The 130,929-nt window shown below is 39.3% G+C and overlaps 9 protein-coding genes, 1 long non-coding RNA gene and 4 pseudogenes across 13 annotated transcripts in view; 4 read left to right on the top strand and 10 right to left on the bottom strand.

The window, feature by feature from the left end:
• LOC146487339 (26S proteasome regulatory subunit 4) overlaps positions 1-2,211 on the bottom strand; it is a 26,408-nt gene extending 24,197 nt beyond the window's left edge. The window contains exons 1-3 of the mRNA XM_085087199.1: positions 2,126-2,211; positions 1,362-1,415; positions 504-600 (exon numbers count right to left, since the gene is read on the bottom strand). Of these exons, the coding sequence (XP_084943325.1) occupies positions 504-600; positions 1,362-1,415; positions 2,126-2,128 (154 nt within the window). The 5' untranslated portion in view covers positions 2,129-2,211. The remainder of the gene's footprint in view (positions 1-503; positions 601-1,361; positions 1,416-2,125) is intronic.
• Positions 2,212-4,463: 2,252 nt separating this feature from the next.
• LOC146487338 (uncharacterized) lies at positions 4,464-22,959 on the bottom strand. The gene is made up of 13 exons (XM_085087214.1): positions 22,604-22,959; positions 17,903-18,068; positions 17,111-17,288; positions 16,058-16,257; positions 15,050-15,101; positions 14,208-14,428; positions 13,491-13,609; positions 13,119-13,149; positions 11,592-11,628; positions 10,895-11,003; positions 10,458-10,515; positions 10,109-10,166; positions 4,464-8,558 (listed from the first exon to the last, which is right to left on the bottom strand). Exons 1-13 carry the CDS (start codon positions 22,606-22,608, stop codon positions 8,527-8,529), a joined length of 1,266 nt encoding a protein of 421 aa, XP_084943340.1. The 5' UTR covers positions 22,609-22,959; the 3' UTR covers positions 4,464-8,526.
• Positions 22,960-26,458: 3,499 nt separating this feature from the next.
• On the bottom strand, positions 26,459-36,926 carry LOC146487336 (cyclic GMP-AMP synthase-like receptor; annotated as a pseudogene).
• Positions 31,534-34,769, top strand: LOC146487337 (uncharacterized). The gene is made up of 2 exons (XR_014857148.1): positions 31,534-31,642; positions 32,562-34,769. It is a non-coding gene; the product is annotated as an uncharacterized LOC146487337 (long non-coding RNA).
• Position 36,927: 1 nt separating the features above from the next.
• On the top strand, positions 36,928-44,752 carry LOC146487335 (RNA-binding protein lark-like). Of its 2 annotated transcripts, XR_014857475.1 has the most exons (8): positions 36,928-37,286; positions 39,181-39,264; positions 39,730-39,794; positions 39,908-39,934; positions 40,554-40,736; positions 41,447-41,509; positions 43,609-43,684; positions 44,101-44,752. XR_014857475.1 is itself a non-coding variant. In XM_085087157.1 (7 exons), the coding sequence occupies exons 1-7, from the start codon at positions 37,014-37,016 to the stop codon at positions 42,600-42,602; spliced, it is 702 nt and encodes a 233-aa protein (XP_084943283.1). In that variant the 5' UTR covers positions 36,929-37,013; the 3' UTR covers positions 42,603-43,059. The 2 variants fall into 2 exon arrangements, 1 of the variants encoding a protein (XP_084943283.1); XM_085087157.1 differs by lacking the exons at positions 43,609-43,684; positions 44,101-44,752 and adding an exon at positions 42,596-43,059 and having other exon boundaries at positions 36,929-37,286.
• A 2,589-nt stretch (positions 44,753-47,341) lies between these two features.
• On the bottom strand, positions 47,342-84,931 carry LOC146487334 (uncharacterized). Of its 3 annotated transcripts, none has more exons than XM_085087090.1 (26): positions 84,799-84,931; positions 81,321-81,400; positions 81,050-81,225; positions 76,666-76,729; positions 75,338-75,934; positions 74,584-74,684; positions 73,386-73,450; positions 72,471-72,619; positions 70,989-71,294; positions 70,081-70,404; positions 68,818-69,047; positions 68,120-68,189; positions 66,147-66,464; positions 64,576-64,878; positions 63,349-63,639; positions 62,811-63,107; positions 61,091-61,390; positions 58,856-59,206; positions 57,653-57,955; positions 54,349-54,815; positions 53,189-53,283; positions 52,286-52,445; positions 51,527-51,593; positions 50,374-50,645; positions 49,048-49,204; positions 47,342-48,075 (listed from the first exon to the last, which is right to left on the bottom strand). In XM_085087090.1, the coding sequence occupies exons 3-26, from the start codon at positions 81,098-81,100 to the stop codon at positions 47,342-47,344; spliced, it is 6,072 nt and encodes a 2,023-aa protein (XP_084943216.1). In that variant the 5' UTR covers positions 81,101-81,225; positions 81,321-81,400; positions 84,799-84,931. The 3 variants fall into 3 exon arrangements, with proteins under 3 accessions (XP_084943216.1, XP_084943222.1, XP_084943228.1); XM_085087096.1 differs by lacking the exon at positions 84,799-84,931 and adding an exon at positions 81,504-81,740; XM_085087102.1 differs by lacking the exons at positions 81,321-81,400; positions 84,799-84,931 and having other exon boundaries at positions 81,050-81,305.
• LOC146487333 (delta(14)-sterol reductase TM7SF2-like) lies at positions 84,075-94,050 on the top strand. The gene is made up of 10 exons (XM_085087142.1): positions 84,075-84,349; positions 84,827-85,456; positions 86,710-86,764; positions 86,989-87,180; positions 88,611-88,714; positions 89,759-89,878; positions 90,566-90,734; positions 91,183-91,263; positions 91,630-91,752; positions 92,575-94,050. The coding sequence occupies exons 1-10, from the start codon at positions 84,188-84,190 to the stop codon at positions 92,733-92,735; spliced, it is 1,797 nt and encodes a 598-aa protein (XP_084943268.1). The 5' UTR covers positions 84,075-84,187; the 3' UTR covers positions 92,736-94,050.
• Positions 94,051-97,584: 3,534 nt separating this feature from the next.
• LOC146487332 (adenosine receptor A1-like) lies at positions 97,585-100,553 on the bottom strand (annotated as a pseudogene).
• A 5,335-nt stretch (positions 100,554-105,888) lies between these two features.
• LOC146487331 (histamine H2 receptor-like) lies at positions 105,889-107,060 on the bottom strand. Its single transcript, XM_085085664.1, has one exon. It carries the CDS (start codon positions 106,997-106,999, stop codon positions 106,052-106,054), a length of 948 nt encoding a protein of 315 aa, XP_084941790.1. The 5' UTR covers positions 107,000-107,060; the 3' UTR covers positions 105,889-106,051.
• Positions 107,061-108,399: 1,339 nt separating this feature from the next.
• LOC146487330 (melanocortin receptor 4-like) lies at positions 108,400-109,611 on the bottom strand (annotated as a pseudogene).
• A 2,879-nt stretch (positions 109,612-112,490) lies between these two features.
• On the bottom strand, positions 112,491-113,510 carry LOC146487329 (histamine H2 receptor-like; annotated as a pseudogene).
• Positions 113,511-114,912: 1,402 nt separating this feature from the next.
• Positions 114,913-117,706, bottom strand: LOC146487328 (uncharacterized). Its single transcript, XM_085085128.1, has 2 exons — positions 116,346-117,706; positions 114,913-115,321 (listed from the first exon to the last, which is right to left on the bottom strand). Exons 1-2 carry the CDS (start codon positions 116,869-116,871, stop codon positions 114,930-114,932), a joined length of 918 nt encoding a protein of 305 aa, XP_084941254.1. The 5' UTR covers positions 116,872-117,706; the 3' UTR covers positions 114,913-114,929.
• A 5,321-nt stretch (positions 117,707-123,027) lies between these two features.
• Positions 123,028-124,372, bottom strand: LOC146487327 (putative G-protein coupled receptor 45). Its single transcript, XM_085085640.1, has one exon. The coding sequence runs from the start codon at positions 124,136-124,138 to the stop codon at positions 123,191-123,193; it is 948 nt and encodes a 315-aa protein (XP_084941766.1). The 5' UTR covers positions 124,139-124,372; the 3' UTR covers positions 123,028-123,190.
• A 3,824-nt stretch (positions 124,373-128,196) lies between these two features.
• LOC146487326 (histamine H2 receptor-like) lies at positions 128,197-129,285 on the top strand. Its single transcript, XM_085085628.1, has one exon. The coding sequence runs from the start codon at positions 128,197-128,199 to the stop codon at positions 129,127-129,129; it is 933 nt and encodes a 310-aa protein (XP_084941754.1). The 3' UTR covers positions 129,130-129,285.
• The last annotated feature ends 1,644 nt before the right edge of the window (positions 129,286-130,929 follow it).

The raw sequence follows: 130,929 nt of genomic DNA, 5'->3' as shown, positions 1-130,929 counted from the left end.
GAAGCATACAAAAGGGTTGTTAATAAGTTTTCATTCTGATGACAGAAAAACACTTTCTCATGTTTGATATTTACTTCTCAAACTCATTAATAATTCATCAAGAGAAAACAAAGAAAATCACTATGGTAACCGTAACCGTGGTTTGGATATGTGATCCTAATTACCATAAAATTTTGCCAACTTTAGCCTTGAATCTCTCCAAGAATTATCGATCATTTGAGAAGCCATATCAAATACTCGAAAGTGTGTTTCATGAGATATCCAAACACCTCGAAGTCGTTTAAAAAAACTCGGCTGCGCCTCGTTTTTTCAACCTACTTCTCAGTGTTTGGATATCTGATGAAACACTCTCCCTCGTGTTTGATATATCACATGAAGAATGAAAAATTCAAAATGTAACTGGATCCAATACAAGGAATTAATGCCCAACAGCTTTCAGGTGAGTCTATAGTCATTCTTTACAATCAACTCTTTCCTCCATTTATATAATACTCATCCCTTACCTTGAGGTAACTTATTGGCAGCATCAGGACCTTTGGATTTTTTCTGTTTCTTTCCTACTCTGGTAGGGATTGGTGGCTCATACTTCTTTTTCTTATCCTAACAATTTGACAAATAAAAACGACAAAAATATTTGAATACTATTACCAAACGTATGATAACGTAGAAAACAGTGGCTTTGCATCTTCACGACATAACCATGTTGCCCTGTAGCTGTATAGCAGTTCACATGTAGTCATATAGCCATGTAGCCACACAGCCTGGAAAGCATACTGGTGCATGCCTAACTGTATTGTTCTTAAAACATGAAAAAAGGAACAAGCATACGTGTAAAGAAGAATGCCGAGGTAGCTGTGTATCAAGCTGTTTGATGGGTACACCTTTGGGTATTCTGCAGTTATTCCTAATTTAGGCAACCTTTGCTCATTATCCATCCAAATTGTTCATACAATGAGTTGCTTTTAATTCGACTGGTCTAGTACCCTTACATGAGCGCCACAAGTTCTTATGTGATAAGCTCTTAATTCCATCCTGTCTAATCCTTCGCACAAGCTGTAGAGCTTACTGCCTCCCAAGAAAGAGCGCGGAGTTAATTTAAGGAATAGGCACTCTCTTACTACACAGCGCCTCCACACCATCCGTACTCGCAACAGTTTTATCTATCACTATGTCCATAAAGCAATGATGTAATATTGTTCTCTTAATTATATATTTTGGTTTTTTTATATTTTTAAATTCTTGATTTATAGTTTTTTAGCTTAGTATTGTGATTCATTCTTATAACTTTTATTGTAAATCAGATGTAATTCAGCCTGTGGCTGCAAGGTTTTTGAATAATAAACTATCTATCTATCCATTACCTTGTCCCCCTTCTTGTCACCTCCAGGGCCCCCACTGCCAGACTGATTCTGACCCTGTGTGAAAAAATATTGCACATTTAGCTCAACAGCACACCAGAAAAATCAGACCTAATCTACTCTGCATCTGGAGAAATTAAGCCTGTTAATGTTCTCTCGCCCAGTAAAGATGTCACAAACTAAGGTAACCAAGCCCTGGCTCTGATCGTGCATATGTTACTTTTCTCTACTCTGTCCTTGTTTTCTTTGTCTTACGAAGTTGACTAAAAACCAACAACAGCTTTCAGACAAAATATACAAGCCAAAAGTACCTCAAGATTTTGTCACTTCACATGGCACTTAGTCATGCAAAATCGATTTTAGCTTACATGTAAACTTAACCTTCAAAAAAGCTTCCGTCTTTAGCTTTCAATGATGTTACGTTTATCTGTGTTATATATCGTCATATATCTTATTGAAGTTAACAAAGTTAAGACTGGTACACGTTAAATTTAAAATGCGCAAAATTGAGTAACAGATGGTACATAACGGCAAAATAAGTTTTGTCTCACACGACAAAGGAATATAAAAGTTTTTGATCATGACAGACAATTCAACACGATGGCAGCTTCATACATGCGTACATCACGATCACGTCGAAGCCCTAGCCAGTTTTGGAGAAAAGACTGTAAAACTCCGACTCAGTTAGGTAACATAGATCCTTTAAAGCATCCTAAGATGAACAAATACCGAGAATAACAACGAATAAGACAGAAAAATTCACTCACCATTCTTCAATTTTTTCAAATTCTTCAATGTTGCTCGCCAGATCGACCGCAGGCTCGTTTAACGCATTGAGTCATGCGCATTGTGGTGCTGACTCACACTTTTCGTACCCAGTTTTCCTCCTTTTAAAAAACGGCGGGCAACCTCATCCCAGCTGAACCGCGGGTCTCACATTCTCTTCTTTTCTTTTTTTTTTTTAAACTGAGCAGCGCTTTGTCCAAATTAATTAAATTTAGCCATAAGCTTTGTCGTTTCGTCCCAGTTTTGTGGTCAACTAAGTTAGTCACAAACCAGTGGCTCAAATCCCCTCCAGTCAAGAAAAAAGAAAGAAAGAAAAAAAAAAAATCCCAGTTTCCATTATTCCCCTCAGGGTCCTCAGGCCGGACCTATGATTTGCACGAGGCAAAATAAAAAAAAAAACACTCTTTGAGCTGGACGAGAATCGAACCCCCGACCTCCGGATTTGATCGCTCTTCCGACTGAGTTACGACGCCAGACGGAGGTAAGCCGTGGGGCAATAATGGTGTCTCTGTCTGATCCATCATTTGTGTCCTTATTAAATGCCAGCGGCACAACATTCACTTGTACCATTCACATTCACATTGCCGCAATTACCACCATTCAATGGTGGTACCGTAGTTATTCGGTCATAAGGCGCACGGTTTTTTCAAAAAAAAATCTGTCTTTGGGTGGCAAGTTAGTGCTAAAATTGGGGTGCGTCATATAGCCAAGTATTTTCACGTAACAAAATCTTAAGATCACAATTTGAGAAGAACTTACAGTTTAAAAAACACAAGAAAAAGACACTTGTTGTTGGTTATTGACTTTTATAGATTTGGTGGTTCTGAAAAGAGCCGTTGTGGTGGTTGTTGTTCTTCTTCTAGTCTCGGCTAGTCTTCCTGCTCGCTGTCCGTGTCGAACTCGTTCTCTAAGTGGTCGTCTGCTTCATCAATTGCGGCAATGGCATTGTCACCCACGACTTGCTCTAGCTTAGTCGGTAGGGCAATGGAAGATCAAATGCTGAGGTCGTGGGTTCGATTACGTATTTGTAATATTTGTTTCAATGCATGACCCCACCAACTCTGCTGATTGATTTCATCGTGCTAAAATAAAGGTGTTCAGTTCATTCCGGTCCAGATCAAAGATTTTTTTCATTGTCTCATGCGATCTCCTATTTCCTTACTAGGGCTCAGTGGGAAATTCATGGGTTAATACACTGCAGAGATAATAAGGTGGGGGTACACCTGAATTTGGATGGAATTTTCAGAGGTTGAAGGAAGGGATTGAAGAAAGAAAATGATTTTTGAAACACTAACAGACAGTTGATACCCACGCAGGAGCACCCCTGGGCTGAGTTGCTCGAAGCATGGTTAGCGCTAACCATTGGTTAAGAGGTATTAAAACCTATAGGTTGTTAAGGTATTTAATCCGGGTTAGCGCCAACCATGCTTTGAGCAACTGGGCCCACGTTGCTAGTGGACTAACTTGGTATCCGTCTATTAATTATTAACTACAAATTCTAATTTTAAAACTTCACTAAATCTTCAATATTTCTTTTTTCTCTTAATTTTACTACTCTTTTGAGAAAAACTATCTCCTCCCAAATATACCTAAAAATCACCCAAAAATTTACAGAACACCCCAAAACATTGATTTGTGTAATGAGCATAGGGTTTTTGTATTGCTTGAAACGCGAACGAGAGCCGAACCGATTTTAAGCAGCGTGAAAATGGCTACCATGTAGACCCCCGCCTTAATTCTCTGATCCATCATTTGTGTCCTTAGTGCTAGCGGCATAACATTCACTAAATTTAGTGAGCCTACTTCCTCTTCCTGTATGTATACTATGAAAATTGCTTTTTGTTTGGGTCGGAAACTGCCAAGATCTGGATGGTTGGATGTCAGTACCCTTAACTTCTACGGTTTATCCTATAGTTCTAGGAAGCCTATAGTTAATAAGCCCCCGGCTTCTATATAGGCTTCCTAGCCTTTAACACATTTAATATTGTAAATAGTTAAGTATGAACACTGTAATAGTGAGAATATTGTGTGTCGTCTATAATGTATTTATGTTGTATTTTTTGGTTAATGGCAAAATAAACGAATTGAATTGAATTGTATTGAATTGAATGTCGGACATCATCGGAGACCCAGGGACTGTCAGTCGGGGGCGGGGGAAATGGCGCGACGAAAGTTTTCAAGAACCGAAAACTTTCGTCGCGCCACTTCATGCGCCCCCGACTGACAGTCCCTGGGTCTCCGATGATGGATGTGGGAAAAAACGGAGAAAAGAGGGGGATGGCCTTATACCGCACCAAAACACTCCAAACTCCAAGAAAACAAATTTAAACACGTTTTATTTTACAATTTTGCTATCAATTGTTTTGTCCCTATGTAACGATGAAATAGCTGAATTATGATTACATGCTCGATATCAGTATGTTGAACAAACTTCAACCATGATGCTTTACCCTAATTAAAAACTTGTAAGAGGAAGAATAAGAAAACAACTAGAATTGCTAACTACACAAGCGTGATTACTTACTGGGAGTATATTCCCATTTAATCGTCCAAAAGAGAAAAATAATTCCGTAATAATCAAGATTGTGTTGAACACAAAAATAATGCAAAGGGATATCACAAAACTAGCAAGTATTTCTTTAATTTTCCCGTTTTGGTAAAGGCGTGTCTCATTTTGCAAGACGAGATGTCAGGTACTCCGATTACGGAATGGAGTAGGGCGCTGTTACACTAGCCAATTTTTCTTGCAATTTGTCTCGCAATCTTGTTGCGACACAAGTTGCGCTAATCGTTGCCTAGTGTAACACAGCCCTGAAATGAACTTGTTGCCGCAATCGTTGCAAAAAGTAGAAGTCTGTTCTACTTCGTGCAACGGTGACTGTAACAAAAACGTTGCGAGGCATGTTCATTTCAGCGGAGGGCATGTTACACCAGGCAACGATCCGTGCAACTTAAGGCGCAACGAAATTGCAAGACAAGCTGCAAGAGAAATTACCCAGCGAGGACTTATTTTTCCATCCAGTAGCCCATTTTGAAAACGCGAGAGAACGTATGCCCACCAAATTCCTTGTGTCTTCTTGAGTAACAAAACATTTCTAACCTGAAAGTAGCCGTATTACCTTTCTTTAATTTGTTTTCTCTACCCACAAAAACAGCACCTCAGTAAATAAGCATTGCGTGTGAGTGCATGATTATGACAATAATTATTAATGCCTGGTTAACACCAGAAACAACGACGTAATAACATGCCAATATGTTGCCTGTACATTATATAAAGTAATGTATAACAGTGACATGAAATGATTTTTTGTCTGTATGACCGAGTGAACCAGGTATAATTCTGCATGTTATTAAATATGCGCATGGCACGAGGTTAGGGACACCTGGAATAGCAATTATCATGCATTATTATTCAACACACTGAAACACTGCCCTAATATGGTCATGGTGCACCAAATATTGGTCGACTGTAGTCGACAGATATCCTGCGATATATGTCATCCCGTGTGTCAAGGAGAAAAATGGCAAATAAAGATCATCTCCAGCTTTTCTGTAATAAAACTGTGCTTTGTTATCATTTTGTTGAATAATAAAACAATTATCCTGCTCAGTCTTGCAAAATATCCAAACATTTCAGCCAGCTCGGCCTATGGCCTCGTCGGCTAAGTATCAGGTGACATTCTGCGCGATTTCGCAGGATGGTCTATTGTTAATTATCAGTAATCATTCATTATCATCTAAAATTGATTCCTATTTCATAGCAAAACAACAGCAACCAATAGTTCATTACACGTTCCCCAGAGCACACTTCATGCAAGTTGGCCAAAGTTTAGTTTTGGTAAGTCATAATCTATGAAGACAAATTTTCCAACTTGAATGAAGTGATTAAGGACGTGTATCATCGGTGACTGCTGAGACAAAAAAAACATAAGATTCCTGGACAACTGTTGATAGGATAAAATATAAAGCATTTGGGGACCCCCATGACAAAATTGAACTCAATAACGAATTGTACATAATTCAGGGATGTTCAATAAAGGTTAGGGATGGGGATTTTCTATGGCTAATACGGATCTGAACTAAGGGTACATGTCATGCAAAAAAAAAACAAAAACAAACAAACAAACAATAAAAGGCAACATCACAAACCAATCATTTTCCCCAGTTAATTGGAATAAAATGGTGATAACCCTTATACTGACATTATTACTCTAAAAATGTTCACAGTTATTAAAACAGAAATCAGGACAAATTGCTGGTTGAGCCAGGTTTACACATACAACACAAGCGTAAGTACAAGCACGAACATAAAATATTATTATTGCATTCCGAAGTAGAAAGAACGCACTTCTAATACAAATTGGAATCGAGATAGATGGAACAACGTTGATTGCCATGAGTGAATGGATCTGGTATCCCCCCAGATTTTGCAGGGGCAGATGACATCATCACCATCTTGGCAAAGAAGAGAAAGCCTGGAATCGAGATCTGAACGAATGCACTCCCTAATCTTTTATCAATACTAGTTGTAAGCACAAGAAAAGAGGACCTTCCTTTCTTTTTTTATACTAGTACTTAAGGTGTGGACACTAGCTGCAGCATTCTGCTCAGTACATATTGAACCCCAAAACTTGATGATGAAGTTAACAAGATATGTACCACTGATCCTTTGTTAAGTGCAATGTTTCACCATATCTGAGTCAAGGCCTTTCAGCTAAAGCAGAAGCAAAAGGCCAAGCATGGGTACAAGAAAACAGCACCTAGCAACACACTGAACTGGGCAAACGTATAAGGCAAAGCATGGGAACAAGCAAAGAGAAGTGCATCTAGCACTGCACTGAACTCATCAGGGATGAGAAAACAAAATTTTAAAGGCACCGAACCTTGTAACGTTAGATAGACCTGAGCTTGTCATCGTCATGATCATGATCATCATCATGATCATGATCATCATCATCATCATCATCATCACCATCATCATCATCATCATCATCATCATCATCATCATCATCATCATCGTCATCACCCTCATTGTCATCGTCAAATCATAATCGTTTTCAATCCTTATTGCTTTCAGTGTTCAAAGGGCATACATTGTGGCCTGAGCTTGTTTACAGCTTAATAGCATGCACTTAATCTCGTTAGCCTTATGCTTGCATCATATGTATAAACCTTAAGATCAGTGCAAGTCTAACTAGCAAGGTTTGCTTGTAGCATTTCATAGATAACACTGAAGATTAAAAGTTGTAACAATTTAAATAGTAACTAGTAGTATTAACAATAATCTGTTCATTTATACACACCAGAGATGAACTAACTTGTGGTTTTTCTGCTAGAATGTACTAATAAGGCACAAACTAAACTATAATAACATGTCTATTAGAGATTTTTGATCAATTGAAAACAAAGTTTCTTGACTGAGATTGAGTAAAAAGAACATGCTCAAGTTCCTAGACTTGCCAAAAGTTCATCGCTTTTGTTATTAATTAACAAGCATGAAGTGAGGTGGAGATTGAAGTAGAAGCCCGCTCACTCAAACTCCCAAAGGAAACAAAAAATAGTTTGAGTTAGCGGGATTCTACTGTACAACAGTTTCACATCCAAAATTTCTCTCACTTCAAATGTATTTAAATCTGAAATGGCAGTTTTCAATCGAGTGTTGAAAGTTCTTTGTATTTGTTTGGTTTTGTTTAACTGCACTCTATGATTGGTTTGCAAAAATTCACGCCAGCTTTTCAACCAATGAGATGCCAAACCAACAGTCACTTGCTTACATGCACTTTCCCATGCTTGGCCCAGGTTATAATTACGTATTAGCTTTGAATTCTGAATGGCTCATTGCCCTGTTTGCATGTGTTCTGATTGGCCAGAGTACATGTAATATCTTTGGTTAATTTGGTTTTATAACACTCACTTGAAAACCACTCTAAATGAAAAGAGCTTGGAACAAGTATAAAGATCTGCAAATTGGCTTCAAATTTGCACACTGCAGAAGTAGGCCATATCTAAGAGTATCGATGTCATTCCCAAATCACCATAGACACTAGAACTGGTTCTAGATTGTTTATTTGACACAGCCACGCAATTAAACCAAGACATTGGCTATGCATTATTTTAATTAGATTTATACTATCTTTAATCATCATTTACAGTGTAATAAATCTGTTTTCACACACCTGCGAAAAAATGTCAGTCAAGAATATTTTGGTACGAGAGGGAAAAATATTTCACCTTTGGCCAACTGTGCACCAGCGTGTGGTTCTGATATTTTTATCCTTGATACATTTTTGATGTCCACATGATCAATTAACATCTTACTTCATGCCATTTATCAGAGGAATTCCCCTTATTTAATTGCGTCCGGTCATGGTTGGACAATGATTCACCGAAGTCGTGAGATTTCCTGTTTCACAGCTGCAACATAAAGAAAGGTGTTATTTTATCTCCACCACACAAAAAATAACACAGTAGTGTACACCAAATAAGTTTATTTTCGAGAGCCTGCCGAGAACCCGAGGCATACATACCATATACAATCCTGATATACAATCAATACCTTTCACATTAAATAAAAGGTATACAACACTGACAAGTCGGGATTAACAGAGCTGGGCAACCGCTCACAAAGACACAACTATGGTAGATGGAGTCCAAAAAATCTGGGTAGGAACCATGGCCCAATCTCTAAGCAGTTAGCAGCCCATTCTTTAAGGCTTTGCAGTTCAAACAAAATAAATATTCAAATTAAAATAAATTTGGCATCAGCCGAAGGTAAACGGTTGGTTCTGAGGCCTTGATGGATATCACGTGCTATACTCCTTCCTATATACCAGTGCATCATTACCCATAATGCTCGGGCTTAAGGCCCAGGCATTGTTGTATCTTGTGCCGACAAAATATTTATTTCTGCCTTATTTGTAAACTCAACTGCCAGAAATACATGTACCATTTTCCCCTAAGAAATAGTAATTTATTAAAACATTAGTAAGAGCAGTTTTCATTTGAGTATTGAAAGTAAAAAAAAAATTGCATTTTTGCTTTGAACTGCATTACTACGCTCTGTGATTGGTTGATAAAACTCGCACCACTTTCTCAACCAATAAGATGTAAAACCAAAACCATTATTGTGCCTTGCTTGCACATGTTTTCCCGCACTTGGCGCCAGTTACATGTATTTGCTTTGATTTCTGATTGGCTCATTGTGTTGTTTACGTCTGTTGTGAATGACCAGAACAATTACTTTGGTTTTGGTTTTACGACACTCAATTGAAAACCGCTCTAAACAATAATATTTAATTTTTAAAACAATACTTGACATATAACTGTATCATAATCATTGCACAATCGCCATCACCATCATCATAGTCATTAACGTTCTAGTTTATTGTTAAGTCAGCAAGAATACTTAGAACTTCATTACCAACAGCATAACAGTCCAGTTTTACTATTTTTTTTATCATCAAAACCGCTCTTAACAATAATATTTAATTTTTAAAACAATACTTGACATATAACTGTATGATAATCATTACACAATCGTCATCACCATCATCATAGTCATTAAAATTCTAGTTTATTGTAAATTCAGCAAGAATAGTTAGAACATCATTAACAACAGCTTAACAGTCCAGTTTTACTATTATCTTATCAACACTGTTAAGTCTGACTTAAAAAAAATATTAATTGCATGTTTGGTTTTTTTTATACATATTTGCATCTTAACTGTCACATTTTATTACCAGGGCCCCTCTGGATAACAGACATGAATCTGAATGGGCCACCCTGGTTAAAAAAAGCTTATTTGTAACTTACTTACTTACGGGTACTTACTAACTTGTTAAAGTTGGTCATTAAACCGTTTATTCCTTCACTAAGTTCACTCTAAATACTAAAATTATGGCAAATGTTAAAGATAAGGAATGGGAAAATAATTCTGATTTTTTTTACGGTTTTTCTAGACATACCTTCAATTATTTCTTTTTTTACCACATCCAATTCTTGTCTAAATTCAGCAAGTAACTCCTGTAAAAGAAAACAGTTTGTAAAGAAGAGAGCTTGAAACTAAAACAATCCACAAGATTGTTAGCCAGTCAAAAGGTTGTCAGTTTTATACACATGCAGTGATACCTCCCCTTAAGTAAAATAAAATTTTGACATTAAGACGAAAGCCATAAGTAATGGTCAAGTGGTTTTCATGCACATCTTCTATACTGAAATCAAACCGAAATTTGGAAATTCTCTTTGTTCAAACCCACTGTATTAATAAAGCAGCTTTCAACAAAAGAAACATTCTAACAAAATAACATTCTTTACCGATTTTAATTCTTCCAACTGATCATTGCTTAATGGTGATTCACTCTTGCTGCTTTTCCTGCAAAAAAGTTAATATGATATTTTATATACACAATTAAACTGACAAAAAGACTGCTATGTTGACCTGTGTCGTAAGTCAATACAGTGATGATATGGTACTGCAAGATGAAGGTTTCCTTGAAGCATGCAATGGTCTCAAAGGTTCCAAACATCTTTCCATGTACATGACAGTTATGTACTACTTATTCTCTGAGTCTAATCATCATAGCTTTTATTGCTTGTGAAGTTATGAAAGGGGGAATGGGCCAGGCTGAACTTCTGGACTTCTGACTAAAAGTTTCACATAACTACTAGCTAGGGCAATGAGTCTACACTCAAACAAACATTTCTTTATTTAAGCAGTGAAACTCTTTCTTTGTACACTATTGTGTTCGTACCTGACCGCTCCATTACTTGCTGGTTTGGGCGACGACAAGAAGTTAGTTTTAACATTGTTGCTTCCAAATGGAGGAGCTGCTGGTGCAGCGCTGACACTGGTGCGACCAGCTGAAAAAAAGAGAGGTAACTGAACGTCCATATTTAACTGTATAGGCACATCTGAAGGAACACTTAGCACTGCCCTCCCCCCCCCCCACCAAATAATGTTGACAACAATGACTGGCAAAACTAAAACAAGTTAATAGGAACTGATTGTTTGGACTGATTTACATAAAAAAAATTGTTTGGTGCAACATGGAGCTGAGGGGAAAGCCATCAACATTAGATGTTGAGCCAAGTTTTTCAACTGCCGGGGTCATTCTTTCATGTAATAAAACATCACATTGTTTTCAACTAAGTAGTACCCTTGCTTTTCTAAGACCACCCCCCCCCCCCCCACCTCCACCACAAACCCCTCTGTAAAAATTCCAAAATTCACTTTTTCTCTCAATTTTTTGGCTCTTGAGACCCCCCCCCCCCCCCCCCCGAATTTTTAATTTCTTCTGTGGGGGTGAGAGGATATGGATATTTTCTGGAAAGTACAATTTACAATTTACAACTTCTTAACCTCTGGAATGATTTCCATGAGGCTAAGTGTGGGAATTTTAGTCTTCTAACCAAAGCTTTATTAAATGGGCTGGGATTAGGGAAACTTACCAGAGACTGGTTTTGTTTCAGCTTCTTCCTTCACAGGCTGAAGTGAAAAAACACAATTTTAATTTATTAAAAACAAAAACAAACAATTAAATGAAAAATCAGGCTTTGCTCTAGAAATTGGTTGCGAGGAACCTGAACGTCCCAAAAAGGGACTTTTAGGGGGGCTGTTTTCAAGGAATGAGTCCCAGGATACATGAATTTTTTTTCATAATAGTTATAAAGTTAACATTTTAAGTCATCAATTTTTTTTCAAAAGTGTTCCAGTGGTAGATTAAAATGTTTGCAGTGAAACTACTTTAAAAAGTTTGTAGTAAAATAACTAAGTGATTGCAATAATCATAATTAGCCAAGAAAGCTACTCAAATGTTTACTTTCCTTGTAATGGTCCAAACACAGGATGCTAAATTCTATACCCAGTACATTTTCAATAACGTGACTTGTATTAGTTGCATCGCTGAGTAAAATTAACTAAAAATAAAATCTTCTTACAACATTCCAAAAGAATGATAATGCTTGAGGCAATAAATTATGCAAAGAGAAAAAAAAAAGATTTTTTCAGTCTAGTAAATCAAAAAGACACATAATCATCAGATCTATGCAGAATAATTTAAAGTCTGGTAAGACATCTGCTCGACCATCACACATTCACCATAATAATGAGGGAAATTATTTTCAGGAAGGGCTTGTTGTTATTTTTGTGGTTGTCTTTATTGTTATTTGTATTATTATTTTTTGCGAGGTGGGGGAAGGGGGGGGGGGGGGGAGGGTGGGCTTAATCTTGGCGAGAATTTTTATTCCAAAATTGGTTGGGATTGAAAATAAACCCAGCTTACAACAACCAGGCCCAAGTTGTTCAAAAAGCGGATAACTTTATCCACTCGATAAGTCACTATCGAACAGAGCAAATGTACTCCAACTAACACTTTTGGCAAGCTTGCACATAATCGTATACTTAGATTTGACATAGGCTTCTACTCTATCCACAAATTATACTGCTGTTGGGAAAATCTTGCACACATTTTAATCTGCCGGATAGCGAATTATCCAGTGGATAAAATTATCCCCTCTTTGAACAACTGGGGGCTGAAGGACTGAAGGGTGCTTTTGTCTCCATTTGTTGTCATTGGTTGTTTTTTTCTTTTGCGAGGGGGTGGGGGGTGGGGCTCATCATCATCATCATCATCAGCAGCAGGAGCAGCAACAACTTTATTTAAATGCCTTTTGGATTAAGCTAAAGGAAGCTAATTAGGACCACTAAAAACTGATAAATATTGACAAAAATATAAGAAGACGAAAAAGGTTTTGCATTTAAAACAAGTAAAACATGCTCTGCGGTAAGAGTACCGACAAAAATAAATATAAATTTCAAAAAGTCATGAGAATTTAACCATTAAGATGAGCACACTAGGGTTTATTTTTTTTTTTTGGGGGGGGGGGGGGGGGGTGAGGAGCTTTTATTTCCAAGGGGACTAACTTCACTTTGTAAGTACCCATGTGGGAAAAAAAGAGAGAGACGACAAATCTTACCTCAACTTCTCTTCCCTCTTCTTTTGCTTTTCTATCAGGAAAGAAATGGTTAAAAAAAATATATTAATTTTCAGTCGTGGGCCCAGTTGCTCGAAGCATGGTTAGCGCTAACCCGGGTTAAATACCATGACAACCTATAGGTTTTAATACCTCTTAACCAATGGTTAGCGCTAACCATGCTTCCAGCAACTCAGCCCTGGACTTTAACAGATGAATATAGTTTAAGAGGGGCCTGGAGTAGAGGGGGGGGGGGGGGAAATGTGGGATACTCCCTAGAATGGACTATATTTATTGGGGAGGCTCCGCCCAAAAGGGGTATAAGGATTTCTTGAGCTAAAGTATACAAAGGGGTAAGGGTAACATGAAACACACCTAGCCGCAAGCTTCCTGGCCATCTCTTCCATCATGCCCATTCCTCCTCCAATAGCCTTGCCACCACGACTAGCTGAATTAGCTCTGTCAGTTCTTGGACCAGGATTATCATTATCGGCCTGCAAAATGATCAGTGTCAGACCAAACAAGGTTATAGCTCTAGCAACTGTTCATGGCTCCAAGCTCAATTTTATTTTAAAGTCACCTTTTCCCAACCTTTTTGAGAAAACCCTTTCCAGAAAAAAAAAATAGGTTGCCGTCTTTCTATTTTCTCTGTGACAAATTGTAAATTATAAAGTAAATTTACGAAAAACTGATAACAATCTTGAGCCAAAGGAAAAACAAAGATGACTGTTCTGCCACATACAACTGGCAAAAGGACTGAATACTGAAAATGGTTGAACTTTATCACTTCATTTGAGTTTAAAATTTAATGTCCTGTACTAGAACCAGCCATCTACTGGCTAAAACAGTGACATACTGACAGCTTTGTGAAAGGACATCCATGTTGTGGTTTAAAATGTTTTAAACCAGAGTTTAATTTTGATTTTCCTTTGTGCAGCATAACTATAATCCAAGACAAAGGGAAATAAAAATCAAACTAATTCAAAAATGTTTAAACCAAAAACATTTTGAATCACAACATCTGTACCATGAACATCAAATTAGAAAAAAATGACTTTCAACAATTTTTTTGCAGACATATGGTTACCTCACCTTGGATTGCTTCTTAAGCTTTGCTGCGGCAATCTGTTCAGCCAATGAACCACCTCCCCCACTTACTGCTGGAGGTGGAGGGGGTGCTGGGGGTGCAGGAGGTCCTCCTCCTCCCCCTCCTGGAAGAGGTGGTGCTGCAGGTGGAGCAGGAGGAGCTGGAGGAGCTGGTGGAGCAGGTGGTGGTGCTGGAGCTGCTGGAACAGGAGGAGCGGCTGGTACACCTTTAAAATTAATCATCAAGGAAGGTCATTTGTAAGAACTTGTTGAGTGACAAATCAGATGTTGACACATCTTTACTATGGACATTTCACCTCGTCCCAGAGACAAAAACTACAACAATTAATATTATTATAATAAGTATTATAAATTTATAATTATTATTATCATTATCATCACCATCATCATCATCATTATTATTTATCACAATTAACTGTTAGAACCATGGGTTACTTTAAATTATAGATATAAAAATACTGTGCTGTATAGAAAGGAAAAACACCTATTAAGGTGAACTCCCCTTCGAGATACAGATAAAAACCTCTTATGAAATAAGGAACATTGCCAGACAATTATAATTTGCAATGGAGTTTCTAGTTATGAGAGCATTCATGGAAAACAGTACAGAGAGTTGGGTCCTCTGGGTTAGACAATTTTAAAGAAAAACAACAGGCTGTACCAGTTTACACCAAGGGTGCTTCATGAAAGGGGGGGGGGGAGGGGGGTGAGTGCAGGGAAACATACTATTGTTTGCTGGCAAGCTAATTTAGTACCTGCTCAAAAGAGCATGATTGATTCTATTGATTCTGCAAGCTTGTAATGATTACAAAACAAAATTTACTCACTTGGTATGATTGGTTGTGGTCCAGGTGAGGTTGACAAGGAAACCGTACTCGACTATAAAAAGAGCAATTCAGATTTCAGACAATTTAAAGCTAAATATACATGTACAAATATGAAATGTCCTTACAAAAGAAGCATCTTTAGAAACATTCTTTAATACATGTTCTCACTTTGTGCCTCCAGGACTGCTTTGGGCATCCCGCTCTTTCTCCTGGAACCCCTCAGGGTTCCATCTAAGGGCAATTGAAGGGATGCATGGAGAAAAGCCCTAAGTGACTTGTGATAAATTGATAGATTCTCCTTTCAAATTCCCTTGTATTTACTTGGTAAATGAAAGAATAATTTGACATTACATCAAAAGTCACTTAGGGCCTTGTTCCATGCATCCCTTCAATAATTATTAATAATTAGATTATTACTTTTCCTCAAAATGCAAGCAATCTACATGAAAGAGGAACCAATGTTTCACAGACTTCGTTTGTTTAAAGAACTGAAACAACTCAAGCTTAAGTATCTGTGGTCGTAAATAAATGAAAGAAATCAGGTAAGTGTTGCTACCTTGTTTGTGTTAGCCTAAAGGTCGCTTGCAATTTAAACAAAACTAATAGGTTAATTTCTTGTTCACCTAGCGCTTTGTTCAAAACCTACAGTAAACACAGTATACATCCAAGTTTCTCATGTGAAAACCAGTCTCTGTGACAAATTTGAGCTTACCTGGGGCAATTTCAATCGAAGGGGTGCCTGGAAAAAAGCCCTCAGTGACTTCTGATAAATTGCTAGATTCTCCTTCCAAATTCCCTTGTATTCGCTTGTGAAACAAAGGAGAATTTGTCCTAACATTAAAAGTCACTTAGGGCCTTATTCCACACACCCCTTCAATTGCAAGGCAAAAAAGTTGCATAAGATACTTTCACATAAAACCCTTCAATTATATGTAGGAGTTACTGTTAGTAGTAATAATTATTATTACATGTACACTTTCGCATGCACCGCTACAAACTGTAACTTACACTAGGGCTTTCTCTCTCTCTTGGATCATACTGATTGTGGTGGGATCTGTCTGGACCAGCGGAGGGCACCCTTCCTCGAGAATGATGGTCATAACCGTCATGATGTGCCGGCATCTCCTCAGGCTCGTTACCTCTGCCATTGCTCATGTGGGATGATGGCACAAACTGCTGCGGCTGCTGCTGTTGTTGTGGGATTGAGGCTGAGAATTATAACAAAGAAAATAGCTTACAAGGACTACTAACATGAACCTGATAGGGTTTGTGCAAGAAGGGCATAATTATTTAAAATAATGCAAGATTTGTCCTTGAAATATTCAAATTCCTTCAAGTCAACATCTTGCTGTTGTTTTAGCTCAGATTTCCTTGCTTTTCGCATGGGGCCTTCAACTCCTTCAGGAAACATTGCCCCAATGTTTTATCAATTTCTTTACTCTCCATTTGAAATTATAACAGACAATTATGGGCAAGACTTCCATTATTATCGCAAAACAAAGCACAAAGCATCGGATAAAAAAACATTGGAGCAACATTTCCTGGCGGAATTAAAGCCCACATGCAAGAAAGCCAGTGAATCTGAGCTAAAACAACTAAAAGCGATATAACATGCACTAAAAGGGGAAGTATCATGGGGTTTTTTACCTTTGTTAAAAATGGTGAAATAAGATCTTCACTTTGCTACAAAATAATTCTACAACAATGAGAGGAGAGAAATCAACTCAATTCTTGACAGGAACAACTCGTACTCTGTTCTAGCCCATTTTGGAAACAAAAATACGAAAACTTGAAAAACATTAGCCTAACATTTCAAGTTTCAATCCATTCCAACCTACTCTGTCTCTGGCCAGAGGCACTAATCGACAGGTTTATTGCACTGGAGTGATAATAATATTTATGACTAAACTAGACATTATTTTTTGGTTCCTGTTGTCAGACAAACATTTTGGGGTTTTGAAATGACATCAAATTTTCCTGATACTTCCCCTTTAAGGTCGGTTATATACCAAGCTCTTCAATATTATTGGAGTCAATTTTACCAGCTTGCTAATCACCCACCCGACATCCCACTTCTGAGGTTATCCAAAGCAGTATGAACTGCCTGTCCGAAGATTTGGGCATCGTCTTTGCTTGGAAAATTCAAACCATAAACCTGTCTATTGTCTCTCCATTGGTGAAATGTTGGTGTGGCTTCATTGTACTTTAATCCTTTTGCCAATGCGCAGTTTATAACCACCTGTCAATAAATAAATATTAAATAAAACCTTGGCTCATTTGTCAACTCAGAATTAAAGATTTTCTTTCTAGACAAAATAATATTTAATAAATATCTTTATATTTTCCTGACTGGCTGTCTCTGTGTCTAAGTAAGGTATCCAAAGTTATTTGTAAGTCTGACTCAGTATTAGTTCAGGAATAATTAAAAGCAAATTTTTGATACAATTTTAATTTTGCAATTTTAGGAGAGTGATATTCACCATATTTAATTTTATCCATTTGAACTATAATTTGCTGAAAGTTTGTGCTGATAAATTACTGACTTGTTCCTTTTGCAATGTCAAATTTTCAAGACATTTTTGAGACAAGCATACAATACAATACTTGATCAATATATGTTCTACTAGGGGTTTTTCAATACTAATTTACAAAACTTAAAAATTGATATAACGATTTACGTAATTTAAATTAGTAGTAATGACAAACAACATGAATAACGCTAATGCTAGTAAAATGCAAGAAGTTTATTCACGCAATTCATATTCCCTCCGCAGAACTTGTCTTACGTTTCTTAAAAACTGTTACAAACATATCATGAGCAAGGAAGCATATTTACAACACTTGCTCACATACCGTGTGATCTTGAACTTTTCTTCCAACTATTCTGTATGTGTTATTGACAGGATGATGATACACATGGACTCTGGAGATTCCAGAAGAGCCACCAGAGTGTTCCCATTCTTTCCTTTCATTGTTGTAGAGCATTACAGATGCCCGTGACTGGGCGATAGATTGTTCACTGCAGAGATGAAGAACAAGATTGGTAATCATCACATAACTTATTATTCCACCGACCGGTTAGCTCAGTTGATTGAGCATCGGACCACCGTGCGGGAGGTCCTGGGTTCAAACCCCGGCCGGACCACCACTCAGGGTCTTTGAATAACTGAGGAGAAAGTGCTGCCTTTGTAATGACATCTGCAAATGGTTAGACTTTCTAGTCTTCTCGGATAAGGAGGATAAACCGTAGGCCCCATCTCACAACACTTCAATGTTCATAACCCTGTGGGATGTTAAAGAACCCAGACACTAATCGCAAAGAGTAGGGCATGGAGTTCCCGGTGTGCTGGTCTGGTCTTTGTGCTGTTTCATGATTTCAAGGGTTGGGTGGGTAGGATGAGGTCGCTAATGGACATATGCTGATGTAAACCGCATTTGAATATATATATGAATAGAAAATGCGGTATATAAATGCATTACCATTACCATTATTCAACACATTGTAACACTGCCCAAATATGGTCACGGTGCACTGAATATTTGTCATCAGTAGTCAACAGATATCCTGCGATATACGTAATTTTGTGTCAGGGAGAAAAATGGCAAAATAAAGATTGTCTCCTGCTTTTCTGCAATAAAATTGCTTTGTTATCAATGTGTTGAATTTAACAAAACAATTATCCTGCTTAATCTTGTGGAATATCCCTTGATTTTAGCCAGCTCAGCTGACAGCCTCGTCAGCTAAGTATCAAGAGATATTCTGTGCAATTTCCCAGGATAATTGTTAAATACATGCTATGATGCACATTAATTTGAAGTCTCACAAGCAGGTAAAGCGGGGTGGGGGGCTTAATATAGGGAGCAGGCCGATTGAAAATTTCAACACACTTTCACCACACGTTTGACATTTAAATCCTAGCAGTATGCAGGATATTTGTCCCATGAACCTAGTTTAATGGCCTTAGCTCCCAGAGTCTCCTGTAGCTCAGTGGCTGAGCATCCAAACTAGTAATCGGAAGGTCTTAGGTTCAACTCCTGATAGGAGCACTCTGATTTTTTTTTCCGAGTATGCCTGTGTCACTTTCTAGAATAATACATCATTGACATGCATGTATAATTTGTACAAATAAAAGTGTTCAAATTTTTTTTTATGAATGCCACCTTGTGTTTAACATACTCAACCTATTTGTTAGTCATTCAGCCTTAGCTTGTGAGATAAAGATCATAGCTCCAATGGCAGACACCACATGTAGTGCAAATTGGAACTGGGGTGGCATTGCAACTAAATCTGTAATATTGGGAGGGGAACGGTGGGGCTAAGAGATCTTAGGTTTAGAATCGGGGAGGGGAGCTGCATAAAAATGTTCTACCACAAATCTCCACACTCTCCAAAAGATAAATCATAAATATTCTCTTAAAGTTAGCAATCAAATGCAGTTACTAACATGTAAGTTTTGTTTAAGCTGTGGCCTGGCCAGGCCTGGCCAAATATCAAAAAGTATATTCTCCTCACTGTTTCTTAAGGTACTAGTAGGAGCTGCATTTGTTTAAAAATCAATAGAATTAGTCTTAAGTGATCATTTCCTTCATCTCATGACTTGAATGTTTGATAATCACTGATATTGTGAGGAGAAATTGGATGATCACTGTTAGGACTTACAAGGTTAAAGTGTATGACTATTGTATGACAGAATGTTTTATTTGCTTGTATAAATCTTCATGTTGTTCTCATATGAAAATAAAAAAAAAAATTATCAATTTTTCTTCTTTGTGTTTGAGGCATATAAAAGTGTCAAATTTTACTTCCAGTTGGGTACAAAACCATGAAAGACGGGAGACTGGAGATAGTAGAGTTGTGACCTCAAATATGCACTGTACAGGAATGCTAGTCTCATGATTTCTCTATTCCTAACTTGCTTTTTGTGTGCAGATGAAGAAAACTGTGTGGATGAAAATACGAATGAGATTGTGGAATACTAAGGATCAAACAGCTGAGGAATTGAGAAACTGCAAGTCTAAAAAAAATTCTGTCATATACATGTTAACCATTTTCACAATAATTATTTCACTTTCAATTTTAACAAGGTTAACAATTTCAGATTTTCAAACTGAAAATCTTCCTGAATTATTAACAGAAGACACATTTTGTACATTACTTTCATTGTGAAAAGAAAGCCTGAAAAAATTCAGGCATTAACAGAATTCAAACCTGTGACCTCTGCAATACTGGGGCGATGCTGGTCGATGCTCTACAAGTACCAAATGAGCATTTTGATTTTGACAACAGATTTCTTCGGTGTTGTGGAAAATATTACTATTAATACATTTTGCACTGCACGTCTGAATCTTTATGGAGGCACTAAAAAGAGTTTGCTAAATAGTACTGTTAGTTAAACATTATATTTTACAAGTCACTATGCTAATAGAACCATTTGCTTTGGTATCAAATGAGCTATCACACCAACTGGGGTGGAGTGTAGAAGATGAAAAGATAAATGCTTACAACTACTTCCATGTACGTAACTGCTACATTATCAAATTTGTTAGCTCGAATATATGGCATTTAACATATTTTTTCACCTCTGTTTACAGATGCAATTGTTTCACAACCAATCTGGGTCATGTTGGTATTATAAGAGGCTCATGATAATTTGCCTGAATTATATGCATCTCAAAATGCTCAGTTACTTAATATTATAATCATGTTAGTTGGGTTGCAGAATTGCTATTCTCCCTATTAACACCTTTGAACAATAGATTTCCTCTGTGTAGTGGAAAATATCACTAAATATTTCACGCTACACCGCTGAATCTTTTTGGTGGTGCAATAAAGAATTTGCTAAATACAGTGTAGTTCTAAAGTTATACATTATATTTTGCAAGTCACTTTGCCAATAGAAATATTTGCTTTGGCATCAACTCAGTTCTCTGTTTTCAAATCAGACAACAATATTGTCAAAGAATGGATTCCTTTGTTAAGAACTGCTTATTTACATAGCAATACAGGGCTTTTCATATCCAATGTATGGAATGAAAAGAAAACAATTCCGTTCGACCTGTCTCGACATAATCAAATTCCTTGAGATCCTTATGCAAAGAATTCAAAATGAGAATGAGGAAAAACAAGAACAAAACCTACAGAACAGTACAGATCGAGCTTACTTGCCGTGACAACACACAATTTTAATAATAATTTTGTCAAATGTATCTGAAAAAGCCGATTGTCTCAAATGTATTCTACACGTAACTAGATTCGCTCAAAACGTTGACCGCTATTGCAGACTGTTAGATTCAGTGCAACTTGACAAATAATTATTATATGCTTCGATTCATAATAGTCACGAATTCATTTGCCCTGGATAAAACTGCTAATGTATAATCTGATTGACTAACTGGCCTAAAAAGATATTCTCTTTCATATAGCTTTGATTCTGTTGTGTTTGAAGCACAAGGTTAAAGGTTACATGAGTTGTGGAAAGGAAAATCAAGCTTATACGCTGCAGTGTCACAGTATAATTAAAGCTTATAAAAAAGTGAAAGAAATTCGTAAGATTCTAGGCATCCCCAGAAAAGAGCAAATTATCTTTTCGCTATGTTGTAATTGAAGTAAAGAAAAATCGATGCAGGTTATTTTATAACATTTTTGCGACGATTACATTCGAGAGGACAAATTAAGCTGCAAGGTATGAAATTGTTAATGTTTACAAAGTCCTTCTTCCTCAACCGATAACACCAAAAGACTCCCTCAAAACAAACTGACAAGTTTATAAAATATAGATTACAAGATCTCGGCGAAATGAAACCCAACAACTGAAATAACTCCCTTCATATTTATAGACGAAAACAGGAAAACAACCATGTCCTTTTCTGTACAAATGAAAAATATTCAGTGCAATTTCAGTGTAGTCCCACGCCAAGAACTGGGAGACGCTCGAAAAATAAATTACATCAACTTCTATTGAATGATTAACAGTTACACAATTCATCAGCTGCATGCTTCAAAGTTATGTTTTCATTCTGCCAATTGAATGGACGTCTGAAAGTGCAAAGGATCGACTAAGTTGATCTCATAAGAAAACTGTAATCCTGTCACTTAATCCTGGCAAAATAAACAGACATCGGGTGAAAACATTTCAAAATTACTTCCTCGAAACTCCCTATCAAATCAATCCTTTTACCGTTTATACAGGTTTATAGAAATATTGCCCAAGGCAATGCAATCTTCCACTTCAAATTTAAGATTATATGTGTTTTCTTACATTAGTTTGAGGTACCGCATTACCAGCATACCGATGCCGAAATACACTAAAAAAGATCCATCAATTTCCAAAAGAATGTCGCAATATTTTATGTTTTGAATTCAAAATAACAACGATCGATTTAACAAATAACAAAGCAATGGGAATCGCAAATCAGACGTATACAAGTTACGAGAAGTAGAATTGTGAGTGGTTCGAAGAAAATGCCGTCTACTTTCATTCGGAATGTTCGGCCTCGTATTGTCTGTCATGTCAAGTGAAAGCAGATCACAGGCAATAAAATATGCAATCTTACTTCATATTGGAAAATGACAATCAGCAGTAATTGTTGCAAGGCAATTCGGCGGTCCACTGTTCAAGCAAACGACTCCAATGCCAAAAACCCTTCAATGAGTAGAAACTCGCGAAGTTGAAACTCAATTCACCGCACCCACAGTCTTCTTTGAACAAAATAAACTGTATCTCGATTACAATGGACAGAGATTCCTTCCACGTTCCCTGATTAACAACAACGATGAATAAACATTCAACAGAGGACCAGTTCGCTGATTAATTCCTAAAGTTGGGCATCAAGGAAGCTAAAATTGTGTTTCGCCTGCCTGTTGTGTTCAACCGGATATGCCCACCTCACGCCGCCGCCATTGCCGCCATATGACGTCATCCAAGACTCACCCCAGTCTTCCACTCGGCCGATATGAGGAAGCCGTTAGCCTCCCACGCAGACGTTCTTAGGGGTTCGTCAAGCAGGAACGTCTGCGTGGGAGGCTAATATACCGTAAGCTGCCGCTAACCTCCCTCCCTCCCCGGTTTTAGGCCTACCTACCTGTAAGCCAACAAATGCATCCGATTATAAGCCCGCCTGGAATAAAAGCCCCCCTCTAGATTTCCTTGTTTTGATTTTAAAAACACTTTCACAGAAACTCCAGAAAATTGGTGAATTGTTGTTGAACAATAAGTTTATTCCTCCATTTTTATATCTTTATATCTCCGGGTTCTCCGGTTTTCCTCCCTCCACAAAAACCAACATTCACTCTGTGGATGTGCCGCTGAAATTCCCATTTATAACTACCGTACGATAACTTTATTGTAAAATACCATTAAAATAACTTTTCAATGCTTTACTGTAGTATTACTGTACAACACCGAAACACTGAGTTAATAGGCTTCAACTTAAAACACAAATTAAAGCTTAATTAAAAACCAGTAAATTAAAAAACGTTTTTTGATCAACACTGTTATAGCTCGTTTCGAAACGGTTCACGTGACATGTGACCTGACCAGCCTTGTCCAGATCGCTGGAAGGTTGTATCTCCCCCCCCCCCCCCCACCCATCTCTATTTAGGGTCGGCTTGTGGGCTCTGATGTAGATTGCAGAGTCGAAAGCTTAGAATTTTACTTTCATACAGTGTAGAGTCAAGAACGTATAAATTCAACCGAAATATAAATAAGTTGTTTGATATGACACCCACCTAGTCTTCTATGCAACCCGGTTTGTTGCAAATCATGTAACAACTCTAAGTCTTTGACTGGAAAAACTGGAGAGACTGGAGCGAGGGAGGAAATGTAAAGTAACGTTACGACCATGGAATAGGCTCGCGTGTGGTAATCCAATATCCAGAAGTGATTAGCTCCTTGAATTTTGAGAGAAAGAAACTGTTTACAGTGACCCCCTCTAATGGTAATCTCCTTCGCAGCCGTCGTTTGGGTTCGTCACGCAAGACACGAGGGGAGGTGGGGGGGGGGGGGAGTGCGTTGCGTGACGAGCTTAAACGACGACTGAGAAGGAGACTACTCTAATGTGAATGGTAGCCGGGTAAGAAGCGCTGCATGACGGCCCCAACCTCGTTCCCAGAGCAATATTAAAGGGGAAAAGCCCTGGGAACGAGGTTGGTGACGACCCATGTAATTTAGCATGGGAGACTATGTGTATGTTCACACGGGGCCGGTCCCAAATGGATCCGTTCCGGGCCGGCCGGATCTGTTTACGCTTTCATGCGCATCTATTCACACGGGGCCGTTCTGGTGATGGGCGGATTAACATGAACAAGTTAGCTTTCAAAAAGTCAGGCGCAGAAAGCAAGAAGCGTGTTTCAACTGACAGCAGTTTTTTATGTATTTGTCCTTTTAATTTCACTTTTCCTCCATTTAAGGACTGGTTAGTCTTCTCAAGGCGTTAAGCCAAGATAATGCTAAACCAAGTAAATGCGCTCATACAGCCATTTAGCTGGCGAAGCAAGCGTTTCAGTGGAGTTTTCTGCACTAAAATACGATTTCCGTATTTTAGATGCGCGCGAAATTTCCGCGCGGTCAAACAGCCAAACACGCACAAACGGATACACTTGCCGCGTAGGCTAATGGCCATTTGCCTTCTTTAATATGTCACTGCTATACAGAGTTCGACGTTTTGTTAACTGTCGCAGCTTAATTACTTGGCTAAACTACGATCAAAACGTAATACAGTGGCCAGGAAATAGCCGTTAACTAGTATTCAAGTATACATGCGCTGGTTCCAGTTTAGGACTGAAACGGTTCGAGATGAGACCTGCTCGGGAGTTTCAGCAGCTGGATCCAAAATTCGGCAGGATTGGGCCGGAAAGGATAGCTGGTACTAACAGATAGCAAATCCCGTGTGAACAAAAGGTCTACCAGGGCCGATTATTTTGCGCGGAATCCATTTGGAACTTTCCTGGTGGGACTGATAACCGCCATACTGGGGTGTTTGGTGGAGAGGTTGGCCACTTTCAACGGCGAAGGCTTTTCGTGCTGCTCGCTGGCTGTTGAAAACCATTGTGGGTTAGAATGATAACGATGGACTTCTTACACTGTAATCCACAGAATGACCAAGATCGGCTTCTTACGGCATTGCAAGCAGAGGTTATGACAAAGGGGCGGGGTGTTAAAGATGGGGTTGGGTGCTAGCAAAAGCAATTAAGAGCTGTCGCTACTGGGACGTAGAACAGCTGTAGATTCGAATAAGCATCGTTGACTTCTTACATTGTAATTCAAGTTGCTGAACATATTAAGCGACGAAAGCGTAAAAAAAAGTCGACGAAGTCACGCGAAGGCCTGACTGGAGGAGACCAAAATTTACCTTAATTCGACTCTTAGTCGATCCTAGTCAGGTTGGGTGTATGGGATCTTCGCTGGACATGAGTGAGATACTATGCAAAAGCAATCATATTTTAGTGGACTTTAGCTCATGCTCTGAATGTTAACTGTAAGTACGTGCCGGTAGTGCTGCCTCTCTTAAGAAAAGGGTTTGGGATGCCCAGCAAAAGCATGGTGACTGGAGGGTAATTCGGCAGCAGTGTGGGAATGGACTATCACTCATACTGCTCTCACCTGGGTACCAGAAGGAAAAGGGAAACGAGGTAACCTACTCGAAATATGGATAACTGGAGACTATGGAAGGACAGAGGACTAAGAACGTGATTCTGCAGCATCAGAAGCAGACGATAAATAGAATACAATCTTTATTTGCCGTTACAAGTAAATATAAGTTACAATAATTAATTATATAATAATTACAAGATAAACAAATGGCGAGGAAACCGAAGAACAAACGGTAGAAGAGAAGAGAAGGTGAAAGCACGTATCCCAACTCTCCCAAGGAGAACATGGAGATGACGACGTATTACTAATTTTGGTGTTGGTGAAATTAGAACTGACTGGTTTACCTTGTGAAATAAGTCGGATCCAATAAACACCGGAAAAAGCGTCTGCTCTCGCAGGCTACCGTGATTAGAACTATCAGCGATAACGCCATTTCTGGCTTAAACGGGGCACGGTTTTAGTCGACCACGAGACTAAGGTATGTATCTTTTTCGTCTTCAAACGCAAATGAAACAAAAAGAAGGAATCAAAAAGTACCGTTCATGAACAAAGTAAATCAGTTGCAATTTTTACGTATCAAATAAGCAAATATCAGATCTAAAAACGAAATAGAATTTAAAAACCAGCCCGGGGCTTCATTTCTCGAAAGTCCGGGTAACTTTCTGGATAGGCCGATAGACATTTTTGAAATCCAGTTTGATTAATTAGTACTGTTAATTTTCAGTTCAAACTTAAAATTGTAAAGATTTTAAAATCAATAAATAGTGGATCTCTGATGAGGTACATTTTGCACGTTAAATAAATTTTCGGTACAGGTCAGCTAGTGCATGAGGCTTTCGAGAAAAGGACCCTGGTCCAAAAACGGGTGTACAAAATGCCTTATTTCAAGAGAAAATGAGCCTTATGCCCCATTCACACCAAGGCTTAAACACGTTTAAAAGCTGTTTAGTTAAACACAGTTTAACATTGTTTCCTTCCTAAAAGCTGCTTTCGGATTTATTTTTGTCGACTACAGATTTAGCACAAATGAAAGCATAAGTAAAAGTTTACTTGAATTCTATGTCAAAGCTAATGGTTCAGCTTTCTGTTACCAATTTTCTTTTTATTAAACGTGGTTTAATTAAACATGCTTTGTTCAGGTGTGAATGGTGCTTAAGATAGCATCAGGATTTGGGATAACAAGGCCGCACAGTTCTCTGATATTCGGTTTCAATTGTGATTAAAACTATAGAATCTGACCTCGATCGACTTGCGTAATGTCGAGAAACATTTTAATTAAAGGTCTTTCGTTTACAAGGAACAAAATGTCGTTTTCCGAATGAACAAAGATCGGCTAGGATTTTCCGAAAAGTAACAGAAGCTCATATTTTTTTTGCCATTGTAATTTTAGAAACTGAACACAAGCCATTATTGACCCGGCATTATTCTAGCTGACTTTTACTCAACATTTTATAAAATTTCACTTTTGAATTTCGTTTTCTATGTTTTCTTGATTCATCAATTATATTAAAGGCACTAAACGAGTACATTACAGCAAAATAATTAGAATGTTGTTTTCTGTATTCAAGCACCATTTTATGGCCTTTTAAGCAGTAAATTTGTGTAAGCTAACACAGTTTGATAGTTTTGGATTCTTTAGCTGAAAATTTAAATTGCCAAGACTTTTAAAAGAGTCTTAAGGATCCTATTCCCAGAGGTTTCGTATAGCAAGGCCCTGGAAGAGGCGGGTTTAAAAACACTCTTCCATAGACGTGAGGAATTTTGTAGCAGTCTGTTTAAACAAATAGTAGAGAGTGACCAGCCGGTAAACTTATAGCTAGCCTGCTGCCTGCGCACAATGACAGTGGGAGATGTAATTTCAGGACTAGGCGGCGGTATGTTTTCAATCCCGAATGTGAAAACAAAGAGGTTTGGAGACACTTTTATGATGCACTTTGCAAGTAAACAGCAATTGTAGTTAGTGTAGTTAGGATTTTTATATTTTGAAATTTTAAACATGATGTATGTAACGCAAGTAATTCAGCTTATAGCTGCAAGTTGTAGTTTTTTTTAATAAACGATTTATCTTATCTTATCTTATCTTATCTTAAAGAGTAGAATCATATTCCTCGATTTACGAGCTACTGTTGGCTTTCTGAAAATGCTATCTGGCCCTTTTATCACCCTTTTAAAAACGTATTTGCCTGCCCGAAAACAAAAGGGATTGGTTACTGAGCGATGTGAGAGTTTGAAGTGACCTTTTTTTCTAAAGATAACGCTAAGTTTTTCTTTAAAATTTAATCTGAATTTCTGATGTGGCTAATGTCTCTCCAAGCAGATATTTCAACGAAACGAACAAGTACGTGCCCCTGTATATTTTCTAATCCTTAAAAAAAAATGGGGCACTGATATATAATAAAAAAAACTTTTGAACACTGATGGTTGCAAACTCTGGAATGCACACACGACATAAAACTCTTTTATGAAGAATTTACGTTTAATTGAATCAATTTGCACTGAACAAATGCAAAAAAATTAATGTATGCTGTGAGAAGCACAGATTTCCGGCCGACAGATTTACAGGGAAGCTGTTCTTCAGTTTAAGCACTGAGATTGTACAGAAACATTAGGAGTTTGCTTCTACACATGAAGTGGAAGTTAAGTCCTAGGTAGGGTAGTAGAAGAGCTGGGAGAGGTATACAACTATGTCCATCACAGGTACAACTTAGTTATCTTGTAACTGCTGAGCTTCCTTGGCGGACTTGGCAACACAACTGGTATTTTCTCTCTAAAGAAATCTTCACATGTCTTTGGGACTTGAGAAATCTCTACAGCTTGCATGGCATGCAGGTTTCCAATACATTTTTCCAATGCTAAAGCGAGGTATTGCAGTAGCGGTCCGCTTTTCATGGTACTCAAATCGGCAAAGACATGTGGACAGTAACCAGCCTTTAGACCATCTGACAGCTGTTTCAGGAGATCCATGAGAATTTCACCACAGCTCTTTGCAGTAAAGTCTGCTGTTGACACCCAGAGAACAAAAAGCAAATGTTTTAACGAAGAGCTCTCACAAATGCTACGTGGAGAAGAAGAATTGAATCTTTCCATGACTTCAACAAAGTGAGTCTCTTTGATGAGTTTAGCGACTCGATAGCTCACAGCGGCTTCGCTGTTTTGGCAGAAAATGTGTTTTAATAACACAGTCTCAGCTCTAGCCCATGAAATTCTCCAGATAGGGCCGAGCTTCGGCTCAACGTGAAAACCGGACCTTTTCGTTTCGTTTTTTATAACGAGGGCCGGATGATCTTTCGCTATCGAACTTTCAAACATTCCTGTCAATAAAGGCCAGCATTAGCATTCTATAGCCAGAGCTAAATCAACTGACACCTTCAGAGTATCTTTCCAACGAAAAGCTAATTTCTCCGATGCAGCAGCTTGAGTTGCTCCCGGCAAACCCATCGCATCAAAAGCAAAACCAGTTGAAGACAAGAATTTTAAGTGAGGAGGCCATGTTACCGATTTAAATGCCTCTCTTAGCAAAGAATAAAACCTCTGCTTCAGCTTGCTACCATTTAACAGGGGCGTAGCCAGGGGAGGGTTCCAGGGGTTCCGGAACCCCCCTCTCGCGTCAAGGAACCCCCCTCTCCTATTTTTAACAATGATTTTATCCCAGCAAGAGTGTAATGGACTCTCGATTCCTGAAATTCTTCGTTTTGTTCTATGCTTACAATGAGTACAGTGAACGTCATTGTGGTATCTATTTGTAATTCACTTGCATTTTCGGAGACATGAGCAGAGCTGAGATTCCTGTGTAACAAGATGCACGTGTGTGCACAGCAGAAATGCCCGCGAAATTAGTACTAGACGATCCATTGGTGTTGTTCGAGCTGGTGGTTTTCGTAACAATGTCCCGATTGCAAAAGATCGATGCATTCTTTTCACCAAAAAGGTAGACACTAAGCGAAACATTTAGTGATAATGTGTAAGGAGTTCGAATCAAGACATACCTAAAATCGATTATATTGATGAAATTCCAATCCCAGAACCGAAGAGACAGAACGACGACAAAGCAGCGAAAGAGGAAGCGTCGAACAAGCAGAGGAAACAGGACCTCTATCCAAGAAGTCAAAGGAGCAAAAGTAAAATAGCATTCTCAATTGTAAAGGAAAAACAGTTTAGGGTTAAGATCTGGCCCTGGCTTCTCGTTCGGCGTTGGCATTTGCTTGGTAACCGAGTACGACTGTTCGACTCTTTGGTTGTCCCCTTCTCGTGTATCATGCGAGCGCTTGAGGTAATGGCAAATGAACGTCTATTTGCTGGCCAATATGGCGACGCAGTATGGAGCTGGGACACAGACACCAAGAATAAAGCGAGTTGACTTGCGATCGCCATTTCAAGTTTTCTTTTATAATCACCTTGTTGACGGCAATGAAATGCCTTTCCGTCCTGAAACCTCTGAGTGTAAAACTTCAGAAGAGAGATCTAGATGTCTACGAGGCGTACAGTAACAATAATAATGTCACAGACGATCTCCAGGACATCCGAGACAACATCGAAGACATCTTGACTGAGTGGTTCGATCTGGCGGTCACTACCGCGGCAACTGTGTAGGTGTTGTGCCTTCCATCCCGCGCCGGACCAATCATCAGCAGCATCGCGACAATGTACCAGCCCAGACACCATCTGATTACAGTAAGAGGGCAGTTGCTATTCCCCTTCTAGACCATCTACAATCAGAGATGATGCTGTCTTGTCCAGCCTCTTTAATCTTCTTTCTGAGCTGATAGCCGTCGGAGACAGAAATCCTGACATTGAAGCATCGCTGGAGTTTTATGAGAACGACCTTCCTTCTCCTCATGTGGTTGATGTTGAGCTCCTGCGATGGAAGAGAAAGTGGTGCAGCACTGAGGATGCCGACCTTCCCACCAGTGCAGTTCAGACACTCGCAGCATGCGATCGAGAGTTCTTTCCTAACATCCACACCTTGATCTTCATTTTGTGCACGTTGCCGATAACGTCAGCTGAATGTGAACGCTCATTCAGTACACTAAGAAGGTTAAAAACATACCTGAGGTCGACCATGTCAAGCGAGCGAGAGTCTGGGCTGGCGTTGATGAACATCAATTACCACCGAGACATAAATATCGAGGAAGTGATAAACACGTTCGCTCAACGGCAACCAGGGCGTCTTCTGTCTGTGTAGCGTAAACGCCAAAGTCTTGTACGTACGTAATGTAAGGATTTTAGACCAACCGTTTTGGTTGGAACCAATTTGGAACCCCCCCCCCCCCTCCTAGAAATCCTGGCTACGCCCCTGTTTAAGCAGAGAATAGGTCCATTATTTGTGGATGTTCCAATGATGGGATCTGCGACATAGGACATTTCTTCGCAAAATTCTGACCAGGAGTGTAAAGGATTACCTCCATCGCTGGAAGAGATACGGACCAAAACGTGCCGAGTTCTTTTTCCCCTGTGGACCAAATCACAAAATCCCGCCAGTCTTGTAAGATTTACCATAAAATCGAACTCATCAGCTTGAATGATCTTGGTCCCTTCGCCAAAGCTGCCCGAGGGTTCGAGTTGGCACTCGAATCTTGCATCGTTAGCGGCGACACTGCCAAGCAATGCTGAAACTAATCTCGTACCCCGATCTCAGTCGTCGGTTCGGGAATGTCGAAATGTGAGATCTGGTAAAGTTCGATACAACGCCATTTCTGGTTGGTTACCAGGATAAGGAATGCCTCATTCTAATCTGCTCTGTGATTGGCTCTTTCCTTCTGTGTTTGGTTTTCGCTCAGTTCGGGGAAGAAACAAAAATTTTCGCTCCGATTAAGATTGTCATGCGACGTTTTTACATACATGCCCTTTGTGTGGGGAGAGAACAGTGAGAAATTGTTTTTTCGGAAGACAACAGCGACTTTAGCCGAAAAGAGTTTGCAGTAACGTTCAAAAGGCCTTGATATTATTATATCCATCCAACACGATGGATATAAGCTTGCTTACTTTTGGGGATAAAATGGAGGTAGGTCATATATTTTTTTTTTTGGTATTTCTTGACAAAAAATGATTTTTTTTAAAATGATTATTTATTTAGTAAACGCAAATTAATCTCCCCAAAATACTTTACCTTGAGTTCCTGAACACGCGCGCCGCATTTGCTAGCATATTTTCAGTTTTTGTCTTCTGCTAAAAGACTATTTTCCTTCTATAAATTGAACTGGACTTTGAGTAAGAGACTTCATAATATAATATTAGTCCTTTCAGACCAGTGTGCTTATTCCTTCAAGATCCATACAACATCTCTCATAGGACTTTGGAGAAATTGATAGAGTGTCCACACAATATTATTATTCATCTGCTGGTGAGGTCAATATCCCTCCCACCCCTCAGCTAAGAGAAATGAAAAATGTCCGACTTATGACCGCCAAAATAATAGTAATGAAACCCGTACTACAACAGAGAACACCTTGTCTGAACCGATTAGGGCTCTTTATGTAAGTGTAGTTAGTTTAATTTTATCCCCTCTCTCCCACCTACTGAGTTAAAAAAAATTTGGATCCAAAATATAAAACTAGCCTTCCTCTAAAATAAAAATGGGGACATTGGTTTAATTACATGTCTGCACCACCTAATGTTTTGCAGGTATATGCTTGTGATAGGCTTTAGGAAAGAAGTAGTTTTAAAAGGAGGACATGCTTCTTTGGATTTGACATCACTTATAGTTTTTAGAATCTTTTTGCCATTGTTCTTTTCTTCAAGATAGGGGAATTTCTCCATTATTTTATCATTATTATGGAGTCCTTGAAGTACTAAACACACGTCATTTACTACTTCCATTGTTAATCCTTAGCACATTCTCTTATACAAATAGTTATCACTGGCCTCAGTTTCTCATTTATTTCTTGTTAACTCTGCCTTAATTTCTTCCACCTGATTTCTAGGGAGAAGCAAGTTCCTAAAGTTCCTATCAGTGATGTGAATATCTTCAAGGGCTAAAACAGCTGGACACAGCTCAACACATAATTAAGAGCAATGACAGTCATTTCGGACAACAGATATCACAACAGCTGCATTTCTCACACAAAAGCCAAAACCAAAGTGGTTATAAGCAAAAATTTTCCCCTGCACAGATTTCTGGGGTATTTACACTAATCTGTCATGATGGGTTGCATTTCTTCAATATTTGCACCAATATGATTGTTGTTAAAGTAAAGTTTTGATGTAGCAGGCTTCCCATCTCTTCCACTTTCTTGGAAAAAACTTTCCATGGTTTGCGGAAGACCAAAATGAATAAATTATTATCCTTCCAACACAATGAGAATCACACCCCATTCCCAAAGATTGTGGCAAATAATATTCATTGTCAGTCTGTAGAGAATGAGACTGAGCCAAAAGTGCATTTTTGAGGAATTTGGGGAGTAAGGTAGAACTGGTGATCCCCAAGCTTTCCACCCAAAAAGGCACCCCCAAATCCACACAGTACTAATGATGAGTAAATAATAGGCTGACAGGCTTAATTTTTGACATTGGTGGTGATAAGTTCATCTGCTATGGGCGAAAATATGTAATCAAACTGGTCAACATTACTTTGTCAGTGTTAAGATAGGAGGGCCTTTGTAGTACTCCATAAATCTTTCATATTCAAACTTTGTATGATTGTAGTTTGGTTGTTTTTCTGTTGCTGTTGTTGTCATGACAACAATCTTCGCTGTAGGGAATACTGAGGAAAGTGTTCCTCGTTTGTTGTACTCTGAAGTTGTGCCCCCTGAACAAAGATGCAATTAATTAAGAAAAAACTGTAGTCATTCACTGGGATGTTGTTATTCTTTCCATTAGAATAAGACAATATAATTACCAGAAAATGGATAATGAGAAGGCTGAATAAAAAGGGATTCTCAAGTAACTAAGCCTTTTTTGACGCATGGGGTGGTGGAAGGACGAAGCATAAAAGAAGCTGCGATAATCACTAACAATATGGCTCTGTATTTATTAGCTTTTAACCTTTAAGCCTCAGTGTCAACATACAGTTTCTCCTTACTGGTCTCTACATGTCCATTTTTCATAGTCGCATTATAGGGAGGTTGTTGAAATATCAAGAAATTTCACCACTGGTGATCTCATGACCTCTCCTTGATTGTGTATTGATAAATATTAGGAGAAATTTTGATACTGATCACTACTGGGGCTTAAAGGTTCAAAGTTCACTGTTCTGATATTTTTTGTATACTTGTGTGAAAAGTCCTTGAACATAATTTTGTGTTGCTGGTCTTAATATTAAGAAAAGTTAGGACCTGACATGGGTGCAAATATCAATACAAGAAAAATTTTTTTGCTCAAGGAATTGGCATCAACAAGGAATTTTCATCCAAGACAGACACTGTTTTCAAAGTTTCTTTTCCCCACCACTTCTCTGCAGTGGGTTTGTGTCTGACAGTTTGATTAAATGTTGTTTCCTGGCTATGGAAGGCCATGGTTTAAAGGAATACTTAGGAATTCATGGTTACTGAAGATCAGCTTACTGTGAAAGCTGTTGTTTTGCTGCAGAAATGGGTGACAGTTCATTAGAACACACAGACATGCACAGGAAAACAAATAGTGGAAATATTTTTTTTTATTTGTTTTCTATTTATCTGCCATTTGCTACTTTTATGAGCCCAAAAGACCTTCACACCTTCCTATTATTATTGTTATTATTTTTTTTTTTTGCTGAAATCAAGGATCCCATCAGAGGTGAGTGTCCAAGCACCAAGATAGCTGCTTTGGACATAAAGAACCTTGTATTATTCTTAGTGTATCATCCTCTATGCATGTACAAATAATGCAATGCTCAGTACAACAATGATTATTTAAGCAGCTCATTGTGCCTTGCAAATCAAATGCAGATAATGACCTTTGTTCTTCATATCAAGAGTCAAATGTTATTGGACTTGTGTATTATGTGGTTCTAATTTTCGAGTCAGTGGACTCCTATGTGTAAAATTATAACCTTTATTAACTTGTCATCAAAGAAGCAGTCGAGGGGGCATGTCCCCTAAACTTAACATAAATTTCAGGTGAAAACTTTTCAAGTGTTATGTGATAAAGGTGAATCAAGAACCACTGAAATGGAAAGCTCATCACTACCAAATAAAACTCTAATGGGAAACTCATAGGGACTTGCTCTGTTTGCTCACATGTTGCAAGTAACCAAACATTCTTCAGATCCCAAATCCAGATGTGGTACCTCCATTTCCCAAAAGAAATTCAAACTTCCATTTTTGAGAAAAAAAAACCCCTTTAAAACAGCAAGGGTGTACCCGGTATTTTAATGTTGGACATAATTGGGCGCCTGCTATTTACACGGACAGGTCTTTCTGGTTTGCTGGTATATAACCAAGACAGTAGCATGGTGTTAGGGCTAGGATGGTTCATGGTTAATTTATTTCACACTATTTACACAACATTAACATAGAAAGAAAAGTATTACAACAAATGATTACAAGATAAAAATAAATACAGTACAAATTATAAAATGTGTGTGGTGGTCAAAGTAGCAATAAGGCTTTCTAGCTGACCACCACCTACTTTTAAGTAAACAAAGAAATGACACTGAGCTTTATTGAGATATTAGAAAATGTAGGAAATGTTTGTAGAGCCTAGGATGTACAAGAGAGAATTACATTTGTGTAAATTAAGGTATGTTCGAGATATACTGAACCGAGCAAGAAATCTAAACAGGACAAGCTTAATAAAAGAACAAAACAATAAATAAAAACAAAAAAAAGCAAAAAAACAACATACAAACAAACAACAACAACAACAAACAAAAAGAAAGGAAAAGGACAACACATCATCAGCAGCAACAGCAGCGACAACAAAGATCAAAATATAAGCAGACAATTATTATTATTAAAATTATTATTATTATTATTATTATTATAATTTTTAACTCTATTATTATTATTAGATAGTTACATACTATTATATTTGATCATTAATAATAAACAGAACATATATTATTTGATTGACAAGAGATCAGGTGGGCCTTATAAAGTTTCTTACACCTGTTAAAAGTTTTTGTTTTTTTCAATGCCATGGGGACAGTTTCCCATATGACAGAAGCAGAGTACTTAAAAGTAACTTTGCCTATGTTAGTTCTAACTTGTGGTCGGTGGAAATTAAGCTTGGCAGAATTTCTGGTGTTATAGGAGTGGACAGTTGTTGTAGGTAGGAGGAGGCCCTGTTTAGCTGGTTCATATAAAATTATATTATTACAGTGACCTTGAGTTGTGTCCTTTGGCCTGTAAAAGAAACCTGCCGCATTTACACAATCCATTTGGTTTGGAAATTTAAACCATTAACTTATGGAAGAAGGAGAATTTGTGTGACCAAATCAGCTGAAAGACTACAAAGAGAAGAAATAATTTTTACGTATCACTGGTAGACCACAATTTCTGAAACTTTGCAAATGAAAATATGACATGAACCATTTGACTTTCCAATGCGAAATTTAACACCAAGATGCCAATCAGTAACTCTATTGTGCCTCATCTACAACAACGACCACAAACTTTTTCTGATAAAGCTTCGACAACAAAAACTCTCTGCACTGTCTGTTGCTACCTTTACCTTGGGGTGCACAAAAATTATGTGACATTTCCCTGCCTGTAAATTACAGTATCTTCAATACAGTTACCATCTAAGGCGAAAACTGGTACAGCTTACTCCGGTTGACTTAAGTCTTTTTAATTGATTGTCGATAAGCACGTTGATCTTGAGTGGAGAAAGCACAATTACGATGGATTTGTTCTTGGAACAGTTTTCATTACAAAGATGGTCTAGATGGTCACAAAGGGTAGGAACTAATCTTAGTAAAAAAGTGATTTACCGCGCTTGTTTCCTGTTGCCTTTTTCGTTTTGGTTTAAGTTTCAAGTTTTGTTGTCCTCTCGACCGAAGAGCGTTCCGAACCTCGAAAGCGAAAACCTCACCAGGAATGATCACAGTTACGAGCAGCACGGTGGACAAAGGATGATGGGCAGGCCCGTATTCCGGGCCTCAAATCGAACTTTACCAGATCTCCCCTCCGCCTGACCGTGGGAGATCTGGGTACGAGATTATGCTGAAACTGCTTCATCTAAGGCTGTTTGGACGTCTCGGCTCTCACTGTTATCGAGAAGTCTGGCGAATTTGTCATCCAAGTACGCAACACATCGATCAAGGGCCATTTTGGGTCCGAAATGTCCGAAGAAACTCCGAAAATACAAATTCTGGCAAGGCGTTTCATATTATCGTCTCCGGTCTCCCCGCGCTATACGTACGCGGGGCTGACGGGAAGGCTTCATGTTCGATCACACGAGGTAGCCATCTTTGAACACATTTTAGCTTCCATTACGTTGTAAAAACTCTCTAAAATATGGCTAGTGAAGACGATGTTAAGGACGATCTTGCAGCGGTTAACGAGCCGAAGGAAGAAAAGACCGAAAATGGAGACGCTGCGACGGCAGATGCTAAAGGGGAAAGCAGCGAAGATAAAAAGCCTGAGAAGGAAGATCAAGAAGACGAGAAAGAAGTCAAATTGTATGTTGGCAATCTTCCGGACCACTGCAGGCGAGGGGCTCTACAAGAGCTCTTCGAAAAGTACGGGAAGGTGTCGCAGTGTGATATAGTCAAGAACTTTGCATTCGTGGTAAGCGAGATCACTGTTTAATAGTAGGCTATAACATTTAATTCGGAATAGATCAGTAGCAGGATCAGCCATAATTTTTGCACAAGAAAGCCTGTAAAGTTGCCCTATATACGTCTGTTCTTAAAACATTGGTCAAGTGCACCTTTCAGTAACATACCTAACAAACCTAACTAATGATTTGCTTTTTTTACTTCCGTCAATCATATCAGACCAGTGATGCAAGGCCACTTTTCCACTATTATAAATTCAAGTGGCTCGGCAGCTCAACAGTCAAATAGAACGAGTATTATTCAAGCGGCTTGGCAGCTTGCCAGTCAGCAAGCAAGCTGCTGAGCTGTTGAGTCACTTGAGTATAAGCCTTACTTGTTCTTTAAATTCTGACCTGACTGGAGAGCTGCTGGGCTGTCAAGCTACTAAATTATAAACCTTACTCTTTCTTTAAATTCTGACTGCAACTGGCGAGCTACTAAGCCACTAAATTTTCAACCTTACTCGTTCTTTAAACTCTGACGACCAGCTCACTTATACCTCTCGAAATGTGGCCCTGTATTGTATACATGTAGTTGCTCCTTGTGCTGAATAAGCTTTGATTGTGTAGTATGATATGTGGTATGGTGTGTTGCAGTGTTTGGCGAGATTTTGGCACAGCTATGCCCATAGTAATATTTTGTGTATACATTTTCTGACTCAAACTCATGCTTGCTGTTGCTGGAATTAAGCGAACTACGCAGACGCGTGTTATACGCAGCAAAAACGCATATGTGCATATTATTAGACTCATCTAAATGTGTGCATGTTTGCCATTGTAATTCATCGTCGCAAGTTCTCTTTGTGTGGTATTGTCAAATAAAACAAAAGAATTAAACAGGTTAACGTCAAACACAAAATTAGCATTTTTTAAAATCAGCCAGCTACAGCTATCATATTTCGAATCTTATCCGCTTTGTAAATACTGGCGACTTTAAAAACAACCCCTAGCCGATATTGAATATTCAGCCTACGTCATAGAAGACAAAAATCTAAGCTAATTAGTTGAATACTAGTTGTTTGGAATCAAAGCACTCTGTGCAAGGTGAGTGTAATGATACGTGTATTTTGGATTATGCCTAAAGTTATTTTAAAAATTACACACCCACATTGTGACTCAAAAGAGAACGTTTTGAGATTTTTTTGAAGGGCTGAAAATGGCGCAAGTTGGGTATAATTGTAAAGGCACTGTGGCTCCTGTGTTGATTGAATAAAAAAGCATCCAGTTTTTCTTCCAAGAACCTCCATACATCGTGTTGTTGCCGAATGAAACTTGATACATGTGAAGGAATTTGGTTGCCTAGCACGTGACTGAAATCTTGCTGGTGTTTTCAGTGTGGCAATTCCTTTCTACGTCCAAATGACAGCTTCTGTCAGTGTTTTATAACATTAGAGGAAGCATTCAATCTTGCAAAAGTTGCCATTATGGCTTTATCCAAATGAACGTAAATATAGAAATGCGTACCAAATCTGACTAGATGCGTAAACGCGTATACGCGTCCGCAGCAGATGAGTTTTACACATATGTTTTGGTTCGCTTAATTCTGGCCTGCACTGTAGACGTGTACTTTCCTATGTATCTTTCAAGATTTAAATAATTGCCAGTGATCATGAATGTTCCCACTCATAAACTTGCCCATTCATTTTAGGCAAAATTTGTCTTGGAATATTTGGCACACACCCCTTGTAATTAAATTAATTATGTGTACATTTTGTGACTCAACCTCTATTTACGTTCACTGTTTTTGGAAGGGGGTTAGTATGACGGTGGTGCATGTGTTAATGAATGGGGCTGTGCGGGAATCTTCCCAATTTGTTTGGTCAGTTGTTTCACTGCTAAACTATTTTTGCGTTTTCACATTTTCAGCACATGTATGGTGAGAAAAATGCCAAAGAGGCAGTCGATACTTTAGATGATTCTGAATTTTCTGGAACTCACATCCAAGTACAGGTGAGATGATGAAAGTACTTGCATTTCTGTTACATGACAATACTGACATCTAGCCTCAGTTGTAGTCAAGTCACCCTTCCTTTCCCCTAACTAGGGGTTGAAATCTAGGATTGCAGATAACAGTTGGTTGTCAGACAGTGGCAAATAAAGTTTGTCCATGTCTGGAGAAATAGTTTTGAGACCAGAGAAAATAATTTTTGGGGGGTGGATTCCTGGATTCGATGCCATGTCCGTTGGGTTTGTTACCTGTCTCATCCTTCCTCAAAGTGGTTTTTCTCAGGGTACTCCGGTTTTTCCCTTTCCTCAGAAGCGAACATTTCCAAATTTCAATTCGGTCTGAAGAGTGTCCCCGTACTGTAAAGCGCATTTGATCATCTTGTCATGAAATTGTGCGCTATACAAATTTAGAAATTCAAATCACACCCAATGGACTCGGGACTCATACATTGAATGTTCTATTTACAGTATGCAAAAACGAAAGGGAAGCCTTCTGAAGATGAATGTTTTTCATGTGGTAAACGCGGCCATTGGTAAGCCACCTGTTACTCGTCATGCACAGTTGTTCAGTGTAAGACTTTTGTTTTTTCATGCAGTTACAAACAGAAATTCACTGTAATTTTCTTTTGAATTATTTTTAATTCAGGGCTAAAGACTGTCCCAGAATGCGTAGGTAAGGCTCAGAATAATAATTTATTTTGTTACTGAGTTATCCTTCTTGGGGAGTGTTCAATTCTTAGGACTTAAATGCAACAACAACCAAAATGATGACAACAACAACAACAACAACAACAACAACAGCAATAGCAAGTAATGAGTCCACCATTTTTTTTCCCGAAGTTCTGTATTTTAACAGTCAAACACACATTACAGAGCTGAGGTATAAAATATTACATGCAATATAAGTGATGCGAGAAAACAAGACATATATACTACATTGTGAACTACAGGTAACAAAGCTTACAATGAATCTCATTTAAAGAATTCAAACTGTTAAGCTATAAAGAAAAAAAAATACTTTACTACTATACTACTTAGTCCACAATTGCCAGAGCGATGGTTTCTTATTTAAATAACCAGTACAGCAAATTTCCTTCTTTCAACCATGCCCTTGAAATTCATACCTCACCAGAGTTTTAGAGAATATTTCCTTCCCCTCAAATGGCCATTTCAGTGCCATGTTGTTTGGTATAATTTGGTTCCTTTACAGAGCCTGTTTTCTGTTCAAACATTCTGACTAGAGTTAATGTTGGTTTAATTTATGATACTAATATTATTATTTCCCAATGAAGGTATGATGATCGTCGTGACAGATATGACTACCGTTATGACTATGGCTCCCGTGGAAGAGGCCCTTATGACAGACCACCCAGTCGCTACTATGACCCCTACATGGACAGACGCCCTTACCCGCCAGGGAACTATTATGAACCTTACCCATACAGAAGTCGCAGTCCTGGAAGATCCCCTCCCAGGTAAAGGAATTGTATTCACTGCAAATTTCCCTACAGTTACCTAAACAGAAACCACATTCCACATTTCAACATCGTCATGACCCCTTTATCAAGTGATGAAGGATTCAGTTGTCACTTGACTTATGATAATAAGTGTTACGTGGCAGAATTTTTACTTCAGGGCCAGAAGTTGGAAACCCCAGTGTGATTTGAGCATCAGGCCTAAAGCTAATTTGTTTGGATTCTTTTAAGGAAACTCTTTGTCTCAGTTTGAATACAGTAGGATCAGGAAGCAATGTCTTCACTCATTCATTTTACAGACAGTTTGCCCTGTCTGCTGTCGTTCATATTTTTTGAGGGTTGTTTCTTATGTGGTTTTATGAGAAAAAATGTACCAATTCAAACAGTCTTCTACATGTATTTTACTGATATATTTAAAAGTGAGAAGAAACCTTAAAAACATGTTGTTTGCAGTTTTCCTTATTCATTTTCATGTCTTGTTAGTGCCTTCTTTTATACCCTTGAGGAAATTTTCAACTCTGTTTAAGTATTCATAATGTACCAGTAAGTTGATACAGACACCGTTAAATTCCAATTCCCCCCTTCCCCCACCCGCCGAAAAAAATGGATGTTTTGTACTCTTTTACTAAACAATTTTGACAGGCCTTGGTGAAAAATAACACGTGATGTAATATTTTCCATATTTAAACTTGTTGAAATGCTTTTATCAGGTACAGCTATACTGGAGCATATGAAGGTTATCCAGCTGCCCGTGATAGATACGGAGGTCGCAGGTAAAACATGAGTTGTTCTTTATGATATTTCTGCAAAGTCTCCTCTTGTTGTCTGTAAAAGTTACAGATTTAAATCTTGTTGGACATCTTCAACTGCTGCAATGTGAACTAAACAGTTACTTCTGTAAGTTGCAAAGGCAAATACACTTGAAGAGAATGAAAATAACTGATGATAAAACCACAAGCTGCCAAATGTGATTTGTCTACGCATACGTTCTGCGCATCCCGGGTCTGAGGAATTCCAGTTTCTGAATGGCGATGCCTGCAGTAAAACAAAGATATTTCGCACGGTTTATAACTACAGTACATGGAAAAAACTGGTCTCGGTAAGGGTTATTGGAATCCCCCAAAAAACTAGGGCTAACCATGCATTTTTCAGAGATAATTGAGCTGGAATTTGGGAAAAATGCCATACATTGCTTTGTATTTTGGGTGCTTTTTAGAGTTACTGTTGCTTAATTATCTCTAAAAGATACATGGTTACCCCTAATTTTCTTTTTGGATTCCAGTAGCCCTTGCTTAGATCTGCTTTTCCCGCATAGTCATAAACCGCGCAAAACTACTTCAATCTGTATAGTAGGCACTGTCCCTAAGGAAGATCAGTCTTATGGAAGAGCTTGTTTTTTAGTTATAACCTTACCACTGAAAGCTAAAATTAGGGATGTTTTTAACGGTTCATACTGTTGCTATGGTAAACTATTATGTTGAAAAAATCTGGTGTCCAATGATTAGGCATCTTTTTGATACCATTGTTGTAGTATCAACTGATAAAGAGCTTGGAAGTACTAATCCATCAATTTATAAGTGCTGATAAAAGCTGAAACCGTTGTGAGCCACCTTAACTGTAGTTTCTGCTCCCTTGGTTCTGATTATTCTCTCACAAGACAGTGAAACAAATACTCCTAGTTGGTGAACCTTGCTTTTAATGATGACGTGAGAGACTTTGTCAAGGGAATTATTCTATGTTAAATGAATTTGGACCTCTTTGAAGAGTGGACGGAGAAAAAAAAGGAGAGTTGCTCTCTTCATAGACAGTATGAATCATGTTGCAGATTTTCCATAGGTTTCTTTCGTTTTCTTTCTTAGGTATTAAGCGTCTGGGATACCCGGCCCGTTGACTCACCGAATAACTTTCATCGTGCGGTCTGTTTTGCTGTACCTGCGTGACTCGCCGGTGGATTGAGCGGATTGACTGATAATTTTTTTTACGTTAAACTTACACGAACAAAGCAATGTTGAGTTTTTCACGTAGTCCTCCTTTTTATGAAATTTTTTTTAACATAAGGCTGACGACCAAACAGGGTTAAAGTTAAAGTGCAAATGTTAAACTCGTCACTAAAGAAACATTAATTTTGATTGATTTAAGGGTTAAATTATTTGGGAATTTTTGTTTGTGTTTAGTCTCATTGTTGTGTCTTCACACATTTACCGCCTGCTAAGAGTAGTATTGTAGTTAAACCTACTGGACATCGTTTGTGATATAATGCATAATGTAGAGTCTCAATTAAGCTAAAGCATGCCAGTGAAATGAATAAAGCCTCTTAATTCCAGTGTTATGTTGTTGTTTCGTCGGTGCGAGAGCTGATCATTAACAAACAACTATCCATTTCGGCTACTTATGACGTTTGCCATCTAGTAAAGAGCTTGTAGGTCGTGGATGCAACTATTCAACAGTCCCGTGTATGGTGTGCGCTGTGCATCGGGTGCAGAATAACTCTACAGTGTTTTCCTCCGGTGGATATCAGTTGTGCGTGGACTTCCGATTATCCGGCCTCGTGACAGAAATCGCAAATGATCTTCGCAGGCGTGTCCGTCGTTGATACCGTGAGTAATCGTGCTCTCGCAAAGGAGTCACTGTATTACTAAATCGTCGTGTTCATCACTCGTGTTTTCCTCGTGATTCATGCTTGAACTTTTCTAAGCAGTCACAGGCGTGCTTTTGGACAGAAATGTTCTCTTGCTTTGTAGAGCTGTTTCTTTGTAGAATTCAAATCTTTCTGACATCTCAATAGTTCTTTAATTCTCCTCTCTTGGTTAAATTGTTCATGATATTTTTGTGATGCGTTTGCTTCAAAGATTTTTAATTCGTTTTCTTTTAGGTAGTGTATTCCTAACACTCAGCGAAGTAGAACCACACTGCCCTTAAAGCCAACCAATAAACAGCCATTGATCCAGGTTAGTTGGTTTTTAAATTTAAGGGGGTTCTTTTAGAATCATTTCCCTGCAAGTTCACTTTCCTATCTGTTGTTGTTATTTTTTTAGAAATGTATGAGGGGCAAAAGTGGATTGGTTAACTAATTCAATATGGCGGCAACAGGGTGGTCAGGAGAAAAAATAGTTTGGAAAAGAAATGGGAGACTTGTACGCATGATATTTTCGCAAATGACGTAAAAATAGGGAAATGAAATGTGAAGGCAACGCGCTAAGCGAATTGTCTATGTATTGGAAATAGTGTTTGTTAGGCGCCGAGAAATTCACAGATATTCACTGGCAAATAAACATTTTACGTTTTGCTTACTATTTGACGGTTTCTTTGTTTGTTTATTTATTTACATATTACTGCATACATAAGTTTTTTTTTTCATTGGCAGATCGACAGGACTACAGCAAGGAAAACAAGCCGTTCCGGGCACTTTTTAAACCTTGTTGACCGTGAAGCGCTCACATACGAGCTCCATCTTGTGAAAATAGCGCTTTCGTCGCGAGAGTCCTCTGTAAACCCTCCAAATGGTGTATGACTCCTTTAACGCTCAAAAAGTGCGTGCATGCTATTTTGAAAAGATTGTTGTGTTTATTTTTACGGTGCGGCGCGCCTTACCGTGGCCACCCAACAAACGTTTTTTTACAAGTTAGCCATAAAATACAAAACGACGTTTTCAATAATTCGTTGCTGCGTCACTTGCCTGTTGGACTTTGCAAGGAGGCATGACCGTTAATCAAATTCGCGTATCCTGATTGGCTAACTTGTAAAAAAAGTTTGTTGGGTGGCCACGGTAAGGCGCGTCGCACTGTAAAATAAATAGCCTGTGAACGTAGACGTATTTCCGGCTGTCACTTCTCTCGGCGAAGAGAAGCGACAGCCGGAAATACGTCTGCGTTCGCAGGTTATTTTTACAATGTAAAATTGCCCACTGGAAAATCCGAAAATACATGTACTATGAGTTCTGTACAGACCATGTGTAGTTTCAAGCATGTGTTCTCCTGTGACATTGAATTTTACAATAAATGTAAAAATTCCCGAGCGCCGATTGGCTCGTAGCTATTGTCTATAAAGCCGCGATTACACGTTGTACAATATTACAGTCGAACCTGTATATAATGGCCACCCTCGGGACTTGAGTTACTGGCCGCTTAACTGATGCAGGTGGCCGCTTAATACAGGATCACTAAGACACTGGGCGTGGTCTAATGTCAATTTTAATGGCGTATCATACAAAAACACTTCATGCAAGGAAACAATAGGACAATCAACACTCTTTCAAGTGATCAATACTTTAAACAAAGTTCAGTGCCAACTTGTAACTTAACGGTATAATATACGCAACATTGTGTAAAAGTACTATGCAATAAATTGTACTCTACTCTCCTACGGTATACGGTGCTCTATTTCTATGACTTACAGTACACAACAAAATACCTCATTCCGTCGTTTCATAGTTGTTACGCTCAATGTCGTTTCATAGTTGTTACGCTCAATGTTAACTGTCACATGGCTGAAGAACAAGTTAATTAAAGAGGAATTTCTTGCTAAAGAGTGAAGCATATTTAAAACAAACTTATTTTTTAGCGTTCGCGATATGGTGCTGTACTTCAGCACATTGCGGACATCTGAAAAGCGTTAACTGAATTAAACAGCCGAGTATCAGCTTACAGTAGCTTTGTACATGTTATTTCTTTATAGTGATACTGGATCGCATTTTAAACACAATAAAATACCGCATAAAACAACATATGGCTTAGTTTCCATTCAAGGGTGGCCGCTTAATACAGGTAAAAATAACAAAGAAAGACAAACATAGGACTGCTACAGGGTGGCCGCGGCCGCTTAATAGAGGTGGCCGCCTAATACAGGTAACAAATACAGCGTTTGTATGAGCAAACTATCGGGACTTTAAAAACTGGCCGCTTAATAGAGGGTGGCCGCTTAATACAGGGCCGTTATATACAGGTTCGACTGTAATTTTGTTTTATTACAATGTTGGATGAGGGGCTAAACGTCATTTACCAGTACTACCACATTCGTCCAACAAAAATGTTGATTAAATATCGTATAACATAGGCCTTTTTATTTTATCTTTTCAATATATGTTAATTAACCCAACTAACCTCATTTCAGAGTAAAAATTCTTTTGAATTTTGCACATGCTGACGAGGCTAGTAGGGCTAATTTTCATGAAAACAAAAGAATAATTTATCGGCCGCCATTTATGAAAAAGGTCTATGGGGTACTAAACGTTCTAACATTGTTGAACTAACAAATTTTGTACAACAATGTGAGAAAGTTTAGCTGCGGCTTAAGGACGGTACTTACTTTTGTTACTGGGCATACGTTCTGCGTATCTCGAGATACTCGAGTTCCCTATGGGTGGTGCCTACTAATACAGGGACATTTTTGCGCGGTATAAAACTATGCGGAGAGAGCAGAACTTGGGAAGAGCTCTTGGTATCCAAAAAGAAAATTGGGGGTAACCATGCATTTTTCAGAAATGAAAAAGCTTCAACTTTGAACAAAACGCCATACATTGCTTTGTAGTTAACTGTTTTTTAGAATAATTGTTGCTTAATTATCTCTAAAAAATGCGTGATTACCCCCAAATTTCTTTTTGGATTCCAATAGCCCTTGCTGAGATCTGCATTTCCCGCATAGTCAAAAACCAAACAAAAATACTTCTTTAATAGTAGGCACTATCCTTAAGGGTAGAGACAATAAAAATGACGTCAGATGTAACGCGCGCTTTCTCAACGGAAAATAAAGCCAATTCCGCTCGTACTTTTTCCATGTTATTGTGAAAAACAAATCGACGGCAGTTTTCTATGGTCTATACTATTATAGACCATAAAGTGACACCATAAAATGTTCAAAACTTGTCAGTGAAACCACTTGCTTGCGTTTCATGGTTCCAGTTGAGTTTTAAACACAATTTATGACGTTATTTTTTGGTCTATTTAACAATTATTCCACGCTCACGTTGCATATGAGATGATAGATAGCCAACGGGACACGTAGCACCGAGTTGGCTACAATCATCTCATATCCAACAAGCGTGAGTGGAATAAATGATTTTGCATTGTAAAAGTAACCCTAAGAATTTAATGGTCGCTATTTCTCTGGCATGGTATAATGGCTCATATACCATGGCCGCTAATCCAATCAAATCCCTGGAATGTCATTATACAATGATAAAGTTTTTAATAAAAGAGCAAAGACCATAGAAAACTGCTGGCGATCTGTTAAAGCCGCCGTTACACGTTGAAACTTTTAGCTGAAACTTGTGTGCAACGGCGAACGAGACCAGTTTCACGAAGTGGTGTTACACGGTGAAACTCTTGTTTTTTCGCCACTGAGACCGTTGCAAGCCGTTGCAGAAGTAGAAAGCGGTTCTACTTTTCGTGAAACTTGTCTCGCAACGGAAGATGAAAAAGTTTCACGAAATCGACCATGTTACACGGCGCAACGTCTGCTGAAACTTATTTCGCAGCGCCGTTGCACACAAGTTTCAGCTAAAAGTTTCAACGTGTAACGGCGGCTTAATTCTCAGTGTGCCATAGTCTTGCGTGTTCTTAGCCATGTTTTGCAGAATTCCTGATGCATTACTGTAAATTGAAAGTAGTCTACAGTCTTGTTTCATCTACAACACGGACATTCGGCTCCAGGGTAAATGGAACAGGAACTATATAAACTTGTTCTGTCTTTTCTCGGTTGAGCGGTGATGTGAATCTCTTCTGTGTTATAGTTGGGAATGTCACATTATTGGTCTCGAAGCTTGTAAAAGGCCACATTGTCGGGTCACTGTTCTTGCGGTTTAGCGGTGATGTGAACCTCTTCTGTGTTGTAGTCGGGGATGTCAAATTATTGGTCTCGCTGCTTGTAAAAGGCCACATTGTTGGGTCACTGTTCTTGCGATTTAGAGGTGATGTGAACCTGTTCTGTGTTATAGTTGGGAATGTCAAATTGTAAGTCTCGCTGCTTGTAAAAGGCCATGATGTTGGGTCACTGTTCCTGCGGTTTAGCGGTGATGTGAATCTCTTCCGTGTTGCAGTTGGAACTGTCAAATTATTGGTCTCGCTGTTTGTAAAAGGCCACGTTGTGGGATCACTGTTCACTCGGTGTACACTATTTGGCCTGGGAGACCAATCCTGGCGAATGTCACGTGAGCTGAGAACTTCGTAATACTGGTTGACTGCCATAGCGGCCTGGTGGTCACTTTCTCTCTCCGCACGCATAATCTGGCATTGCTGGCGGCGGTGCCGCTTCGACATAGCTTTTGCCATGTTTTCCATGTTCGCCAGGAAAGTGTCTACAATTGGACGCATCTCATTCTGCAGATCTTTGCTTTGCGTCAAAGCTGTAACAGAAAGTAAAAATTTAATTAATGTTCTCAACTCATTTATTCCTAGAATTAAACCTTACGTTAAATCTGTGGGCTAACTTTTGGAAATCCCGAAGTTTGACTGTTAATAGAAACCGTGTTTATTGTGCTGTACAGGATTGGCCAATGTAACCTGATACTCATAGGAACTTCACATGAGACGAAGTAAACTGAGCGAATTAAGGACGGTGCCTACTTTTGTTACTGCGCATACGTTCTGCGCATCTCGAGATACTCCTATTGGTGGTGCCTACTAATACACGGATATTTTTGCGCGGTTTAAAACTATGCGCAGAAAGCAGAAATTACAAGTGCTTTTGGTATACAAAAAGAAGATTGGGGGTAACCATGCATTTTCAATAGATGATAAAACTTCAATTTGGGAAAACGCCATACATTCACTTTAAATTTTACAGCTTTTTAAAATTATTGTTGCTTAATTATCTCTAAAAAAAATGCTTGATTACCCCCCAATTTTCTTTTTGGATTCCAATAGTCCTCGCTAAGATCTGCTTTTCCCGCGCCCGCATGTTTACAAACCGCGCAAAAATACTTCCTCATTAGTAGGCACCGTCCTTATAAAATTCGACGTTTGACTCAATTGAGTTCGTCCGACTCAATTTGGATCGACCAACGCGTTCTATCGGTCTGATTCAGACGGATAGAACGCGTAAAGATCGACTGTGGGACCGAACGTCGATCTTTTCATGAACCGAACTTGATGAATAAATCCTGCTGAAATCCTATCGACCGAAAGATTCGTTTTAGCTGCCTGAATTTGCTTCGACGAATGATGTTCGACGTTTGACCCAACGGTCGAGCTTTACCCATTCGGTCGACCCAAATTGCAATTTAAGTTCGTCTCAAATGAAGTTCAGCGTTTGACTCAGGCCTTAGGATTAGTTTTTCTCAAGAACCATTGGTGAAGCACCCACTTCATGTACAAACCTTCACTTGTCTTGTCCCGACGGACCTCGTATGAGATTCCTATCACAATGGCCAGTATCAATAAAGTTACAATAACGATCATGGCGGTGATAAACTTTGTCGAGCTTGCGCGAAAGAGCTCCGTAGACTGCTGCTCTCCCGGACTTTCCTTTGGCTCCTACAAGAAAATAAAACATTGGTACGCTACGCGTACTTGTGCATGCACGAGAGAGATAGACCCCCATTAGACACTACTTATTGGGTGACCAACAAGCTCAGGAATACCTAGCCGGGTAATTATCGGCAGTTATGCACTCACACAAATAAATAAGTCAATAAATAAGTAGACGTGCACATGTACGAACATAGAAATAAGGAAACAAATCCAACGGGACCGATGACTAAGGAATAAGTGGCAGACCACAATCACGAAGTTGAAGACCTAGGACTTCCGGACGACAGCACTCTATCTACTCTATCCACGTCAATCAACGCAAGTACGAAAGTAACCCTTCACCGTAAAAATCGTTCCACATAGCGTCCGTCCGGAAGTCCGCCCAACTTTAGCATCTTATAAGGCGGGCAAGCTCGTGCTTTCACTCGATAAACGTCTGGTTGAACGTACAAAAACGATTAGGTATCGCTTCAAAATTTGAAGGCAATTCTTTCTGTATGCGTCACTGGTGTTTGAATTTAAAGGTCGCTCTGAATGTGCCTGTCGGGATCACAGAGAAATGAGGAGCTATACAGAAATCCACCACCACTGTCTGGAATTAATAGGTTTTGCAAGCCGGTTCTACGTTATGGCTATACCATCAAATATACTCCTACAACTGATGTAATTACTATCAAAGATAGGCTACTATTGGATAAGATAACTGCTGATAATACTCATTCCCTTCATGAACTGCTTCCACCCAAGATGATCAAGAAGCATTTCCCTGTATTTTTCCCGAAAACTATTTTTAGTAGCAATTTACGGCTGGTTCGCTATACAGACAAATGTATGGAAAGTTCAAAACACGACTGAACGCTTTCTAGCACAGCTACATCCCTCCAATTTTTTTTCTTAAAATCCTTTTCCTAACGCCAAAAGTTTCCAATTCATGAATTTTTTCAGAAGCGATGTTTTATGAAAATTATTTGACATCGGATTTCCATACACTGTTATTTCAAGCCTGTTTGCCTACTTATCAAAATGGCGTCGAAAACCGTGACAAGGCCTGTTTCATTTCTCTGATCAAAAAACATGCATGACTAACTCGAGGAATGAACTGATCCAGTGCCCCAGAAAATGAAATAAGAAATAGACAAGTATGTTCGCAAATTAGAATCAGATAGCCCTACCCTAAGTATCTTGACATTTTCCTCGATGCTTTCGAATACATGGGCAGCATCGCTCTTAATTTGCTCTGCAAAACACGCGTCAAGCTTCATGGAGTTACCAGCTAGCACCACCCCGTAACTGGCCTTGTAGTCATAGACACGGACGATCCTGAAACGAGGGTCTTCAAACAGGTGCTTGTGAGAGGACAGCACATAAAGGTCCACCAATGCTCCTTTCACTTCTTGCCTCGCTAGAGCTTGGCTGATCTCCTCGTACGTTTTGTAGCTACGTCCTAAAAGTAATCAAGGTGTTAGAAATACCACTATATAGAGAGAAGAGACCATTGGTTCTAGCTATTAAATTTCAGGTGCTTGAAAAAACCATTACAAGCAAAGAGTTTACCTAGCGTGACAGAATATCACAAAATGCCGTGACAGAATGAGCTAAAGACGAATTTACATCACATGCAGGATCACACAAAATAGCACGATCAAGAGTGACATAATCACCTAAAAAATCGTGACTTGGAATTACGCAGACAGAATCACCCAAAATGGCTTATAAATGTAACGTAACCAAAGGCTTCTATTATAAGTGAGGCTTAAATTTTACGATGTGGAAAATTTCGATTCTTATTTAGCGAGCAGCTTTCCGGTAATTTGATTCGAAAATCCCGCCAAGCAAAAATTGCGAGAGCCTGGCAGAGACAAGTCGATACTATGCATAGACGTATCTGCGTTCAGATCGATTTAGTTGAATTATCACTGTTGACTGATCTGAGTAGTACACTAGTTTCAATTAACAACATGTGAAGGAGAAACTTCAAACGCAAGCTAGGAATAGCAAGAAGCACTGAACTAAAGCCAAAAGAGGTTAATCTAGCAAGTACAAAAAATTGTTACAACTAACATGTACTTCTGTTTAGTTGTCGGGAAAAATAGCTAAGTAAAGTCCAGAAATGCACGCTAATGTGATTCAGGAACTGTATGATAGACATCACAAGGTGGCCCCTAACCTTAATTCTCACTAAAACACACATAATTCTGCCAATCATGAAGTCATATGAAAACGACAAAAAGGTCTGTTTTATATGAAATACCCAAATTCAGGGTTAGGTGCATTTATGGACATAAGTGAGTAAGGTACAGTTGTACTTCACAAGCAAAACTTTACCTGTGTTCACTTTAGCATTCTTACGTATCCCGAGTCGAAAATCAGAGTTGTTCGAGATAGCTGCAACCTAGAAGTAAAAGGGTTTGAGGTTAACAGGGAAATGAAGGGAAAGGCACAATATCACAAACGGTGTGTCAGAAAACGCGTGATATCTCTTGTAAGGACTGTGGTCAACTCCACGTAATGACCAACCGCCGGATTAAAAAGTTCATGACCACTCCGCACTTAAAGGGACAATGTCACGGTGGTTTTTCTGTATTTTGGTCCAAACTGCTCAAATATTTGACAAAGAACTTTTTTTCTAAAATGAAATTTCTGTTAGAGTGCCAGGAAGAAAATATTAATGAATTCCAACGAGTAAGGACAAACCATTATCAGGTTTTTAGCGACTTCTCTACAATATACAAGATGAACTTGAAAAAATTGGCCATTTTTTTCAAGTTGCAATCCATTTCCATCCTAGCCATCAGCAGCCAAACATAATTATTACTAGTTTCTGTGCTCTAGTAGGGTTACCATCAACAAAACTGAACCATTATTTTGACGATTCCATCGATTGAAATAAGTTTTTTGGCTGTTCAAAGTGACACAGAAAATAGGCGACACTGCCCCTTTAAGCCATGTTGTTGCCTCGAACACCTGATTAATCCGACCACGTAGATGGTTGCAATAAAGGTGTTGCACTCAGTGTAATATCACCCGGACAAATGCATTGTTATTTTGGAACAAAAAGTCTAAACAAAAATTGAAGAGGATTACCTGTGTACCATAGAGGGTTATGTAGGGTCCTTGATAACCAAACCCTGTGAGCGCAGCAGCGATTGTCCCGGTTAAAATAGCGATGATAACCAACCCGGACAAGGTCCAAGCGATCGCAAAGATACGAGCTAGTATACCTTTTGGACATCGGTCACCGTACCTGTTAGGGAAGTGGTCAAAATTACTATATTTGAACAGGGCTCAGCAAACCACAAAACCGGCAGATGGTGGTCTCTGCCTGCACCCCCTTCCTCAACCTCAAAAGATGGTGTCTTTTTTACATAGCACTCCTCTATCCAGCAGTAAAAAATAACGATGAGATTCAAGCTTCACTTTTCTTGTTTATCTAGCAATGCTGACCCTCGCTAGCTGAATATTTCTGTGTTAACATCAAATTTTAAAGCAAATAAAATGTTGTCGGTAATATTCATGAGCGGATGAAAGGTGAAGTCTTCTATAACCCCCCTACCCCAGACAAGATGGGTCCTCTTTAATCAAACTTGTTATTACCAGTTCCCTAAGACAATTTCATCAGTTTGACATTTATGATTTGTAATTAATTCATGGAGAACCAGGGGTGAGTTACATAAAATTTAACGTCGGGCGTAACTGCTAACGCAAGACCTTCAGCCCCGTCACATTCAGTATTTTAACGTCTGACGATAACATTTACGCCCGCCGTTAAGTTTTATGCAACTCGTCCCAGATGACAAGCTTCAATGACTTGGCGGCCATGTTGGTGAAGACAACGAAAGGAGCTAACTTTCAATACGGCTTGTTTAAGTAAAGCGTATTCACTTTGCTACGGACATAGCACTAAGTCAAAAAGATCTGAGTGCTCGACCAACAGTGTCCTGACTCGTCTGTCAAGGATTCGTAAATTCCCTTTTGTAGTCGACTTACCCGATGGTAGTCGAAGTAACGAATGCCCACCACAGTCCCTCAAAAGCGCCTTGAACAAATGACTTCGGAAATTCGTCTTTGTTCTGCCGACATTCCTATTTAGGAAAACAGAAAGAAAAGTCCTTATACATCACCAGGGTTGACAGCAGCATTAGGCGAACGTCAACGTGAACGAACCAGGAGCTCATGGGTAACCTGTGCCACCTGTGTACAGGGAAGCCATTCACCTTTTGTCCACGAGGAACTCACATTCACAAATATTCCATTTTTCTCTCTTCCCAATTTTTAAGGCAGGAAAATATATGGATCAAGTAACCAGTTTTCACCACGTTAGGGTCCCAAAGCGGTTGGAGCTCAGGTTAGTTTCAAAAGGGTAAGAGCTCAAGTCAGGGTCCCAAAGGCGTTAGAGCTCAAGTTAGGGTCCCCAAGGAGTTAGGACTCCAGAACTCCAAGACGGAAAATGGCGGCTCTAGGACTTCTTGTCTTTAAAACAAGGCTCCATTTAGCCGGAGTTGGTATTTTTGTCAGGTCTTCAAGTAGAGAAAGGCTTCGGGCTCCTGGATTCAAGGCAAACGTTTTGGGCCTCCAGGGCCCAAAGACTCCTTCTGAGACCCTCTATAACGACAGACCTCTTCGGCCTGGTTCACATTAGCGACGAAAGTGACTGAAGCGGAATTGTTTTTGGAGTCGGAATCAGAAGAATGTTCTGACCTAGTGTGAATCGACACAACGGAAGCAGAAACAGAAGCCTCACATTCGTGTTACGAAATCCAAAATGGCGGAAGACCGACATGTTTTCTGTTCTAAATCTCGCGTAAAGGGATTGGAAATGAGCGATGTGATAGGTTTATTCTTCTTGGCCGGGTTGTTCGAAATCCACGATTAAAAGTTAACCGAGGTTTTCAACTCGCTGATTAAAGATCAGTTTAATCTAATGGTAAAGAAAAGTCTAAGGCAAAACTGAGAGACCAAAATCTTTTGGACGAATCCTGACGGATTAACAAATAAACTCGAATCAAAATTCACGTTAACCCAGGATTAGCTTAATCGGGCCTTAAACAACTGGGCTCTGCTTACGCTTACGCCGCACATAACTGTATAAAAGATATAGAGAAGTAGCTCCCGAGGAATACTCCATAAAGAAGCTTTTCCACACTTACCAGGACCCACATAATCATTCCAGCCACTATCATCATAAAAAAAGACATCAGCAGCAAAGGCCACGAGTAAAAGAACACATTAGCTACAGCGATAACCTTCTCACTGACATCCATTACAGTGATAAACGCCACTCCCGGAGACTCAGCCATTTTGACGTAGCGATACAAAGAATAGTGCGTCTGGCCTTTGTAGCCATTCACAGGAACGCTGAAATCCGTGTCCGAATCGATGCTGCCGACTAGCTCCTTCACACCCGATTTTCTCCCGGTTTTACCTTTTCCATCGAGCTCATAGTTAATAACAGACGCGGATTTTCCGTTGGCCTGTGTACAGTCGCTGCAGCAGGCCTGAATGGCGATATCCAATATTTCCGGAATGAAGCCCCCCACTGTGCCATTATCGGTACTGATGTATGGTGGGAAATGGTACCACGTGGTCTTAAACACCCGAGGGCAGTTACAGGTGGCTGGAAGATAGCAAAATGGAGAACCAACTATTGATTAGCCCGACGAAAAGCGTTGAGTCTAAAGCAAGGGTATATGATCAAGATTACTCACTGTAGCCTTTCGCATGCGTTGTCTCTTGACTCTAACATAATAACCTCTCGTGCACTGTTGAATAGTTTGATCAAACACCATGTGCTCTTAAAGAAATTAAATACTAACCCTCATAATTTACGCCATTGCGTAACACTCATCGTGACATGACAATAGAAAGGTCAAACAAAGGTCATAGAGCTTCGGCTACCTGTAATGTGTGCAGTAGACAGGGTCACTGAGATACCCGTGTTTCTGTTGTTGACATTCGACAAAAATAAATGCATGCCCTACAGCCAATGTGGACTGTAGGTAGAAACTAAGTTATTATTTTGTTAAACAGAAATTGGTACACAGGTTTTGAAGCGTGTATCCGTGCATGTGTGATATTTCATACCAGTAATTACGTAAAAATGTAGCGTGCCGTCTGATATTGTTTTTCAGTCGCTTGCGAAGGTACAGTATCAAACAAAACAACACGAACAGAGAGTTTCTTTGACTGACCCACTTCTGGGTCACTGATCATTATTTGGAAGGCCACTGAAGAAGGTTGGACTAGCTATTTGAAAAAGCATTCCAGTAAACAAACTTGATTAATTAAAAATATTCACTTTGACCGACCCTATGTCCAACTATCGCATCTCATTTGACAAGCATAAATATCTTTTAAACGTGATTCAAGTGTCATGTGAACTTTTACTTTTATCAAAACTACTCATATGCCAGTAAATAAAGGTCTTTTTTCTAGTTGTTGTAAATGGCAATTTCGCAGCACAAGTTGGTCTGTGGGCAGTATATTGTAAGACATATCGAGAGCTACTGACGTGACGCAGGTAACGCAATAGCGAGTATCAGTTTGGCACTATTAATTTAAAGTGCTACTATGACGAAATTCGCGTCCTTCTAATCTGAGCCATTTTGAAACATAAACCAGTAGTCTGTACGTGAAGAAGAATGCTGTTTACTATTTTCAAATATCTCTTTTTGTTCCAGAGATATTCAAGGTTTTAAAATATGCAAATTAGCCAAGTTATGACGTCATAAACTCAACCGAATTTTGATCAAATATTGTGAAAAAAAATATCTCAGCCAATTTGTATCAGAAATGCTTGATTCTTTGCAGTGACATTGTTCTAGGTGAGCTCCATAATATGAGCTTTTCAGTTTTGTTACCATGCCAACATACTGGGTTCCAGTCCTCCCTGATACTTAAGGCTTTGCTGGCCACTTTTGGCATCCTATTTTGATATTTGCCAATGGTGCCTCATCTGCATGATCCAGCAAGCGTATAAATATGTTAGGTCGAGTTCGTGGCCTTTTTAAATGTTTTTTAAGTTGAAAATCACTAAAATATTGAAATCAGGTTGGAGGGGACTGGAAAAGAGTGAGTTGCTATGGGAACCGAATTTTTTATAGCCGTAGGTGTATTGCCTTTAGAACTATTAGCCTGCCAGGTTTCAATGGTCTCTACTGTAAATTGACTGAGATAGCTCTATTTATATACTCAAGATGTTATATTGCGTTGAGAACATGACGTCATCAGTCCTCTCATTTACATATTTTACACATTTTTCAAACTTAAATATCTCCGGAACCAATGTAGATGTTTAGAAACGGTAAACGGCGTTTTTAATCTTTCCTAGAATTCTATGTGATAAACCTTAAAATTCAAGTGGTAAAAATTTGATCATAGTAGCACTTTAAAGGCTAAGATTCGACAATAATTGGTTGAAATCGAATTATTAAACGTTGTTTTGACTCTTTTTACATGGAGTGTTTCGGTCAAATGGTCTCTTAACGAAACCTTCCCAATCAGATTCCTTTGCAGAAAGATTTATTGGGAGATTTGCATTATGCAAATTTTACCACTAGAATTTGGCAAATATTTTCTTTTCCGACCACACACTTTTTTTGTGCAGACCTTTTCTACCACGTTATTAAACAAGAAAGAGAAACAGACGAATGCAATATGAGTTAAAATGACCATTTGAAGATAGCCTGAGTCAATGTTTTCAACAGTTGCGAATTATGCAAATTTGTTAACGAAGCCTCGCTAACTTTGGTTTTCGTCAGCGCGTGCATTGATTGCCCAGATTTTTTATTTCCTATTATTAAAAACAAAGACCCAAGCTACATCACAATGTTCCTCTCGAGTCGATACCTGACATACCAAGATGCATTTTAAACCTTCAAACTTACTCAATTTTCGCCTCATCGCAAAGTCCTCAAAATGTCAATTTTTCAAAGAGCCATAAAACCCTTTAAAGTTCTACAAAAGTTTACATAGGTCCCATTGATAGAAAGTAGGTGAGTTATGCTCTTATTCAAAACCGACCTCGCTTTCTAGCGTTGCGTACTATTTCAACACAAGCGTATTGAACTTGGCTAATTTTAAGTGAGATTTTTGCATAACTAATGAGGAAAAATCCGTTATTTCGTTTTCTCCAAAATTCTCGAAAACTAAAAATTTCCAGAACATTCAAATAATATTTTCGAAGATAGTTCCCCAAAAGTAAACTTCAGACAAATTATCAAGAGTTTCAATTTTTCAACCTTGGCCAGCGATTCTCGAAAGTTACAGTCAGGCACTCTTAACTATGTGCCCTTCTATAGCTGGAGTTTTAATTCTAAACAACCCTCGTTTGCTCGTAAAGAATTTGAACTACAACCATAGCTGGTACGCCATTTCAGAGTTAATTTGGGAAGCATTTTTTTTTCACATGATCAATTAAGATATGTGATCTCGCCCTCTTGACACACAACTTACACCCTTCTTTAATTGTTGTTCTCGGTCCTTCTCCTTTTATCGTGAACGCTGTTATTTCCAAGTTATAAACCGCGAAGTTGTTGAGAAGCGTTATAGTCGTGTTATATACGCTTGGTCCAACAGTGACCGCTCGGGTTTGTGAGTAAACGGCTTGTCCCAGTTCTCGCGTTTTCGTTAAATAAATACGATAACCTCGTAAGATGCCGTGAACAAATCCATCTGGCACCGGACCCCAGGTCACATCCATTTTAAAGTCCCCAGTGCGTGAGAAAGGCATTAATGCAGATGGTGGCTTGCTAGGAACTACAGAAAAAAACAGAATTACTTTATCACAGAAATGTGAGGCGCCACGAATGTCAACAACAAGCAATAATTAAGCTTCACTGGCCCATAAGAGATCGCTAAATTGGCAAACTCAGTACTGTCGTACAAATATTTATGAATTTTCTGTGTTTTTCAAAAGGACCCAAATTTTATAACTCCCTTAACAGGGAAGTCATCAACTCTTATTCAATTTGCTCTTTTAAGAAACCCCTTAAGAGTTCAATAATTAAAAACAATGAATAACACGTGGTTTTCTAGCTTATTACAATCGACTCCCGATAACTCGAACCTTCAAGGGAAATTGAAAAAGGTTTGAGTTATCGGGAGTTCGAGTTATCGAGGGTAAAATTATATAGAAAATGACCTGAAAGGAAAGGAAAATTGGTTCGAGTTAGCGCGAGGTTCGAGTTAGCGAGGGTTCGAGTTATCGGGAGTCAACTGTACTTTTATCTATATAAAGTTCTTAAGCCATGTTACTAACTTTATTATTTGTAGTCAACGTAGTTTAATTGGGGAGGCCGAATCACGCATAAGCTTTCTAGTTTCTCTTCGGTCTACTCGCCACTTTTTCTTTTTAACTTAATTTAAATTATTTTATTGTGTCTTGTTTGTAATTTCTCTGTATGGCAAAATAATTATATAAAAAAAAACCAGTCATGGGATTAATGAATTGAATGATTGAATAGACCATTTCCGAGTTGCTTTGAACCTCATTGTAAAAGCGAGGCTAAGTGCAAAGTTTTTATTATGAAAATATGTTTTCATTCATATGCAAACAAAACTAATTTTCAAATGAAAAGTTTTGCACTTAGCCTCGCTTTCATAATGAGGTTCAGAGCAACTCGGAAATGGCCTATTGTTTTTATCATTCCCACTTACTGTCCTCAACTGTCGACACCACAAACTGCTGACTGACATTCCCATCTCCTTTAGATGTAAACCCAAATATCAGGATGCTGTAGTTGGTGAATTTTTTTAAAGCCGTCAACTCATACGACAACGCGTTTGGAGGCAATGTGATGTTGTTGTACTCGGACCAGCCCTCCGCCACTGCACGCCTCGCGCGGGACCTGAGCACTACACTGTTGTCCCTTGAAGCTGATCGGTACCGAAGTTTAATCCCAAGTAGAATGCCATGGACGGAATCTTTGGGGATTGGGTTCCACTGGATAGAAATACTCGTGGAGCTTGAGTTTTGAATCTTTATGTCTTGAGGAGGTTGGCTAGGAACTAAACAAAACAGAATTGAATGAATACGTTTGCAAATTTGACTCACCGGGAAAAGCAATTTGATTGTCTTTATTTTATTTCATTTTTTTTTACTTCGCCATCCTCGTTCCTCCCTTGAGAGAAGGGGTCATTCTCGAGGAAGAAAGAAAGAGAAACCTGGAAATAAGTTTGCCACTACACTAGAGGCAATCACGTTTTTGTCAGACTCGTTTTACGTCACTTGGCGTTGGAATTTGTCACGAGTCTTGATTGTTTTACTCTATAACAGATTTACTTCAATCACTTGGCTGGTCCTTGAACCAAAACGAATTGAAAACCACAGTATATTCTTCAAGAGCCTTGTCGACGATTACAGCCCAGTAAGGCAATTTCTCGGTATTGAAGTGGATCAAGCTTGCAATAGAGGCTCTTGTGGAGAATATATTAAAAAATATATTTCCATGTGAAAAGATTACCCTCGCTTCAGGACAGTGCCTACTTTTGCTACTGCGCATACGTTCTGCGCATCTCGAGTAGTCGAGTTTCCTATGGGTGGTGCCTACTAATACAGGGTTATTTTTGCGCGGTTTAAAACTATGCGGAGAAAGCAGAACTCAGCAAGAGCTCTTGGTATCCAAAATGAAATTTGGGGTAACCATGCATTTTTCAGAGATAATAAAGCTTCAATTTAGAAAAAAAATGTCATACATTGCTTGCATATTAAGGCATTTTATAATAATTCTTGCTTAATTATCTCTAAAAAAAAAGCATGGTTACCCCCAATTTAACGTTTTGGATTCCAATAGCCGTTGCTAAGATCTGCTTTTCCCATATAGTCATAAGCCGCACAAAACTACTTCGGTATTAGTAGGCCGAGAATGGTCTATTGAAAGCTTCGTCAATGAAGCTGCGGTTGGTTCCAAAATGTAATCTTAAGCCCTGGGACCGAGAAGCCGTTTCAATTGCAAGTTTGACGCACTAGAAACTACGTATACTAGACACTGTACTTAAATAAACGTTTTAAAGTCTCATTGAAAGGCTTCTCTTTCCAGACAAGCTGATTTTTGAAGATAATCGTTTTTTTTTGTGCAGTTTACATCACATAGCATAATTATATTTTGTCTTGTCTTCGAAACAGTTCTTCGAGAGGCTCGTTTCTCGAAAGTACCAACAACTTACCGGGTCCAATAAGTATTTTTTAAAAATTGGTCAAATTTTCGTGTTTGCAAACTTATTTAATGTGGTCCAAACAAGTCTTAGAAAAATAAAACTGATCTCTCAATATATTAATAAAGACTGAACCTCTCTAGAGGAACACTGGACGGCGCAAAAAGCCCGGGACGTTATCTGGACCTTCGATAGCCTGCGTGGCTGGCGGTTTTGGTGGGCGGGAAAGCCGGGCCGAAACGAGTGGTGCAGCCGTGGGTGAAATGGGGAGAAAACCGCGACAGTCACGGCGAAGCCGCGTTAACGAGCGGCTTCGCAGCCTGCGTAGCTGGCGGTTTTGGTGGGCGGGAAAGCCGGGCCGAAACGAGTGGTGCAGCCGCGGGTGAAATGGGGAGAAAACCGCGACAGTCACGGCGAAGCCGCGTTAACGAGCGGCTTCGCAGCCTGCGTAGCTGGCGGTTTTGGTGGGCGGGAAAGCCGGGCCGAAACGAGTGGTGCAGCCGCGGGTGAAATGGGGAGAGAACCGCGACAGTCACGGCGAAGCCGCGTTAATGAGCGGCTTCGCCGCGGGTTTCTCATTGCTCTCGCCCCATTTCCCCCCGGCTTCGCCACTCGTTTTGGCTCTCGTGCCCAGCTTTCCGGTGAGCCAAAACCGCCAGCTACGCAGGCTAGACCTTCGAGAAATCGGTTGATGCAGGTAAACAACTAAACAACTAAACAAACAGAAAACTGCATTACCGTCCTCGTCAGTTGTGATAATAATGGGTTCCGTGGGTCTTCCTAAGAATTTCGTTGCTCCTTTGATCTCCAAACTGTAGTTCGTGTATTTCCGTAGATTGGTTAACACAAACGACAGATTAGCGAGAGGAACAGCGATGGTGCGTGTGGTGTTGTCATCAGTGTCTAACTCGCGATAAGCGATGTAAAAATTTCTTAACACTCCGGCAACGTTTCGCTCGGGGATTGGGTCCCAGCGCAACGCAATCGATGTGGAGCTTGTGTTGAAGCCTTCAAATTTTCCGGGTGACACCTGAGGAGCTGAAAAGATAAGGAAGAAGAAAAGGAAGATACCTTATTACTGTATAGAAAATTAACAATGCACGTTGACAACGCGAAGAAAATTTACGTTACACTAAATTAACGCGAATTTTTCAAAAGTTAGGTTTACATGCATTAAATTAACGCGAATTTTTCGATAAGCATCTTGCTTTATTTACTGCGATTTTCATGAATGCCAAACTGCGTTTTGGCTTCCGTCAATAAAACCTTCCAAGACCAGTGCACGGATGTTTCTAAGATTTTTTTAAGGCCGAAAATTTGGTTTTGAAGCCCAACTAGAGCCTATCAATTCAAAAGATAGTAAATCTGAAGAGCTAATAGAGGAGTCATGAACTAATAAGGTTTCGTAATGAAATAAAGGTGCTTTAAAATAACAATGTTGTAAAATAGCGTGTATTAAATTCACATCGACATTAATTAAGATACATTAACGCGAATTTTGTAAAATCGCGTTAATAAAGTGCATTGTTAATTTCCTATAAAAAGGTAAGGGGAAATTCATAAAGAATAGCTGAAGGGCATAATGTGAAGTAACGTTTCTTGTCTAAGATAAGAAGACTAGTAAGGTAGTGAACAGGGAAAAATGTGATGAAGATAACGTATAAAGGGGCTATCCCACTATCCAAAAGGCTAAACAAACAAACTAACTCAAGGTAAAAGATTGCGTAACAGTTACGCAATTTAAATGTCTGCCTGTTTTGAAGACAGCAGTTTGGAGATACATTAGTGTGATCAGCAGCAAGAACGTCAGGAACATCCCCATTTTCCAACACTCACACCTTACATGTTATATTAGTTTGACTTTCTCAAACCTATTAATAACTCACGAAACGAAAGGAAAAGAAATCACTACCGTGAAACAGGTTTGGAAATGTGATCTTAATTATCAGAAAATGTGGTGAACTATTGCTTTGAATTTCTCCAAGAATTATGAATGGTTTGAGAAACGATGTCAAATACTTGAAAGAGTTTGTCATCAAATTTCCAAACACCTCGAAGATGGTTTAAAAAAACTCGGCTGCGTCTCGTTTTTTGGTGCTTGGAAATAGGACAAAACACTCTTCCACGTGTTTGATGTAATGTATCAAACACGAGGAAGAGTGTTTCCTCCGATTTTCAAACACCGAGAAGTAGGTTGGAAAAACGAGGCGCAGCAGAGTTTTTTTTTAACCAACTTCGAGGTGTTTGGAAATAGGAGGAAACACTCTTTCGAGTGTTTGATATAGCTGCTCAAACTATTGATAATTCTTGGAGAAATTCGAAGCAGAAATTCGAAGTTCACAACATTTTATGATAATTAAGATCACATTTCCAAACCTCCTTCACTGTAGTGATTTCCTTTGTTTTCTCTTCATGAATTATTACTGAGTTTAAGTAAAATTACTTCAAATTTACCAACCTTCCTCCTCTGTTTTCACCTTGATAGCGGCACTGAACGGGCCTTGCCCTTTGATAGTAGAAGCACCCACGTTAAATGAGTACACAGTGAAGGGCCTCAACCCGTCTACTACACCCTGAAAGGCAGATCCATTGAAGATTGTATATCTGGAGTAATTCCAATTAGCCTTGGAGTAAGACACGTTGTACTTTGTCACAATGCCGTTTACTTTATCTTTTGGAACTGCGTCCCAGGATATCAAGATTTCTGTTTGGCTTACGTTGTAACCGTTGACATTTTGTGGAGGCGCTTCTGGAACTGAATGAAAAATACATCAAAATTAAAGATGCCATCTACCAATGCCAGCTATCCCTTCTTTTCGTCAATATAGCCGATCCATATTTTTTTCTTCAAAGGACATTTCTTAATTTTTACGTTTGACTGCGGTTAAGACTTTTGATAGATTTTTCTGTGGCTTGAATCACAATGAAAACAGCTGAAGTGCAACGAATGAATGTGGCCTAAGTTAGTTATAAGGAGTACATAAGGAGTACACTACCATCCTGATCTGTAGATGCTAAGGTAAAAGCTTTTGGTCCGGCTCCCTTCGAAGTGAATGCCTCAACGGACACGTTGTACACATGGAACTTTTTAAGATTGGTAAAGAGCTTCAACAAATGAGAAGTAGTCATTGTTTCACTTGCTGAAACGTTGCTTGGATCAACCAAGGTCACGTGATAACCTCGGATGATTCCTAATCGACAGCATTCAGGCACCTCTTTCCAAAATGCACGAAGTTTCGTGGAACTTGCATGGACAGCTGTCAAATTAGTGGGAGGTTCGGAGGGATCTGTAAAGAAAACGTAAAGAAAAACCAGTTAATCTATCGATCAATAAACTACATAGAGCAAAAGTTCGTCGGTCAAAAAGGAGGTCAGTTAATCAAAACAATCAATCTTTTCATCCGTTGATACGATAATCCGTCTGTCTGCCCGGCTGTCAAACAAACAAACAAACAAACAAAAATCGGTTAGTTAGTCCGTCAGCCATACCGTGACAAGTGCTCAATACGCCGGTCTGTCGGTTGTCAGGTCAGTGAGACAGCCAGTCAGTCTGTTTGTGGGTCAGTTAAGGACGGTGCCTACTAATACCGAAGTACTTTTTAGTGGTTTATGACTATGCAGGAAAAGCAGATCTTAGAAAGGGCTTTTGAAATCCAACAAGAAAATTGGGGGTAACCACGTTTTTTTTAGGGATAATTAAGCAACAATTATTCTGAAAAGCAGTAAAATACAAAGTAATGTATGACATTTTTTCCAAAATTGAAGCTTTATTATCTCTGAAAAATGCATGGTTACCCCATATTTTCTTTTTGGATACTAAAAGCACTTGCTAGGTTCTGCTTTCCCCGAATTAAACCGCGCAAAAATATCCCTGTATTAGTAACCACCACCCATAGGAAACCCGAGTATCACGAGATGCGCAGAACGTATGCGCAGTAACAATAGTAGGCACTGTCCTTAAACAGTCAGTAATTCGGTTAGTGAGTCAGTCAGACAGTCATTCGTTTGGTTGGTGGGTCAGTCAGACAGTCAGTTTTTGTTTGGTTGGTAGGTCAGTTAGACAGTCATTCCGTTGGTGGGTCAGTTAGATAGTCATTCGATTAGTGGTGTATCCGTCAGATAGTCAGTCTGCAGCTGCGCCAATCAGTCGGATAGTGGGTTGGTTGCTATTTGCGGTTGTCGACTGTAAACTTCAGTTGATGCTAAAAAGGATGTATACTAACATGATTCTCCTGTTAACACTTCCACAGCTTCAGAAGGACCATCTCCAAAATTATTAAACCCATGCACCTCTATCCGATGCTTTGTAAACGCGTTAAGTCCAGTGAAGATGGCCTGACGCACGGACAGTTCGTAAGTTCGATTTTCCAAGCTTTGAAAACCTTGATTTGTGAGTTTGTAGATTGACACCTTGTATCCTTGCATGATCCCATGACGTTTGTCTGCTACTATGTCTTGCCAATACGCGTATATACTGGATTTACTGGTGTTGTAGGCCGCGAGGGACTGTGGTGAGGCGCCAGGAACTAAGTGAAAAAAAGACGAAACTGAAAAGTCGACTCCAATTGACTACAATCGGCTGTGCGGTCACGTGATATAGGGAACTGGTCATAACAAGTTTGTTCGCGAACGAAGAGGATCACCTTGTCTGGTGTAAGGGGTTAACGAAGAAACAACCTATTCCATGAACATTACCTACAAAATCAGTTGTATTGGTTTTTAGTTGACACAGAAGCATTCAGCTAGCAAGAGTCAGCATTGCTAGATAAACAAGAAAAGTGAGGTTTGAATTTCATTGTCATTTTTTACTGCGGAATAGAGGGATGGCTATGCAATAAAGACAACATCTTCTGAGGTTGAGGAAGGGGGCTGCATGCATACAGCTGTCATTCTGTACTCAAGAGCCTCTGCAAGTGTGGACGACTAAAACGCAAACGTTTGATAACGACTGGTGTAATTTGCCCTACGTATGCCCAATGAAAAGATCCAAGGCTTGCTTCGTATTAGTTCTCGTGTGAACGGGTAAAACGACCTCAAAACAAAAACTTTTCAAAAGCCAGCCGTGTGGACGGAGCCATAGAAAAGGCGTGTGGACGGAGCCATAGAAAAGGAATAAACCATTATTGCACAATATTAAAAACATAATGGATAATCGCTGCAACATGGTGGAAAATGTGAAGGGTTATATGAAAATTGGAAGGCACGAAAAATCTGGACTAGAATGGATATTTCTGCTATTTTCTCCATTTCCAATCTTGTCCAAATTCAAAGAAACAACAGAATTAATTTCGAAAAGACCGAGACCATTCGCTTGTATTTTTCCCAGACTTGTATTTACCCCAAATATTTCCTGTAATATTCGTGTTGCCAAATTGAAGAGAATATCTGTGAAAAGCATTTTTGGGAAAAAAATTCAAATGAACGTCCACGGCCCTGGTCAAACGGTGCATGATAGTTGATAATAGTCGATGATAGTTAAAAGTCGCTCACTCTTTTGACCACTATCAATCGTCAACTATCATTTACTTTGACCATCGTTTCATTTTGACCACGTCCATGGTATACGTAGTTGATAACAGTGAAAGATAGTCTTGAGTATTATCAACTTTCATCGACTGTCATGCGCTGTTTGACCAGGGCTTCAGTTAGATTTTGAATGGAGAAAGTTACAGAAGTATACAATGGAGTGGAAAGTTTTGGCTTTTCAATTTTCACGCCTGGGTTTCTATTTTCTGCCATGTTGCCCCGATTATCCACGATGCTTTTAATACCGCGGAAAGGCCTAATTACAAACCTTCACCATTCGTCCTAACAATGACTGACTCATTTATGGGACCGGCGCCCTTGTTTGTACGAGCTGCGATGGTTATGTTGTACAGCCTGAATATCTCCAGTCCTCCGATCTGAGTGCTATTGACCAAGTTTATGGTAGCCGTACGTACTCTTCCATCAGCTGTGAATACATCGCTAGCATTGGCCTCATGGAGGTACAAAGTGAAGCCCTGGAGAGGCCCCAGTGTTAGCCGAGGTTGTTCGTGATAGTCCCAGTTCACTTGAATAACGTTTGAGCTGACGTTGTGCGCGGCCAGATTGTTCGGGGAATTGATAGGTACTGAAAATTCAAAAACAGAATAAGATTAAGAGAGCGGTTTTCAATTGGCTGTCGAAAGTACCTTCGCGTCTGCTTTGGTTTTGCCTGACTGCGCTCCGTGATTGGTTAGCAAAACTCGCGCCATTTTCTCAACCAATGAGACGCAAAACCAAAACCAATGGTGTCTTGGTCGCACGTGTTTTCCCGCACTTCGCACCGACTACATGTTTTGCTTTGAATTTTGATTGGCTTGTTGCGCTGTTTACGCCTGTTGTGATTGGTCAGACTAATAACTTTGGTTTTGGTGCTACCAAACTCAATTGAACTCAGCACTAAAGTTTCTCCGAATGTAATTCATGTAAATTAACCACGTTGACGCGATAGTGTTCCTCTGTGGAGAGACAGCATCAAGGGATTTGGGTCCGTGTAGCACATCAAATATCGAAGACCAGGCCCTCATGGTAAAAAATTGTTTTAAAAAAAATCACCTTTCCGCAGACAACTACAGGTAATAGGCCAATGGTCCCTCGACTGAAACACTCCATTGTTTAACTTAAATAGTGCATAGCAAGACGGAGAGTTCGGTAGAAAAGTTAGCTCGTTATATCTAACATAAGAGAATACTATGGGTGGAAGTAGTTGAAAATTGGACAGCCTCATCGGGGGGGGGGGGGGGGGGGAGGGGGTGCTTACCATTTACATGAAATACCCGGAAATTCTAGTTGGAAAATCAAATGGTACGCATCATTCCATTTGGTGTACTTCTGAAATTATGGGCTTCTGGTCAAAGTGATGCATTTTTATTACTCCTTTTGGGATTTACAGGTGATATACATACATGTTGCATGTTATCCATCTGCTGTTAAGACAAGCTAAATCATTTCGTATTTATGCCGAAAATTTCCATCCGGGTGGTTTGCGTTAATGGTAAGCACCCCTGGGGCCCGTTTCTCGAAAGTCCCGGTAACTTACCGGGCCCGGTAAGTGTCTTTGATGGCATAAATGTTTCTTAGCAGAAGTAAATTTTTGTTGGCTTTGAATACTAAATTTTAAAATCTTACAACAATATGAAAACATTGGCCAATTACCATGTCTGTAATCACTATGTAATCGGCGAAAAAAAAAAAAACATTTAAAAAATACTTATCGGGCCCGGTAAGTTACTGGGACTTTCGAGAAACGGGCCCCTGATCTCTCCCTTCCTATCGTCTTTACTTCTTTTGAACCTCTTTTGCAATCTTCTACACAAGCAAGCTAAATATTTGTAGGTTTTCGTCAATAGACGTTTTCCTCCTATCCTTTAGCTTCTCTTTTAAAGCAACGTCCAGATGGAGGGCTTTTAAATGCCTAAGGGTGCATTCGATTGATCCTATTCCGGAATAGGAAACATACAACGATGACAAGAAATCCCTCATAAGAGGTTTTTTGGAGTTACTGGAGTACAAAATGGCTCTTAGATTATCGTGTATCAGTGAAAGTTTGCAGAAATGGAGTCCCAGATTTACTTAAAAAGAGAAATCTAACAGCTATTCTATTCTTATTCCCGAATATGGTCAATCGAACGTAACCTAAGGTAGCTTGGAAGTGGCTTATTTGAAGATGACATTTTTTACAATCCAAATTTATCGTATGACGTAAAACTAAAGGAAAAGACACCAGGACGTCATGCAGTATACCCGATTCATCCGTCATCTGGTAGACTTTGCTGCTGTACGGACCCTCGCCTTTTTCAGTAAAAGCCAACACCTGAAATGCGAAAAAAAGAAAAAGAAAAAGAAAAGAAAAATATTCATGAAAATGATTTTACCAAAGTAACAGGCTAAATAAACCTTTTTCCAAGAAAAAAGAGTTAGATAGAAGCACTCGGATTTCCTTTTTTAGCATGCCTGTGTCACTCACTGAATAATACATCATTCTCATTCATTCACTAGGCTTAAAATATATCATCACATTTAAGTTCCATTGCGCATATGCCACACATTGACATTCAGATCCTAACAGTATGCAGGATACGAGTAAAAATAGAGCTGTAACCAGGATAAGACATATTGGATTAAAAAGCGTTCTCTGGCTAAAAAGATTAAAAACATATCAGTCTGTAGCCTTTAACGTTTAAGGCTATAGACTGATGGCCGAAAGCTTATCTTTTTAATCTTTTTAACCAGAGAACGTTTTTTAATCCAGTATGCAGGATGTTTGTCCCATGAACCTAGTTTAATGACCTTAGCTCTCACAAGTATCCAATTGCTCAGTGGTAGAGCAAAGAAGGTCTTAGGTTCGACCCCTGATAGGAGCACTCGGATTTCCTTTTTGCGAGTATGCCTGTGTCACTCACTGAATAATACATCATTCTCAAAAAAGAGTTAGCATGTACCTGTACCGAGTAATTCTGGTAAGCCATAAGCCTTGTAAAATAAAACATGTACACTTGTGGACCAACAGTTGTGTTCCATAACACTGGACCTCCATCGGCTGGCTGGAGTTGAACTCGATACCCAAGGATAATGCCATTTCGGTGAATTAATGGTACTTGGTCCCAGAGAGCCTGTAAAGAAGTTGCGTTGATCATGCTCATGCTTATGTTGGCAGGGGGAGCAGACGGAACTACAGGAAGATAAAAGATTACGAATAAATTAACATAGTGGTTCAAAATTTATTACAGTTGTTTGACGAAATCGTAGATTCCTGACGGATTGGACAATTAATTTTGAACATTCAAAAGCATCATTTTGAAGAACTCCAAGTAGTTCCAAAACAATCATTAAACTGACACAATCTGTTCAAAACCTCCTCAACTAATTTCATTCAAAGGCGATAAAAATATAAGTAACTTTCTAGTTAGAAGCGTAATCAAATCCGACAATCAAACAGCATATTTCCAAGATAGTTTGAAATGGATGTCGATGTAAAAAATGCCTTGGAAAGACTTCTGAAATCCTATTTATTTAGTTAAATTATTTTTTCAAGCAGTTTAAGGCCTGGGTTTGAAAGGTGTTCGAAAAATATGGATGATCCACAATATTTTCGATTTGACTACTTAAAACACGATGAAATTTACCCTGATCATAAAACTTGATGTGTTCCTTTGCCTCAACGCATAAGTTTGTTCACGTGACATATCACGTGATCAAAATAACATAACATAAATCGGCGATATGGCATCGAATTTTCTTTATATAGATAAAAGAATTAGCGCTTCCGATGTAGATTTAAAATGTTTAACACTCTACGTCTTTTGTCATAGTTAGTAAGGGGGTGTTTACATGTGAAAACTAGCACCGGTGCGAGTTTGATACCGGTATGACATCGTGATTACATGAAGAGACACGTCAAGTCGACCGACGTAATTGTGACGCCAAATTGGATTGGTTGTCGAAGACTGCGCATGCGCTATCTGTTCTAGACTCCCAGGAGATTGATTTCATGCCGAAGCGAACGGCCGTACCGCGTTTACAAGACATCGGAATGAGTTTGAGGGGTGAACTTGCACCGGTATGACCCGCTCCGGTATGAGATTTTGTGCTGATATCATGTAAACGAATACAGAGCCACAAGAGGGAAGCGGAGTGAACTTGTACAGGAATGAAAGTCGCGCCGGTATCATGTAAACACCCCCTAAAGTTAGTAAGCTTCTTACCATCGCCATCAGTTCTAAGTAACACTTGAGTGTAAGTTCCATGTCCAACAGAGGTCCTGCCTGCCACCCCGACCTTATAAAGCCAGTACTTGTGGAGCGAGGTAATGGTGTAGTTCGTGGTAATGGTGTTATTCAGCCACACATCTATGAAACCTTTAGAGTCATATGGATCACCATCCACAAAGTGATCGTCATTCCACCAAACTCGGTAGCCGACCAGAATGCCGTTGACTTTGTCTTCAGGAATGGTGTGGTTCCATTCTACGTAAATCGCGGTGGAGTTCACGCTGTAGTTAGCGATAATCTCAGGGCCAACACTGGGCACTGTGAGAAATAACAAGGGAAACAGTCACTTAGGTGGTGTAGGGACCAATTTCATTCAAATTCACTGCGGTTTACTGAAATTACTCGAGCAAGCGACCGTGCAACCTTGGCTGAAAAGGTAAAGAGGTTCTGGAATGCTTTCATTCATAAAGACTATAGATACATGGAAGCCGTTCCGTTCCGTTACGGCCTAAGATGCCCTGTACCTTCTGTTCGTTCTCTGCTGTCTTTCATTATGAATCTTTTTTCTCGAGATTCAGGCGGCATCCAGCAAACACTCATGCTGCAAGAGCTCCATGTTACAAGGTATCACCAACAGTTTCAACCATCATCATCATCATCATCATCACCGCCACCACCACAACCACCACCACCACCATTGTCATCATCATCATCATCATCATCATCATCATCATCATCATCATCATCACCACTACCACCATCATTATCATCATCATCATCATCATCATCATCATCATCATCATCATCATCATCATCATCATCATCATCACACCCTTATCGTCATCCCCAACCCCAGTGATGAACCAAAATCTACAATAACCAAGGCTAATCCTTTTACTCACCCCATTCCTTTGTCTTGGCTTGGATAGTGTCTGAGATGAGGCCCTCTGACTTGAAAGATGAAGCCATGACACGGAAGCTGTAGTTGGTGTTAGGGGATAACACCTGTGCCCATGCGTGTACCGCAGGATTTCTGCGGTGAAGTCTTTGCTCCCACACGGAATTGGGTTTGTCGAGATTTTTGAACAATACTCGGTATCCATAAAGATATCCCTCGTTTACTGCGTTGAGAACGGAATCCATTCGTATTAGGACTCTGTCGTGATCGATGCGAGAAGCAGCATGATTTTTGGGTACCTGACAAAAAACTGGAAAAGTACTTCCGTTAAAGGGGAAGTCTCTTGGGGTTTTTTACTTGTTTGGTTAAAAATGGTGAAATAAGACCTTCACATAGCCACAAAATAATTTTAGAACAGCGAGAGGAAAGAGATCAACTCAATTCTTGAAAAGAACAACTCGTGATCTGTTCTAGCGCATTTTGAAAACAAAAACTTGAAAACGTTAGCCTAACCATTTTCAAGTTTCAATCCTTTCCGACCTACTCTGTCTCTCGCCAAAGGCACCAATCGACAATTTTATTGCAATGGGGTGATAATTTATAACAAAACTAGACAATTTGTCCAAACCCGATTTATACGATTTCGGGTTATATTATGTGAGCCTTGCGAATTTTAAACGAATTTTGACGTAAAGAAGGAAATAAAAGAACCAAAATCCATAAAAAGGATGCACGAGCTGAAGCAATTTCCAACAGCCGCGTCTTTCACAGTGAGCATAGGAAGTATCAAGATTTTTTTTTTCAGGAATAAAATACGATAACACATTCAGAACAATTTGGGTTTACAAAAAGGAACAACTTTGTCTTCAAACTACAAACGATGTTAACGTTGAATGATTATTTTAAGTCCATTCTGTAAGCGAACTTAACATGGTTTGTTCCTGGGACTGATGGAGAAGGAACATGGAAGACGTCTGGCCATAGGTACTCTTAGCCTGTTCCAGGTGGGGGAGGGGATAGTGGGGAACGACGCGAAGAAAATTGTAAATGACATAAAATAAACAAATCACTTAATTTAAGTGCCAATGTATTAAGCGCAGAGCACTAATTGGGGCCGGACACTTTCCAGATCGAATTGGAATTTGGAAATGTTGGTTTTTGAGAAGAGAAGAAAACCGGAAAACCCGGATAAAAACCTCTCGGAGCAAGGACGAGAACCAACAACAAACCCAACGCACACATCACGCCAAGTCCGGGAATCGAACCCGGGCCACATTGGTGGGAGGCAAGTGCTCTCACCACTGCGCCATCCCTGCTCCCCATCCATATGCGAGCAAACGATGATTAGGTGGGGAGACTTGGGAGAGAAGGCTCTTCACGTTTTTCCCCACCATCTGAACCCTTGGTGCAGGCTAAGATGCTCTAGCACGTGGGCTCAAAGCAATGATGCGACAACTACCATTAATAAAGTAGTACGTCGACTTACAATTATTTTCACCGCTGCAGCCAGCCTCATCAAACACGCCATGGGATCCAAGGAAGGTTCCATTCTCCAGTGCAAGCTGAAGGGTAAGTATTGAGCCCCACAGTATGTCCGTAAACCGCAATTTAAACGATACTGAAGCATTTCCACTACTGTTTACGAAACACAATAAAAAAAGTAATTAACACTTGAAGCAATGTTTAAGTCCGCAAAGACAGGCAGTTGACGTAACGATTTTTAGCGCAATTTTCTGCCCGCGGCTGGATTTTACTGAGCTTATGACAACCAGTGTGCGATTTCATAACCGGTTATTTGAATGCGGCTTTGAAATGTTGCAATTGGCTGGAGACGAGTGAATGCAATTCAAACAGAAATCACGCCATTGTTCTCGGAACTTCGTCGCATCAAAGCAACAGATGAATCCCCGTGAAATTGCAGCCTGAGAAATCGCTGCAAAAATCTCTTTCCAAGCGTCGCCTGGGTTAACAGCCCTTGAACAGCTTGATTAACACGACTTTCTCGCAACATTATTCAAAATCACAAGTGTCCTTGGAACCTTTGTGGGGGTGGGCGGGATAGAGCATCAAAACAGCAAAACACATATAGTATATTTGACAGATAGCTTATGAACAGGAGTAAGCCCCCACCCTTCCCCCCTTTGGGATGTAACCCTTTTTGCACTGACAAGTTGTAAGAAACGTTGCACCATAGATCGTGTGCTAGGAGTGAGATAAAGCTTTGCCGTGGTTGAAGACCGTACAATTGAAATCTTATCACTGCAACAACTGCAACATTTTTTATCGAAACATCCTTGAACTTTCGTGTACTTTGTGAAGTCAGCATTCTGCACCATCCGTGACGTTCTGCGCCAAATATATTCGTGTCCTGGAGAAATTAAGTTATACAATCCACCCTTACCTGTTTGAAATGGAAACATCAGAAATTGTTTGAAACGCTGTATCTCCAGTGTATAAATCCTGTACCTGCAATGCGAACGAAACGTTTGCGACGATGAAAAGGTTCGAAAGCTCATTTACGGCACAAAAAGTCGCCATCATCCAAAGGAAATTTACATTTAGGTCGATGAATGGATTGGATTGGACAAAGCTTGTAGGATCGTGAATGATCACCTCCTGGATCGAGGATTTTGTATCGACCTGGGATGTTGAATGTACTGAGGGTGGGGGAAAACCGGAGAAGTTGAGGCCGAATAATAAACTAAAATAATTAAAAACAAGAAACAGATTGAAACCAGCACATGTTCGTTTAAAGAGAGGTAAACCCGCCATTTTGGAAGAGGAACAAACATGGCTCTAAATAAAGTGTGTTTAACGGGAAACACCCAAATCCGATTTCAAATACTTTCCACAAAACCTCAAATCTGAAAAACACACTTAATTGTACGCTCAACATACCAGTGGAGAGATTTTTCTCAACCTCTAAAGGTGATGGCATTGATTAATGTGCAATGGTTTAGTTCCCAACACAGTCAGTAGGAACCTTGTAATGCGTTTCGACATCCATGGCCTCCCTAAAGACATCATTCTAAAGACGTCAACCTAAGTAAGTGTAAAACGTCCTGGGCCCAAACAGTCCACTCCTTATTCTATCGAGCTGCAAAACGTTGGAATGGGCTGCACACCAAGAAAAGACATTTCCTTTCGTTACGTTTTCATGATGTTCAGTTTCCTTTTGGTTTCATTTCACTGTATCTTGTCATTTTTTAATACATCGTTGTAATTTTAATTAAACTTATTATCGATTTTTGTAAATTAGTTCTGAAAAACCCTTTTGGGACTAACTAATAAACTGTGTCTGCAAAACTCCGTCAAAGTGCACCCAAACAATTTGGAAAGTTCAAAACTTGATTACTAGGACTGTTCACTGCCCCAAAATTACCACCCTCGGATTTGAACAGAAACATTCTTCTTGCTATCTTAACTTTTCAAATAATAATTGTTTGCGAATTTCAACATCTTCGGAAATATCTTGACATCCCGTCAACCAACACTGTATTTGGGGCTCCACATGATTTCTACAATAGCGGCATTTACAGAAAACAAGGTCATAGTCCATCGAACGGATATCCTGGAAAACAAGTGCACACTAATCTTACTGTAGTCGTAAAGTTCGTTTCCCACTGGCTAACATTTCCAGCATTATAGACCAGATCCGAGAAGATGATTTTCAAGGTTATTTCTGTGTACTCTCCATTATCTAAAAACACAAGAAAATACAGATACCGCAACGTTAGCTTACCCAGTCAAATTCCAAGAAAATTGTTTTCGAAATCGGCTTCCAAACAAAAATAGCTTCTCTTTAGCTAATTTTGAAGTCGAAGGGGTAGTCCTTATTCTTAGCAGAACTCCTTCGTTTTTGGTTAGTATTGGAGATTAAATCCTTCCTCTTTAAAATGCCGAAGGCCAAAGTAGCTTCCAAAAAGTGACCAACGGAAAATGAAAGATGGAAATAAAACCAGGAAAGGTGAGCCTGGCCTTACATGGCTCAGCGAATCTGGTGAGATAAGCCTAGCAAGTATTTATTTGAGGATCACTAGTTAGGAAAGAGAGACAACGCACGTTACAGGGTCTCAAAACGAGAGTGGGGGGGGGGGGGGGGGAAGGCGGAAGAGGGGAGGTCTTTTCAGTCCTGGAGCCCTGAATTTTTGCTGAAGAGCGCGAAGCCTGAAGCCTCTCTCTTATTGGAACCTGGACAAAACGGCTGGTTCTAGCTAAATGGAGCTCTGTAGCAAAGCCGGGAGCCCTAGAGCCCTCAACCTATTTGGGATTTTCTCTGGAGTCACACAACTGCACCCTCTCTGTGGACTACTCTTCACCATAGCGTGATATGAAAATTATCAATCTACTTACCGAATGCTGCGCGCCATTGGGCATCAAGGACAGTTTTGTCTTGCTTGGAGTACCATATCTTTAAATCCTTGAAGTATGCAATGGGGAATGTATCTCTCCCTAAATAGTACTCCCCACGGGTCTTTAGTGCGCTCGGACTGTTCCCACAGTTTTCTGAGTGACCAATCCACCCGTTTTTGTACACAGAAAGCCTGCCAACCTTCTCCCACATTACCCCAAGGTACCCCCACACCCCATAGTTGGGGTGAAATGAGAAGGTACAATACTTATCCTCGCCATAAACGAACACGTGAGTTCGGCGACTTTTGTAGAAGATATTAACACCTTCGTATAAGGTATCGTTGTCGTCTTTGTTTCCGAAGAAGATGACCCTGTTAGTGTTGTGCGCGAGTCTGTACTTGAAAAAGAACCCCATAGTTATGTTGCACCTCGACGGGTGCTCCATACAGTTTTTGTCGTGTCCTTCGATCTTTACGTAGGTGCCGCTGGTACCATCAAGGTACAAACCATTACCCACAGGAGACATCGAATTGGCCGCATTTCCAAATTTTTTCATATTTTGGTTTAAATTGTCGAAAGGCCAAGTGTCGTCGGCAGCTACCAAACAAAACAAAAAATAACGTGAAAAGGATACATTCCACATTTACTTTTCGAAGAACTTTAAAGTCATTAACCATAACGTTGTATTTTACGGTGACGTCTTACAGGTAATTGGGAGCTTACGCAACAGGACGGCTGATGTGGTGGGACGGCAAATTGCGCTTGTGTGACCAACGTGACGGCCAAGTATTCATGACTCTAGATTGTACATTCCTGCCGCTTGTGGTTTTCAGGTTGTCACAGATGAGAGAACACCAGTTTTAGTCGAAAATTGCCTAAAAATGTGAAGGTACTAAGATCTCATGTTGGTCACACAATGATAATTCACCGCCCCCTTCCCTCAGCCGTCCTGCTGCGTAAGCTCACTAATATGCCCGACGGCAACGGCAACAAAAACGTCGCTTGAAAATAACAGTTCGCGTTACTTGTGCGCTACCTCGCGATTATTTCCATCCGTTCGACTTGTACAATGTGGCCGAACTATTCAGTAACAGAACAGGTGGGAACGACGTTCAAGTTTGCAAATTACCGTGATGTGCTCACGTTCTACTGGTCGCGGGGACTTGTCCCACTAACAGTTCAAACAAGGGGATACGCGTAATTTTCATTTTTCATTCAAACCAATTCAGTTGAATTCGTAGAACAAGTCGCATTCAGGGACTAAATTTTGGCCCCTGCGACTAGAGGTTTCCAACGAAATAGGTCCCTTCGTCTGTGACGATTCCTACCTGCTACAACACCACTCGGATACCCCAGCTTGTCATGGCACACCGCAAACAGGACCAGAAGGATCTGTTCATTAATTATTGAGATGAAAAATAATTAGACATTGAAAAATTATCTCTCCAAAAACAAATAAAAATAAAAATAAAAAATAAAACACGCAAACTAAGGCGCCCTCCACACACGTGCGCGTATTTTTCGAACTCATGTACTCGGTTAAATTTTTTACTGGCATCGTCTCTGTTGACTTCTGTCGATGCTGTGAAGTCTTTGTTTTTTTGTTCAGGAACATGACCGTCATCATATACGTAGGTAATTAGTTAATCATATAATTGAAAATTTCAATTTGGTCAATGTTCTCTGTATGTGTAAATAGGCCGCAGCGAACTCGAAATATATGCTATAATTTTGGCTGTTGGACACTGATTTGAGCGTGCATCTTGATTTTATGTAATCAGTATTTGATTCGATTTGTTTTTATTTCTATTGTACTATCTTGATTTTTAGCTGGACATTGTGGAATTAGAGACCTTTAGATTGAGTACGAGGAAGACTTTCGAATTTCAAAACAGTTCCTCAGTGCTCTTGCAGAACTCTTAGGAGCAGATAAGGAGACTCTACAAAAACAAGATTGGCCTGAGAAGTGATTGTCGCGAGATGGATTTGAAAAGTCGTACTCGTACTCAAAGCTTTAGATCCCTTTTAACAAACTGAAGACAGCAAGCGTCCGTTTTCAATCGTGTTTTGTCGTCCACCGTACGTGTAAGCGCCAATCCTCCGTTTTCCAAACTTTTCACTACAAAAATCTCCGCTTTTCGGCGCGTCGTCGGGCTCAGTTGTATACATGTGGGCGGAAGGCCTAGCCGATTAACAAATTTTCTTTTTAATTATACCTGTGGACGGCGGCTGAAAAGTCGCTGCACAAGAACTAAAGTAGAGCCCTTTCAAGAAGCAACTACAATTTACAGAACAGATGTGGATACTTAGCGATTATTAAAAACTGGATCATTGTATAATGCCATCCCTGGGATTTGATTGGCTTAGCGGCCATGGTATATGAGCCATTGGACATAATACTAAGCCCGAGAAATAGCGACCATTTAAATTTGTCTTCTGGTTCTTGCAAATATTTCGTAATTGTAAAAAAAAAAAAAAAAAATATTCCACTCGCGCTTGTTGGATATGAGATGATTATAGCCAACTCGGCGATACCCTCCTCGTTGGCTATCTATCATCTGATATCCAACGCGTACTCCTGGAATAATCGTTAAGTATCTGGAGATGTTTAAAACCTGTATAAATGTTTTACTGTTCTGGAGACTTAAGCAATGTTAAATGTGTATATTTGCGTGGGAGTTTTAAATAAACTCGAACTTGAACTTGTACAAACATCGTGGAACAGAGCACTATTGGCACTCAACGGCAGCTGCCAAAAAGAGAACTGAAGGGAGGAATTATTCGCAAGTACGAGACGCGATGGGAGGAAGAGGGGAGAAAGTTATTCACTTTCTTCTCCTTCCTACTGGTTCACGCCCCTCGGCTCCTATTTTAGTCGTATTCGCTAGAAACTGCGATCATTACTGCTACAGTGGAACTCCCATTTTACGATCGTCGATCTAACGAAATCGGGAGTTCGCTTACAACGATATCCCGTATGATTTTGTTGTCCCCTTGCCATATCGTAAACTCGAGGTTCCACTGTATTAGCAAGATTTAGAATCGCGTTTATTACGGCAAACGGCAGAAATAACCACGTGACCATGTTTACCCTTTATTTTTCGCTCGCTGTTCTCAGTTTCTTAGTAAAATTTAGCAGTTTTGCGTTAGCATCGAAGGTGGGAATTATCTTACTCAATTCTCATCTGTGTACTATAATGTTTTCAAGAAAGAAAACATAAAACGCGAATCAGGGCTGTCAACTCTTCCGGATAATCCGGGAGTCTCCAGATTTTGAACCGTATCTCCCGGTCTCCAGATTTATGTCTATAATCTCCAGATTTTGAGCGGCATCTTCTGATCTCCAGATTTATGTTTGTAATCTCCCGGATAATTGACAAAGTTTGCAATTTGTCGTAGACTCAACCTTCAGACAAGAAAATCTGAAATTTTAAGCGTTGTTCCTGGTACTGTTTAATGTACGTGCCCCCCTCCACTAAACCGTTGAATTTTGCCTTGATGCGACGCCTCTGTAAGGCGCTTTGTTGTTGCTGGCCGGGGAAGTCATATTCTCCATATTTGAAGACGTGTGAGATGACAGCCCAGCGAATCTCTCGTTTGCCGTTGCAGTAAACGCAATTCTAAATCTCTCAATGATATACAAGGTGGCGGACGGAAATTCATTGTGCAAACGACCGCACAGAAGGCGAACATTACGACCTACCGTCCTGCGACACTTAACGAAATATGACGGGATTAACAAGTCAACCCCCCCCCCCCCCGATTTTCTGAACCTCCCCTTCCCCACCCCTCAACTGATATTGAAAAATTTTGACTTGGCTGGAGGTAAAAAATTAAATTGGGAAAGAAGAGGGAACGTGCAAATAAAAATTAACTGATTTTCAGACAAGAAAGTGGAGTGTTGCAAGATTTTTGACAAGTGCTTTCGTTGAATGACTTGGTTGGCCGCACTGAAACATGTAATCAAACTTTCTCTGCCTTCTGCCAGTCAACTATCTAATACAAGCACGAAGGAATGTTACTTTAATCGCGCTTTGTCCAACACTAAGCGAAATAAAATAATTACAGCCAGGAGTGAAGTTTAGTCTTGACAACCAACTTCATCAGTTTTGGTGATTTTATTGGGAATACAAGTCAAAAATTCCGTTCCCACCGTATTTGAGGAAGCGTTCATGAATTTCAATCTTTTTCAAATGTCCGCCTTTTTGATTACGCACCCAAAATTTGTTGTGACAGCAAATTTGTTTCTAAGACAACAGACGATCGTGCTGATATTTTCAGAAACGCATGAAAATGTCTTTAATTTTAAACGTCCCATTATTTTGTACCCGTTAAATTGAGAAAAACTCAAATTTCTTTTGACATAAAAATAAGTTTGCAACACTTCTTGCCATTACATCAACTAAAATGTTCTAAAATGTCTTTAACAGTTTCAAATTTTCTTTTCAAATTTTGTATCTGTCATTTCCCGCGAACCTTAGACGTTGACAGAAGAAGTCTAACAAAAGATGTTATGGAAAGTTTCTCTGGCAACGGACAAGTATGATAAACTTATAAACTTCGAATTAAACAACAGAGATCACTAGAATACAGCTGCAAAATTTACACGCCGGACCAAATGAAGAAACAACGAAATTTCACTCGCTAAAGAAATTTTCACAGGCCAATTGCAATAAAGCCGAACAAGTTATGTGAACCTTAAGATAAAAAAGGATGTTTATTTTCTACTCATTATTGCGTGAACGAGATCCATTAATTCATAGCAGGACACAAAATGTTATGAAACGGCTTACTGAGAAAGCTTTGTTAGATCAAATTAAAGATGCCTTTGTTTCGACAGGAGCAAAGTATTTTCAATAGTGTTCAGTGAATATTTTCTTAAAGTTTTTTCCTTCAGTTCGGGCTTTGTTTTGTTTTTGTTTTTTTTATTAAGTCTGGTTTGACTCGAATCATTTCATTTCAAGTAATTACGGGAAAACGCCATGAAACTTTTAAAACTCAAGAAGGAAAGTTGTAGTAATATTGTACGTCACTAATTTTCGTTTTAGGGGGAAAATGATTTATAACTCTCTCTTTTCACTGCTTTTCAGAGAGATAAAGAAGTTGAAATGGATCTACATGTGGCGGACTCGCGCGCAATAAGCAAAAAAAAAAAAAAAAACTTGAATTCATCAAGGAAATTCAAACTGGGTGCCATCATTTTTTGTGATTTCGCACCTTTTCAAAGACCATACTTGTACAGGCTACTTATAAAATAGTGAAATCGCGAATTTGTACGAGGTTCAAATTCTGATAAAATGTCCGATATAAAAGGGACGTTTAGGCTAAAAATTGGATGCTTTGTGAAAAATAGGAGATATACATAATGCAAAGTTCATGGCATCTTGGAGCGGTCCGGAATATTAATTTTCAGGGTGAATCAGAGTATTCTATGAGGACGAAAGCGACGCGGGAGGTTTTGTACAAATGCAGTGCATGCTTCTGGAAAAGTTACGAAGGACTTCCTTCTTGCAGCGAAGTGGAGTTTTAATTAACTTCACAAAGGAAAAAATGTTTCCATTTGGGGGTAAACAACACTCGATTTGAAGCTTAGATGTCAAAATAACTCCATCTGTAAAAAGAATTACCTAAACCTAAAATTTTATCTCCAGTTTTGGAGTGAAATACTTTTAAAACATAACTATGTAGTTATTTACCACGGGATTGTCATACCTTCAACACAAAGTGAGATTTTCCTTTGGCGAGAACCATGCGATCGGCCATCACTGAGAAACGAGAGAAGAGGAACTTTGAGCACGAACTACATCACATATTCACTCACCGGGGTGAGCGGTAGACCAGAGACTTACGACGTAATCAATTCCTCTATAAGGTCAAGACCGTTGTATCTTTAAAAGAGAAATTAGGTCGCGTTAGCCGTGATACTTCACTGTCAAAAATTTTTCGAGACGCATCTAGTATTTTTTTAAAGAACGTTCCCTACCGCAATGACTTTGCAGTCGAAGTTTCGATTTATTGACAGTTCCGTAGGTACTCTTTGTGGGATTCAATTGTCCTTTGTTCCTTTAGAGAAAAGAAAACAAAAGCATGAAAAGAAAGGAAAAACAAAACAACGCGCAAATCCCGTTTTTGTTTTAAGAAGCACTCCGCTGTTATCATAAATTACCTGATCTATTACAAGCGACAAAAGCTGTTCTGTAATATCTGAGTTCATTAACAAACGATCCGTGAAAGCTTAGCTCGTAGCGGGGACGATACTGGAAGCAGCAGTAATCACGGAATATTCGTGAAAATTTGCCGTGATCACGCATACATTTCGTCGGAATACGGAATGACTACGAGAACAGTGTGAGCTTAGTGATATCAAAACGAATTACGCGTGTAGAATTTGTGACAACAGAAACCTTTATCAACCCCGAAGCGTTCAAGTATAATTATTAAATGATTAATCAGACCAACAGCAAGTCAATTACATACTTCTTATTTGGTGTACACGCAATAATCTAACGAGTTTCAGTGACAAGAGTGTCAATACAAGTGAAGTCAAGTACAGCTGTAAGTTTGTTATCGACAGCTGCTAGTACAATAGACAGGTTTACAGTAATGGAATGAAAGAACAATCATGCTTAATTTAACCATTAAAATCGCGCCTGTGGACGCCTCTATGTCTACATTATGCTGGATAGCATTTTATGCCGTTGTGAAAAATACTCCGGCCTGTGTGAACAGAAGTGGCCCAAAACCGCCGCCATCTTTCTACTAGAATCCAATCCTCTTTCCTCGTTGCTGACGTCCGTTTCGGTTCGATTCTCACTACTCAAGAAAGTGTCACGAAAATCTCAAATGCAAGGCTGATCGGACAGCTAAAATAATTTTATTGCCCAATATTTCGGTTAGACAATACTAACCTTCTGGGGCTGCAAAAAGCCCTGCACTATTCAAGGGTTACGAAAACCTATCCGATATGTGACGATTCACTTTGAAGACCGAAGCAGCGCAGCATCGCTCCGGTACAAAAATCGATCCGAAATCGGCAAAAGAGCTATCCGGTATCGCGCAGGCATTAACCTGCGATCAGGCGTTCTTTTTTTCGGGGAGCGCGAAAGCGCAAGAGAGGGAGGGTATTATTGCAGGTTATGCAGGCATACGTCGTTAGAGCAGGCTTCATGTTGATACTGCAGTTTGAAAGTATTTGAAAGGATTTGTATGGAAAACCAAAGCCAGAAATTAATGCCGAGCCAAATACTGTCCTAAAATTTGACTTTTTAAAAATATTTACAGCCTACACCACAAAAGCAAAGTCCTAAAATAACAACCTCGTTCCCAGGGCCTCTCCTCTTCACGTCTCAGGGACGTGAAGAGGAGAGGCCCTGGGAAGTCTGGGAACGAGGTTGCTAGAATAAATCGTTTCAACCCAGCACTTGACCTACTCTCTGTTGAATGTGGGGAACACGCGAGCTGAAATAATGCGAGCTGCGAGCTGCGAGCTGCCTGCGAGCTGCAAACAAAAGATAATTACATAAAAAAAAATCGGGAAATAAAATTTACGCGAATTGATGTATCATCCTCGAAATACCAAAAAAAAAAGGCCTCACGAGGAGAGTGCGAAGCGCGAGTAACACGCGACGGGAGTCTCATTTGCCCCGTCACGCAATCCCGCTTTCCTCTCCAAAGATTGGAGGAGAAGATTGCGTGACGAAATGGAAAACGTCTGGGAGGGATGCTACTGTTTTTAACGAATATTTCACTAACATTTCGAAAAAAAAAAACTTAGTTGCATCAACGTTATCAAGAGAAAATCTCTTGACGTTATATGAGGTTTTTAGGTTTATTTATAAATATAGACGTCATAAGAAAATGACCAGATTAACGGAAGCGTTGTGTGGACCTTTGAATTCAAAGGTATTATGACTTTGATAGTCGACCAGCTGAAAATCGGGCCGGGATTTAAACAGAAACAATCAATCATAGAATATCCACGGGGGGTGTCTACGTCCATGTGAGAGGTCCTTGGCGTGTGGAATCGACGTAATTAGTCTTCCCTGTATCAGGTGTCGTCTCATCATGGCGACATGACTCTAGCCGAATAAATCTCGTAATTATTAAAATAGTAGAAAGGGGTTGTTTGCGCAACATAAGCGGCTGCGAAAAGATATGGGAAGAAAGCTACTAAGGGAACTGAAGGTCGGTCCTATTCTTTTTCGTATTATTATTATTATTATTATTATTATTATTATTATTATTATTATTATTATTATTACTATTTATTGTTTTTATTATTTATTTAATTTTTTTCTCGTAGCTCGCAGCTCGCAGCTCGCAGATGTGAGCTCGCAAAATCCCCGGCCCGCTCTCTGTTCACAGCCACCGGGCATTGTCAACAGAAAATTCCCTTGGTAATTTTATTTGTAACGCCCCCACTCCACTCCCCCTTCCCGCCTCCTAACGTCAGTACGATAAGAAGGAGGATATTTTAGAAAATAACGAACGGTTGTCGCTAGGAAATAACGAATAATTTCGTGACTTAATTAGAGGTGAATTTTATGTCTCTTTGTCGAAAACTCAAAAATCAGATCAAAAGGGTAGAGAAGAACGACAACATCGATGGTTTGTTCAGAGAGGCCTGGGATCTAGCTGCAGTAATTTCAAAATCCTAGTAACCAATCAGAAACAATATTTTTGAAGCGGAGCCAATCAGATCACTTCCCGCTCTTTACGAATCATGACCGTTGGCATGTTGTTCTTCTTCAATGAAATTCTTGAAGCTTTACACAAAGAGTTTGCAGAAGAGAACTTTTAACGCAGAATTCTACTGGAAAACACTGGAATCGCTTGAGTTTTGCTTCAAACATGGGCAAGAAATATTTTAGCGTTGGAGAATCGGTTTGGGCTTTGTGGCCGGGAAGCAAAAAATACTACGAAGCTACGGTGATTGCTGTTCGCGAAAGTGCAGTTGAAGTTGACTTCAAAGATGGTTCTTTTTCAGCAGAAGTTCCGTTTCGACAAGTATATGTAAGCTTAAAGACTATAGTTTGATACTGTTTGATAAACTTGTTCCCAGATAGATTTTCAAAGTCTTAAATGAAATCATCGTAGTCTTATTGATTTTTGCGTAGATTGTAGCGACGCGTACATGTTTGCAAGACGACATATTCGTCATGTTTGATAGCGGCATCTGGGTTTTCAACTGTACGTATTTTTTTTATCTGAAAAGCCCATTCGTAATCCAACGAAGAAAATGACCTTTGGTTTAAACCTAAAAATTTTGTAAGTTTAAGCCAATCTCTCAGACTGCTATTGTTTGTGTGTACAGTTTAGTTAGTCAAAGTCAAAACTATTACACTAAGCCTGTGGCATCGACACGATTGATACTTGAAAGGTTAATATTATTCCTACATGAACTTCTATCCGACAGAGAGATATATAAAATCGTAGTTAAATCGAAGCAAGTCATTTCTTACCCTGACGTTTCTTGGTTTGGTGTTGCAGAAAGACACAGGATCTTTTCGTTCCCGTTCGGCATCGCCATCCCGAAGCCCGGCTCGAAGAAGATCGATGTCACCAGGAAGGCGAAGATCTCGCTCTCGATCGCGGTCTCCTGCTCGAAGCCGTCGACGTCCGCCATCGCCGAAAGCATCAAAAGAGCCTCCAGTACAACAAGTTACGCAAGAAACCCCAGTTAAACCGAGTCGGCGATCCCCGAGGCGAGGCCGAACACCCGAAAGGAAAGTCGAGGAATCTTCAACTACCACTACCGCCACTGTAACCTCGGATAGTTCTAGTGTTACGACACTGCGTGTAACTCGATCTCTTACAAAGAAGCTGATTGCAGAAGAGAAGGAAGCACTTCTTACGACATCAGAAATGAAGCCATCGAAAAGCAGGCATGGGTACGAATTTGGTGGGCCGTTTGGTGTGTTCTTCATGATGATTGCCTTGCCAGCGGTGGTTGTAGCATCGTATCTGTTCTGCAATGGAGACAACTCCTGCTCAATCCTTAAGCTGCCCTCTCTCCCGCCACTGTGGAGGTTTAAAGGTGGATTTTTTGATGTAGGTCACTTGATTGTTGATGGCTGGATCATACTACAGGCAATCCTTTACATGCTGCCCATTGGAAAGGTAAAGTTCTGGGAATGATTATGTAATACATTTCAACTTACTAAAATTATAAGATAGTTGTCCTTACCCAGTAAGGTACAAAGGACATGTAGCTAGGAAATAAGCCTCTAAATGGAAACCTTAATTTCACTAGCGACGGGGTGAGAGTCATAAGTGAAGTTGTGAGATTGCATGTACACTGTGCTGTGAAAACCAAACAACTGACTCATAAGCTTGATGGAATCAGATTAGCAAGAATGAAAAAATTTCCATTTTGTTGTGATTGTGTTTATGATTACTTACGATCTTTTGAAGACCAGATTGCCGGAGTCAGGAGCAGAAGAATAAACCAATCACTACAGAAGCGTAAGAATAACCCAATCACAATGCTTGCTCTCTGGCATTCAGTGATTGGTTTATTTTTCTACTCCTGCTTGCTCTGCTTTTCAGTAGATCATAAGTGGTGGAATCATAAGTGTACTCGTTGTTTAATTTCATTAGATTGTGATGCTCTACACTTATGACTCCTTATGACTGATTATGACTCCTACTCAGACTCTGTTGCCAGTGAATGATGCATAATCTGTCTGGGTCAAACTTGGGCAAACATCTAAAGTGCATCCAGTTATGCATCTTGTAATTCGCCTAGTATAAAGACCGTCACAAAACAATGATTATTAGAGTCTACATGATTTATCTACAAATGTATGTTGTTCAAGACACACTTGAGCTGATAAATTGTTCAGATGCATACATGTAATCTGTCTCGTGCCCATCTTTATACTTGATGAATAATTATAAGACATAACTAGATACACTACAGATGTTTGCCCAAGTTCATCCCAGGTGAATCATACATCTCTTGTATAAACTGGGTGAATGATTTCAAAATAATGTAGCCATGCTTGTGAAAGGTACTCAGGTTTCAAATTTCTAAATTATCTAGTTGAAACATTACCGTCCTTGGTGAAATCTGTGCTCACATTTAACTCACTACTGCAAATTTTATGCATTGACATAATAATTATTATTATACAAGTATTATTTGTGGTTATCCTGCATTGCAGCACACAATACAGAGTTCGTACAGGTCCTGGAAATCTGTAAACTCAAGTTATAAAGTTTTCTTGAAAAACATTGAGGAGCAGATCCAACAACTCAAAAATACTTAATGCGCCTTATGGGTCCTGGAAAAAACTTTCTGAGTCCTGGAAAAGTCCTGGAATATTTTAATACAATATAATGTACATTGAAGTAATCTATTGATCTTTCAGGTTATTCGTGGGCGAGTCTTAGCTGATGGAACTTCGCTTGATTACAGAACGAATGGTAATTTAATGAATAGTTACTTACACTTGAATTTACATGTATGAAGTAATTTAAAGCAAAACATTAACCCCATGACTTGATGAAGAATCTTTGAAGGAATCAAAAGCTTCTACATTACAAAATCCATGCTGGATCCTGATAGGGCAACTGTTTTCAACTTGATCAACATAACAGGATCAGGAAGCAACATTTTTGTATATGGCTAAAGTTCATTCTTTCTTCAGGTTTCCTGGCCTTGATGCTCAGTGTCATTGGTTTCGCAGCCTGCGTTTACTTTAAAGTAAATGTTTCTATAGTCTATGACACTTTCATTGGCATCATAACGTCAACCATCTTATGGTCTGTTTCAATTGCTGTCATCGTTTATGTTATGGCTTGCAAGCAGACAAAGGGATTGGCCCCAGGAGGAAACACAGGTACATAGTTTGTTGTAGTTCTAGAAAATCACAAAGTCATTTAAATAATTCTCCAGATTAGGGACCAAGTGTTACTAATCATTAGCATAGGAGTACAGGTATAATCCTGGGTCATGTTCTAAAATAATCTCTTGTTTAGCCATAGAGCAGACTAAATCGGTATTTAACGATGGTGCCTCTTCACACAGATGTATTTTTGTGCAGTTTATGGTTTTGGGGAAAACGTAGATCTTAGTGAGGGCTATTGAAATTCAAAAAGAAAACTGGACCGGAGATAATTGTGAGCAACAACAATTCTAAAAGGCTTTAAATTACTTAACAATGTATAGAATTTTTTCCAAATTAAAGTTTAATTATCTCTTAACATTGAGTGGTTACCCCCCTAACACTTTTCATTTTGGATTTCAATAGCCCTTGCTAAGATCTTCTTTTCCCACAGAGTCATAAACTGTGGAAAAATACCATTGAATTAGTAGGCACCATCCTTACAAAATCAAACCATTCCAGGATGCACTGAGTGTATGTACAGTAACAGAAGGTGGCACCATCCTTAAGGTTACCCGATACCTTCAGAGGTGTCTCGCGTTTAAGCGATGAAGCACGTCCAGATTAAACCCCTATATCAAAATATAAAGCTTATAAAGCTGGCTGTCAAACTATACCAAGAATTTTGAAATAAAATAAATTGTCGAATTTTTCACAACCTCTAATCTCGAGCGTTGGAATCACCTTTTTAAAGCTACAAGTCAAAGTGAATTTTGTTTTTTGCTAATTTAATTTGCTGCTCAGTTTCCGGACCCAAAGCGCTAACAAAACGTGTCTGCCTTTTGCCATATTCAATCGCAGTGAAAAGTTATAGAGCATTTTCGAAATAGGATGAAAAAATGTGGAGTAATCGTACAAAAATCGCTTTCGGAGAAAAAATATTTCGAAAGAAAAAATTCGCAGACACAGTTTTGTTGTTTATATGTTAAACTAGCTACTGTAAATAATAATAATAATAATAAATAATAACAATCTTTATACAGGGAGCCCACATCACGAAAGTGATATTCAGTGGGGCCCTGTAGATTGTCCTAATTTGAAGGCAAACGAACAAATTCCTTTTGAGTTTTAGCTCTTTAAAGTGGCTCCTCCAAGTGAAAAAAATTTATTCGAGAAAACAGCGCTAACAGTTTGGCAATTCATTTTATTTCAAAATTCTTGGTTTAGTTGGATAGCCAGCTCTATAAGCTTTAATTTGATATAAGGGTTCAGTTATCTGCAGTTTAAACCGGACACGCTACATCGCTTGGACGCGAGACACATAATTGATCTTTTTTGGGATGTGATCTCATGCCAGCCTATGTTAAATTTTATTTTTCCTATGATGTGTCCAAAATTCAAGGTTTGTTATTTTCATTTATTTTTGGTTTGTTTCTTTACAACAGGAAATGTCATTTATGACTTTTTCATGGGACATCAGCTCAACCCACGATGGGGGAAGTTTGATTTCAAGTTCTTCTTCGAAGTCAGACCAGGCCTCATTGGCTGGGTAAGAGATGGTGTTTAATTGCATGCCATTATTTTTGGTTTTCAGGTCAGGGAAAAATGGATTTTTTTTTCTAGGTTATGGATTCAAAAGTCATCGAATTTTGCATTAAGTCACAGAGAAATTCTGGATTCTACCTTCAAGTTAGTGAAAAGTCACCTGGGAGTTTTATTTATGTCTAATGTGTGGCTTCATCCGCAACTTTATTGCCAAAGGATTTGTATTAGATGGTCAGTGAAAAGTGAGAGAAAAGTCACAGAATTTTTTATCCTGATGAATGGCAACCCTATCAATAATATCAATACTATTGTGTTACTTGATGTACTTGTTGTGTAAGGAACAATTGAGGGGGTGTTTGGAAAAAAGACCCAAGTGACTTTGGACTCACAAATGTGCCCTGATTGAGGTTTTGAATTAGGGGTTTTTTTTGTATTGAGTTGTTGGTTTACTTATAATTTCACATTGTTATTCAGCACTTGATATTGCTAGAAAAAAATATAAGAATGTTATTAGTTTTTCTTGGACTGTGAAAAGTGTGGAGAACTGAAAATTACTGAGAGGAATTTATACAGTACACTGCCCATCTTAAGATTTCCCTGTAGTTTCTGAGGGCTTTTTTCCATGCATCCTCCAATTTCGCACCAACAATATGCAAAGTAAATTCAAATCCCCACAGGCAAAACAAGTTGAATTTCTTGCCTTGCAACTCCATCACTCGTAATGCTCTCTTTGGCACCATAAGAACTTGACTTGTGGCAAGTCTAAACAACCCTGTACAGTACATGTAATGAAGAGGTATTTTAAGGATCTCTTGTTTGTCTAGTGTGACACAGTTTAGATTGAAAACAAAATGCTCTGACTCCTACACCAGGACTCAGCCTCCATATTGATATTCATCCAATTTGGCAGTCCTTGGAATTTTTTATCCAATATTTTTGTTTCATATTTTTGCATGAAACAGTCATATTCATACACACTCAATACTTTATAACTGTGGTATATAGCTTTACAAAGTCAGCAAAATACAACTTGTGGTTTTGTATGCAGGTGATGATAAACTTCTGTATGGCCGCAAAAGAATACGAAAAATATCACGAACTGTCCACCGCAATGACCCTTGTGTGTGTCTTCCAGTTCCTGTATGTTGCTGACTGCCTGTTTTATGAGGTGTGTAGTGAAAGAACCGCATGGTAATCCACTTCAGAGGGATTTATTGAACCAGCTAGATGGTTGGTAATTAGGGCTAATTCAGGTTCTGTTTCTGTGAAATGGACCAGCGTTATGTAGTTCTTTTTACATGTACATTGTAATTACTACAGTACTCCAGCCTGGATAGGAAGTTACATGTAAAGTAGTTCATGGAGCATTTTGAAAGATTTCCCAAATAGTTTTCTGTTATCCATCACCTGGGTAGAGAGAGACTGTTTGGAATAAACCTTCTTGTGTAAGGAAACAACACTGCAATGAAGAGACCAACCTTGATCCACTGTCCTACCAATCCTATGATTGAAAGAAGGCAACCACATGTTGGCCTTTTATTAGTCTGGAAGACTCTTGACTTGTTCAGGAGCCTTAAAGGGGATCACTTCAGCCTTCCGATTCAAATTGAACATTCAAGTTTTTTTTTTTTTTTTTTTTTTGAGAATTATGTATTTGTTCCGTGTGTAAAACAGACGTACTCAGAGAACGGAAATCCGAGTGCTCGTATCAGCAGTCTAACCTATATGACTTCACTTTTGTGTCCACCTACTGCTACGCTAATCTTTGGAACCTGTAGTGAGCTCTTGTTCAATGTCTTTTCAGCTGTCCTGCTTTTAAACAACATTGCTGACTTCTTTGTTATTGTGTTTTCAGTCCTCCATCCTGTCTACAATGGACATCATAGAAGAAGGATTTGGCTTCATGTTGGCTTTTGGTGACATTGCCTGGGTCCCAGCCATGTACAGCCTGCAGGCGCGCTATCTTGTTGACAACCCAGTTAGGCTTCCTTGGACAACAACCACTGCAATCGTAATTCTATTTGGTACGTTTGCTGTCATCAGATAAAAATTGTGATTGTTATTGTTGTAAGATGTGTTTTGTTGGAGACAGTTGTACAGGGTTCTTGTTAGTTAGAGTGTGACATTCTTGTTGGCATGTATACATATACATGTACATTATTGAACTAACGTGAGGTTTGAGTTTGCAAGCTATGGACCCCACGCTGTGCAATGCGCCTTGTTGGTCATCTTTCATCTCACATCCAATGCGTACTTGTGGGAAATTTTAGCCAGGTATAGTTGTCCAGGTGATCATCACCCACTAAAAATATAATCAGTGAAAATTCACCCAATCCTTTAGAATTTTAAAAGAGACATGCTTCTTGGATGACCAAAGTTTAACTTTCTGGCAAGAAGCCGCAATGTACTGTACTTTTCAACATGGTATGTTTGATTTAATTTGGTGTTTGTTGTCTTAAATTGTTTTTGTAGTTATTGGATATGCCATTTTCCGCGGTTCAAATTCTCAGAAGGACAGGTTCAGAACAGATCCACACTCAGAGGAGTTTCAAGGTGAGCTGTAAAAAGAAAAAAAATACAGGGAGAATTTTCCGCTTCCAGTGTATGGAAAAACCACTTGTTCCTTTAATTCCTTTAGGGAACGAGGTAACGATTTTGGGAAATAAGCCACGTATTTCACCAGGGAACATGGTAGTGTAATGAAGCAAATTGTACAATGATATTTCGATAATTCTGATAAATCGAGGAAAGAGGAATACTTTTTCCGAAAAATTTCTAGTGGAAAGGACTGTTCCATTTGATTTCTCACCGGAGAAACTGGTTTTCAGTTCATACTGAAAGCGCTCCTTTCAGCTCACATTTAATACCATTCTCAGTCTCTACCGAGTATTTACATTATTTTGTTATTTTTCCCTACAGATGCAGAAACTATTCTGACTTCATCTGGTCGACGACTCCTGGTTTCTGGTTGGTGGGGCCTGGTACGGCACCCAAACTATCTTGGTGACATCATCATGGCTTTTGCCTGGACTTTCCCGTGTGGTACGTTGTAACACTTCAAATAAATCTTTGGCTATGGCCAGTGAAGCATGAGGCTTTTGCATGCATAAAAGTATTGCTAAATGAATTGTTAGGTAATTGTACTCGGTATCAGCCTTCCCTCTTACTCCATTCAGATTCCACAGACAATCCAACATATCGAGAAAGATGGCGACTGGTACATTTATCCATAATTCCTAGCGTGCGAAAAGCCGTAAAGGCCCCGCGAGAGGTTGGCTATTATATTTTGTTCGGAGCATGTCGAAATGAACGAAATCACTGTGAAACATTTAACTACTAAAGATAATGAAACGTACTTTCAGGAACACAACTTACAGTAAAGCAATAAGATTTCGCTTCACCATGCAATATCAATAATTTTGATGGCATCGAAAACGGCGGAGGCTGACTAGGGTCCTTTAAGACCCTCACAAAAATGCACAGAAAAGTTCCAAAAACTGCACAAGTATAAGTACACGTACACAGACGAATTTCGCCAAAAAAAAAAAAAAAAAGACTTTCTTTGTGCTTACTGGCTCTGTTGCGTTGTAGGTTCGCCAGGTGTTGTGGTAAAATGTACGGCCGCCATCTTTTTCCATACAGTGGATTAAAGACAAACTTGATGTAAAACGCGCTGTAAATAAGTCATTCAAGTAATTCAACGTGTCTTTTATCTTCACATGAAACGTGTTCGACTCTCGTTATAACTGCAAGTGTGAAAAATGGCGGGAAAATTGTGAACACGGTTTTAGTTTTTAGTTTCTGGTTTTGTCGTAAACGCCATTCTAATTTTGGTCTCTTTAAATGTTTTTTTTTTGCTTGTAGGTTTCGCTCACGCAATTCCATTCTTCTACCCGGTATACTTGACAATTTTACTTGTCCACCGTGAACTGAGAGATGAAGCGAGTAACCGCCACAAGTACGGAGCAAGTTGGGACGAATACTGCCGGCGAGTGCCTTACCGCATTCTACCCAAGATATTCTAGAGTGTTTACCTTTTATTGGCATATTCATTTTTTCCTGAAAACAACTGCCTACTTGATGGCATAAATACTTACACTGTACGTTTGATGTACCTGTAGTCAAGTGTTTTAAGCCTTTTTTTAATACGTCAATGTTCAAAATAATCTTAAACTTTTTACGTTTGTAGCACTTGATCTTTTTAGACTTTTGTGTATTGGTTTAGTTTTATCATTGTTAACGCATTGAGCCTCGTAAATGCGTAGTAACAATTAATTAATATTATTATTGTTGTTATTATTATTATCATTATTACTATTATTATTACTTTAACCCTTTTTACACATTTATAATTTACATGTGTTTCGTAGCATACAGGTACGTGGCAAAACTGATTCTCTGACCAGAATCTTGAATTTTAGATAACGTTTTAACTGTTTAAAGAGGAAGACAAACCTTTACGTTTAAGCTTATCTTCAGTTGGTTAATGTACAAAATGAAACATCAAAATGAACATGAAACGTGACAGTGTGAGAATTATCACGTTCCATGTTCATTTTGTTGTGACCTTTTATCATAATTAGCATTTTTGACTACTTATTGTAAATTCGACTTCCAACGCTTTGTACATTAACCTACTTAAGATGACAGAAGTCTCTGTCGAAACATGTTTTGTGAACTTAAAGGTTTTGTCGTTTTCTTTAAACTTTTGACTTGCCTGTCACTATCAAGAACGTTTTAACTGTTGAATGTCGCATATTTCTTCCTTTGATTTTTATGTTTTACCTCATTCTCAGAGTTTTAACTTCCCTGTATTCATATACTTTACGTACTGTAATCAATCTAAAATCTCACTATAATTATAGATACATGTACTTGTACAAGGTTTATAGCGTCTTTATATTACGTTTTGAATGCATGCACAAAAAATATTAAGATGTATTTAGTTATGTACTGCTTTCGCACGGTGTACCGTTGCGTATATCATGAGTGGCTTGATTCAGTTTTTACGAGACAAGGATGAATACGAAAAAACCCAAACAAACAAAACAAAACAGTTCAAGGAAGAATCAGAAAGATGTGGTACATTTGTATACCTCAATCATGATCCCATACTGTGAAGTTTCTGGCGGGAAACAACTGCCCGCGGGCGGCGGCAGCCTTTTTTGGCGGGAAAATAACTGTTGCAGAACCTTTGTGTTAGTTTGCCGTCAAATACTTAACGGCTCTAGCAGTCCTCTAAGAGGCTGTATTCTTCCTGGCATGAGATACTTTTCGTGTACTTGATCACACAGAACTCGTTGTATTATACAAGTTAGAAATAGAGTTAGTTTATTCTTACATGTAGTATAATTGTTCTTTCCTTGCCGCTTGGCAAGAAAGCTGTGTATTTTATCGGTAGATGAGTGTAGCATATTTTCTCGATTCAGTAGCCTCCATCGAATAATGAAAGCTTAAATCCTCAGTAACCCTTCGGCCTTACCACTGAGAAATGCCGTGCAATAGGGATAAGAGAAAACTGAAACTAATCAAACTTTATGCCCAAAATTTGGTAAATTATCTTAACAGTGAAGCCTCCAGGGCGGTTGTTCTCGAAAGTAAGATACTCAAGGTTTACTTTATGTTGATGCTTGGTAGCATACCAACACGTTATTTTACATTCCTACGAAATAATCTATTGTAGTTATATTATCAGTCGTGCTGTGCTTTTCATGAAATCTGAAGTTAAAAAAAAAACAGCTAGAACCTGCTTTGTATTCCACCATGCACCATAATTGCGGGGACAAACAGAGAACCTCTAAAATTGCCAAACAGTAACCCAATCACAACCTATGAACGTGACCTTTTGGATCTGTTGAACTAGACTTCTTTGATTCCTGAAAACGTCGGGTTACTGAAAAGCACTGTCAACGAACATCTTTTCCAAACACAAACATATGAATTAGGTTCCTATTTCAACTTCCTCTAAGGCAGATACTTGTAAGGCGTACATGAAGTGTCGATCCTGCTTGAAATTTAAACTTGAGATAACTGTATTTTTATCACTAGCTCGGAGGCCATCTTGTTCCGTGATAGGCCATTTTGTATATCACGTGATCGAATTTCAGCTCGCATTTGCTTTCGTTGAAGCGAAAAAGTTTGTTCGCATAATTTCTTATCATGCCTGGGACTTGCTGACTTGGTGAACTGTATGTCGAAGAGAAACATCTAAGCACACGAAATGGGATCATTTATTTTTAAACGGAAGTGCTGCGAGTTGAGATTCGATTATCGCAAGTGAACAAAGTGGTACGACTTTATCCATCATAACACGTGACTGGTCTTGTTGTGGGATGCATTATGGGCTAGTAAAGAGAGATGTAGTGCATGTTAAGTGTTCATGATAGAAGAAATAGGCCGCTCGAGGTCATTTTTACATTGTACCGGTACAAAACTTGCAAGGATCCCGTAGCAGTACAGTTTGGATCCGCCGTGGACTTTACACATTTCCGCATACGTTTAAATTCTAAAACCGTGAAGTGTTGGCACAATACCAGTATGGATTTGAGATGGCTATTTTTACTTGCTTCGAAAGCAGATACAAAATTTGAACGGGCAGGTAAAGGGTACGTGCAAATTTTGTTACGCATATATGAAGTGGATTCGGTACAATGTGAACATGGCCTAAATACAGTGAAACCCCAGTTGATGTGGAAATGAACGAGAACGAGGCTTCCAACGTTCTTTCGTTTGACTTTACACTCTGGTGGCTTTTTTTTTTTATCTTTACTTTATGCCTTCTCGATGACTTGATTCTTGTGTACTTATCCATACAAATCAGTGGAGGCGCGGTGGTGTAGTGGTTGGCGCGTCGGACTTTCGATCGGACGGTCGGAGGATCTGAGGGTCGTTGGTTCGAGGCCAGGTTGGTCTCTTCATTGCTGTGTTGTTTCCTTAGACAAGAAACTTTGCTCCACATTGTCTCTCTTCACCCAGGTGTATAAATGGGTACCGGCGACATACTGCTGGGGGTAACCCTGCGATGGACTAGCATCCCATCCAGGGGGGAGTAGCAATACTCCTAGTTGCTTCATGCTACAGAAACCGGGCTAAGCTCCGGCCGTATGGGCCACTTAGGCTCTTGTGCGACTTTACCTATCCATACAAATCAACGAATGTTGAAGCCCTCGTGCGATACCTAACTTTCATGGTTTGATTGAGGCCCTGTCCATAGTTTTTCGATGTAACGAGACTGTTTTATCCGCTTAGACCCTCCATCCGCACGTATTCGAACGGCAGCGCTCCAAAATAGGACATTTCTCGTATCGATCTTTCGGCAAAACGTTTGAAAGCGGAGGTTTTCGAAAACGATTTGGTAAAAACATCCATTTACTAGAAAGGAGCATTTTGGAGCGTTTTCAATCATTTACGTGTGGAAAGTGAAAGAAAAGAAATCGGATACATGTGGACCAAAAACGCCTGTTTTCAAATTACAAACGATAAAAACACATACGTTGGATGGTTCCTGACGTTGAACTCTTGTTGGGAGCTTCACTGTACTTACTGGTCTGTTAATTGAAGTCGTGTATATACATTTGTAAAGTAGTCAGTTTATTCAATATTTGATAGACTTTGAAAGAGTAATTTTTTAATGTTGTGAAAATAAACGGTATTTATCCAGTCTTTGCTGTTAACTCGAGACCAATCCATAGTATAATCTGGAAATTTATAAAAGAAACCCCCACATTTACTGTCATGGCTTACAAGGTAAAACATTGTCCCCTTTCCTTACCCAAGGTTTACCCACGTTGTCTTGTTCCTACAGTTAGTTGTGCTATTCATCCAAGACGATTTCATCTAAAAGTAAAGCAGTCCATACTCCTTTATTGCGTTCGACGTAGACTTGCCACAAGTCAACTTCTTTAAGCAAAGCAGTCAAGAAAGTTAGCGAGTTACATCGCGAGAAGTCTAACGAGGGAACCAAAACCAGCATAACATCAAGAGTGAAGAGGGAAAATAATATTGGAAAGGGCTTTTAGAAAGTCTACGTTCGATGTAAAAAGAACGCACTCCTAAAGGGCGATTTACACGGTACGACTTTATCGCATGCGACAAGCTTACGACACGAATTGTTTCGTGTAAATCAAAACCTACCACTCTCTTACGACTGTCGTGTTACGTCTCAAAAAATGTCGTAGGATTTTAAAACATGTTTTAAAATCCTGCGACAATCGTAGGTATAGGCAATGTTGAATGAAGAGAGTTGTGTGCTATTTTATGCATGACGCGAGCAGCGTGCGCTCTAGAAATCGCATGCAATCGAAAGCAAAAGTTGTACCGTCTAAATCGGCCTTAATACAGACTGGTATGGAGGCGAGATTTTATGGGACAAAGTTGATTGCCGTGAATGAATGGATCTTGGGACGCGTATCTGGCATCATCACCAACTTAGCAAAGGTGAGAGCCTGGAATCGAGATAATCGAACGCACTCCCTTATTTTACTCGTCGGCGATAATAATCTCGACTATTCGAACCCTCGATTTTTCGAAACTCCCGATTCTTTGAAGCAAATACTGCATTTTTTTCTCTCTTCCTAATCAAGCACAAATCCTCTTGACGGGTTTTCCCTTTTTATTTTCTTGGTTGCAAGGTAGGCGACCTTTTGAAAACAGTAGACCCCATTCGGATCTAATTCGTTGTGCAAATTATTTTAAAGAATTTGTATTTTTTATATTCACGAAAAAAGATTGAAGAAACGTAAATATTCAATAAATTATCGACAGAACAAGACACACCTGGCCTGAAGTGCTTAAAACTGGGTATGTAAATAACTTTAAGAAAGATTTAATAGTTCTAAACTTTGAAATTATGACTAGGATCAGTATATCTTGCAAGGAAACTAGCCGCTTATTACTTTGCTCAAAGCTGCTGTGAAACAGCAGGTCTTTCCTGTTTTCCATCTCCAGTGAGTAACAATGGGAAAACTTCAACCACGCGTTGGTGTGAGATTCTGGAGACTTCGCAAAAACAAGACATCAATTTAAGCCATTTGATGCTAGGTATTATCAACAAGATTACAAGAAGCAACCTTGTTAAACTAAAAATTTAATTTTAGTACACCTATCACGCGAGACCCTCCAGATATTTTTTCCCGCACAAGATTATAACATTTCTGGAATATTATATGTTGGATTTAATGTTTATAGCGGAGATAATGTCATTTAGATATTTAAAGTCAGACATTTATCTTATAATTAATGGCAAACAAGTGTGCTGGTTCCACGTTTACGAACAGACCACTAGATGAGCCGGTGATGTTTCTTCTGTCGTTCTATCGACGTTTTTAAAATTAGCTTTCTAATTCAAAGTTTGGCAAACGAGTCATTGTCTTTGCCAAGCTGGCAAGTTGGGTTTTCGGTGGGTGTTTAGTTAATGGCCCTGATGTATAGTCAGTTTGAATTTTCGGTTTTTTTATACTTAACGGAAAGATAATAATATTCAAGGGCCTAATTTTCCCATATGATAAATTTGTTCTTAATAAATTTGTGACAACCTGCCAACTTTGTTCCAACTGACGTCAGTTTACACTTGAAGCCTTTAATCAACTTCCGACGCTTTGAGTATTAATGATTAAGCACCGGTCATTTGCAGTTTAAGCATATGACGCATTTGTTCCTTTTCTAATCGTTCACAAAGAATAAGAGGCATAATTCCAAAGGAACTAATTCGATGAACAAGAAACTAAAAGTCATGGTAAATTCGATTACGAAATAAAACAAAAACAAAACAAAAAAAAAAACAGATGTTGATAGATTCGTTTCAGTTGTAAATGGAGTTGCTCTATACCATATGGAACTGAGATAACAAAAATTAGTCTTTTGATGTTTGCTTTACAGACACTGCGAGTTCATCAGTTAGACTATCTGTTTATAACAGGCTACAATTAAGCAGCAGTGTCTTTGTTCACATCAGCTGCCATAAGTGTGGACAGACTTCTCGCCCTGTTGTTGGGCCTCAGATACAGACAAGTTGTAACTCTGAAGCGAACATGTGCGGTAGTGATCAGCTTTTGGGTTGTGTCAACAATCGCCTCAACCTTAAACGTTTGGAATGCTCTCATACCATTGTGGTACGGCCAAATAGTAACGGCTTTGGGTCTTTTGACTTCAGTTTGCTCCTACACCTAAATTTTCCTTAAGTTGCGTCATCATAAAACTTAAGTACAACGCAATCTTCAAGAGCAACCGAACCAAACAACACCACTGAACATAGCGCGGTAGTGTTGATTTGTGCACTGTGGCTGCATTTATTAACGCACAATAGATTTTCTTGAAAAAAGTGTTTAGTGCTTTTAGGTCTTGGTCATGTCAAACAGCTGCTGATGTAAACTGCTGCTCGTTACATGTTGTTTATTTTATAGTGTTTCATCAATAGGGCGTGAGTTCCGACAATTGTCTCCTTTTCGTTGAAACAGGACTTGGAAACTCCGTCGATACGATCGTATCCGCCACGCATACAAGAATGGATTTAAAGCAGAGTTAATGTACAAGACTGGAATAGAGAATCGGTAACACGCAACAAACCATCGTTTTTTAGAGCAGCTCTTGCAGTACCTGCCAATCATAGTGAAGGACCAGAAAGGAAGCAGCGATACCACAAAAACAAGGATAATCAATAAGGCAGTTTTCATGAGACGCGCTCGTAGTTTAAGAGATAGTTCCGATTTTTCAGTTCCTTTCTTCCGGCGCATCAAGCCACATTCTGGAGCTTGGAGGATTGTTTTTCCAAGAGGACGCATCCGCATTGTCTTGTTTTTCATCAGCCAGTACATAGTACAGTAGGTAACACACACGGTGATGAGCGGAAGAATGAATACGAGGTAAAGAAAGATCACATCATAAAGTTCCCGATGGATTAACAACTCCAAACAGCTGGTGAAGATGGCCAAAACCCAGCACAAAATACAAGCGATTATGGTCTTTCTGATGGTCACAGAAAAACGGTAAACATTGGGAAAGGCAACGGCTATGAAACGCTCTACGGCAAAGGTGGTAATGATCAAAAGGCTGGCACGCACTGTGCATTGGGAAGTGATTTTGCTTGGAGCAAGATGTCCTGGATAGCGAGCCCTTCTAGGATGTGACATATTCCCACATCAACCGCGGTGACACAAGCAGTGAGAAGATCTGTAATGCCCAATGCCACCACGAAGATGGCAGTTAAATTACGAAACGTCTTCAGCGGGTCTTTGTACATGACGAACAGAAGTAATCCGTTGGGGATCGATATCAGGAGTGCAAATAAGAGCAGTATTCCCCCGTTCATGATAAAGATGCGGGATTTGAAGTCTTCATCCGCACTAGAAGTCATGTTTGTGGCTGAGGAGGTATATTTCGAAAGGCGAACAGATGCGATCTGTGGGCCTCCAAGGAACAACACGATAATTTAAGCAAGGAATTTTCAATATTCCCTTGGTTGACACGCTGGTGACAGTTTTTAGACAGCAAAGGATATTTTCTGTCTAAATGTTCAATTCCATGAAGAATCGTGGCAGGATTAAAATGCATCTGTCACAAGAAACCGACCACCGTAAAAATGCCATGAAAAACAAAATCTTAGATTTCAGCCATTCTTTGTGCAATGATAGTAGCATGTGTATTGTTAACAAATATTATGAAAGTTTGGCCAAGAGCTCTTTCTTTGTCATAAATTGAACTGGGGCAGGTTTGGAGACAGGTAAAAATGACAACTGTTTTGCCTAAAAATGACTGAAAACAGTGCAAACTTGAAATTCTTCGCCAAGTAATGAGTTGGAGTGAGGATCTTTTATTGGTAATATATCAAACAGGTATCGTATATGTTAACAAATAATGCTATTAACATCTTGTCATCTCAAGGGGAAATATAATAAAAGATGCCATCTTTTATTAGTCAATTTATGCAACTAATTCTTTCCAATTTTCAAGCTGCTTATACTCCTTGTTCCAGCAAGATTAGGCTCTCTTTTTTAGGTAGAGTTAAAGGATATAGACTCAGGAACAAAGCAACTTCCAAGATATCAATGGGCAATTTTAAAGTGTCGGCCTCGTGGGTCTGCTTCTTTTACCCTCTTTGGGCATTTTGAAGCTGGTGGTCACGTGACTTACCTTCACTTTAAAAATGTTATATTATGGGTTATAACTTTAAAAGATTACAGACGTGGAAAGATTATAACGAGATGAGTAAAATGGGCAAGGATGAGACTGCTGACGTTTAAGAGTCAGTTTTGATGGCGATCTTTGTATGGAAATGGTTGGCAGAGCAAGGCCAATATGCCTGCCTTATATCCACGCGCGCTGTTTTGACTTTTGGATCGAAGAAGTGAAGCTGTGAGGTGAATTTAAGAAGTACGCAAATCATCTTGAACCCTTCCCATGGCTCTTATTTTGGGTGGGAAGATTTTTGCAAGGACGTTTTAATTAATAAGCATGGTCCTTGCTTTGTTGAATTATACGTTCTGGAACAGTGACCTTTCCTTGGGTCACAAGGCATTACATGGAATAGCTTCTGGCTTTATCTGTGAACTCCTCCGAACTAAGTGTGAAAGGAGAAGCGTTCGGACGGCGAAATGTAAAATTTGGGGAAAGAGCCTTCGCTCACACGTGCACTGGACCATCGCTGCCTCCCTCACTTCTTCTATCTTCCAACAGTAAAGAATTGGGTTTAATGATGAATTAAAGTAGACTAGGCTTACTGTAAACTCTCTGACGAGTAAAACAAACGAAGAAATCTCACTAATGGTCGTCGTGGCGTCCACTATACCAAATTGAAGATAACAAACAACTAACGTCAACTGCAGCCACAGTGCAGTGGACGCTGTCTTTCTGTATCGCGCTATGTTCAGAGGAATTACCGCTTGATTTGGTTGTTCTTCGTGAACGTTACCTTGGTGAACTTGAGTTTGATGATAACGCAGTGTCATGAAAATCTTGGTGTAAGAGAAGACTGAGGTTATTAGACACAAAACTAAACCTATTTTACGACAGCATGAGGTAATAAGGTGATTCCAAAGGACATTGCTGCATTAACAATGGTCACTATCCATATGGTGACTACAATTGCATATGTTCGCTTTAGAGTTATAATAATAATAATAATAATAATAATAATAATAATAATAATAATAATAATAATAATAATAATAATAATAATAATAACAATAATAATAATAATAATAATAATAATAATAATAATGATCGTTTATTCAACCTTTTTGCAGCATAAGCTCAATTACAAGGCGGGTCATTAACATAATTACGTACAAATATATCGGACACATAAATATAACTGTTAATGTTAATACATATGACATTTCGCTATTTTAAACAAGATTCTGGTATTTGATGGTGCAAAAATTTACAAATCTGTTAGTTCTTGCGGAGGCAGCCACAAAAACAGATTCTCCTGTTCTAAGGGCATACGGTCTTGTGTTCGCAACTCTCGGCAGTAAGCTTCGTAGCAGGTCGGAAGAGGAGTAACTTCGCTTGAGAAATGTTATACACGCATCCTCCCTCCTCTAGCACAGCAAGATTAAGCCTAACTTCTTAAGCGCGTCCTCACAGCACAGAGAAGGAAAAATAATTTTTAGCGCCCTCTTTTGTATTGTCTCAATTTGATCACTTAAGTATTGCGCGAGGCCAGCCCAAGCGGGACTCGCATACTCTAAAACAGACCTGATGATACTACAATAGACAAGAACAAGCTGCCTATCAGTAAGTCCGTACTTCTTAAGGGCGCATATTGCATATAGCCGCTTACTCCCTTTCTTTACAATATGATTGACATGCTCGTTCCATGTTAAGTTATCGGACAGGTGAACCCCTAACAGCTTGTACCAGGAAACCTTTTCTATCAGAGAGCTACCAACCAGTAGAGGGGCTGGGGGAAACGGGCAATACTGCAAAAAGCTAATGCACATTTCCTTGCATTTTTTACCGTTAAGAACCATTCCCCTAGAGGAAGCAAACGAGTAAATATCCGAAACAGTAAAATTCAAATATGAAGGAGAGAGCCTGGGAACAAATTCCATAACTGTGGCGTCATCTACATACTTAACTCTATTTGTACAGTTACGATTTGTCTGTATCTGCCCAACAACAGGGCGAGAAGTCTATCCACACTTATGGCAGTCAGTGTCAACAAAGACACAGAACACAATATAAAGCCTGCTGTGAGACTTGCGTTTTCCACATGACAGCAAATATCCAAACGTTCGTTTACAAAAGACATGATAAAGGTAACAGTAAGGGGTTCCGAGATAAGACCAACACAGAGATCAGTCGTTGCCGGACAACGAAGCAAGAGTTTGGAAGGTGCATGAAGTGAAGACTCTTTGTGAAGGGCGACTAGGATCAAAGTGTTTCCCAGGAACGCAATTACTGATAGAAACGTATTTAAGGTCGAAAAGAATATCATCTGGCTGTGTATTCCTTTGGCTAAATCTACAGAGCAAAACAGTTGTTCAATTGTTTTGTGCTTTCCGTCTTTAGTGAAGTTTGCTACATCCATGAGTATAGGTCTACGAAACTGTTCTTGTGGAAAACTCGCTGTACCGACAAACAGGTAAAAAAGATTCATTTACTGCCACATGCTATTAAGTTTCGAGGAAACAGGAGTCAAGTTACATTTACTTCTTTAAATATGATAAATTTGAAACTGAATTTATTATGAGAATGGTATAAGAAGTAAGATTGAAAAATCGTGACAATTCATCTCTCGAATGATTAACCAATGTCGGTGTTTCAATTGATGTTTGAAAAACAAAGTGAGACTTTCTATTTATTTGGCCTTGACCATAAAGTGAGTTGGTGAAACATGATAATTCATCATTCATCATCATTTGGTCCTTTTCCCTTTAAGGGAAATGGGGCCTTGAAACATGATAATTACCAATGCAGATAGCGGGTGGCCGGTTTGCCTCTGCCAATTTTTTTTAACGCTTTTATTGCTTTCTAATGCAAACTCAACAAACAAGTTATTCACTAGTTTGAAGTATTGGCATAAATTCCGATATTATTTTCTCTATTGTACAAACATAAACAGAAGAAAAATGGTCAAGGGAACAAGTCAGAGAAATCATAATGGCGAGGATCGTCTAATAAGGATGTTAATTGTTTGATCAACGTTTTGTTCAGGGTTTCAAAAGGAAGATCTTTGAAACCTGATCACAAAGCCTTGGACCGAACCGGAGAAAAACCCTGCTTCTTGCTAAATGGAGCCCTAGAATAAAGCCATAGCGCCCTAAAGCCTCGAGGTTTGTGTCTTCAGTGGAGCTCTGCATGCATTTTCAGCCCAGGGCCCAAGGTCCCTGGAGTCCTAAACCCATTTGGGACCCTGAAACCTTGTAAGGCTGGTCCTGTTTAGAGTTTCAAACAGATGTGTGAAATTTTCCTTCCTCAGTCAGAATTGTAAAGTTTCTTTACCTGATCGTCATTCTTTGACTTTTTTAAAAGGCTGAAGCCAAGAGATTCTCTGTTTAGAAAGTGTGCTCACTGCACAGAAATGGTAAACAAAAACAGCCGTTGTATAAACTCAAAATAAAATTTTCGTTCTCTTGTGGAAATGTATTGATCAGACGAGGCTTTCGTTTCGAGTTTAATTCGTTACCTTTGCTGGGCTGTCATAGTTTACGGCAAGATAGAGAGGTGACCCTGCAATAAGGACACCATCTTTTGAGGTTGAGGAAGGGGGTGCAGGTAGAAATCACCATCTATTTTGTGGTGTGGTGGGTCCTGTTCGAGTATAGTAGTTGTAACCACTCAGTTCCTTAACATCGAGATATCTTAAACGGGTCCATTGGGAATCGAAGCAAGGACGCCACGCCGATAAATGCAGTATTTCCCCGTTTATGATAAGGATATGGCAACTGAAGTCTTGATCCAGGTTTGTCAACTCATGCCAAATGTAGCTGCCGTGGTGTACCTCGGAAGGCAAATGTGTGCGAGCTGTTGATCTCCTGGGAAATAAAAAAACGGCAATTCACCTCATTTACTTGAAGAAGCACTTGAGCTCAAGAGTGGCGCTTTAAACAGCAGACTCTTTATTAAAGTGAAAGATGTAAACCGGTACAGTTCCTTTTAAATCAACTGAAGAGCAGACTGAGTGACAGAATGAAATTTTAATGTCGTAGTCATTGGTATAGTTTCAGTAAGAAGAAAGAGAAGTTACTGTTTTCAATATAAAGTTCTGATGAGTAAGCGTTGCATCAAAGCAGCCAAAAAGTTTACAACCCTTTGCTGCTTTTTCAAGGAAATGCTGTATTTTTTTCTTTCCCGAATCAAGCATTAATCCTCGAGAGGGGTTTTCCTTTAATTGAACCAAAACTGAACGAGACATTGAATTTTTATATTTTTCTTAGTTGAAAAGCAGGTGACCTTTTGAAAACAGTAGAACCAATTTTAAAAAAATTGCATTTTTTATACACGAAGAGAGATTGAAGAAACGTACATTTTCAGTAAATTATCGACACTGCTGGATACACCTGAGTTGCTTAAAGCTGGGTATGTAAATAGCCAACTGGCTTGCCTCCCACCAGTTGTATTTTTAACAAATGTTGTGTTCAGTTTGTATATTTATTTCACCAATTTATACTGTCCTTAATTAGCACTACAGTTCTAAATACTTCGACCCTTAAATAAAGATAGTGACTTATCTCATTGTTAATGGCAAACGAGTTAGCTGGAGCCACCTTTACGAACAGACCACTGAACAAGCTGTTGATAAATTGCTTCTCCTGTCATTTTATCGACGTTTAAATTAGTTTTCGAACTCAAAGTTTGACAAATGAGTTATTGTCTTTGTCGAACTGACAGGTTGACTTTTCGGCAGGTGTTTAGTTAATAGCCCTGATGTTGATATGGTCTGTTTGAATTTCTGATGATAAATATCTTACAGGAAGTTTAAAATATTCTAATCAAGTTGCAGTCGTCTTGTAATTTCCAAATGAAAAAAGGAAGGAAACATTGGTGAAATTAATTCTGAGAACGCTAATCACCCGAAGAGTCTAATTTTACCATACGATTATTGATTTCTTACTTTTATGGGTTTTCAGACTGTTGAAGTTTGTAATAAATTTGTGACACCCTTCTGCCATAATATTTGTGCCATTTAAGCGCCTTTTGTCCTTTAAAAACATAATCAAGAGGCAGCTTTGTTTCAACTAATGGATTTAAACTTGAAACGTTTACTCAACTTCGGAAGCTTTCCTTCACAGGCTATGTCTCTTTCTCTTTCCAGCGGTTTGAGTATTTATGTTTAAGCGCAGGCCATTTGCAGTTGTCTGCCGTCAGTTTAAGCGAGTTTGACGACGTATTTCTTCCTTTTCTAATTTACCCCAAAGACTGACAAACAGGAAAGTTGTCTGAGTGTATCCTTCACTGCTTGTCTCACGTCTCTGATCTTCCAGCAATAAAGAATTGGGTTTAGTGACGAGTTCAGAAACACTAAGGTCGTAGTAAATTCGATTGCGAAAAAAACAGATGCAGATAGATTACCTTGAGACCTAAATTGAGCTGCTATACCATACGGAAGATAGCAAAAAACTAGTGTTAACTGCAGCCACAGTGCACTAGACACTGTCTTCTTGTATCGTGCTACGCTCAGTGGGGTTGGCTGGGTTTGTTGTTCTTGAACGTTGTCTTGTACAGTAGTTTGATGTTGGCGCAACTTAAAGAAAATCTTCGTGTAAGAGCATATCGAGGTCAAAAGACTCAAAGCTGTTACTATTTGGCCGTACCACAATGGTATGAGAGAATTCCAAAAGTGTAGGGTTGAGGCGATTATTGACACAACCCAAAAACAGATCACAACCGCATATGTTCGCTTCAGAGTTACAACCTGTCTGTATCTGAGGCCCAACAACAGGGCGAGAAGTCTGTCCACGCTTATGGCTGCCAGTGTCAACAAAGACACTGTTGCTAAAATGTAGCCTGCTATGAAAAGAGAACCTTTGGCGTAACGACAAACTGTCCAACTTTCACTGACCGTGGCCATTAAATAGATAGCATACATAGGCTCTGAAACAAGGCCAACAAAGAGGTCGGTTGTTGCCAAGGAACGAAGCAAAAATTTGGAAGGCGGATGAAGAGAAGACTCCTTATGGAGAGCGACTAGGATCAGAGTGTTCCCAAGAAATGCTGTTGTAGACATGAAAATATTCAACACGGCAGTAATTACCAATTGGATCTGTATTCCACTGGATAAACCTAGCGAGCAAGGCATTTCTTCTTTAGTTACGCTACCCGCTTCTGCTGTCATATTTGCTTCCGCCATTGAACAACAATATTCATTAATCGTAGAGCCGCTTTTTGCTTCTCGCTGTGAGCCTGTTGCAGGTTTTCGGTATGCCAAAAAAACGCGAAGAAGCGGGCGAGCGGTTTCGCTTCTAGTTTCCTGTTCGCTATCTGACCACTAGATAGAGTTAAAGGATATAGACTCAGCTACAAAACAACTGCCGAGATATCAATGGGCGATTTTAAAGTGTCGGGTTCGTGAGCTGCTACTTTTACCCTCGCTAGGCCCTTTGAAGCTGGTGGTCACATGACTTACCTTCACTTTTAAAAATGTTATATTATGGGCTATAACTTTAAAAGATTACAGACGTGCAAAGACTTTGACAAGATGAGTAAAATGGGGAAGTTTGAGACTGCTGACGTTTTAAGAGTGAGTTTTGATGGCGATCTTTGTATGGAAACGGTTGGCGGAGCAAGGCCAATATGCCTGCCTTATACCCAGGCACGCTCTTTTGCCTTTCGGATCGAAGAAGTGAAGCTTGGAGGTGAATTTTAGAAGCACGCAAAGTATCTTGGACCCTTCCCATGGCTCTTATTTTGGGTGGGAAGATTTGTGCAAGGACGTTTCAAGCATGGTCCTTGCTTTGTTGAGTTACGTTCTGGAACAGTGACCTTTCTTTTGGTCACAAGGCATTACATGGAATAGCTTCTGGCTTTATCTGTGAACTCCTTCGAACTAAGTGTGAAAGGAGAAGCGTTCGGACGGCGAAATGTAAAATTTGGGGAAAGAGCCTTCGCTCATACTGGACCATCGCTGTTGTAAACTTCTTCGCGAGAAAAACGGAAGAAAAGAGTCATCGAGGCATCCACCGCCAGAGCAAATGGTTTGATAATAAGACTGAGTTGTGAAAAAGGTTTTTTGAAAGTTAAGATTGAGGTAACTAGAAACAGAATTATACCAGTATAGCCACACCGTAAAGTTATTAGGTGACTCAACTACTAAGGCAATCAGCATGGGGTGACTTACCACCTCGTTGTTGAAGCTCCAATGCAGACAAGTTGAAACAATGAAGCCGTATATATGTAGATATTAATTCACCTGTGGATTGTCAAATGTCTTTGTTAATTGTCCTTCAAGAACGTTGTAAGTGCATCTTTCAAAACATCAACACAGTCCTTGTTTTTCCTAGCACGGAACTCGTTTTAAAATTGTTGAAATTTTAGTTGTCCCAAGTGTTGTCTGCCGTATGCCTCACCCCAAAAGTCAGTCGATGCTTATTACAACCGTAATAAATTCTAAAGAATTAATCCGATACTAAATAGAAGACACAATATTACTTCACTGTCAGTTTAATTTGACTTTATTTGAGAAACTTTAAACTTGACAAGTCGAGCGACCTTTTTATTATATTATTTGTTTTTATTATAGCCCGTGGTCAGTACAACTTCGTCAGTTGAAAGTAATTATTGGCTATGATAAACAGCAAAGTTGTCTAACTGTCTCTTTTACTACCTGCCTCACTTCTTCTATCTTCCAACAGTAAAGAATTGGGTTTAATGATGAATTAAAGTAGACTAGGCTTACTGTAAACTCTCTGACGAGTAAAACAGACGAAGAAATCTCACTAATGGTCGTCGTGGCGTCCACTATACCATATGGAAGATAACAAACAACTAACGTCAACTGCAGCCACAGTGCAGTGGACGCTGTCTTTCTGTATCGCGCTATGTTCAGAGGAATTGCCGCTTGATTTGGTTGTTCTTCGTGAAAATTACCTTGGTGAACTTGAGTTTGATGATAACGCAGTGTCATGAAAATCTTGGTGTAAGAGAAGACTGAGGTTACTAGACACAAAACTAAACCTATTTTACGACACCATGAGGTAATTAGGTGATTCCAAAAGGATATTGCTGCATTAACAATGATCACAATCCATATGGTGACTACAATCACGTATGTTCGCTTCAAAGTTACAACCTGTCTGTATCTGAGCCCCAACAACAAGGCGAGAAGTCTCTCTACGCTTATTGCAGTCAGTGTCATCAAAGATACTGCGCTGAATACGAAGTTGCTATGACACTTGCGTTTACCGCATGACGGCAAATGTCCGAACGTTCATTTACCAAAGACATCATAAAGGTAACACTAAGAGGCTCTGAGATAAGACCAACACAGATATCAGTCGCCGCCAGGCTTCGAAGCAAGAGTTTGGAGGGTGGATGTAGTGAAGAATCCTTGTGAAGAGCGACTAGGATCAGAGTGTTTCCCAAGAACGCAATTACTGATAGAAACGTATTTAAGGACGAAAGGAATATCAGCTGGCTGTGTATCCCTTTCGCTAAATCTGCTGAGCAAAACACTTGTTCAATTGTTACGTGCCTTCCGTCTTTAGTGAAGTTTGCTGCAGCCATAAGTATAGGTCAACCAAACAGTTCGTGTGGGAAACTCGCTGTACCGACAAACAGGGAAAGTAGATTCATTTACTGCCACATGCTATTAAGTTTAGAGGAAAGAGGAGTCAAGTTACAATTACTTCTTTAAAGATGGCAAATTGAAAACTGAGTTTATTATGAGAATAGTATAAGAAATAAGATTTAAAAATCGTGACAATTCGTCCCTCGAATGATTAACCAATGTCGGTCTTTCAATTGATGTTTAAAAAATAAAGTGACTTTCTATTTGTTTGGCTTTGACAATAAAGTGAGTTGGTGGAACATGATAATGACCAATACAGATAGCGGGTGGCCGGTTTGCCTCTGCCAATTTTTTTAACGTCTTTATTGTTTTGTTATGCAAACTCGACTAACAAGTTATTCACTTTCACAGACAAGCAGCACTTAGTATAGGTAGCCGTAAACAAATAGCTAAATCAATTTGTCTAGATCTGATGTAAATAATCTTTAGTCGATTTTACTATTATTTTGAAGTATTGGCATAAATTCAGATTATTTTCCCTAGTGTACAAACATAAACAGGAGAAAAATGGTCAAAGGAACAAGTCAGAGAAATCTTAATGGCGAGGATCGTCTAAGAAGGATGTTAATTGTCTGATCGACGTTTTGAATATTTTGGATTTCAAAAGGAAGATCTTTGAAACCTAATCCCAAAGCCTTGGAGCGAACCGGAAAAAAACCTGCTTCTTGCTAAGAATACAGCCATAGCGCCCTCAAGCCCCGAGGTTTGTGTCTTCAGTGGAGCCCGCATTTTCAGCCCAGGGCTAAGGTCCCTGGAGTCCTAAACCCATTTGGGACCCTGAAACCTTGTAAGGCTGGTCCAGTTTAGAGTTTCAAACTGATGTGTGAAATCTTCCGGCCTCACTCAGAACTGTCAAGCTTCTTTATCTGATCGTCATTCTTTGACTTTTTGAAAAGGCTAAAGCCAAGGTATTCTCTGGATAGAAAGTGTGCTCACCGCATGGAAATGGTAAACAAAAACAGCCGTTGTATAAACTCAAAATAACATTTTTTTTCTCTCGTGGAATTGTATTGATCGGACGAGGCTCTCGTTTAGAGTTTAATTCATTACCTTTCCTGAGCTGTCATATTTTACTGCTAGATAGAGAGGTGGCCATGCAATAAAGACACCATCTTTTGAGGTTGAAAAAGGGGGATACAGGTAGAAATCACCATCTATTTCGTGGTTTGGTTGGTCCTGTTCAAGTATAGTAGTAGTAGTCACAAACACCAACTCTGAAGATTTGGAAGTGGAAAGGAGGATCCTGAGTCCGCCACGAAGAGCCTATGGTGCGCTACATAGGAGACTCTGGAGTTGTCACGACATCAGCACAAAAACCAAAGTGAAGGTTTACTCAGCTGCAGTTCTCCCTTACCTGCTCTACTCCATCGAGTGAGCCACTCTTTATCACAGACACGTCAAGGCTCTGGCAAGACTCCAGCCTCGCCATCTACGCTCCATCCTCAACATGAAGTGGTAAGACCGTTTCCCAGATACGTTGGTACTGCGCCGTACGCACACAGTCAGTGCTGAAGCCCTAATAACCGTGTCAGAGCTTTGCTGGGCAGCGGATGTATGTCGGATGGCCAACAGCAGGCTACCAAAAGCTGTGTTTTACTCGGAACTTCGCCAAGGAAAAAGGTGCCACGAAGGACAAAAGTTGCGTTTTAAAGATGTCTTTTAGGGGCATATGAAGAGAACAGGAATCCCGCATGATACTTGGGAGGAAGAGGCACTCCAGAAAGTTAAATGGCGTGGACTGTTGAGAAAGGCTACGTCAGCCGTAGAAGAGCAGTGCCAGCAAGAATATCAGCGTCAACATGACCGACGACTTTCGGCAGCCACTCTAGGCATTTTTCAAATCAATGCAACAATCGTCAGCGTTACTGCAGTTCCCAAGCCGGTCTGACCGCCCACATGAGAACCTGTTTGACATAGGCCTCAACTCAAACACAAGACAGTCATCTTCGACAATGAAGGACAGCCATTATTATTAATAGTTTTAAGAATAAAGAGAAGTTACTGTTTTCAACAAGTTCTGATGAGTAAGCGTTGCATCAAAACAGCCAAAAATTTTACAACCCCTTTGCTGCTTTTTTCAAGTAAATGCTGTATTGTTGTCTTTCCCGAATCAAGCACTAATCCGCGAGAGAAATTTTCCTTTAACTGAACCAAAAATGAACGAGACATGGAATTTTCATATTTTTCTTAGATGACAAGCAGGTGACCTCTTGAGAACAGTAGACCCAATTGCAAAGAATTTGTATTTTTTTATACACGAAGAGAGATTGAAGAAACGTAAATTTTTAATAAATTATCGACAGTGTTGGACATATCTGAGTTACTTAAACCTGGGTATGTAAATAGCCAACTGGTTTGCTTCCCACCAGTTGGGATTTTTAACAAATGTTATGTTCAGCTTGTATAATTATTTCGCCGATTTATACTGTCCCCAATTAGCACTGCAGTGCTAAGAACTTCTACACTTAAAATAAAGATAGTGAGTTATCTCTTTATTCATGGCAAACGAGTGAGCTGGAACAAACCAGTGAAGAAGCTGTTGATAAATTGCTGCTCCTGTCATTTTATCGACGTTCAAATTAGTTTCGAATTCAAAGTTTGACAAATGAGTTATTGTCTTTGTCGAGCTGGCAGGTTAGGGTTTCGGCAGGTGTTCATTTAACAGCCCTGATGCTAATATGGTCTGTTCGAATTTTCTGCTGTTCAATATCTTACAGGAAGTTTAAAATATTCTTATCACGTTGCAGTCGTCTTATAATTTCCAAAAAAGCAGAACAAAACATTGGTGAGGGAATTAATTCTGAAAACGCTAATCACCCGAAGAGCCTAATTTTACCATACGTTTATGGGTTTTCACTCTGTTGAAGTTCTCAATAAATTTGTGACACCCTTCGGCCATAATATTTGTGCCATTCAAGCGCCTTTTGTCCTTTAAAAACATAATCAAGAGCCAGCTTTGTTTCAACTAATGGATTTAAACTTGAAACATTTGCTCAACTTTGAAAGCTTTCCTTCACAGGTTATGTCTCTTTCTCTTTCCAGCAGTTTGGTATTTATGTTTAAGCACAGGTCATTTGCAGTTGTCTTCCGTCAGTTTAAGCGAGTTTGACGACGTATTTCTTCCTTTTCTAATTTACCCCAAAGACTGACGAACAGAAACGTTGTCTGAGTGTATCCTTCACTGCTTGTCTCACGTCTCTGATCTTCCAGCAATAAAGAATTGGGTTTAGTGACGAGTTCAGAAACACTAAAGTCGTGGAAAATTCGATTGCAAAAAAACAGATGTAGATAGATTACCTTGAGACCTAAGTTGAGCTGCTATACCATACGGAAGATAGCAAAAAACTAGTGTTAACTGCAGCCACAGTGCACTGGAAACTGTCTTCCTGTATCGCGCTACGCTCAGTGGGGTTGGCTGGGTTTGATGTTCTTGAACGTTGTCTTGTACTGCAGTTTGATGTTGGCGCAACTTAAGGAAAATCTTCGTGTAAGAGCATATCGAGGTCAAAAGACCCAAAGCTGTTACTATTTGGCCGTACCACAATGGTATGAGAGAATTCCAAAAGTGTAAGGTTGAGGCGATTATTGACACAGCCCAAAAACAGATCAAGACTGCATTTGTTCGCTTTAAAGTCACAACTTGTCTGTATCTGAGGCCCAACAACAGGGCGAGAAGTCTGTCCACGCTTATGGCTGCCAGTGTCAACAAAGACACTGCAGCTAAAATGTAGCCTGCTATGAAAAGAGAACTTAAGGCGTAACGACAAACTGTCCAACTTCCTCTGATCGTGGCTATTAAATAGATAGCATACATAGGCTCTGAAACAAGGCCAACAAAGAGGTCGGTTGTTGCCAAGGAACGAAGCAAAAGTTTGGAAAGCGGATGAAGAGAAGACTCCTTATGGAGAGCGACTAGGATCAGAGTGTTCCCAAGAAATGCTATTATAGACATGAAAATATTCAACACGGCAGTAATTACCAATTGGATCTGTATTCCACTGGATAAACTTAGCGAGCAAGGAACTTCTTCTTTAGTTACGCTACCCGCTTCTGCTGTCATATTTGCTTCCGCCATTGAACAACAATATTCATTAATCGTAGAGCCGCTTTTCACTTCTCGCTGTGAGCCTGTTGCAGGTTTTCGGTATGCCAAAAAACGCGAAGAAGCGGGCGAGCGGTTTCGCTTCTAGTTTCCTGTTCGCTATCTGACCACTAGATAGAGTTAAAGGATATAGACTCAGCTACAAAACAACTGCCAAAATATCAATGGGCAATTTTAAAGTGTCGGGTTCGTGAGCTGCTACTTTTACCCTCGCTAGGCCCTTTGAAGCTGGTGGTCACATGACTTACCTTCACTTTTAAAAATGTTATATTAGGGGCTATAACTTTAAAAGATTACAGACGTGCAAAGACTATGACAAGATGAGTAAAATGGGGAAGTTTGAGACTGCTGACGTTTTAAGAGTGAGTTTTGATGGCGATCTTTGTATGGAAACGGTTGGCAGAGCAAGGCCAATATGCCTGCCTTATACCCAGGCGCGCTCTTTTGACTTTCGGATCGAAGAATTGAAGCTTGGAGGTGAATTTAAGAAGCACGCAAAGTATCTTGGACCCTTCCCATGGCTCTTATTTTGGGTGGGAAGATTTGTGCAAGGACGTTTCAATCAATAAGAATGGTCTTTGCTTTGTTGAGTTACGTTCTGGAACAGTGAACTTTCTTTGGGTCATAAGGTATTACATGGAATAGCTTTTGGCTTTATCTGTGAACTCCTTCGAACTAAGTGTGAAAGGAGAAGCTTTCGGACGGCGAAATGTAAACTTTTGGGAAAGAGCCTTCGCTCACTCTTGACCATCGCTGCTGTAAACTTCTTTGCGAGGAAAACGGAAGAAAAGAGTCATCAAGGCATCCACCGCCATGGCAAATGGTTTGATGATAAGACTGAGTTGTGAAAAAGGTTTTTTGAAAGTTAAGATTGAGGTAACTAGAAACAGAATTATACCAGTATAGCCACACCGTAAAGTTATTAGGTGACTCAACTACTAAGGCAATCAGCATGGGGTGACTTACCACCTCGTTGTTGAAGCTCCAATGCAGACAAGTTGAAACAATGAAGCCGTATATATGTAGATATTAATTCACCTGTGGATTGTCAAATGTCTTTGTTAATTGTCCTTCAAGAACGTTGTAAGTGCATCTTTCAAAACATCAACACAGTCCTTGTTTTTCCTAGCATGTAACTCGTTTTAAAATTGTTGAAAGTTTAGTTGTCCGAAGTGTTGTCTGCCGTATGCCTCACCCCAAAAGTCAGTCGATGCTTATTACAACCGTAATAAATTCTAAAGAATTAATTCGATACTAAATAGAAGACACAATATTACTTCACTGTGAGTTTAATTTGACTTTATTTGAGAAACTTTAAACTTGACAAGTCGAACGACATTTTTCCTATAGCCCATGGTCAGTACAACTTCGTCAGTTGAAAGTAATTAATGGCTATGATAAACAGCAAAGTTGTCTGACTGTCTCTTTTACTGCCTGCCTCACTTCTTCTATCTTCCAACAGTAAAGAATTGGGTTTAATGATGAATTAAAGTAGACTAGGCTTACTGTAAACTCTCTGACGAGTAAAACAGACGAAGAAATCTCACTAATGGTCGTCGTGGCGTCCACTATACCAAATTGAAGATAACAAACAACTAACGTCAACTGCAGCCACAGTGCAGTGGACGCTGTCTTTCTGTATCGCGCTATGTTCACAGGAATTGCCGCTTGATTTGGTTGTTGGTCGTGAACGTTACCTTGGTGAACTTGAGTTTGATGACAACGCACTGTCATGAAAATCTTGGTGTAAAGGAAGTCTGAGGTTACTAGACACAAAACTAAACCTATTTTATGACACCATGAGGTAATAAGGTGAAGGACATTGCTGCATTAACAATGCCACTATCCATATGGTAACTACAATTACATATGTTCGCTTTAGAGTTATAATAATAATAATAATAATAATAATAATAATAATAATAATAATAATAATAATAATAATAATAATGATCGTTTATTCAACCTTTTTGCAGCATAAGCTGAATTACAAGGCGGGTCATTAACATAATTACGTACAAATATATCGGACACATAAATATAACTGTTAATGTTAATACATATGACATTTCGCTATTTTAAACAAGATTCTGGTATTTGATGGTGCAAAAATTTACAAATCTGTTAGTTCTTGCGGAGGCAGCCACAAAAACAGATTCTCCTGTTCTAAGGGCATACGGTCTTGTGTTCGCAACTCTCGGCAGTAAGCTTCGTAGCAGGTCGGAAGAGGAGTAACTTCGCTTGAGAAATGTTATACACGCATCCTCCCTCCTCTGGCACAGCAAGATTAAGCCTGACTTCTTAAGCGCGTCCTCATAGCACAGAGAAGGAAAAATAATTTTTAGCGTCCTCTTTTGTATTGACTCAATTTGATCACTTAAGTATTGCGTGAGGCCAGCCCAAACGGGACTCGCATACTCTAAAACAGACCTGATGATACTACAATAGACAAGAACGAGCTGCCTATCAGTAAGTCCGAACTTCTTAAGGGCGCATATTGCATATAGCCGCTTACTCCCTTTCTTTACAATATGATTGACATGCTCGTTCCATGTTAAGTTATCGGACAGGTGAACCCCTAACAGCTTGTAACAGGAAACCTTTTCTATCAGAGAGCTACCAACCAGTAGAGGGGCTGGGGGAAACGGGCAATACTGCAAAAAGCTAATGCACATTTCCTTGCATTTTTTACCGTTAAGAACCATTCCCCTAGAGGAAGCAAACGAGTAAATATCCGAAACAGTCAAATTCAAATATGAAGGAGAAAGCCTGGGAACAAATTCCATAACTGTGGCGTCATCTACATACTTAACTCTATTTTTACAGTTACGATTTGTCTGTATCTGCCCAACAACAGGGCGAGAAGTCTATCCACACTTATGGCAGTCAGTGTCAACAAAGACACAGAACACAATATAAAGCCTGCTGTGAGACTTGCGTTTTCCACATGACAGCAAATATCCAAACGTTCGTTTACCAAAGACATGATAAAGGTAACATTGAGGGGTTCCGAGATAAGACCAACACAGAGATCAGTCATTGCCAGACAACGAAGCAAGAGTTTGGAAGGCGCATGAAGTGAAGACCCTTTGTGAAGGGCGACTAGGATCAGAGTGTTTCCCAGGAACGCAATTACTGATAGAAACGTATTTAAAGTCGAAAAGAATATCATCTGGCTGTGTATTCCTTTGGCTAAATCTGCTGAGCAAAACAGTTGTTCAATTGTTTTGTGCTTTCCGTCTTTAGTGAAGTTTGCTACATCCATGAGTATAGGTCTACGAAACTGTTCTTGTGGAAAACTCGCTATACCGACAAACAGGGAAAAAAGATTCATTTACTGCCACATGCTATTAAGTTTCGAGGAAACAGGAGTCAAGTTACATTTACTTCTTTAAATATGATAAATTTGAAACTGAATTTATCATAAGAATGGTATAAGAAGTAAGATTGAAAAATCGTGACAATTCATCTCTCGAATGATTAACCAATGTCGGTGTTTCAATTGATGTTTGAAAAACAAAGTGAGACTTTCTATTTATTTGGCCTTGACCATAAAGTGAGTTGGTGGAACATGATAATTACCAATACAGATAGCGGGTGGCCGGTTTGCCTCTGCCAAATTTTTTAACGTTTTTATTGTTTTCCTATGCAAACTCAACTAACAAGTTATTCACTAGTTTGAAGTATTGGCATAAATTCCGATATTATTTTCTCTATTGTACAAACATAAACAGAAGAAAAATAGTCAAGGAAACAAGTCAGAGAAATCATAATGGCGAGGATCGTGTAATAAGGATGTTAATTGTTTGATCAACGTTTTGAATGTTCAGGGTTTCAAAAGGAAGATCTTTGAAACCTGATCCCAAAGCCTTGGACCGAACCGGAGAAAAACCCTGCTTCTTGCTAAATGGAGCCCTAGAATAAAGCCATAGCGCCCTAAAGCCTCGAGGTTTGTGTCTTCAGTGGAGCTCTGCATTTTCAGCCCAGGGCCCAAGGTTCCTGGAGTCCTAAACCCATTTGGGACCCTGAAACCTTGTAAGGCTGGTCCTGTTTAGAGTTTCAAACAGATGTGTGAAATTTTCCTGCCTCACTCAGAATGGTAAAGTTTCTTTACCTGACCGTCATTCTTTGACTTTTTTAAAAGGCTGAAGCCAAGAGATTCTCTGTTTAGAAAGTGTGCTCACTGCACAGAAATGGTAAACAAAAACAGCCGTTGTATAAACTCAAAATAAAATTTTCGTTCTCTTGTGAAAATGTATTGATCAGACGAGGCTTTCGTTTCGAGTTTAATTCGTTACCATTGCTGGGCTGTCATATTTTACTGCAAGATAGAGAGGTGGCCCTGCAATAAGGACACCATCTTTTGAGGTTGAGGAAGGGGGTGCAGGTAGAAATCACCATCTATTTTGTGGTGTGGTGGGTCCTGTTCGAGTATAGTAGTTGTAACCACTCAGTTCCTTAACAGCTTCAAAAAATCGCCAAAGCGCTTAAAATTTGCCGATAAAGAGTTCGTGAGACCACATTGAACGATCAAACACTGCGAGATCTGCTCATTGTATACCGAAAACCTCGGCGAGAATTCCGGTCGCGTATCGAGGTACCTTAAACACGGAGCGATCCTATAAAAGGGAAGGACACGCCCCCTTTGAAGCGCTTTGTTGGCTTCCAAACGGGTCAGTATAATGGTGGATGGCGTCGGTAACGATCGAAGAAAAAGAGAGAAGAACTATCGTTTGTAAAATCGAAGAGGGAATCGATTTATCAATAAAAATAAGCTAAACGCCAACTATATATCTCGTAAAACACCAGAAATTAGCGAGATTAACGATAATAACGGAAATTATCAAGTTTCGTTGCCGCAATCGAAAGATTATGCGAAACTTACCTCGAAATTCGAAATCCTTCTACCAAATTCACAGTACAAAGATCGAAACCATTATAAACTGAAGCCTGCGACGAACTGGACATCTGTATCCCTCCATCTGAACATGCCGATAACCAAAAGGAGTCTGTGTTGTTCGCAAAAACTGGCGGGATTTTCAAAATTTGGCAGATGTTTTCCGCTAAACGGCCGCTCGAGTCGTCATGTCGGGTTCAAGTTCATTACCGCTTGTGTATCTATCGATCACGTACGTGAAAACTAACTCTACTAATCCGCTGGAAGTGGCAGTAATAAATTCTAAACTTCTATGCACAAGTCAAAAATAAAAACATCTAAACACATTTCGTACCTGATCATGCATATTTGCATAATTTGCTAATTCGAAAAATCACCAAAGATCTATAAAACAAAACACGACCTGATGTTGCTCTCACGTATCTTATGGATGAAATGATAATGGCAATGGCTCTCACATCAGTGTTAAAATTAGCCAGTACTAAATATATTCTAAGTTTATACAGTAAGCAATAGAGAGGCCGACTTCCAAAAGATTACCAGCTCCGTTGTCTTGCGTGCGATCGCTCGCCGCTTGAGACACTTCACTTTTTTCCTCCGTTGCCCGCTCCGTTGTTTCTTCTAGGCTTCGCTTCCGCGACTTTGTGTCTTTACTTAGCTCTCCCCCACTAAACGACACAAAGGATCGAAGCGATTCCTTCTCGGAAGCCGGTTTCAGAAGAAGAACGTATTTCGAGACAGAATTTGTTTACGAACTTTATTCTAATCATTTCGGAAATATCTCGAAAGGATAAGATTTTAGCAGCCGATAAATGAATTTCCGATCTCAAAATAGATGGATAACTTAACTTTCTAAATTCTTCTCCTGTAGCCATATTCGTTGGATTGATTTTGAACAAAATGATTCGAACTAACACAGCTTTTCCGCCAACTCGTCACGTCCTTTCGAATCGAAGTTGCGGGAACTTGAACGTGCTAAAATAAGACCTTTGGTAATCAACCAATCCGATACGCGCGTTTGGGATTTTTGATTGACAGTCTGAACTGTTCAGCCTGGTCTTATAGGATCGCTCCGTGTTTAAACGGGTCCTAAAACAAGATGAATATATTAAGTGATCCATTGGGAATCGAAGCAAGGACGCCACGCCGATAAATGCAGTATTTCCCCGTTTATGATAAGGATATGGGAACTGAAGTCTTGATCCAGGTTTGTACTCATGCCAAATGTAGCTGCCGTAGTGTATATCGCTACCGTAGTGTATATCGAAAGGCAAATGTGTGCAAGCTCTTGCTCCCCTAGGGAAAAGAAAAACGACAATTCACCTCATTTACTTGAAGAAGCACGAGCTCAAGAGTGGCGCTTTTAACAGCAGACTCTTTATTAAAGTGAAAAATGTAAACCAGTACAGTTCCTTTTAAACCAACTGAAGAGCAGACAGTTACAAAACGACATTTTAATGTCTTTGTCATTGGTATAGTTTCAAGGCGAAAGAAAAGTTACTGTTTTCAATAAGTTCTGATGAGTAAGCGTTGCATCAAAGCAGCCAAAAATTTTACAAACCCTTTGCTGCTTTTTCGAATCAAGCACTAATCCTCGAGAGGTGTTTTCCTTTAATTGAATCAAAACTGAACGAGACATGGAATTTTTATAGCGGAGCTCCGCGCGCCGGAGGCGTGCGCGCGGAGCCCCATTGATAAGAGATTTTGGTATACCTATGAAAGCGAACAATTTTGCTTATGACGTTACTGTCCGACCGTCCGTCGTACGTCCGCCCCTCTATGTAAGCTATTGTGAAATGCCATACTCAACCTGTGCGGCAACCCGCGTTTTTTCAGCGGGAAGTGGGATGGCTTACTTCTTTAAGGAAAACAAACGAGAATTTTGAAGAGCACTAATTTCTTGTTTTCGTTGAATATGTTGTCAAACTACATATGTCGAGAAAGCAGGCGACTAATAAGCAAATTTGAAACCCGAGAGCGACAAACAAATTCACAAATTCACAGCGCATAAGTTTTGTAAACACGCTCTAATTTAAAGCGCTCACTGAAACATTTCGGGCCACAACCAAACATTATTATTCCTGTATTCTACGTTTGTTAATGTTTACTTAGAGACTAAAGTTATTACCGTGAGAGAAATATTCACAAAGTTATGAATTGTTTTGAACATTTTGTGTTGGGCTTCTCTAATTCATTCCCCATTCGCAGCGCATAAGCTTTGTATAAATGCTCTAAAGCGCTCACTGAAATATTTCGGACCACAACCAAACATTATTTTTCCTGTATTTTCCGTTTGTTAACGTTTACTTACAGACTAGAATTATTCCTGTAAGAGAAATAGACGAGCTAGTAGGTTTAAACATTTTACCAGCAAATTTTATCAAAATTTTGTTACCGACGAGATAAGAACAACAACATGAAAACAGTGATGAATAAACCTCACAACCAGAAGCAAGAATAAAAAGGGCAACCAAACTAGTTCCTAAAAACGAAAACAGAGCATTGTTATCCTAGCTTAGATGCCGTGGAGATTTAAAAATTTAAAAGAAACCAAACGGCGAAGAATACTGTAAAAATTACCGAGTCTGCCGTTCGGCGCTACGACAAGAAGATCAAATTGACAAACCTGAGCCATTAAAGAAAACGCAGCAGCGCTCTTGGAGCAATTTTTTCTAGAGATAAGAGACATCAGAAAAGAAACAGATCCATTTGCTTTGAAAATGCCATAATTTATTGGAATTTAAGCTCATTGTTATTTACCTTGGCCGCTTTCACACTTAAGAAAGTCTTTTAAGTAAATTTCTCTTCATCGAATTTATAATCACTCTTTTTCGCTTACCTTCAAGAAAAACGTTGTATCCGCTGTACCATGGTACATGTTCACCACAAAAAATTATTATAAGTGGTCCTTGAACAGTTTCCGAAGCTTTGTAAACTCAAATGAAAAGAAATAAACAACACCATCCAACGTCGCATGTTCATTCACAGAAGTAGAATTTTGATCTGTGGGCGCCGCACCCATTTAAGTGCTGTGCTGTCATGCTTACATGACAGTTTTTGAGCCAATCAAAACCCCTCATTTTGAGACGACATTATCGCAAAATAAATCAAACGTTAATTTTGCCTGTTTTTTTTTCTTGAATTTTAGTTAGAGACTAATATTATTTCTCTAGGAGAAATTTTCCTAGAGTCATTAATTGTTTTGAAGATTTTGTGCTCGACTTGTGTAATTCATTCCCAGCGCATATTTGTAAACAGTACGCCCTAATTTTAAAGTAAACGTTCAAATAGCGCGAACCATAACCAAACATTATTTTTCCTTTATTTCTTTTCTTGTAACGCTTATTATGAGACTATAAATATTTCTGTACGAGGAATATTTACAGAGTAATAAATTTTGACACAAAAATTTTATTTTTATCCAAGCGGCCAAGTTCCACGCGCGTAAACATTACTTGGTCGCCAAATGTTCTTCATTGTACGCATTTCAAACGTTACACAAATGCATTAATAGTTTCCACAGGAGAAATATTTGAAAGAACGTAATTTTTTCATCCATAAGTGTTTTATGGTCTCGAACATCATCGGAATTCCGCAATGTGATTTCGCACGATCAACAAGAACAGCTTATGGTTCAAAACATTTTCCGCTGACGGGTAAAAAGTTTGCTTTATATGCACTTAAGATATATATAACTCAAGACAGGATGAAGAATTTGTAACGTTATTACGTTTATACAATAAGCAGAGTAGCATGTACATAAATAATGTGGAGCTCCACTTTTAGGCTTGGCTAAATATATACATTATTTTTCTTAGTTGACAAGCAGGTGACCTTTTGAAAACAGTAGACCCAATTCTTAAAAAAGTGCTTTTTTTATACACGAAGAGAGATTGAAGAAATGTAAATTTTCAGTAAATTATCGACACTGCTTAACACATCTGAGTTGCTTAAAGCTGGGTATGAAATAGCCAATTGGTTTGCTTCCCACCAGTTGGGATTTTTAACAAATGTTATGTTCAGTTTGTATAATTATTTCGCCGATTTATACTGTCCCCAATTAGCACTGCAGTGCTAAGAACTTCGACACTTAAAATAAAGATAACGAGTTATCTCTTTATTTATGGCAAACGAGTGAGCTGGAACAGACCACTGAAGAAGCTGTTGATAAATTGCTGCTCCTGTCATTTTATCGATGTTTAAATTAGTTTCGAATTCAAAGTTTGACAAATGAGTTATTGTCTTTGTCGAGCTGGCAGGTTAGGTTTTCGGCAGGTGTTCATTTAACAGCCCTGATGCTAATATGGTCTGTTTGAATTTTCTGCTGTTAAATATCTTACAGGAAGTTTAAAATATTCTAATCACGTTGCAGTCGTCTTATAATTTCCAAATAAAAGCAGAAGAAAACATTGGTGAGGGAATTAATTCTGAGAACGCTAATCACCCGAAGAGCCTAATTTTACCATACTTTTATGGGTTTTCAGGCTGTTGAAGTTTGTAATAAATTTGTGACACCCTTCTGCCATAATATTTGTGCCATTCAAGCGCCTTTTGTCCTTTAAAAACATAATCAAGAGGCAGCTTTGTTTGAACTAATGGATTTAAACTTGAAACGTTTACTCAACCTCAAAAGCTTTCCTTCACAGGCTATGCCTCTTTCTCTTTCCAGCGGTTTGAGTATTTATGTTTAGGCGCAGGTCATTTGCAGTTGTCTTCCGTCAGTTCAAGCGAGTTTGACGACGTATTTCTTCCTTTTCTAATTTACTCCAAAAACTGACGAACAGGAAAGTTGTCTGAGTGTATCCTTCACTGCTTGTCTCACGTCTCTGATCTTCCAGCAATAAAGAATTGGGTTTAGTGACGAGTTCAGAAACACTAAAGTCGTAGTAAATTCGATTGCGAAAAAAACAGATGCAGATAGATTACCTTGAGACCTAAGTTGAGCTGCTATACCATACGGAAGATAGCAAAAAACTAGTGTTAACTGCAGCCACAGTGCACTAGACACTGTCTTCTTGTATCGTGCTACGCTCAGTGGGGTTGGCTGGGTTTGTTGTTCTTGAACGTTGTCTTGTACAGCAGTTTGATGTTGGCGCAACTTAAAGAAAATCTTCGTGTAAGAGCATATCGAGGTCAAAAGACCCAAAGCTGTTACTATTTGGCCGTACCACAATGGTATGAGAGAATTCCAAAAGTGTAAGGTTGAGGCGATTATTGACACAACCCAAAAACAGATCACAACCGCATATGTTCGCTTTAAAGTCACAACTTGTCTGTATCTGAGGCCCAACAACAGAGCGAAAAGTCTGTCCACGCTTATGGCTGCCAGTGTCAACAATGACACTGCAGCTAAAATGTAGCCTGCTATGAAAAGAGAACTTAAGGCGTAACGACAAACTGTCCAACTTCCTCTGATCGTGGCTATTAAATAGATAGCATACATAGGCTCTGAAACAAGGCCAACAAAGAGGTCGGTTGTTGCCAAGGAACGAAGCAAAAGTTTGGAAGGCGGATGAAGAGAAGACTCCTTATGGAGAGCGACTAGGATCAGAGTGTTCCCAAGAAATGCTGTTATAGACATGAAAATATTCAACACGAAAAAAATTGCCAATTGGATCTGTATTCCACTGGATAAACCTGGCGAGCAATGCACTTCTTCTTTAGTTACGTTACCCGCTTCTGCTGTCATATTTGCTTGTGCCATTGAACAGCAATATTCACTAATCGTAGAGCCGCTTTTCGCTTCTCGCTGTGAGCCTGTTGCAGGATCTTGGTATGCCAAAAAACGCGAAGAAGCGGGCGAGCGGTTTCGCTTCTAGTTTCCTGTTCGCTATCTGATTTCACCCCTTTTGCCACTATTTGAGGTAACTGGCTATCGTGTAACTATGTGTGATCGAAAGAAATTCATACCCTGATAATAGGTTCCTGTTTATCAAATCCCGCTGTACAAAATTATGCAGATAGAATGCACTGTCATTGCTTTTCAGTTTTAGGTAGACTGTATTGTCAATTCTGGAATTAATTCATACGAACATGGCATGGTGACACTAGTTTTATCATGATTGCTATTTCCCAGGATTTTCCTCAAGGAAATGCAAACTTTCATGAGCGCGTTTTTGTTGGGAAGACAATCTCCTAACAGGTGGAAAGTCGATCCGCTTAAATAAATATCCTTCATGTTGGCGGTAATAAAAAGAAGTTATCAGAGAACCTCATATGCAAATAACAAACTAAGATAAAGTTAAGGGAACCACTAAAATACTGCAAGATTGCAAATGAAAATTAACGCAGACAACTTCAGAGTTAATATTTTTTGTTGTTGTTGTTGAATTTTGAACTGTTTGTCGAGGAAACAATCACCTGCGGATAAGTTAGGCAATAAACTGCGGTTTGCAGCGCGACAAATTAGGAAGAAACATATGAACACCTTTCTGTTGTATTAAATAAATCCACGGGTCTAAAACAAGAAGCATTCGTTTTGAAACTGTCTACAATCAGGTTATACAGAAAGTAAATTTTGAGAAACACAAGTGAAGGCTGTAACGTTTCCTTCTTCAATTCTAACTAAAAATTGTTTCTGAGTGAAATGAAAACAGTAAAATCAACAAATGATTACTTATCAGGAATTTAAATATACAAATTCGAGACTGAACGTCTTTAAGAAAAGCCAAAGATGAAAGTTGCGTTTCAATTTGTATAGGCAATCGCGTGAGGCCGAGTAAAATTAAGGATTAATATCATGCGTGTTTTCAGGAGTTGCAGAAATTGCCCTCGTTTTCCGTTCTGCTATAGGACCTCTTCCTCTTGTTTGGTCAAACTTTTCGATCGATTCGGTCGCTTTCCTTTTCCTTGCTCTCTAAGTTTTCCTGCCTTCCTTTTTAGTACTTTTCTGGAGTTAATGAACTCTCTATCTCGGATAATGGATTTTGGGTACGACTTTGACTTTAAATTTCCTTCTTATCGCCGCCTGCATCACTTTGAGGGAATCCGGTTCGTAGTCATTCCCGTTTTCCGTTCGCAACTCGGCATAAAACACTCAGAGCGTTTGGTCGAGGGTATCGCACACATTCTCTTCTAGATTTGCATTCACATTTCTTTCAGTCGTACTACGTCCACTTTTTGAAAACGTTTTTCCAATACTCTGCGTCCTTCTTTGTGTTTTCGTTTTCTAGTTCTTTAGTAAATTCATCGTCAACTTTCTCGCAACGAGACGCCATTGTTTAAAAATATTTTTTGCGGTAATTTTGCCTGCCAGCCGTTGCTAAGCAACTTGCGGGCCAATCATTTGAAAGTAATTTTGCCCTCCGTAGAGCGAAAATTAACAAAAACTGCCCTCTGTCTCGACCAATCAGCATTCAGTAATTTTGTTCTCTATGTTATAAATACCGCAACACCTTTGCACAAACGAAAATGCCACTAAAGTTGGTGAGCAGCGAAGTAATTTTTTGCTTTCCTTTAACGACGGCTTTCCTGACGGATGGAAGTTAAATTTTTAAATCGGAGGAAATTTTAATTTTCCCTTCACCTATGAAGTCATAATTAAGCTCTTCTCTTCTCGGGACTTGAACCTGCGATTCAATATGAAACTTGCATTTTGCTTAGTAATGAAAATGTCAACATTTTGTGACTGAAAAATATCTCTAAGAAAGCTGTATTTCGTTTAGTTTTTGTGTGCTTTGTAAATTATTAGAGGCTGTTGGATCGAAAAAGCAAAATAGAACCAAAACAAAACACAAAGTAGAAAACCAGATGTAATACCAAGCTTTTGCATAATAATTAATCTGAGCCAGTTTTAAATATTTGACAAATTCACTCCATAGGAGGAAAACTTTCATTTATAAGATGCAGTTTCAATTTACGTGGTATACAACTATTATCCTTTGTCATCCGACCATTTAATTAGATTTGTGACATGCGGTTCTGCTACTTTTTAAAAGACTGTTTAGTCTTGAATTTATATATTAATTTCTAATAATTAATTATTTGCTGATTTTCATGTTTTCACTTCATACAACATAACGATGTTCATATCCTTTTGACTAATTGTTAACCATAATGTGCCGCGCCACAAACCACAGCTTATTGCTTAACTTATCCGCAGGTGATTATTCCCTCAATAAAATGATTCAAAATTTAACAAACTAACTAACTCTAAAGTTACCGAAAAGCCTTTAAATTTGTTTGCGTTAATTTTCATTTGCCATCTTCAAGTTGCAGCGTTCTTCATAATCAAGCGATGATTTATCCTAGTCAACGGCGTCCAGAGGCACAGTTTTCAGTTGTAAAAAAGAAACTCGTGTCCGTACGAAGAAGCAAGATGGCGACCGTCTATACAACATTTGTTCCCAGTGCTATTAGGATGACGTCACATGTAGTTTCCAGATTTACTCGGATGTAATCCAAGCTAATCCACACAACATGACTCACATAATCGCATCACCACAATATTCGCTTTCTTACGAAATCGACTATTTCGGAAACCGATCCAGTCCGACTGTCATCGATCAAAAATGGTGCCGGAGAACCATTTAAATTCACAAAATGTCATGTTAATAATGTTTTTGATATAGGTCCATCTAAATAATTTTTTTTTTAATTATCGGTCTCAAACTGATAACTTCTATGTTCACTATCGCTCCTTTTTGTGGAGGGATTATGATCAGCATGTCATAATTTAGAACACACACAAGAGAAATATAATTTTCTCTCAGGTACAACTTCGGGCACAAAACTTCGTTTGGTTTTAGTTTCCATTTAATAGCTAACAGCTGTCTGAATTTAAATTTATTTAGAGTTGATACATTTAAATGCTAATTCAGTATTCAGGAATTGATTTGAAGAAAAGAAAGATTTAATGTGCCGTTAAGCCAGTAGCATTTTATTTTAGAGCCACAGAAACGTGTTAATAGGAAGGAAAATTAAAGAGAAAAAAAATAAACTCCCTTTACGGCTAATTTTCTCTATCACGCTTTACTCAATGAAGTTGTTTCACTTCGTTTTCCCGTCGCTTTGTATTGGACTTGATGACGAATCCCGAAGAAAATCTTCGTGTAGTAGGAAATTGAAGTAACTAGCCAGAGTAGTATGACAATAAATATGCACCATCGTATTAATTACATTTCGCATATGCAACTATTTCGCACATGAACTCGGATTTTCTTTCTCCCAGTATGCCTGAAAAGATACATCTACCAACATATTCATACCATAGCGACATCAATTCATTCCCAATGGACATTATGGAACCAATTGAAAGAACATATGCTATTCACACCGCATGGACAGTAGTATTTCAGCCTACATACTTTCTGCACAGCGAAATTGGCCTAGAATGAATTTCAATCGCACCATAGCCTGTCCAAGGCTCTCAGTGATAGCAGCGAACGCCTAAACTCAGAAAACAATAGGCCATTTCTGAGTTGCTTTGAGCCACATTATGAAAGCGAGCCAGTAAATGCAAAATTGTTCTTATGAAAACTAGCTTTCATTCATGTGAATACGAAACTAATTTTTGATATGAAAAGCTTTGCACTTAGCTCGCTTTCATAATGACGTTCACAGCAACTCGGAAATGGCATATTAAACTGGGAAAATAAACGCTCGCCCTTGCCCGCCCTCGTCTTCGCTCAGTATACAGAGAGCCTGGAACAGAGTGCAGGGCTAACCTCGTTGACAGGGTCTACGAGACCCTGGGAACTAGGTTTACTATACATAAAGATATGAAAATCCTCTGCGGTTGATTTATATCAATATTGAACAAGAATGGCGACAACAAACTTGACAGCACAAGCAGAGAACGTAACTGGTGAAAAATTTACTTGCTCCCCAAGTTTATCTAATGGGACACTGATCCAGCTGACATTTCTCTCCGTGTTGAATATTTTCATGTCTATAGCAGCATTTCTGGGGAACACTCTGATCCTAGTCGCTCTCCGTAAGGCGTCTTCTCTTCATCCACCATCCAAACTTTTGCTTCGATCCCTGGCAACAACCGATCTGTTTGTTGGCCTTGTTTCAGAGCCTATGTATGCTATCTATTTAATGGCCACGGTCAGTGGAAGTTGGACAGTTTGTCGTTACGCCTTAAAGTCTGTTTTCATAGTAGGCTACATTTTAGCAACAGTGTCTTTGTTGACACTGGCTGCCATAAGTGTCGACAGACTTCTCGCCCTGTTGTTGGGACTCAGATACAGGCAAATTGTAACTCTGAAGCGAACACACGCGGTTGTGATCAGTTTTTGGGTTGTGTCCACGATCGCCTCAACATTAAACTTTTGGAATTCTCTCATACCATTGTGGTACGGCCATATAGTGAAAGCTTTGGCTATTTTGACTTCGATCTACTCTTACACGAAGATTTTCTTTAAGTTGCGCCATCATCAAACTCTAGTACAGGACAATTTTCAAGAACAACGAAGCCAAGCAACTCCACTGAACGTAGTGCGATACAGAAAGACAGTGTCCAGTGCACTGTGGCTGCAGTTGACATTAGTTTTTTGCTATCTTCCATATCTTATAACAACGTCATTGAGGGGTCAAAGTATATCTTCGTCTGTTTTTTTCGCGTTCGAATTTACCACGACTTTAGTTTTCCTAAATTCGTCATTAAACCCAATTCTTTACTGCTGGAAGATCAGAGACGTGAGGAGAGCAGTGAAGGAAACAGTGCGACAACTTTACTGTTCATCGAATTAGTACCTTTGGAATGATGCCATTCATTGTTTGTGCTTGATTAGAAAAGGAAGAAATTCGTGTTCGCCTCAGGTTTAACCGGGAAAAGACAACTGCCGATCTTGTGATTCGTGTCTCATTTAACGCTTTTAAAAACAGATATATTCAAACTGACGCAAGGAAAAAGGGACACCGCAAAGACTTCCACTTAAAGTTGATTAAACCCCTCAGATCTAAATACATCAGCTCAGAGGGACAAACTTTACCCTTGATTTTTTTATTCAATAAAGGACGTGACAAGATTCAGCAAGAGAGGTTGAAATAGAACAAATAATATGACAGAAGTAAGGATCTTCAACAGCATATAAAACCTTTAATGTTTGAAGTCATCAAAATTAGTGGAAAGTTTGGCCCCTAGATTTCTTCTGGTTTTAATTATTAGCATATCAGAACATGATGCAGCTTTATCACGATATTTAAACTTCGTGTAAAGATTTTAAAAAGAGATAATTCATCACCTGCCAAGAACAGCAACTTTTCTGTCAAAGTCAATAATGTATTTACTCTATGCGAATAAGAAAACTAATTAAAACGTCAATAGAATGACAGGAGTAGCAATATCCAATGTTTTGTTCGTAACAGTGGTACCACCACACTCTTTTAATTCTCCGAATGACATCATCTCCGTTAAAAACATTTTTATTTAGTTTTGCAACTCCAACATTTGACACTTTATCTGCTTTACCGCTTTTCTTGGAAACCACTGCCATAAAATGGCTGGAGAGCCTCACGTTAGCATCGTGACCCTGGAACGCTTGTGTGGTTTTGCTGTTACGACAGGACGGTATCAAAACTGCCATCAATGATGCTCGAAGCAGCTGTTTTTGTAAGAAAGGTCAACATTTTGATCTCATTCCATCGATCAGAGCAGCCATGTTGGAACATTGCAAACGCGCTGTTTATCAAGTGGGCTACATCTGGGAAGAAGCTCTGACCCCGTGCCAAGTACAGCACAAGACTGGGGCCGGACATTAGATGGCGGTTCGTGGCTCCTAGATTTCTTCTGGTTTTAATTGTTTGCATATTAGAATATGATGCAGCTTTATCGCGATATTTAAACTTCGTGTAAAGATTTTAAGCATAGATAATTCATCACCTGTCGAGAACAGCTACTTTTCTGTCAAGGTCAATAATCTATTTACTCTATGCGAATAAAAAATCTAATTCAAACGTCAATAGAATGACAGGAGTATCAATATCCAATGTTTTGTTCGTAAAAGTGACACCACCACACTCTTTTAACATTCTCCGAATGACATCATCTCCGTTAAAAACATTAGTTTTGCAACTCCATCATTTTACACTTAATGTGCTTTTCTGTTTTTCTTGAAAACCACTGCTATAAAATGGCTGGAGAGCCTCACGTGGAGGGTTGTCTAATACTCACCACTGATTGCGGACCCTTCTGCCTTACAAACACGGACTGGATACAGGTCTCCCTAATGAGATCCATTTTTCCACATCCACCCTAAAATTTAAAAGCAACATCATGTAATTCGACGAAAATGTAACTACTTCGCAGCTTGCACCAAAGTGACTAGTGGAACAATTGTTTCACGACTCGTAAGAGTCGTACGAGTCGTTAAGGCACTTTCACGACCCGAACAAGTGGTGTGTATTGGTCATGACTGGAGGGAATGATGCCCGAAGCAGCTGTTTGTAAGAAAGGTAAACAGTTTGATATCATCCCACCGACCAGAGCAGCCATGTTGGAACATTGCGAACGCGCTGTTTATCAAGCGGGCTACATCTGGGAACAAGCTC

The sequence above is a fragment of the Pavona decussata genome, unplaced genomic scaffold (assembly GCF_977016875.1).
Source record: "Pavona decussata unplaced genomic scaffold, jaPavDecu1.1 SCAFFOLD_16, whole genome shotgun sequence".
NCBI classification, from domain to species: Eukaryota; Metazoa; Cnidaria; class Anthozoa; order Scleractinia; family Agariciidae; genus Pavona; species Pavona decussata.
Note: the sequence above shows the minus strand (reverse complement) of the source record. Positions and strands in the feature narration are given on the sequence as shown.

Coding starts and splice junctions, on each gene's coding strand:
- LOC146487326 (XM_085085628.1), top strand. CDS start 128,197: ATGGCGACAACAAACTTGACAGCACAAGCAGAGAACGTAACTGGTGAA.
- LOC146487331 (XM_085085664.1), bottom strand. CDS start 106,999: ATGGCGGAAGCAAATATGACAGCAGAAGCGGGTAGCGTAACTAAAGAA.
- LOC146487335 (XM_085087157.1), top strand. CDS start 37,014: ATGGCTAGTGAAGACGATGTTAAGGACGATCTTGCAGCGGTTAACGAG. Junction 39,265..39,729: donor GAACTCACATCCAAGTACAG/GTGAGATGATGA, acceptor TTCTATTTACAG/TATGCAAAAACGAAAGGGAA. Junction 39,935..40,553: donor GACTGTCCCAGAATGCGTAG/GTAAGGCTCAGA, acceptor TTCCCAATGAAG/GTATGATGATCGTCGTGACA.
- LOC146487328 (XM_085085128.1), bottom strand. CDS start 116,871: ATGAATCTTTTTTCCCTGTTTGTCGGTATAGCGAGTTTTCCACAAGAA. Junction 115,322..116,345: donor AACTGTAAAAATAGAGTTAA/GTATGTAGATGA, acceptor GTCATAAAATAG/GTTTAGTTTTGTGTCTAGTA.
- LOC146487333 (XM_085087142.1), top strand. CDS start 84,188: ATGGGCAAGAAATATTTTAGCGTTGGAGAATCGGTTTGGGCTTTGTGG. Junction 91,264..91,629: donor ACACTCAGAGGAGTTTCAAG/GTGAGCTGTAAA, acceptor TTTTCCCTACAG/ATGCAGAAACTATTCTGACT. Junction 91,753..92,574: donor TGCCTGGACTTTCCCGTGTG/GTACGTTGTAAC, acceptor TTTTGCTTGTAG/GTTTCGCTCACGCAATTCCA.
- LOC146487327 (XM_085085640.1), bottom strand. CDS start 124,138: ATGGCACAAGCAAATATGACAGCAGAAGCGGGTAACGTAACTAAAGAA.
- LOC146487334 (XM_085087090.1), bottom strand. CDS start 81,100: ATGGCCGATCGCATGGTTCTCGCCAAAGGAAAATCTCACTTTGTGTTG. Junction 76,730..81,049: donor AATCTCACTTTGTGTTGAAG/GTATGACAATCC, acceptor ATTAATGAACAG/ATCCTTCTGGTCCTGTTTGC. Junction 73,451..74,583: donor AAACGAACTTTACGACTACA/GTAAGATTAGTG, acceptor TTCGCATTGCAG/GTACAGGATTTATACACTGG.
- LOC146487338 (XM_085087214.1), bottom strand. Junction 16,258..17,110: donor CCTCAGAAGTGGGATGTCGG/GTGGGTGATTAG, acceptor TATAATTCTCAG/CCTCAATCCCACAACAACAG. Junction 13,150..13,490: donor GCCAGGAAGCTTGCGGCTAG/GTGTGTTTCATG, acceptor CTTTCCTGATAG/AAAAGCAAAAGAAGAGGGAA.